This window comes from Doryrhamphus excisus, linkage group LG3, assembly GCF_037039965.1.
Source record: "Doryrhamphus excisus strain RoL-2023G ecotype Guam linkage group LG3, RoL_Dexc_Guam_v1.1, whole genome shotgun sequence".
Taxonomy (NCBI): domain Eukaryota; kingdom Metazoa; phylum Chordata; class Actinopteri; order Syngnathiformes; family Syngnathidae; genus Doryrhamphus; species Doryrhamphus excisus.
Genome location: NC_136359.1, coordinates 12,226,268 through 12,330,718, shown reverse-complemented (window position 1 = coordinate 12,330,718; position 104,451 = coordinate 12,226,268). Strand labels below are relative to the sequence as shown.

At 40.7% G+C, this 104,451-nt stretch overlaps 6 protein-coding genes across 10 annotated transcripts; 2 read left to right on the top strand and 4 right to left on the bottom strand.

Moving 5' to 3' along the window:
- Positions 1-4,400: 4,400 nt before the first annotated feature.
- LOC144898277 (uncharacterized) lies at positions 4,401-9,342 on the bottom strand. The gene is made up of 5 exons (XM_078789662.1): positions 9,165-9,342; positions 8,682-8,766; positions 6,210-6,273; positions 5,843-6,125; positions 4,401-4,840 (listed from the first exon to the last, which is right to left on the bottom strand). The coding sequence occupies exons 3-5, from the start codon at positions 6,236-6,238 to the stop codon at positions 4,733-4,735; spliced, it is 420 nt and encodes a 139-aa protein (XP_078645788.1). The 5' UTR covers positions 6,239-6,273; positions 8,682-8,766; positions 9,165-9,342; the 3' UTR covers positions 4,401-4,732.
- Positions 9,343-9,878: 536 nt separating this feature from the next.
- On the bottom strand, positions 9,879-25,123 carry erap1b (endoplasmic reticulum aminopeptidase 1b). The gene is made up of 20 exons (XM_078789663.1): positions 25,016-25,123; positions 24,888-24,918; positions 23,753-24,250; positions 22,621-22,759; positions 22,343-22,477; positions 22,154-22,274; positions 21,276-21,430; positions 21,086-21,199; positions 20,876-21,007; positions 20,383-20,514; positions 19,623-19,697; positions 19,394-19,542; positions 18,634-18,713; positions 18,380-18,563; positions 16,194-16,350; positions 13,178-13,362; positions 12,929-13,090; positions 12,621-12,761; positions 11,268-11,349; positions 9,879-10,778 (listed from the first exon to the last, which is right to left on the bottom strand). Exons 3-20 carry the CDS (start codon positions 24,223-24,225, stop codon positions 10,611-10,613), a joined length of 2,784 nt encoding a protein of 927 aa, XP_078645789.1. The 5' UTR covers positions 24,226-24,250; positions 24,888-24,918; positions 25,016-25,123; the 3' UTR covers positions 9,879-10,610.
- naaladl1 (N-acetylated alpha-linked acidic dipeptidase like 1) lies at positions 25,007-35,930 on the top strand. 2 transcript variants are annotated; one of them, XM_058069963.2, is made up of 20 exons: positions 25,007-25,208; positions 26,681-26,840; positions 27,215-27,387; positions 27,489-27,610; positions 28,335-28,454; positions 28,538-28,730; positions 28,878-28,971; positions 29,047-29,151; positions 29,634-29,719; positions 29,796-29,915; positions 29,991-30,076; positions 30,145-30,208; positions 32,850-32,917; positions 33,046-33,137; positions 33,219-33,312; positions 33,456-33,537; positions 34,545-34,718; positions 34,786-34,873; positions 34,977-35,069; positions 35,160-35,930. In XM_058069963.2, the coding sequence occupies exons 2-20, from the start codon at positions 26,785-26,787 to the stop codon at positions 35,335-35,337; spliced, it is 2,088 nt and encodes a 695-aa protein (XP_057925946.2). In that variant the 5' UTR covers positions 25,007-25,208; positions 26,681-26,784; the 3' UTR covers positions 35,338-35,930. The 2 variants fall into 2 exon arrangements, with proteins under 2 accessions (XP_057925946.2, XP_057925944.2); XM_058069961.2 differs by lacking the exon at positions 25,007-25,208 and having other exon boundaries at positions 26,520-26,840.
- Positions 35,931-37,417: 1,487 nt separating this feature from the next.
- On the bottom strand, positions 37,418-62,444 carry atosb (atos homolog b). 4 transcript variants are annotated; one of them, XM_058069964.2, is made up of 11 exons: positions 62,115-62,436; positions 50,848-51,008; positions 45,462-45,645; positions 45,279-45,384; positions 43,494-44,840; positions 42,239-42,297; positions 42,025-42,121; positions 39,688-39,846; positions 38,370-38,438; positions 37,962-38,167; positions 37,418-37,629 (listed from the first exon to the last, which is right to left on the bottom strand). In XM_058069964.2, the coding sequence occupies exons 5-11, from the start codon at positions 44,811-44,813 to the stop codon at positions 37,476-37,478; spliced, it is 2,064 nt and encodes a 687-aa protein (XP_057925947.2). In that variant the 5' UTR covers positions 44,814-44,840; positions 45,279-45,384; positions 45,462-45,645; positions 50,848-51,008; positions 62,115-62,436; the 3' UTR covers positions 37,418-37,475. The 4 variants fall into 4 exon arrangements, with proteins under 4 accessions (XP_057925947.2, XP_057925948.2, XP_078645787.1 ...); XM_058069966.2 differs by lacking the exon at positions 37,418-37,629 and adding an exon at positions 38,252-38,289 and having other exon boundaries at positions 38,025-38,167; positions 62,115-62,444; XM_058069965.2 differs by lacking the exon at positions 50,848-51,008.
- A 1,408-nt stretch (positions 62,445-63,852) lies between these two features.
- Positions 63,853-73,488, top strand: LOC131127763 (uncharacterized). Its single transcript, XM_078789269.1, has 4 exons — positions 63,853-64,078; positions 64,792-65,567; positions 71,204-71,432; positions 72,170-73,488. Exons 1-4 carry the CDS (start codon positions 63,907-63,909, stop codon positions 73,030-73,032), a joined length of 2,040 nt encoding a protein of 679 aa, XP_078645395.1. The 5' UTR covers positions 63,853-63,906; the 3' UTR covers positions 73,033-73,488.
- cenatac (centrosomal AT-AC splicing factor) lies at positions 66,190-69,618 on the bottom strand. The gene is made up of 11 exons (XM_058071460.2): positions 69,363-69,618; positions 68,982-69,148; positions 68,437-68,535; positions 68,278-68,344; positions 68,138-68,200; positions 67,781-67,848; positions 67,573-67,675; positions 67,451-67,481; positions 67,255-67,356; positions 67,027-67,159; positions 66,190-66,959 (listed from the first exon to the last, which is right to left on the bottom strand). Exons 1-11 carry the CDS (start codon positions 69,477-69,479, stop codon positions 66,860-66,862), a joined length of 1,050 nt encoding a protein of 349 aa, XP_057927443.2. The 5' UTR covers positions 69,480-69,618; the 3' UTR covers positions 66,190-66,859.
- Positions 73,489-104,451: the final 30,963 nt, after the last annotated feature.

Here is a 104,451-nt window from a genome sequence, read left to right as displayed (position 1 = left end):
ACACTTCATCATGGGTTTTACTGCCCTCTTGCTGTGACACTATGCGCCTACGTCTCATCCAATATTTGATGATACATAGGAAGATCTGATTTAGGACTTAATTTCCTCATTGGAAATTAGAAATAATATAATAATAACAATAATAATATGAATACATTGAAATAATCTAGTCACCTTCCCATAATCCTCAAAATAACTTTACAGTAAATCTTTAGGAGAACATTGTATCAGGATTAACTGCTATACAAGTGTAAAAGGAAGTTAACCATTGTTAACATATTATCAGATCATCACATATCCCATATTTAAAAAGTCAAAGAAAGCAGGGGCCGTTTTTGTAAAATGTATTTACATAAACAATCGAGTGGTTAGCGTGCAGGCCTCACAGCTAGGAGACCCGAGTTCAATTCCACCCTCGGCCATCTCTGTGTGGAGTTTGCATGTTCTCCCCGTGCATGCGTGGGTTTTCTCCGGGTACTCCGGTTTCCTCCCACATTCCAAAAACATGCTAGGTTAATTGGCGACTCCAAATTGTCCATAGGTATGAATGTGAGTGTGAATGGTTGTTTGTCTATATGTGCCCTGGGATTGGCTGGCGACCAGTCCAGGGTGCCTCTTGCCCGAAGACAGCCGGGATAGGCTCCAGCATACCCGCAACCCTTGTGAGGATAAGCGGTAGAAAATGAATGAATGAATGTTATTTAACGACAAATCTTGTCTTTAAATAGCATTAGCATTAGGGCTTTATCAAGTAACGTTACTCCTTTTTGGTCTCTTTTTTTTATTGATGCTGTTCTATTTTTAAATTCGTTTTTTAAAAATGTGCCACAAGCCAATAAAAAACAAGCTACAGACTTGCAAAAGTGTTTAGCTTTGTTACAGTTTTACTCGTATCATTTACTCGGTCATACCCCTGACCCCCAAAAAACCAAAACATGTAGACAGTCTAAAATAGTTATTTTTTGAATTGTACAACCTCAGGCAGGTTTTACTGTGCCTGTGTCGTATAATGAAGTGTACAATCGTATTGTTTTGTTAGAGATCAATATTAGAGGTGCAGCTCAAGGCCCCCTTTGATCCTAATTGTGATTGTGAACAGTGATTCTTTTCTCATGTATTAACACATGTTTCTAAGGCTGTCTGAGGCCCCTCCACCCACCCACACCACAGATTTTGTCATGACCAAGCAAAACAATAGCGTTCCCAGTAAAGCGGCAGCCAAGTAACAGCAGTGCCAGCTCCAACATCCACAAGATTTTCTCCACCAGTCTCAAATCCTGCGGTCTAATAATAGCAAAAAAAAAAAGATATTATTCCCGACAACGGCACCCACCTGTTGCCTCCATTGCGCCTGAACTTGCTGTCTAGCAATAGAAGCAGTAGAAAGAACCATCTTCTGCAGACACAATAATGGCACAAACATTTGTGGTACAAAATTAAAAAAAACAAAATAAGTCTAAATATATGATAGAGTAATGGCTTCTGACAACTGAGTGATATTATTTAATGCAATCACCTGTTTGGCCTGACTGTATGGAGTTTTCCAACATGAAAACTATTTTAATGAATAAATGCTGTGCTTTTTACACTTTACGTGTGTTAGGCCCGTGAATGTTTAATCAGACCAATATGGTTCAATAAACCCACCACTTGTACATTAGTTATTTTTAAATACACGAAGACACTGTTCCTATATCTAAGAGCCAAATTGCATCCATATTTGTTCCATGAAAATCTAACTTGGCTTACAAGATGCATGTTGGTGTGCGTGTGCGTGTGAGAGAGTTCTTCCTGGTACGTCATACTTGGAAGACAACGAGGCTCAAATGCAAAGTTTACTCTAATCCTGCAAAGAGGTCCCAGAAAGGGGAAGAGGCGCCTGAGGACTGTTTCTGCACGCAAACCACCAGCTATAGGCTGCAGTGACATCTTGTGGTTAAATATTGTAACTGCAGAATAAACTGGATCTGGTACAGTGGAACGAAATGGTACAAAAATAATGATCCTAAATTATAATTATTATTAATAATTCCCATTAACCAGTCGAAACATTTATTGTACTTTGTTGGATTTTTTTTTCTTTTTATTATTATTATTTTTTTATTATTTAGCATGGTTCCAGGTTAAATTGCCCATACATTTTCCTCGCTCTTATTAGAGTGAGTGAGTGTGAATGGTTGTTCCTCTATATGTACCCTGTGGTTGTCTGGCTACCAATCCAGGGTGTACCCCACCTTTTGCCCAAAGGCAGCTGGGATAGGCTCCAGCATACCTGCGACCCTTGTGATGGCGAGAAAATAGATGGTTTGATTATTATTATGATTACATTACAAGGAATATATGTATGAATGTGGATGTGTTTTTTTTTCATTTGTTTTGCTACATTTAACGTGCTGTTATTGTAATATTTCCTAAAAATTACCACCCCAGTCAAGTGAGCAACATCCCCGTAATTTCATTAACAACTTGGAATGAACATTGTAAATGGCCACAAACTAAGTCATTAAACTCCTCTGTTCTCATGTTAATCCTCCAGACGCCTCCATCGTTATAATCTGATTAGCTGCAGTCAGTGCTGGGATGTGTCACGGTGTGTGCACGTTCCCATATCCGTGGGATGCAATTTGGATTTTTTTTTTTTGGCAAGCACTGGAAAAATAATGCACTTATCACCATTTGTTTACGCATCATGCCTTATTGTTTGATCCAATATGCTGTATATAATAATATCAGTAATACATGGAATAGTAGAGGAAGTAGAGTGTAGTTTAGTATAGTAGCTTAGTAGAGGATGTGTCCGTTTAAGTTCCTCTTGAAGTGGTCCCTTCTTTCTGCTGTTATTGAGTTCCAGAAACAGACCGCCACCTGGATCCTGTCTGTCATCATCTATCCGCCAGAGTGCATTTATAATCTTCACTCTGGGCTATGCCAGAGGAAAGAGAGAGGTCCACTTCCTCCACAAGTACCCTTGACCGCTGTCTCCCTGCCCACCTCATCCCAATCCCAGGCTGCAAATAAACATTTGGATTGAGTAATCGGTTACGCCCTAGATGGACCAAATCAATATGAACCAAACACAAACAGTGAGTTTGGGCCGCAACATATAAGAAAGGCAATCATTTTGATCACTGTTTTCCAAAGTCAAAGCTGATGTGTGTGAGCGAAAAACACAAAGATAATAGGTCTGCTTTCAGGGACGACTACAAAGAAATTGAGCAAAAATGTACTTTTGCATCAGAGTTTCAGGCAGATAATTATAAGCAGCTGGTGTCAAAACTCCTACAAAGCCCTTGGTTGCAATATGGATTCAGTTATTAACCTATTTAATATTTGTCCGTCTGCAATATGTAAGATGTCCTCAAATATTGCTCACATAACTCTAAGCTGTTTTTAACTCAATCAAAATTTTGCTGCATGCTTTAAATGGGGAAAATATAGCGCCATCTGGTGGACAAATAAGAAAACAAAAACATTGAAAGCCAGCAGTCTAAGTAGGACACAAAAGTTTTTAGTTTCTGTTAAGATAAATGTGGAGCTAAAAAGAGCATTTTCAATGGTTTTCCATAGGACATTTATTGCAGGGCTGCACAGCGGAGCGTTTAGCCCGCAGGCATCACAGCTAGGCGACCCAAGTTCAATTCCACCCTCGGCCATCTCTGTGTGGAGGTTGCATGTTCTCCCCGTGCATGCATGGGTTTTCTCTGGATACTCCGGTTTCCTCCCACATTCCAAAAACATGCTAGGTTAATTGGCGACTCCAAATTGTCCATAGGTATGAATGTGAGTGTGAATGGTTGTTTGTCTATATGTGCCCTGTGATGGGCTGGCGACCAGTCCAGGGTGTACTATTCCTCTCGCCCTAAGACAGCTGGGATAGGCTTAGCATACCCCACGACCCTCGAGAGGATAAGCGGTAGAAAATGAATGAATGAATGAATGAATGAATGAATGAATGAACATTTATTGCCATGATGACGGCGCCCTTAACCTATTATTTTGTTGCACAATCCTTTGGAGCAATTATGCAATCAAGTGCCTCTCAATGAGACTCCTGCACTTGTTGACCTGCCCACTCCTCATGAGCAAACCGCTCCTCCTCTTTTCTTCATAGACCGGGGTTGTGTGAGGCGTGTAGAATAAACCTGAAACACCCACTTGAGTAACCCAACTCCACGCTAGATAAAGAGCTACTATCAGTTTTCCATGAAAACCAGTTGTGAACCAGTTCACTCCAGTCAAATATGAACCCTTTGGTAGCTCGTTTGATCAGTTTTTTTTTATCTAAATGTCCGCTTGAACCCTTTCAAACTCCTTATGTCTTACTGTTTAGCAAAGCTGGTATAAATGGAAAATGTACCTCGCGTCTTAGCATGTGATTTTAGCATTATTTTATTGTACATGAACATCTACATAAGACAACATAGTCTTGAAAAAATTAGGCATATCTTTGTTTTGGAGCATAAAAAATTATGAGTTTACTCACCCAAGTAGACCAGCTACTTTTGTAGAAATATTTATACAATGATTTGCTCCTAAAAATGTATGGAAAAGCAAACTGTGCAGTAGTTAAATTACTTTAGGGCCATTCTAAGGGTACTGGAGATTGGTGCCAACTCAGCAGCGTCCATCATTTTGCTCTTATCTTCATTCCCGCACTCACATTTGAGATAAAGTCCAGTGATGCCAGTGCAATAATCAGACTCTGTGTCCATTAGCTCACAGCTGCAGTGTCTTATGGGTGTGTCGAAGATTGGACCGCATCCATGTGAGCCGGCGCTATGACTGGGTTGATGTTGTATTCTGTGTACGCAGGCGGCAGATCCTCAGGCTTACATCCCAGCTGGAACACAACGGAAAACCACAGTCAGACACAAGGAAATACACACTGACATAACTCTATTGACGCTTGTAATGGGGGGAGTCTTGTAATGGGGGTCTCAATATATACACATGCAAAGTAACACGTGGCTTGACTACTCCCCAATGCTATTCATTCATTCATTTTTGACACAGGTATGACACAGGTACAATAAAACCTGCCTGAGGTTGTAAAATTAAAATTTTTTAGACTATTTTCTGCATGTTTTGGTTTTTTGGGGGTCAGGGGTATGTAAAATACAGTAGCTAAGGTACTTTCTGAACTTTTTTTTACACTTATGATACGAGTAAAACTGTAACAAAGCTTTTTTAACAACACTTTTGCAAGCGTGCAGCTTGTTTTTTATTGGCTTGCGGTACATTTTTAAAAACTGAATTTAAAAATAGAACAGCATCAATAGAAAAAAAGAGACCAAAAAGGAGTAACATAACTTGATAAAGCCCTAATGCTAATGCTATAAATTCATATAATAATCTACTATGTCCCAAAGTTTTGTCTTTAAATTACATTCATTTTCTACCGCTTATCCTCACAGGGGTTGCAGGTATGCTGTCTTCGGGCAAGAGGCACCCTGGACTGGTCGCCAGCCAATCACAGGGCACATATAGACAAACAACCATTCACACTCACATTCATACCTATGGACAATTTGGAGTCACCAATTAACCTAGCATGTTTTTGGAATGTGGGAGGAAACCGGAGTACCTGGAGAAAACCCACGCATGCACGGGGAGAACATGCAAACTCCACACAGAGATGGGTGGAATCAAACTCGGGTCTCTTAGCTGTGTGGCCTGCGCGCTAACCACTCATCCTCTCGCAAACTAATTTTCCAAAAATGTTGTCTTATTTCAGCCCTCTCCCCAATGTTAATTTGGGCACTGTCCCAGAACAACATGAAGCACACCTTCAACCCCACACAAGCGTCAGTACTGCTGTGGTATCAGTTAACCTAATAATTACCTCAGTATAGGAAGGAGGGGGTCCATTGTAGCCTGCGGCGTTGTACTGTGGAGGTGTGAAGACTTCCTGACTGTACCGAGGACCCCTGTGATGGTCTTCATCTTCCTGCTGTGACAACCTTCCGGGAAAGGGGATGAAATATATGGAAGGAGGGCGACCGTCTTGCTCGCTGCACCTCCACGCCTCCCTTTCAATCTGCTCCTGCCTTAAGCGGCTGCACGCCCTGCAGAAGGTGGTGCAGAACATGATGAGGAGACCGATGCCGAAGATGGCCAGGAAAATCCTTTATGAGAAAAACAATGGAGTTTGACTTAGTGGGGTACACTGATGGGTAGCGTGGGAATCATGATGTTCACAGCGGACTTACTCTAGCGCTGGAATGCTTTTGATAGACATGCTTCTTGGTGTTTGAAATGGACGTTAAGTCAGACCTGAATGGGAATACATTGCAGTCAATTAAAAAAAAAGCTCTTAAAAGACATATTAAGTTTTTGACTACTTCGGACAAAGTGCAGCTGGTATGACCCGGGGGAACATAACACATTTAAAGAGGACACAGAAGGCGGGAAAGTCAAGTCACCAAAGTTTGTTAATGAATAAACTGAAAAAAGGGATGGAAAAAAACCCTCCTGTGCCCAAAGGAAAGGGCCTGATACGCTGGCGTAGACAAAACAAAAGCCAACCCTACTACAGGGCTGTTGTCCTGTCACCTCACCGTGACCCCTAAATAAGAAAAAAAAAACCCTTAATAAAACAACCAAAACACACCAGGACAAACAAGAAAGCAAAAGCTACCAGCAAAGGAACCCAGGCTACTGCTCAGCATCACAGTACACTTATGGCCCTTTATGGGATGAGCAAATCTGGCAATGATGAATCAACACAGGGCAGCACGGTGGACAAGTGATTAGTATGGGTCACATCGGAGATCCGGAAGGTTCGAATAGGTTAGAACAGGGGTCTCAAACTCTCGGCCCGTGGGCCAAATGCGGCCCGCAGGATGCTGGTTTGAGGCCCCCGCCTTAATAGTTTGATATGGATGCCGTATGGTTTCATGTACCCAGAAATGACAGCTTAAAGCTCCGTGCACACACGGATTTTGCCCCGCCCATACGCAAGCGATCGAGTCCGTCTGTTTTAGTTTTTCTCTCATCATCCATGACTGAGATCAAAGCACTGAAAAAGTGTTTTTTTTTTTAAACCTGATGCGCGTCAGCCTCACCCAGACCCTAGCTCCAGTGGCCCCCAAGTAAATTGAGTTTGAGACCCCTGGGTTAGAATCTCTGTTGGGCATCTCTGTTTGCATGTTCTCCGCATGCGTGAGTGGGTTGTCTCATTCCGAAAACATGCGAGGTTAACTGGCGATTCCAAATTGTCCATAGGTATGAATGAGAGTGTGAATGGTTGTTTGTCTATATGTGCCCTGTGATTGGCTGGCGACCAGTCCAGGGTGTACCCCGCCTCTGACTTGAGATCAAGACATTACAGAATGAATCCCCTCTGTTCCTATGTTCCTAACACTGCGGTTCTGCTTATATGTTAGCTTTGACATAATAACTGTAGTGTGAGGACAACATCATAATGGGGCCAAAATCGGAACAGCTTGCTTTGAGACACATTTTCTGACATAAGCAATTAACAAACATTTGTTAAGCACCCCAGACACCCAAGTATCTGTATACCGTTAAACAGTTGAAAGTGCATTCAGCTAATTAATTTGGTTTGTCGGAGCTCTGTAACCCTTGAGAGCAACGTATTCTAATCTAATAGATAACACTTTGAACCCATAAATATTTTCTCCAAGTCATTATGATGGCAGAACGTTTTTTATGACCACCTATGTGCAGAGATAAACATTCACGGGCTGTTAAAAAAAAAAAAAAAAAGAAACACCCCGCAGTGATACAACATGCTTTACAGCTCCTTTTACAGTCAGGCTGCTGGTTGGATGCTTGATTTTATGGTGTAAAAACGTGGTTAATATCATATTTCCAACATATTAGGTGGTGTACAACAATACTAAAGCACAAGATGTCGATCTAGCCATTAGCTGCTTCTGCTTGAAACACTTATAGTTATGCTAATATATTATATAACAATCAAAAAAATCTGAATCGGTGCACGTGTAAGTTGACACCTGACACAATCACGAGCGTCTGAATAACTACATTGATTACCCGACTGGACACCCTCCCAATGTCAATAGAACTCTTTTTAGCTATAGTAAACAATAACATACAAATTATGTACAGTAAATGATCAATCTATTCCCATGGGGTTCAGTACCGCTTGAGGTTGGAATTATTAAGCTTTATAAACAGTGATTTTGTCTAATGACATTATCAGACTCTGTAAATGATTCATAAACAGATGTAACAGGAAGTGTTGGTAGCTCTATTTAGCAAGGTTGTCCATTGTGTTTAAATAGCAAAATGGAGCCTTATTGCTGTTACATGTAAGAAATCTTAACAATGGCAAAGCAGTCAGTATCTGTGGGATCATGACTTGCTACTACTGCAGCTTTATGTAAGGACTTAGAGCATATAGCAGTTTATTAAAAATAGAACTCATTGAAATCTATATTTTAACACCAGAAAATGATATTCTAAATGTAAAAAACTGGTATTATATTGATTATAATGATATACCAATGTAATATGAGTTTTCATAACATCCGCTTTGTTATGCTCTTATTGTTCCATGCTAAATATAAGTATCAATAAACCAAAAACAGGTTATACAATTGGTCAAGAAAGTGGTTTTATGCGTCCCTCAGCCTGATCTTTTGTACGTGTTCAACGGAAAGTGAATGTGGAGGAAGCAGAGAGGAGTTTCTTACCTTGAAGCCAGGAGACGTCTCTCCTCAGGTGTGCCCTCAGCGTCTAGTGTGATTGTGCTGCTGTCAGGGAGCGGCACACACCTGCCTGTCTGGGCAAGGGTTAAGTACATCAGTGAAGCAGGATAAGTGAGGCTTTTCACAATACGTGTCAATAAATAAGTCAAATGCTTTCACTTGATATGTGCTCAAGTATAAGGATAAAGTTTGAGTGTTTTGTTGTTTTTTTTTTTAACATCATACTGTGTCTTTTATTAGTATGGGCTAAAGGTCCATCAGAGGAATTTATGACTGAAGACTTTGGGACTTTTAAAAGTAAAGGCCACCATTGGTGACAAAGCCTTAACTCGGACTACTTTTATCACAGACGATATGATTATGTTTACAGTAAGGAAACAATCGTAACTGTTAGACTAGTAGTATAAAGAAAAGTTAACCATTTAAGAATGAAACTCAATAAAAGTCAAATAAAGTAAAATAACTCACCCTTTAAATGTCCCATCGTTCCTTCAGTGGAGATCCTAATGTCCTAATCCTAATGTGAATCAGCACTTCATATCAACTTCCTATTTAAGCATATAGATCTAATATTCATGAAAATAATTCATTTTTATATTAATGTTGCAGGTAAAATGGTACGCTACAGAAAATGATCAATCTTTACACAAATCAGGGAAATGGAAATTAAATTGGCTAAGCAGTATTTTCATCATTAATTTATGCTCCAGCACCCCCCGCGACCCTCGTGAGAAAAAAAGCGGTAGAAAATGAATGAATGAATGAATGAATTTTAAAAAATGGCGACAAGCATTTAAAGCTGTACATACGGAGGGTGCTGGATTGTTTTTTTTTACAATATAGTATATATGTATATATATATATATATATATATATATACATATTTTAATTAAATACCAATTATATTGTTGCAACATAAAACAGTTTTTTTTACAGATACCTTAGTAAAAGATGCTTTAAAGGGTTACAATGGCTTCACAGATGCAATATCATAAGGATGTTTTAGAGGAGTCAACTATTTGACTCTTCAATTTGCAGGAGTCTGATTCGACTATTGATGTTGCCATCGAACCATATACAAATGTGAAGATTGTACCATTCCCACACCTGCTGCTGAGCATACATTTGAACAAAAAACATCTTGTTTTTGTTATTAACAGTCTATTTTAATATACAGTAAACATGGCCTAATTTGTGTTAATAAAGAATTAAAAATGAAGGCAAGGAAGACCGTCAACATCGATGGACTTAGTGGCTCATAATCCTTTCAGCGTCACTAAATAAATAAATAAATAAATGAAGGTTGCTTTATTGTTCCGGACTCCACTGTGATTGGTCATAATCCCAAGCGCTATGGATTATTGTTCATTTATTTGTTTATCCGAATTTTTTAGCCTTTTTCTTTTAGGTGGAAAAAGTCGCTGATGAGATTTGTTTATTTGTCAGGATTACCATAAGCTTTGCTCTTAAAAAAAAGAATAAACACATTCAACTATGAGCCTAGCCCTGTGATTGGCTGGCGACCAGTCCAGGGTGTACCCCGCCTGTCGCCTGAAGACAGCTGGGATAGGCTCCAGCACCTCCGCAACCCTTGTGGGGATAAGCGGTAGAAAATGAATGAATGAATGAATGAATGAACTATGAGTCTATAATACGATTTTAGTTCACATCTTCATGACTACTATTACCGCTAATGTGTTTGACTGTTTCATTTCAGTAATATCACTGTGGCTGTTTAATTCCTTGTTTTTTTGGGGGGTACATATGCATATATACATATACTACATATAAAGATACTGTACATATAAACACCCACATTTTAAATTCAGCCCCACCTGACACATTTTGCTTTAACTATCAGAGGAAGAAGAAAAAGGCTAAAAATCATTGATATAATTCCCCTTTGTGTAAACATTACAAGTCCTCATGCACACGTCTGTTGCGTTTGCTCAGCCAGGACTGCAGCGTGGGGAGGTTTCTTTTGGTCCATCGGATGTTATCAGTGATGGTGTCGTACGCCTGCTGGATACAGCTCATCCTTGAGCCTGTTGTCTTTGTTAGAGAGTCAAAGAATTTTTGCACCTGAGCACATGCAAAGAACCGAATCTTACCAAAACATAGTTTAAATCAGAAAGGTCCTTCTTGTACTAAGTCCAATGTTTGAAAACACAATTATGCTGCTAAAGTAGCCATTTTATCCACTGAGGCTGGCATGACCACTGCAGGGAAGTGGACATTGTGGAGGATAATACTCCAAAACTACAAACCTTGCATGTTTGGGGGGCTCTGTTTGCCCTACCATTGTTCTGTTCCATTCCGTTCGAAATGAGGAATCAGAACTGGAATTGCTCAAATTCAAACGATGCCCAACCCTAGTCCTGATGGCTTCTTTTTTTTGGTTATCCTCTTAATGAGCAAATTGTTTTCACATTTAAAAAAAAACCAAAGGCGTCAATACCGCTCTGACCGTGTTCATTAAAACTGATCACAGCTGAATGTAGTGTTTTTGATACAGCTCAAACAAAAGTATTGATTCTTCCCAGACATTCTAATTGAGACACTGTAACTTACCGAATCCAGCATTTCCATTGTGGAGTAATGGCAGGTCACTCCCGTAACCATTTGCATGATAGCGGAGGAGTCAAGTCCAAACCTGCAACATCAGTAGTCAGTTATTGGTAATGGTAATGGTTTCATTTTATTTGAACATGCATCAAGTTACAATGGAATACATAACATAATTCGATTCACAGATCCACATGGATCCAAAAGGAGGACAAAGATGGCAAGCATATTACATGGGTTAGTATTAAAATACAATTATTACATTTATTCACTTCCTGTTTTTAATACATAAAGCAGTGTAAGGTGTATTTTTCTATTTCCAACTCATTTTTTCACCTATTATGATCCCCTATTATGTATTTTCATTCACCCTTTCAAAGTGTACACCATCATGTTCGTGAGTATCTTTTCTACTATGACCAAACAACATTATTTTTGTTTTGTTTTGACAATCTATTATTATAAAACCTTTGTTGTAATATGACCATTTCATCTCTGACCTTTTTAATGATCTCTTCTGTACTTCAACCAGAACAAAAGGCAGTAGTATCATCCGCAAATAATTCATTCATTCATTTTCTACCGCTTATCCTCATGAGGGTTGCGGGGGGTGCTGGAGTCTATCCCAGCTGTCTTTGGGCGAGAGTTGGGGTGCACCCTGGACTGGTCGCCAGCCAATCACAGGGCACATATAGACAAACAACCATTCACAGTCACATTCATACCTATGGACAATTTGGAGTCACCAATTAACCTAGCATGTTTTTGGAATGTGGGAGGAAACCAGAGTACCCGGAGAAAACCCATGCATGCACGAGGAGGACATGCAAACGACGCGCAGAGATGGCCGAGGGTGGAATCGAACTCGGGTCTCCTGGCTATGTGGCCTGCGTTCTAACCACTCGTCGCCGTGCAGCCTATCCGCAAATACTACCAACTTTAAACCTTACATAACTTTACAGATGTCATTGATATACAAGTTGAACAAGTTTGGTCCCAGTATTGACCCCTGGGGTACTCCACATGTAATATTAAAACTTGGTTGTGCTTATTATATAAGTATTAAAAATTTGAGGGCCTGAAGAAGCTTATTAGAATAGTGGGCCACAGACTTGACCTGATTTCAGCATGCTCAGCAATCTACTGGATATCATTCAAAAATGATAAGGCTTCTTACCTAATAGTCCCTGAGAGTTTGGAAATCAGAGTGGACCATGTAAAGTGCCGACATGAAAGTAGAACACATGTCCACACTTGTCCTATATGTTATTCAATTTCATGATAACAAACGTGGCGTCCTGTGCCATAATAATCATAGTCCTGTGATAATAATCATTCACAGGGTGGCTCACCACTCACTTTTGGATCAAGGTCTGCCAGTTGGCTTGGATGAAGTCCCATGCTAGTTTGTCACCTTGGGGGTTCCTGCTGACGGAGATCATCACATCTGGAAGCTCTTCAGTTTTTATTACCTCACCAAGGAGAGACTGCTCCATAATCCTGCAGACAGAAGTGGAGGAGTTCTACATTAAAAAGGAAATGCTGTTTTTTTTTACAATTTGACAGAAATATTTCTTTTTATGTTTTTATTTAGCTTCTTAAAATTCAAAACACTGTAACCATAGAATACACTAGCTTTCATATTCGACTTGACATAAGGTACGTACCACTGGAGCTTATGATGTAGTGGGGTTAAAGTCAAGGCAGTCTTTATGCGACTTTTAACGGACATTTGCACAGACCGGCGGTACTTCTCAAACAGGAAATCCCACCCTTCCGATGTTTGAGCCCCGACAGCGTACACAGCCATGGTGACATCAACGGGGAGGCTGAGAAATACAGACATCCTAATTACCCGTCATGTGTCATCATCATTCATGCATGAGAGAATGGCGGGTGTGATCATGACCTCTGACCTCATGTTGCCATCCGAGGCTTTCCACATGTTGAACAGCTGGCTGGCTTTAGTTACGCAAGGAGTGAAGTTCCTGACGCAGGCAAAGAGCAGCAGGTTGCTGCGCAGCATTCGCTGTGTAACAGTACCCGAGTCATCCCACTTCTGTTGGTTGATCAAGGCCTTGAAGAGTTCCACAATGTAAATCTGCCAACAGAAGTCAATGGTTTATAAATAAGGGAAATTCCATCACCTATGTGGAATTGACTTTTAAAGTACATTTTAAATTACAGTTTAAAGTACAACATGACACCAAAACACATACAGTAAAGTCTTGTTATATCGATATCAGTTATAACGAATTACTGCTTATTACGATACTATTTTCATTTCCCGGCAAATTTCTAGTCTTTTATGATATAATTAGTTCCGTTACCCGGTTATTATGATAATCCGGTTACTACGATGCCCTTTTCATCTCCCGCCAGCCAATTTGGTCTGCTTATATCGATACAAAAGCAGCTTAAATCAATCTTTGCTTAAGGATTTCAATACCAAAAAAGAACACGACGAACGGCTGCTTCCAGTCAACTTTATTTTTCACACTTCCACCACCAGAGCGCAGCACACACACCGATTCCCGCACTTCCTGGTTCACAGGTCATGCTCAACCCGCCCCACATAGCTGGCCAAACACATGCCTGCAACAGAAGAACCAACTGACATAGCATACACACCTATTCCAACGAAGACACAAGCGTACAAATACATGTATTTAATTGTGTTGTATTCAGATATCTTTTTATCGCTTGCAATAATCACTGTTTTTCATATGTACATGCTGGCGTTCGTGGTTTCTCTCGTGTGTATAGATTCTATACACACGAGAGAAACCACGAACGCAGTTGGTTCTTCTGTTGCAGGCATGTGTTTGGCCAGCGATGTGGGGCGGGTTGAGCATGACCTGTGAACCAGGAAGTGCGGGAATCGGTGTGTGTGCTGTGCTCTGGTGGTGGAAGTGTGAAAAATAAAGTTGACTGGAAGCAGCCGTTCACCGTGTTCCTTTTTGGTATTGAAATCCTTAAGCAAAGATTAATTTTAGCATTATTGCCCACTTTTAATGCAGTTCGGCGCAGGATCGGATATATCGACAGTCCGGTTATATCGATATTTTTTCCGACTCCCGACAATATCGATATAACGAGACTTTACTGTATTAATCTTATTTTTGTCGTGGAAAATACCATTGAATCACTCCTTCCAGCAACTGGAGAAAGATGTGCAAGTGACATTTACACCAGACATTACCACCAGAAAGTTATCGTTCAGTTCGTCCAGTTCTGGATGAATTGTTCTTGTTTGTTCTAGATTTTTTTATATTATGCCTTCCGTCTTCATCTCTGTGCCATGTGTACTATATGGTTTCTGTGGCTATCACTGCCATAAAACATATCATACTCATCACAACCCAATATCAGTAAACGTTGTTATCGTGTTGTTGTTGTGAATATGTCACTTTCTTTGCATGCATTTATGGCTGTGTTTGTTGAACCTGGCCGGACAGTGTACTTGACATGAATTGCTAGCTAAACATGGATCACAGTCACTTGTCTTCTAGCCTATCTTGAGCCTGATCCCTCAGTTTCAATAAGTTAATCCATATTTACAGGGAGCATCTTACCTGCATGCATGCAAATTAGAAATTCACTGATGTCTTGAGTTGCTAATAGCCTTTTTCACCACAATCTGTACTTGGTAAACATGGTAAACATGGTGCCCTCACGTTCGGCCCCTGAGCTCCACAGCACCGGGGTGACTCTGACAAAGTGTATCCGACAATGAGTGCTCCTCCTCGAGCAGGCGGGGTGAAGACAACGCCTTTACGTTCAGCTTCTCTTGAGTTCCACCACACCAGTGGTACCTACCCTTTTCAAGTAGTTCTCCATAGATTTCCTTCATTTATTATCAACTCCAAATTAGAAATTAGAGTTCGGCAGTAGTACGGAAATAGTCCATAGCGCCAATCACAGTGGAGTGGCCGTGCCCGAAGGCGGGTCATTAGTGGAATAAATTAAAACAGACCAATTTGGAAATCCAAGGAAATACAGATGGAATAGGAGCAGATTCTGGAAGATCTAGAAAGTGTGTAGCTGCTCTATAGAGTCCATATCTCAATACAAAGGGACAAAAATGAGCATATTAAGTCCCTACTGAAACAAGTTGTCTTTTAAGTCAAGTTGTTTGTATTTTATTTTCTTTTGCCATATACAGCATGCCATTTAGCATGCCGTAAGCATATTGTCCTGCCGGTGTACAAGTCCCTGTGGTGGCACTCCTATACAAAGGGTGAGTGGACCACCTTCTTTTGCCAAATCCCGACAGAAGATGAGTCATCTTCCAAGTAAAAGCTCCTCATGGCTTTCCGGCCGGAAGTGTGACATAATAAACTTTACCGGTATTAAACATGCGTGACTCGTGCTTATCAACTGATTCTTATTTCCTTAACAGAGGTGTAACATGTAACGACGTAATGACACAGCTGCCCAGAGCAACAGAAAATTAATCTGGTGCAGAACCTGTTCATGGCCTACACTGGCTGAACTCCAGCTCTGAACTAAATCTGCACCAAAGTTCACTGCAGTAGTAAAGAGTACGGCTGATAGTCCATAATACATACTGTAGTTGTAGCCATTTTTTTTCGTTTTCAACTGTAATTATGCTTGCTGTCCCTAGACCGTGTACGTGTTGGTATGCTCATATAGCACAAGGTTATACAATCTGTTTAACAATAACATAAGTAATTCATTAGTTTAAGTGGCAAATTTTCCCTATTGTGAGTCAAGGAAACGAGTCACCAGCATATCACTATTACAACCGTGGACGTGGCTCATCCATACACAGAAATAAACCAGTGATGCCACATTTCATTCATTGCTTGCGTAACTTAATTACCAACGCTTGGTAAGAATCTTGCTTCACATACGACAGACAAAAACATTTGAAAAAGGTGTAATGTTCACAAAGCTGCCTTTGCTAACCTTCATGCTTTTTTCGAGATGACCAATTTTTCTCTTCTCTATCAGTTTATAGATATGTAAGAGTTGTCCGAGGCCCTGACTCACAGCCACAATGTCAGTCTCTTTGGAAAGATACGTAGACAGGTCAAGAGCAGTTTCCAGGCCAACCTTCCCAATGCTGCAACACACGAATGACATAGAGGTCAATAGTGTCATATTATATCATTAAAAGGAGAAAGAATTTCTTCAAAATACAGTGCATCCGGAAAGTATTCACAGCGCTTCACTTTTTCTACATTTTGTCATGTTACAGCCTCATTCCAAACTGTATTAAATTAATCTCTTACCTCAAAATTCTACACAAAATACTCCATTATGACAATGTGAAAAAGGGTTTTTTTTGACATGTTTTGAATTTATTAAAAATAGAAAACAAAAAATCACATTTACATAAGTATTCACAGCCTTTGCCATGAAGCTCAAAATTGAGCTCAGGTGCATCTTTTTTCCTCTGATCATCCTTGAGATCTTTCTACAGCTTAATTGGAGTCCACCTGCAGTAAATTCAGTTGATTGGACATGATTTGGAAATATAATAACTGTCTATATAAGGTCCCACAGTTGACTGTGCATGTCAGAGCACAAACACCAAGCATGAAGTCAAAAGAACTGTCTGTAGACCTGCGAGACAGGATTGTCTTGAGGCACAAATCTGGGGAAGGATACAGAAACATTTCTGCTGCTTTGAAGGTCCCAATGAGCACAGTGGCCTCCATTATTCGTAAATGGAAGACGTTTGAAACCACCAGGACTCTTCCTAGAGCTGGCCGGCCTTCTAAACTGAGCGATCGGGGAAGAAGGGCCTTAGTCAGGGAGGTGACCAAGGCCCCGATGGTCACTCTGTCAGAGCTCCAGCGTTCCTCTGTGGAGAGAGGAGAGCCTTCCAGAAGGACAACCATCTCTGCAGCATCTCTGCAGCCATCCACCAATCAGGCCTGTATGGTAGAGTGGCCAGACGAAGCCATCAGACCAGAGAATTTTGTTTCTCATGGTCTGAGAGTCATTCAGGTGCTTTTTGGCAAATTCCAGACGGGCTGTCATGTTCCTTTTACTAAGGAGTGGCTTTTGTCTGGCCACTCTACCATACAGGCCTGATTGGTGGATTGCTGCAGAGATGGTTGTCCTTCTGGAAGGCTCTCCTCTCTCCACAGAGGAACGCTGGAGCTCTGACAGAGTGACCACCGGGGCCTTGGTCACCTCCCTGACTAAGGCCCTTCTTCCCCGATCGCTCAGTTTAGAAGGCCGGCCAGCTCTAGGAAGAGTCCTGGTGGTTCCAAACGTCTTCCATTTAAGAATAATGGAGGCCACTGTGCTCATTGGGACCTTCAAAGCAGCAGAAATGTTTCTGTATCCTTCCCCAGATTTGTGCCTCAAGACAATCCTGTCTCGCAGGTCTACAGACAGTTCTTTTGACTTCATGCTTGGTGTTTGTGCTCTGACATGCACAGTCAACTGTGGGACCTTATATAGACAGTTATTATATTTCCAAATCATGTCCAATCAACTGAATTTACTGCAGGTGGACTCCAATTAAGCTGTAGAAAGACCTCAAGGATGATCAGTGGAAAAAAGATGCACCTGAGCTCAATTTTGAGCTTCATGGCAAAGGCTGTGAATACTTATGTAAATGTGATTTTTTTGTTTTCTATTTTTAATAAATTAAAAACATGTCAAAAAAAACCTTTTTTCACATTGTCATAATGGAGTATTTTGTGTAGAATTTTGAGGTAAGAGATTAATTTAATACAGTTTGGAATGAGGCTGTAACATGACAAAATGTAGAAAAAGTGAAGCGCTGTGAATACTTTCCGGATGCACTGTAAACTTTTGACATTTTATAATGGTATTTCCAGTCAGATAATACACAGTCACTACACATCAACTATAAATTCAACATCTTATTAAGGCATAATTCATTTTTACCGAATTGTTGCTCATTCTAAGTCAAATGAGTCCACTTTTAAACATTTAACAAGGAACCATAGGAGGGCAGGTCTGGTGCCGGCAGCCGCTCTAGCAGCGTTTCTTAAAGTTACAAAGCTTGTAATTATCATCTGTTATAATTAATTTGATTATTAATATTATCATTGCTTTAGTGTTGAAGACAGTAAATATCATTACAATGCTCCTTCAAGATAATCCCTGACCTGGCTAGCAGGAAGACGTCGTGTATGAGGCTGGCTCGGTCTTTGCCGCTGAGCGCCATGTGATTGTTCTGCAGCAGTTTAATAATGGAGCGCCAACCGTCATTGGTATAGTGGACAATGTAGTAGCCACTCATGTCCACGTTGAATTTCAACCACTCAACCTCATCTGGTAAGCGCAGCATGTCTACAGGCGAGGGGCTCAGTTAAATATGTCAATAACAAGTCAAATAAAAGTGTACAAATCAGCCTCTTACCCGCTTTTGATTTCATCAGGTGGTGGTGTGTTATGTTGGAGGCACTCGTCTTGTAGGTAAGAGGGATCAACCAGATCAACCTTACAAACATAATTATATTAAATATATGCTGTAGTTAAAAATAAATTGTGTTTGTGCAAAAATGGGTCTATTAAAACAAAGTGTGCAGTTATTCATTCTGGATCGGATTTAGACTTTACTATCGACCAGTTGTTCTTAACATCCCCTAAATAATGTCAGCCATTCCGTCTCTTTGGATAAGCACTCGATCATGTGGTACATCCTCCACACTGCATTGTATGCGTCACAATAAAGCAGCAGTAGCAGATAGCTCTTGGCACTATCAACACTAAAAAAAAAAATTGGACTTTGCCCCCGACCACGAGCTATAACAGGAGCAAGTAAGTAACCACACTGGAGCATACATCAGCCTTAAGGCTTACTGCAAGATTACAATGTGACAATATTTGTCATTCAGTGGGCACTAGGCTTGAGACGATAATAAATGAATGAATTGATCACACAATAAATTAAAATGAACTTTGAATTTTGTTGGCCTCAATGTGCATGGGTGTCTGTTTTCCTCTTCTCTCGCCTCCACCTTTTCAGCACCTCCCTTCATTCCATAGAACAACGGCATAAAGAAACGTCTGTTAAAGGCTGAAAAGTAAACTATTCTTAAAAGTAATGTCTATCTAATTTGATTTGAGAATAGTTCTTTGAATTGTTGTAAACAAACAAAAATAGTAAACTTGTTTACTCTTTAGAGGAGGTGGTGTCCGCTATTTTCAGGTAGCGCTCCTGAGTGAGCTTGACTTTGCGGGATCTGACGGTCACACTGACCAGCGGGAAGCCCTGCTGCAGCGTCCACGTGTCCATGATGGTCTTGACATTGAACTTGTCAGTATACTGTTTTTACGCACACAAATGACATAACTATACAAAGAATCCCATCAGATTTTAGGTATTTCATCAAAGTGAAAACTTACAAATTCTGGATCACGTTGTGCGCAGAACTCTTTTTGCTTGGGTGAGGTTTCTTCCAAATCATCCACATTGCAAATCTGATATGGAAATGCACACATTGTTAAAAATATAAAACATTTTGTAAGGATGAGCAAACTCTATCTATTTACTGTTAGAAATTGTTGAATGTAATTTAACTTTGTGTCAGTCAAATAATCAAAAATATGAGCTTGATGTGTGAGGCGTGTCTTCTGGGGAGCAGAAAAAAATAAATATTTTGACTTGTGCTGTGTTAAAGAAAGGAGAATACTGCATAGAAAAAACAACAGAAGAGCTCATAATTTCAAAGTTTTTAGATCTACGTCAGGGGTCGGCAACCTTTAATATCAAAAGAGCCATTTTACCCCCACGCTCACCAAAGGAAAATAGGCTGGAGCTGCAAAAAAATAATTTAAAAACAATATCTTTCTTGATTTTATCAGTTTTAACAGCAGAATACAACAAACTGTTGTTTCTTGCCACATGTGAAGCATAAACACCCGCTTCCCCACCATTCCTCAAGCTCATCCAATCACTAGTCAGAACTCTGCCAGGATTCATTCAGGGTCTCACAGAAAGTCAGATTTTTTCCCCATTCAGGTGTTAAAAAAATACTTGAGCATTGTGAAGGGAGCCACAACAAAGAGGCTGAAGAGCCACATGCGGCTCTGGAGCCGTGGGTTGCTGACCCATGTTCTAGTTCAAACATCATGGTCACAAACAATGCCTTAAAGTGACACTCACATCAATCAGTATCTCCCACAGGTGGCTGCTGACAGTGTTTTGGTAGCTGTATCGCTTCAAGTAGCGGATGATCCCGACCTCAAAAGCCTCGGGTGTCAGGAAGTCTTTTATCATATTCAGAATGCACGCTCCCTGGAATAGAAAGCAAGGCAAGTTTATTCCCATCCATTCATTTCTTACGCCACTTGTCCTAACTAGGGTCTCAGGGGTATGTTGCAGCCTATCCCAGCTGACTTTGGGTGAGAGTCAGGGTATACACTGAACTTTCCTGGTTCTAGTCAGGACTCGAGCAGCAGCATTCTGGATGTACTTGTTTTACAGTTAGTTTACAGAGTCTTAGGGGGTATTCTGAGAAGCCAGTTCAGTGAAGGTAGCTCTCTTTTAAAGCAGCTGCATCACCATGGTAACTTAGTCTAAACTGGTCGAGACCAGGTTACTCAGCCAGTTGTCTTATATTACAATATTTGCTGGAGGAATAAACATGGATACACACCTTGTCGTAAGACAGCTCGTCAAACATTTCTTGGATCTCTGTGAGGGTTTCCACAGAGGTGGAGATGGGATGGGATAATCTGAGACTGTCAATCTCCATGACATTGTAACAGTTCCCCAAGAATAAGTTGTTCTAGGAAGAACATAGATAAGGTTTAAAGGGTTTTATACGATGAATTATAAGATGAATTTCCGTTTCTTGTACTCTCACCGCTTGCAACTCCGGATAGTTGACATCGAGAGAAATCAACTCCATAAACTTGGCAAACCCCTCATTGAGCCACAGGTCATTCCACCACTCCATTGTCACTAAGTTGCCAAACCACTGGACACAGAGGACAGTGTTTCTGAAAAAAGTGCTGTCTCAATTTCCTGTGCTTTTTCTTCTCCATAGCACCTGCCTGGTGTGCGAGTTCATGAGCAATGATCTTGGCGATCTGCAGTTTGTCTGAGACGGATGATTGGTCGGGGTCATAGAGAAGGGCTGCCTCTCCGTAGGTGGTCAGGCCCCAGTTCTCCATCGCTCCTGCTTGGAAGTCAGGGATAGCAGCCAAGTCTACAGGGGGCAGCAGCAAACAGGTAAGTAACTTTTAACTGTCTGTGTATTATGCTTAGTATTAAGTTCACTTCACAGGGTTACTAATAAATACAGCAGAAATTGCATCAAAAACAAACTCCACATAGAGATGGCCGAGGGTGGAATTGAACTCGTGTCTCCTAGCTGTGAGGCCTGCGCGCTAACCACTTGGTTGACGTGCAGCCGAGTGTTCATTTTCTACCGCTTTTCCTCACGAGGGTCACTACACTGTAAAAAAAATTCTACTCTTTAATACAGTTGAAAAGCCAGCATTTCAAGAAATGCTCCAAATGTTTGACAGACAGTATAAACTGCCTGTGAGATTAAAAAAAATGCATTATTTTGATGTATTACTGTTATTATTATTATCCATTCTTCCACTTTTTTATGCTGCTTATCCTCACTAGGATTGTGGGTCTGCTGGAGCCAATCCCAGCTGTCTTTGGGCAAGAGGCAGAGTAGACCAACATTAGTAGTTTATTTGTTATCATAAATTGTAATAATTGTAATAAAATAATAATAATACAGTGGAACAATAAATATTTCAAAAATCACCTGCATTGTTTGGTGACTGAGATAAATAAAAAAAAAATTGGCCATATTTGCTTATTGCACTTTTGTCTCGCCTTGTTCTCGCAGAGCCAATCTTGTCTTGTGAGCTCCTTACACCCCTCGTTAATAGTTTTGCATTTCAATACTGACCCTGTTTCGGCAGCGGATAAGCAATATTGAAGTAACTGCTGAAGAAATCTAGCAGCTTGGCAGCAACATCCAGTGCGAAGCCTGTCTGGTTGATTTTCTCAGGTACAGTGTACACGGAAATCTGGCAATTAAGAACACACGCTTGAGTATTACACCACACGATTAATTAGTTCCTGAAAATGTCATCACCTTAACGCCGTGCTGGGTGTTCCTGCTCACAGATTCAAAGTCAGACACAATGAAGGCCACCAAGTATGTGCTCATCTTTACTGTGGTGCCAAAGAGGTCCTCAAGCATATTTCCAGGCAACTGTACTGTTTTTGTCTGATATTAAAGTGCGTATCAACAGTGAGAAAACAAGAGGAACAAGTCAGGTGAGTTTACACATACGGTATACCTTACATTCAAACATTTTTAATGTCTCTTCAACCTGCAGGAACTTCTCCTGGTTGGAGACACGTCTGTACCTTAGGCATGTTGGATATGGCGATGTGACGCGGCTCTCGAATGATGGAGATTGTGAAGTTGGCTTTGAAGGCGGGCTCGTCAAAACAAGGGAAGACAGTTCGGGCAAAGGTCGCTTGAAACTGCGTGGATGCTAGGATCCTAATAATGATATTTATGTACAACAACACAGGTAAAAGGGGCTATAAAATTATAATATATATATAAAATGTATTAATCAATGTACGGTTGTATTCAGGAATCTACATACTGTACACCCATCATGGGCATTGTAACTGTCAACAATCAGTTAATACATATCAGTTAATTTGATCAAAAATGTTAAGATTTAAAATTTTATATACTGTATTTGGAAGATTCTGTTTATGTGGGTTAATTCTGTGGCGGAACCAATACTCGTCGATATGTGAGCTACACAATGTTGTATTGTGGATATTGGACTCATTTCACTTTTAATCCAAAAGGCTTCTTCAGCTGTAAATGTTTGTCTTGTTCTCCGGTGTTATCATAATTGAATTATCGTGTGGCCATATGGGGAAACCAAATACAAAAGTGCACTGCAAAAAAGGTCACCTTAGGATAATCCACAATGCTCGTTCTAGCAAATGCACAAAGCCCCTATTCACTGAATCCCAATTATTTAAAATTCACAGATCTAGGACAATTACAAACAACAACCTACCTAACAATGTACGACAGTAAAGAACCCCAACAATGTACTAATATGAACATTATTATTGTTTGTTTATGTACTTATAAGTAAAATTAATATGTAATTATCCATTCACTACATGTCAGTTTCAGACTAGCAAGAGTGATGCCAAGTGTGTTGCAGTTAAAAGGCGTTCCAGCTGAGTACAAAACTTGTCATGCACAAATTTCCCGTGGTGACGCAGAACTGGGAAAGTTTAATAGGACCAACCTCACCACGCATATGAAGGGGCATTCCACACTACAAAATAAATAATGAAAGTATGTATAATACGTGTTGATATCAAATTAATATTGGTATAATAGTCATGGATGCAATATCAGTATGGTATCAAAAGTGAAAAGGTTCAGTGCAATCTCATTTGATTGTTCAGGGGTACCAAGAAAAAGTGTAATGTGTGATGCCATAAAAAAAAGCCTTACCGGACTTCTCCACTGCTTTTACGGTAGCTGCTCTTATAAAACCCATGATAGCTGTCGGAAAGCTTGGCGGAAAACTCCAACTGCACCTCGTAGTACTTCCCTTTGGTCAACACCTCGTCTGAGAGCAAGGCAATTTGCTGATAATAAGGATTTTCCAGAACCCGCAGAGCCGTTACACTCTCCGGTGTCCAGAGTTTCACATTGAAGGTCTTCAACTGCATGGCGTGGAGAACAATGGTGTTGGTATCGTTACGTACATCCAGCTGGATGCGAACAACACCCGTGAAGTCCAAGGTGGTCAAGTTGGGGTGAATGGTTATTTCATAGTGGACAGGGAAGACCGTTTTTGGGAGTCTCATCTGGTCCCAAGGGAAGGGGTGAGCACCAGTGATGTCACCTGGGTTTTTATATGGTAGATGTGCTCCCAACAAGGAACCCAAGTAAACAAACAGCACCAGCAAAGCCACGTGCATGATGGAAACTCAGACAGGCCGCCACCTGTAACAGCAATAACATACGTGAGAAATGTGTTCACAAATCATGTAGCATGTTCTTAATTTAGCTTGAGGCTTTATCTGAAAATGACAACATTCAATTACATTTTTAACAAAACGAGTTCAACCACACAAAGATCCATCCATCCATTTTCTTTGTATGCTGGAGCCTATGCGGGAGCCTATTCATGCTGTCTTCGGGCAAGAGGTGGGGTACACCCCGAACTGAAATATAGGTAGACATTATGCGTTAAATCAACAGTCGGAAGTACTTTTGGCAACACAAAAATAACACATTTTCCAGTGTGACATATTATTGACTGTATTATCCCAGTCTGTTGTTTAATCCGCCAAATAAAATAATAATAACTTTAGTTTTTCTGAGTCCACTATTTGAAATTAATGACAGGTTAATGTGAAAACATAATAATAGAAATAAAAACATACGCTAAACCATACGCTGAATCATAAAAAATAAACTATTTCCGCATCCAAACAACAACGAAATATAAAAAAATGACTTTGATTTCAATAAAGCCTTCATCGAATTCTGCATTACATTAAATGCTACATTAAATGACTATATTACTATATTTCATTAATTTATCTAAATTCTACAATATATCAATCAATATGTTTACCTTTACTGTTGCGCCCGGCAGCCTCGAGCACCTGAGACACACAAAAAAGGAATTCTGTCACCAAGAAGAAGAAATGCATGCTGGGAGATTTGAACTTGCTTCACGTATCTACGAACAGTTTACCTTACCAAAACATTGATTTCAAAGATATTCATGAACCAGTTTTGACGAACACGATATTTTAGCGCTCAATAAGAACAACAAGAACAATAAGACAACAAGAACAAGTTTCGCGTGCGTCTCTGTTTATGTAATATAATAAACCACCACAAGAGGGCAGCACTGGTTTTGATTGAAGACGTTGAGGAAGATAAGCCACAAGTAAGTAATGTACTTCCGCCTCTTATCATTTTCATCGCTGTAAAATTGACAGAAATTAAATTGTAAACTCCTTTTAACGTAATTGATAAAGTTTTCACTGATTGAAAACAAATCTAAAATCACACGATGTTAATACATTGCTAAACATACTTTTACTTCATCTTTACTTCAACATACTTTTAATTCATCGGCTTGCTAAAACGCGTTTTACATAGCCATACATTGTATATTTTACTATATCATATTTTAATCTGTAGTTCCAAAGGCAATATGTTTGTTTCGTTATGAATATTTTGTAGATTACATTTATTGTTTACGAATAGGAAAATATAGTGTCTATGCAATACTACTGCCACAAGGGGGCAGTATAGCTTTGAGTAAAATGTACAGTACATACTGTAGGTAGCTTCCTCATCTTCATATTGCAATATTTGTCTTTCTCATGTTTTAATTCACTGTCATTTGACTTTATTTTTTCCAGCCTTTGCTGTAGTTTTTGTGTCGACTATATGCTGCGGGCCAATCAAAAATAATGTAGTTCTTAGGATATCTTTACCTAAATAAATTGATTGTATTTAATAAACAAAAAGAGTATGGCAGTGCCACTCCAACTTCTTAATTATATGGCACCCCTGTATTCTGAGTGGATTTTGCATGTTCTCCCTGTGGGTGCGTGGGTTTCTATGCATGCCATTGGCTGGTGGCCAGTCCAGGTCCTCTCACCTGAAGTGAGCTGGGGTAGGCTCTAGCACAGGGGTGGGCAAACTACGGCCCGGGGGCCACATGCGGCCCACCAAGTGTTTGAATCCGGCCCGCCAGTTGCTTTTTCAGTATTTCAACTTTTAACATACAAACTGGCAACATGTCTTATTTAGTCATTTTTTTTTTAAATGTAAAATTTTGTGACATAGTTTGATGTTTAAAGTGCTCCTGAAAAAAGCCACATGAGAACATACAGCTACAATTAGACAAATCATTAAAGGAAAATGTGTGTGTTAAATACATGTTCTGGCCCCCTGGACAATTTTGTTAACTCAATGCGGCCCACGAGTCAAAATATTTGCCCACCCCTGCTCTAGCATATTACTGTGACCCGAATGAGGATTTATTCATTGAAAATGAATGAATGTAGTGGCATGAGGTCAGTTAGCAGATTAATTTTTACTGTATTTCAACACTATACACTAATCTACTACTACTACTACGAAAAAGGACTACAAACAGGGCAAAAAACACTCTTTCCCTCTCATACACATGCACTCACAAAAGGATAAAGTCCATCTCGTAGTTCAAACATTTAAGAGTAACTGTTATCACCCGGGTGCAATTGTTATGGTCATGAGTTTACTACTGTCGTAGGGATCATTCCGGACTTTGCAAACATTCTCTTCATCAACATTCATTCTGATAGTACTCTGAAGTTGGAAGAAACATGATAAAGAAGGTGTTAATTGGACTTTTATGTGGTGCAGCCGTCCTGACTGCTGGTATCCTGATCGGACACTACGGCATCGAGAAGAGTAGCAGCTCCACGGCATCCTGGGTGAAAGATGTGGCCAAAGATGTGGACGAGAAGATGGTGGAGGAGTTCTTGTCTGAGGTGGACAACATGCACATTCAGGAGAACCTTAGGTGAGTTTGTGCATGGTCCTCGCTAGTATTTTTGAGAGTTATATTTGGTATCTTAATTTATTTTGGAAAAAAAAAATCTCACTCTTTTCAATCTCTTGTGCTTCTTTGGACAGCAAATTTGCAGTCAATTCTGCATAATTGACAGATAATTGATGATTACGCCTATCCCTACTTTTACAGTCCTAATCTAAAACACAGTATGACAGACTTTTGCAGGTAAAACACTAATTCTTATGTGCTCTTGCACGGCACTTACTGGTAATAGAACTTCAGCTCTGGATAAGCGTCAGCGTTGTATAACATCTCCCATTCTGGGTCAATGTTAGGACTCCTATTTGATTTATTTCAGAAAACATGTGTTCAAACTTCTTTAGGGAGTTGACTAAAGTGCCTCACATGGCCACCACAGCTGGAGATGAGCAAACAGTGCAGTTGATGCTGAAAAGATGGCAAGATCCTGAAAGTGGTCTGGATCGGGCCTGGAGAGAGGAATACATGGTCTATCTGTCCTTCCCTGATCCCAACAGGCCCAATAAGGTCACTGTGGGTAAGTCCATCAAATTCAAACCTCAATGCCATGCAGAACAGTCGGTTCACAGTGTGCACATATGGAGCCACTGAGCAATCACACTGACTTGTTTATTCCAGTCAACGCCTCCAATAGTATCATGCACATGGTCAGAGAGAAAGAGAAGGCTTACACTTTGGACCAAAATGATCCGACTGTGGTTCAACCTTACGCTGCTTACTCTCCTGCTGGGCACCCTCAGGTAAACAACTAAAAAAGCCCCACTGAGCGTGAACACTTGTACAGAAAATCATAAAATTTAATGACAGCTTTGACAGAGTGTTGGATAAATGTTTAACTCATATAAAAAGATGTTATACAAGAACAATATAACTAAAAAACCCAACTTAAGTGTACTAGTCACGTGTCGCTTAAATGAGTAATAAAGTTCCGACTTGGGTTGATCATCCAACAGGGCTAGGGCTGCCATATTCATTCATTCATTCATTTTCTACCGCTTATCCTCACTAGGGTTGCAGGGGATGCTGGAGCCTATCCCAGCTGTCCCAGCCAATCACAGGGCACATATAGACAAACAACCATTCACACTCACATTCATACCTATGGACAATTTGGAGTCGCCAATTAACCTAGCATGTTTTTGGAATGTGGGAGGAAACCGAAGTACCTGGAGAAAAGCCACGCATGCATGGGGAGAACATGCAAACTCCACACAAAGATGGTCGAGGGTGGAATTGAAGTCAGGTCTCCTAACTGTGAGGCCTGCGCGCTAACCACTTGACGGCCATGCAGCCTGGCTGCAAGATATTCTAATAAATATGTTTACAAATAGTCTTCAATGTTGTGAGGGATTTAATTGTATTATTTATTCACCATCCATCACCCAATAATAACTGTGCTATTTTAAATGATGTTGTTTTTAAATTGTGTTACATAACAGTTGATTGCTTGTCAATGGTTTTCAGGGGAAACTGGTGTATGCAAACTATGGGAGAGTAGGTGACTACAAGCTACTGAACCAGACACTGGACCTCAGAGGCACCATCGCCATCACAAGATACGGTGGGGCGGGGAGAGCAGCCAAAGTGAGCTACCCATCTACCTCTCTACCGACCTACGTACATACCAGTCTTTCTGTTAATTAAATCAGGTTTTCATTTTATTCTAGGCCATCAACGCAGCCCCTTATGGTGTCATTGGCGTGCTTGTCTACACGGACCCTTGGGACATTAATGATGGTCTCATGTCAGACACCAGTGAAACATACCCACATTCCTGGTACATGCCACCTTCCGGTGTGGAGAGAGGCTCATTTAATTCTCACTACGGAGACCTGCTCACTCCTTATTTTGCTGCCAAAGGTAAACAGAGCAAATATGGTGTATTTGATTGCATCTTTTATTACTTTATTGTTTCTTTTACCAGTATATTGCACTTGGTGACCTTTACAATAGGTCACACACAAGGACACATGAAGGTTGTTGACATTATTGTTGTCTATTTTGCAGAGGATACATACAGAATTCCGGCGAAGAACATTACAGGGCTCCCTCCCATTCCTATTCAACCAATCGGCTTTGAGGATGCTTACATATTAATATGGTTTGTCAATGTGTTGATGGTGTATAAATGGAGATAAATAAGAAGTTCTAAACAAGCGTCCATGTATTGTTTCAGTGAGCTGGATGGAGCACAAGCTCCACAAGCATGGCAGGGAAGTTTTAACTGCACCTACAACTTCGGTGGTCCGGGTTTTAGGCCCACTTCTGCCTTCAACAACAGGTATAGTCAAGCTCAACACAACGGGTTGAGGCGGGCAACTGACAGGAGTTGTGTGGATACAGGGTTCCCAAACTTTTCATTGGAAATGCCATGCAGTAGTGCTGCAGGAGGAAGCCAGTAACTCTAAATTCCCCCCAAATTGTCAATATTTATGTATTTATTTTGCATTTTGCTCAAAAAGACACTGCTGATTCCAACAATATGGACGCAATGTGAATTACAAACTAGTAAAGTTAGTAAAAGTTAGTAAAAAACAACATTTGAGTCAGGGTCGCCGCTGCAACAGTCATGAATTTATTACAAAAACTTGAATCAAAAAGCAAAAGAAATGATGTTGCTAATAACATATAAGCAGGTATAATTATATCAACTTGCTCCAAAACGTTATTTGATGGTACTGTTTGTGAACACAACTGAATAGAATTTCCTATAAACTGCGTCTTTTGAAGAAAGTGTACCAATTTCTTAATTCTATTTTTCAGTGATGTGAAATTGGACATCTTCAACTACGAGGAGGTAAAGAACTCCTCCAATGTGATGGGAGTCATCAGAGGCAGTGTGGAGCCAGGTGAGACCAGTGACCAATACATGACATTTTACACCTCTTTGTGGACGCTACGACGTGGTATCATTACGGTCCACAGATAGATACGTGATCTATGGAAACCACAGAGACAGTTGGGTTCACGGTGCTATCGACCCGAGCAGTGGGACGTCCGTCATGCTGGAACTAACACGGGTTCTTGGCAAGAAGGTCAAGCAAGGTAGGTAGTCTGTAAACGTGTTTGTTTACAAGGTTATGGGGACTGAGAGAAAGCTGCTATTTCTTTTTGCTGCAGGGAAGTGGCGGCCTCGCAGGTCAATTATATTTGGAAGCTGGGGAGCGGAAGAGTTTGGCCTCATTGGGTCGGCAGAATACACAGAGGTGAATGTTTGACATGCAAAACTAATGAGAAACAAGTGCCCTCCAATGGAAACTTTTGTTGTCTTCAGCAATACTTCACCAAGCTCAGTGAACGCACCGTAGCTTACATCAACGTGGATATATCCGTTTTTGGTAAGACGCTTTGTGTTCACAATATAAATCATATTAGAACACTCACATACTTGCACAAAACACAACATTACATAGATACACTTGGACAATCCAGAATATGATACAGTTCTACAACATATTGCAAATACAGTACACAATAATAAATGACTGTATATTGTCAAATGGGCGGCACGGTGGTCTAGTGGTTAGCACACAGACCTCAATTCCACCCTCGGCCATCTCTGTGTGGAGTTTGCATGTTCTCCCCGTGCATGCGTGGGTTTTCTCTGGGTACTACGGTTTCCTCCCACATTCCAAAAACATGCTAGGTTAATTGGTGACTCCAAATTGTCCATAGGTATGAATGTGAGTGTGAATGGTTGTTTGTCTATATGTGCCCTGTGACTGGCTAGCGACCAGTCCAGGGTGTTCCCCGCCTCTCGCCCAAAGACAGCTGGGATAGGCTCCAGCACCCCCGCGACCCTCGTGAGGAAAAAGCGGTAGAAAATGAATGAATATTGTCAAATGAATACTTCTTTGTAAAGGTTAAAACAAAAGGAATATACAGTGCATCCGGAAAGTATTCACAGCGCTTCACTTTTTCTACATTTTGTCATGTTACAGCCTCATTCCAAACTGAATTAAATTAATCTCTTACCTCAAAATTCTACACAAAATACTCCATTATGACAATGTGAAAAAAGGTTTTTTTTGACATGTTTTGAATTTATTAAAAATAGAAAACAAAAAAATCACATTTACATAAGTATTCACAGCCTTTGCTTAATACTTTGTTGATCCACCTTTGGCAGCAATTACAGCCTCAAGTCTTTTTGAATATGATCCCACAAGTTTAGCACACCTATCTTTACGCAGTTTTGCCCATTCTTCTTTGCAATAAGTCTCAAGCTCCATCAGGTTGGATGGGAGACGTCTGTGCACAGCCATTTTCAGATCTCTCCAGAGATGTTCGATCGGATTCAAGTCTGGACTCTGGCTGGGCCACTCCAGGACATTCACGGAGTGGTTCTGAAGCCAATCTTTTGAGATCTTGGCTGTGTGCTTCGGGTCGTTGACCTCAGGCTGGGGCGAAGGTTCATTTTTCAGCAGGACAAGAGCGCTCTGGAGCAGGTTTTCATCCAGGATATCTCTATATATAGCTGCATTCATTTTCCTTCTATCCTGACTAGTCTGCCAGTTCCTGCTGCTGAAAAACATCCCCACAGCATGATGCTGCCACCACCATGCTTCACTGTAGGGATGGTATTGGCCTGGTGGTGAGCAGTGCCTGGTTTCCTCCAAACATGGCGCCTGGCATTCACACCAAAGAGTTCAATCTTTGTCTCATCAGACCAGAGAATTTTGTTTCTCATGGTCTGAGAGTCATTCAGGTGCTTTTTGGCAAATTCCAGACGGGCTGCCATGTTCCTTTTACTAAGGAGTGGCTTTCGTCTGGCCACTCTACCATACAGGCCTGATTGCTGGATTGCTGAGGAGATGGTTGTCCTTCTGGAAGGCTCTCCTCTCTCCACAGAGGAACGCTGGAGCTCTGACAGAGTGACCATCGGGGCCTTGGTCACCTCCCTGACTAAGGCCCTTCTTCCCCGATCGCTCAGTTTAGAAGGCCGGCCAGCTCTAGGAAGAGTCCTGGTGGTTCCAAACGTCTTCCATTTACGAATAATGGAGGCCACTGTGCTCATTGGGACCTTCAAAGCAGCAGAAATGTTTCTGTATCCTTCCCCAGATTTGTGCCTCAAGACAATCCTGTCTCGCAGGTCTACAGACAGTTCTTTTGACTTCATGCTTGGTGTTTGTGCTCTGACATGCACAGTCAACTGTGGGACCTTATATAGACAGTTATTATATTTCCAAATCATGTCCAATCAACTGAATTCACTGCAGGTGGACTCCAATTAAGCTGTAGAAAGATCTCAAGGATGATCAGTGGAAAAAAGATGCACCTGAGCTCAATTTTGAGCTTCATGGCAAAGGCTGTGAATACTTATGTAAATGTGATTTTTTTGTTTTCTATTTTTAATAAATTCAAAACATGTCAAAAAAAACTTTTTTCACATTGTCATAATGGAGTATTTTGTGTAGAATTTTGAGGTAAGAGATTAATTTAATACAGTTTGGAATGAGGCTGTAACATGACAAAATGTGGAAAAAGTGAAGCGCTGTGAATACTTTCCGGATGCACTGTAACTACAATATACTGTACAACTGTATATGTGTATATATACTCAACAAAAGTATAAACGCAATCCTTTTGTTTTTGAGATGGACAATTTTTTTTTTTTGCTTTATTGGGGGTCTGGTCAATATCTGGTGTGACCACCATTTGCCTCATCCATACATCTATGAACATCACCTCATGTTTCAGCAAGATAATGCACGGCCCCATGTTGCAAGGATCTGTACACAATTCTTGGAAAAAACTGAAAATGTCCCTGTTCTTGCATGGCCAGCATACTTGTCACCGGACATGTCACCCATTGAACATGTTTGGGATGTGCTTGACCAGCGTATACAACAGCGTATACCAGTTGCCGCTGTTATCCAGCAACTTTGCACAGCCATTGAAGAGAAGTGGACCAACATTCCACAGGCCACAGTTGACAATCTGAAACACAATTCTTTTTTTTTTTTTTGCTCTCCCCAGCCAACGCCTCTCTCCGAGCATCGGGAATGCCATCATTACAGAACGTCATCTTCACAGCTGCTAAACAGGTAAACGGTCTTACACAGGTGTCAGCTGCAGATTAAAATACAACTCTGTCTCACTCTGGAGAAGTGTTCTTCACAAGCTGTTAGAGGTCTGATGGTTTTGTCTGATCCTAAGTATCTTTGTTGACCAGGTAAAGGCTCCCGGGCAGGACTCAATGTCAGTGTATGATAAGTGGATCCAGTATTCTAACAGAACTAGCCCCGTCTATGGACCTATTCCTTGGTAAGCAGTTAAAGCATCAAAAGAGGAAGTCTTTCATGTCAATCAATGTACTGTTCTGTCTTTGCTTGTTTCCTTCAACAGGATGGGGTACCTGACAGGAGCTGGGAGTGATTATGCCCCCTTTGTCCATCACTTGGGAATCACTTCCGTGGACCTTTCATATACTTATGACAGGGTATGGAAACTTCCAGATAAAAAAAAACATTACAATACACTGAAACATATTGAAATAATTCTTAAATGGTTTGTTGTGGTATTAAGTAAAAGATCATGTATGTAAATTCTATTAGTATCTAATCTGTCTTTTTCTCCACACAGACTAAAACAAATGCCAGGATTTATCCAGCGTACCACACAGCATACGACACCTACGACTATGCCTCGAGATTCATTGATCCCGGTGCTGTATCGTGCATTGTTCTTCATGTTATTTTTTCGATGTTATTATTCATATTATACAAGTCATCCTCCTGAAAAAAATACCAGAGATGGTGCCGTCACTCAGTGGGGCTAGGCCAGGGGTGGGCAAACTACGGCCCGGGGGCCAAATGCGGCCCGCCAAGTGTTTGAATCCGGCCCGCCAGTTATTTTCGGAGTATTTCAACTTTTAATATGTCTTATTCAGTTAAAAAAAATGTAAAATTAAATTTTGTAGTTTAAGGGAAATGAGGACATATAGCTGATGGTATGACACTTTTACAAATGAAATTAGACTAATAATTCAAGGCGGACTGTTAGAATTATGAGCGTAAAATAGTGTGTGTGTGTTAAATATATGGTCTGGCCCCCCGCACAATTTTGTTAACTCAACGCGGCCCACGAGTCAAAAGGTTTGCCCACCCCTGGGCTAGGCACACAGATTACAGTGATTTGGAGCTATAACCTCATCAAAAATATACTGCAAACATATGGAATAATGAGGGAGGGGAAACGGTGTCTAATACTTTCTTCCGGTATGTAGAGAAAAAAACACAATCTGATTGATTAAGTTCAGCGAACTTAAGTTCAACGATGGAACTTACGGTACTATATTTCAGCTGCTCATTTTTCTGCATTTAAATCATGGATTTTGACCAAACTCTGACAGAATGTTACACCTCATTCATGTGAAGAGTGTAGTCCGCACTACACTCTGGATCTATCGTATTTTTTTAAAATCAATACACTGTGGGAAACTTTTTTTTTTATCCTTCGGCGAAAGGATCTGTGTTATGTGTAATATGCGTCTCCAGTTTGGAGCATGTTTGTGACAATTTAAGGCAGGAGTGCTCATTACATCGACCCTGATCTACCGGTAGATCGCCACGTCACATTAAGCTCCCTTCCTGTTTCAGTCTTGCTCTCCTGATGTATGATCTCCCTGCAGATTTGTGACTGACTAATCTGCTACGTGTTCCTTCCTCGTAGGGTTCTACACACATCAGGCCGTCGCCAGAACTGCAGGGAGCATCCTGGTACGACTGGCAGACAGTCTGGTGTTGCCTTTGAACTGCAGTGACTATGCTGAGAGTTTGGAGGACTACCTTGACTTAGCACTGAAACTTTATGAAACGGAACTACGTGCTAAGAATATTTCCATGGGTAAGGACTATCACTCAATAGAGGAAGGTTTGTGAAAATTAGTAAATGCATCTGTATTACATTCCAGAACCGTTAAAGCGAGCAGTTGCCAGCTACCGCAGTGCTGCTACCCGTTTAGATCAAGTCATTGGAAGCTCAGATTTGGCAAATGAAACGTAATATACAAATATATATAGTTTACATACTGTAGAGTTATGTATAATTTCCTCTGCCCGCTTGCAGATTTAACAATGACTGCCCCTGTCTCACCTGTTTCAGGCCACTGAAAGTGCGGAAGATCAATGATCAGCTTATGTTGCAGGAACGGGCTTTCTTGAACCCTCTGGCATTCCCAAATAAATATGGATACAGGTTAGGAAAAACAGTTAATGTTTGTATTATAGATAATAACACAGAAAAATACATCATATTTTTCAACAACTGCATCATTTTAATTTACAGGCATGTTATATGGGCCTCAAGCGACACCGGCGCAAGGACCTTCCCTGGTTTAAGTGACGCCTGCTCCAGAGCCATGTCGTCGGGAAAAGCTAACGCCTGGGCTAAAGTACATTACCATGTGTCAGTAGTCAGCCAGGCCATAGAGGGCGCCGCACACATGATGCTCGACGTTGTATAGACAAAGAACCAACAACTGTCATGTGAGCTCTCACAAATGCAACACATTCTCTGCATTTTGTGTGTCTTTTTGTATTTTTCCATTGAATTCCATGATTATATTTCAGGGATTTAAACTTTTGAAAGCCAGTATGTTTACATGGTATCATTTTTTGTATTGAAAAACATCCAAAACCTTTTACATTGAGAAGAAAAACGCAACCCAACCCAGAATACCCTACAGTCACACACATTTTTATTCAGAATGTAAATCCCTTTGTGGTTGACAATTCGATAAGCATCTACATCCATGAGTAGTAGCAAGAGGCAGGGAGTACTTTCAATGTTAGTGCAGAGCTGTCAACATATACACATTTATAGTACTCAACATGCAATTTGACTCTTGAATACGTGTCTATTGCATTTTCCTGGCAACGTGTTGCACTTTATTCAACGGTCCTTGAATGCACCATCTGTGAGAATACATAAAGATAAGATCTGACGACCGTGTTGACTGCTAATGTGTGTAGTTGTATGGTGCACTTCTCTGAAAAACTAACTCTAGTCTCGTACTGATGGATTGTGGGTCTGTATTCATTTCCTGCTTTTAAATTGATGTTGATTGATTGATTGTCCCCGTTTTAGTTTTACACAATAAATAGAAACACATACTCATTATTTTGGTAGAAAGGCTCCTGTGCAGAAAACAGTAAAAAGGTGTGATTTTGCTGCATGCTTTGAATGGGCAAAAGTATGCCATCTGGTGGACGGGATCATTCCTTGTTTATCACGGTTAATTGGTTCTGCGAAGTAGTATTCAATATTAATACACAGAACATTTTCATAGTTTAAGAGTATAGAAAACCTGCTTTATACTTTCTCACTACAATACCATTATTAGAGCCCTGTTGACATGAAACAATACAGTAAGAGTCCCATTTACACTCAAATTATTGTTTCCACCACATTATGATATGACCATGGCTTTAAGTATTAGCAGGCTACAGAGCTAACTAGGTCGCTTCCAATTTACATACTGTATTCTAAAATTAAAGGGGACCTCATACGCTCATTTTCAAGCTTTTGTGTTGAGTTTTGGATTCCTACAGAGCAGCTACACATGATAACCCACACAGAAAGCTTTCTAAATCTTCCAGATCTCTGCACGTCTTCCTGCAGTGTTTTCTGCATTCTGCTGAAACTCCCGGCCCTTTTCCAGGCACGCCTTATGCCGAGCCCATTCTACTGTGATTGGTCACACTCCCTCCGCATGCTGTATAAACACTATATGCACACACAGCTTAAGCCTAGGCATGCCCATATAAGGAAGTCCGGGTTATTGAGAATATTTCTAAAAACAAAGGCTCAACAAACAGGTATTTCTTGCCAGTCGCAAAGTTTATTGTTATTTACATAGACTTTCCCCTGTCATTAAATACCCCACCATCCTTCTCTCCCCACCATCATAACCTCCCCTCCCTCCCCATTTCCTCCCTCTCTCAAGTCACCAATAACAGGAGAGAAAGGTCGTCGGGCAGAAAAAAAACACACACACACTACTTACTTTGTGCAGCATATTGCTTCTTAAGACATTTGCGAAAAAAATCCATAAATTACAAATACTACTGTTTTTTTCCTGTTTCGTTTTTCTGTTCTGAACAGAATCTAAAAAAATAAAATCTTTTAAAAAACAAAAATAGCACAGTGTCCCTCAGTCTGGCTACATATCAGGAAGTGGATTTGCATTTTTTGTGTGTGTGTTTGAGAACTGGAATTTTAGTGTCTTGGTTGCGCCTGATTTATTATTATTAATAACTAATGTGCTGCTTGTTGTTACATGTGCAGGCAGAGTGAAGGACAGTGTGATACGGCACTCGAGGAAAAACTCAGGTGTTGTAGTCACAAGGCATGCAAGTTAAAAGTGAGATTCACCACCATGTGTCTGTGCATGAGTCTCCATTCAGTCAGGGGTGTGTTGTGTATGTGTGTGTGTGTCATGTTTGTGCATTTATACAGACCAACGGTATTGTGTTACGATCCACACTGGATCAAAAGTGTATATCTTTGTAGGCATTTGGCTTTCCTCATCAAGTCTTTGTAGCAGTCTGTTTGGCTCCCTCCTTTTAGGAAGCGCAGGTATTCTTTTTTTTGGGGGGGGTGTCACACACGTGAGGAGTATTTAGGGTTACTTGGCACCTCGGTGAAAGATTTCAGCTCATAAGGAATACCCGTGTCCACTTCGACGGGTTTACGGGAGAATAGCAGCCGGATATCGTTGTGCAAGTAGATCTTCCCAGATTTGGAGCTGTGGAATCTGAATGGAGAACAAAAGGAAAATGGTTGAAGCATCGCTTTTATCTACAACCTGCACACAAAATGGTGAAAATGTCTCAAAAGAGGTAGTTTTACTATGTTGCCTGTGCTTCAACACATGGCAGAGCTGTTATTAAACCCACAGTCGTACAAGGTCAATAGAGGGCAATCTGAGGGAGTCCCCCATAAAGGGTAAACTGGCCTTGCGTCATCAATATTATAATATAAGTAGTATCTTATATCAACTTAAAACTGCACTCTGGTCTTGTGTAAGCACTCTCAAATCCCCTTAAATAACTTAACATCTTCCCAGCAGTGGACTACTTTAAATACCTGAGATGTATCAGGTAGCAGAGAATCTTCCTGCTCTCTAGCAGCCCGCTCCCAGTCGACCCGTGTTTCTTCCCATCCGCCTCCTCTTCCACAGGCATCAGGAAGATGCGATGACGCAGGAAGGTCATATGATTGGTGGGCATGTCATCAAAGTTGTACGTTACCAGGAACATCTTTACCACAGTTTTGTTGGGGTTAAATAAGGTCTGGAGAGGAAAGAAGAGATAGTTTGACTCCAACGGAGAAGAGGTTAGGGTCCTAATGAGAATAAATATAATGTTCTGTATTACTTTTCTGTTGAATCTAGGTCCATGCATTAATTAAAGCACTGTAAATAGGATGAAGCGGGTTATTTTAGGAAAACCTGGCTATTTCCTTAGAGTGACGTGGGCATAAAGATGAGATTACCACTTGAATGGTCCCTGCTTTGGGTATGCTGTACCCTTTCTTGCCAAGATGCTCCAGGGAGATCAGACCCTGCAACAGTAATGATTCAATACCTTCCATCAGTATTTGACACACTTCATTGCAGGGGTGGGCACATTTTTTCACTCACAAGCCACACCCAGTTAAACATATAGAACGACATACTTGCTCACGGTGCAACTAAACTAAAAAGCAACACATCCACAGCAGTAATACTACCCGAGTGATAAACAAACCTACTTTCAAATGCCTGCAAGGCATGCTGGGTAGTCCAGCTGCAACAATAATATAAACGATGAACTATAAATCATCGGATATCAATGTTTTATTAACTCCTGCTTTCCAGAGTTATTCCGAATTTTACATTTCCACAAATGCCGAGCTATTATCGCGTTTGAGGCAAAACAAGATATTCACACAGATCAGCTTTGACTTTGGAAAACAGTGAGGGACATATTTGCCTCTTTTTTCATATGTTGAGGATCGAACCACTAACTGTTTGGTTCAGGGTTGTGTCGGTTCGTCCAGTTACTCGATTAATCGAAACAGGCTTCAGATTAATCAAGAAAGAAAATAACAGTTACAGCCCTAGCATCATGTAAATAAATGATGGAATTTTTGTTTTCATGATTCTGAATATTCATTCATTTTCTACTGCTTATCCTCACAAGGGTCGCAGGGGGTGCTGGAGCCTATCCCAGCTGTCTTCGGGCGAGAGGCGGGGTACATCCTGGACTGGTCGCCAGCCAATCACAGGGCACATATAGACAAACAACCATTCACACTCACATTCATACCTATGGACAATTTGGAGTCGCTAATTAACCTAGCATGTTTTTGGAATGTGGGAGGAAACCGGAGTACTCTGAGAAAACCCACGCATGCACGGGGAGAACATGCAAATGCCACACAGAGATGGCCGAGGGTGGAATTGAACTTGGGTCCCCTGATTCTGAATATGTATGCTATTATGTAAACATAGATTTTCCATTATAGCTATGGTAATGTAGCTCATACAAAGAGTTTGAGGAGGACAAAAGCAGAAGGCTGACCATTCAACGCATCTATCTTCTCAAATGTTTTCCAGGTTGCATTGCTCTCTGTGTGATCTCACACAAACATCTTAGCTACCCTAGCAAGCACCTTAGGAAAACAGGTCGTTATAAGTTATTCATACTTTTAGAAAACAGAACAGTGCTAACAGTCTTGGAAACGTACAGTAAGTTTTTGTCATACTTTTTTCACACCTAAAAATGTATCTATTTTTAAAGAAGTCGTGTTGAAATGTTTTTCTACTAACCAAGAAGGGCGATGGCGCGCTGTGCTCGGAGATGTCGTAGTATGTAACCTGCACGGGTAAGGTGACGTGCTGCGGGCAGTAGGAGCCACTGGCCCCAATCTCCGCTGTGAAGCCCTCAATGTGGCCCGATGGCGAGAAGCGTCCTTTTAGCATAGACTCCTGGGACACACGTGAAAGGGAAATGAACAAAACCATCTTCAGAAGTCAGCACAAATAAATAGTAACATTACTGTGAACTATTTTTTGTGTTATTTTATGTAAGATGATTATATATTACTGCAACAACATTTCCAGACCACGGACATACAGAGCTAGCAAGCTTGCTGCTGTATGCAGCATGTCATCATTCGCAAGGCGAGATCATTATCAGCAGGAACTTTTCGTTTTCCATCATGGCAAGCATCTTTTGACACAAAGATGGCTGAGGTAGGTAAAATCAAAGGTCAGCTAGGCAGCTACATGACATTTACATGACACATTGACCTGTAAATGCACTCAGGTGACATAATAATGATAACAATACTGTATAATGTTATCTTATATGAGTATTATTTATATATCATCCATCTGTTTTTTTCTATCTGCACCATACATACGTACATACACTCTGGATCACAATTTTGAGACCAATTGAAAAATTGCAAGAATTTTGCACTGTTGGCTCTAATTATGCTAGTTTAAAATGACACTTTAAAATGCAAAAAGAAATGGTAGTGAGACCAAAAAATTGAGTAACCAATTTATTGCAAACAACCTTTAAACTGACATTCATTCATTCATTCATTTTCTACCGCTTTTCCTCAAAAGGGTCGCGGGGGTGCTGGAGCCTATCCCAGCTGTCTTCGGGCGAGAGGCGGGGTACACCCTGGGCTGGTCGCCAGCCAATCACAGGGCACATATAAACTGACATAATTCATTAAATTCATTAAAAAAATACCTAAATTAGACATAAAATGTCCATTAAAGTAGCTCCGCCATTCTTGTTAGTGTTTCCAGGAGGTTGCTCCAGATGGTGAAGATGGCCTCACGTAGGGCATCCATTGTCTGGAACTGATATCTGTTTTTGTAAACTTCCCTTGCCATGTATCCCCAAATGTTCTCGGTTGGATTTAGATCAGGGGAACACGCAGGATGGTCCAAAAGAGTGACGTTATTCCTCTGCCTTTGTCAGGAGAGCATTGTGAATTGTGGCGCTGTCCTCTTGAAAAACCCGGTCATTACCTCACCGACGAGGGCTTTCAATCATGAAGGATGCCCTGGCAACATCTCCATATCACGAGCAGCACCCCAAATCATGTGTGGAAAACATCTCAGGTGTGATCTCCTGATCATGTCAGTAACATTGGAAGCCATCAAGGCCATCAAGGTTACATTTTTGTCCCAAAATGTCCCATGTTTGGTGCTCTCGTGCAAATTCCAAATGGACAATTTATGTTTTTTTTTTTCTTCTTGAAACCCTTGTCACATAGGTGCTGTGTGAAAGTTATTGGACTGCACTCGTAAGTAACAACTTTCATTTAGGCCAAGGATTCTCCTGTGTCTTGAGGAACATCCAACCAGAATCTACTACTCAGGGCAGATGACATGTTTTTGGGTCTACCACTTGACTTTTTGTTCCATAACCCAGTTAACAATGACAATGTTTTACTGTGTCCAATCTCAGCAATGGCACACTGTGAGAGGCCTTGCTTATGCAGCTCAACAATCCGACCACATTTAAAGAGAGAAAGCCTTTTTTGCCTTTGCCATTAAGAGATCATGACTGTCAATCATCACTGTGAATACTTGACAGAAAGTTGTCAAAAAATGGTTCCTCTTTCGGCAATGAAAGCATTATCACTCCAGCAGCAACACAACATTCTGGAATGTCTACTATTTTGATGAAAAATATATATATTTAAAAAAAACATACTGAATAATATATTGAAGTCGACAATCTAATTTGAGAACATCACTTCCAGAAATGAGACTAGTTCGTCATGAACTAAAAATGCATATTTTGCTAATTTACAGTTTGCGTTAAAAAAATTTTAAACAATGTAGAACATAATTACAAACAATATAAAACATATATAAGAATCATGGTACGGAGCATTTAAACTTTTAATCAGCTGATAAACAGCCCATATCACATTAATGGCTGTTTAATTGTATAATTTTGTTCCACTCGCATTTCTTCTTTTTGCATTTTGAAGCTCTGCTTAGAACCTCCTTCAGATCCAACAGTGCAAAAATGTAAATTCTTGGAATTTTCTCACATAAAGTATAGAAAAATGATTTGGGGCAAAGAAGAAGTCAACTAATGAAAACAGTACTGGCGGGTACTGCAATTTTTACCTCAAAGTTGCCTAAAAGTGACCTGCTGATGGAAGAAGAGGGCCAGCTGGACCGGGCCAAGGTTCTGCTCTCAGCATGTCTGCCACTACGTAGCTGCCTGTTGTACACAAGCAGCACATACCAGAGCAGAACAGTCAGGTATGTTACATGTACATAAACACACTAACTTGTTAGGTTTCTCTCACACATTTCTCCAGTGATGAACAATACTCACCTTTTTAGACGTGTACCCCCTTTTAGTCGCCTCCCTGACCTCGTGCAGTCTGTGGCACACTAAACACAAAGACGGGATGAGCATTCAACTTATTATCTGAAGACAAGTTTTTCAAATGACAGTATTTCTCAAAAATATTAATATAATCCAAGCAAAGCAAAAAAATCATTTGGGAGTAACTGATAACATCATTGTGAATCCAGGTGTTCTCTTATTACTGCTATTACTCTTGCGTAACATGAAGAAACGCTTACCGCTACACCATTCATGCTAAAGGTCACCTAGCTGCCAGGTGACCCTCCGCTACGTCTTCGCTCGCTCAGCCCTCTCCTGACCAGTCATCTTAGCCTCATCACGTCGTCACGCCACACATCATGAAATTCAATCAAAGCCAAAGATTCAGACGGCCTCTGATGACTGTGATGTCATCACTTCTAACTTGGCTCCGTCGCCACCATTTGCCTTGCTTTCCCCTCGCACCTCTTTGCTTTTCAACCTGTGAACTCTATTGTCACGTCACACCACTCACGGAAACCTAAACTCAAAGCTCTTTCTCATCTTCCATGTGTCCACGTATTCACTTCCAGAACAGTTGTATGAGAGGATGCATGTACCATTGTGTGTATTTCTGTGCGTGTGTATGAGCCCACTCAACCTGGAACAATGGATGCTGTATACCTGTCAATGGGCTTCATTCTGGAGATACTCTGCTTGTTCCAGGCAGTGCTTCATCTTCCACTTTACAATACAATATGACAAATATCTTATTTCTACTGTTCGTTTATTCTGGATACTGACAACTAAACCAACTGGTAAACACTTTGATGGAATTAGAATTGCTGGCTCGGGGGACCACAACAATGTATTCCAGTTGGCATTTTCCAGCAATGTATTAAACCACCATCCAATGTCAGGTTGACAGCATTTGCAATCATGTTTTATATTTGGGTAATGGATTTTCCAGTATGTTGAAGCTCTAAAATATAATTATTGCTGTCTGTGAATTTGTATTTCTTGACAATAAAACAGATGACATTTGAATTGTCAAATTCAATTTTGTTTCAGTCATTCTTCCCTCCAGGTAACTACTGGTAAATCAAAATAAAAAAACTATAGCTACATGAAAAGTTCATTTGTATGAGATATAAGTCAGGCATTTGTAAAGGCTTGAAAAAAAGGTTCTGCACCACTAACTAAATAAATGTACTTTACAATGGGGGTTGCATGATTGAGTGTGTGAGAAGTGTGTGCTCACCTTAGAGCGCTCCCTTGCAGAAGGAAGAAGGTGGTTCCAGAACGGAGCCGCTTTCGCATCAGTACTGCGACACGATGCAGGTCCTAGTCCAGGAGCTAGTAATGACAACCTGCTCCTCTTCGAGGTCGAAGGTCCCTCATCTTCTGAACAGGACTCCATGGTTTCGCTGGGTGACAGCAATCTCTTCTTTGCTGGCCAGTGGCCCGATGAAGACAAACGGTGGCCATTACTGCTGGGAGTCTTCTCCCAGGAAGACAGTCCCTTGCAGGAGGAGGCCGCAGCTTGGGTAGCACTTCGCTCAGGGGGGGAGGATTCCAGTCCCGCTTCCCATTCTGTAGCCTCTCCAGGTTCTTGTAGTTCTGTGTGGTGTGGAGGGGAGAAGGGCCCTGGGGGGCTTGTGGGGCTAGCAGGACTTGGGGTCTCGTATGTGGGCATGTCATACAAATGAGGACTGGGTTGCCCTCCAGCTGTGCCATTGCTACAACTCTCATTTCCAGGGCTTCCTATTGAATAGGTGGGTGTGCGGCCCCCATTAGGGGGATCAGGTTTGACTGAGCTTCCATGAGAATAGCCCTGGTCACAGTAGTGCCCGTGAGGGTCACACATTGGAGGTGATTTTGGCGAGAGGGGAGAAAACACATCAGGGATTGGTCTGTCATGATTGTGCTGAGCTGGACGCCGGGAGGGGTTGTGGCTTGGGGAGAGGGGAGGAGATCTAGGCAGCACTCCCCCCTCAGAGTCTCTGTGTTCCATTTGTGGGCAAGAATATAGAGAACTAGAACCACCAGAGCTCTTTACTAAGCCCAACCCCACGGCTGGCATGGGGGCTGGCCCACACAACACTGCTCCCTCTAATACTTCTATGTCCGAACAGTCTGCCACAAGGGGGCGCTTGTGAGTCAACTGGGGCTCCTCTAGCCCCCGTTTCACACCCATCCGAACAGGCCTCTGTTGAGCATCATTGTGGGATTCTGTGGCAGTAGAAAAACCACCCAACTGGGAGAATATAGAGAGCTGGTAGACCTTTTGATGACGCAAATCCTCTTGGTCAAAGTGCCTGGCAGCCCCTGGTCTAACCCCTGAGTCCAGGCCCTGTGCAGGGGCCGTGGGAGGAGGCAGGTCCCCCTCGTGGGCTGGAAGCTCTAGTGGAGCTTTTTTGTGGGATAACTCCACGTGAATGTGCCGCATGTTTTGTTTGCCAGAGGATGACAGTACTGACTGTGTGTGCAACAGGGTCCTCGCCACGCCACAGGGCAGAAACGGCTGTTCCACAGGAATGTGAAGTCCTATAGTTCCTGTTGGCTGGCTGTCATCCAGCATGAAGCATAAAGCTGAGTTGCACAGCACCTGGAAGAAAAGAAAAATATGAAATGATGGCATTTAAGATTGGGTATAGTTAGATTTTATATGTCTTATAGGAAATGATCGTGGATAACACATCAGATTCATGAGCCAATTGCTTTAACATGATAGAGAATAATGAGTAGACCCCTCACATATTTACAAAGTCATAAACATGTTTTCTATGCTCCAACGCTGAAAATATTTCAACTAAAAATGAAGAATCCGATTTTGCGGCAATTCACTTTGGGTCGGGTCTGGAACAAATTAACCGCAATAAATGAAGGATTACTGTATATTGTTACAAGGGACAATGCATAGTAATATACAATACTATACTAATAGAAATAAAGATTGGATATACTTAATGGCAGTCAGTGTGCTGCAGATGGAAATGAAGTGATGCATTCAAATTTCTCTGATACTGCTGAAAATGAGTCTCACCTCTGTGCCTGTCCTTGTCTAATTTCGCACACGTGGACACACAGCATCTGGAAATCGTGTCCACAAAAAAGGGTCTACACAAGCAACATGTCTACCACCAAAGGACCTGGCAAGGAAGACATGAAAATTTAATAAAAAATGTCTTCATCCACATTCCTAGTTGTTCATTTGAACTTAACTTACCAAAGTGTCTCGTCAGTGTTGCAGCAGGCTCCTGAGAAAAGGTTCTCCTGAAGAGGAACCAAAGGTGACTCTAGTGGGACTCCATCTGTGATTGGCAGATAGCCACACATGGCCACCCTTGTCACCTGGGCGTGGTTTGCAGAATGACTGTGTCATCATGACAGGGTCATAACATCCAGAATCCCTGCAGAGACAGAAACCACAGCAAGTCAGCATGAAGCCGTTTGCATTTTGATCTGCTTATGTTAATAATCAGGAATTAAAAGGGGAGTTTAGAATGTTAAGGGAGGTTTTCCCATTCCATAAAATATATTGTTCCATAGTCATTCAAGAAAGATTCAAAAGCCTATATTGTGCGTATACTATGTAAGGATCCTTAAAGAACAATAACTAAAAATCGATAAAACATAGCTAATCAAGATTTTTTTATTTTGAATGATTACATTTATGCCCTTGAACACAACAAGACCACAAACAGAAGATTCATCCAATCACAAAAAAGTTGAAACTGGGATGAAGCCTAGTGAAGCATGTCTGACCCACTTGGACCAGAAGTTGGGAATGTACCGAAGGGGGCGGTGTCACAGTGAAAATGTTGCCGTGGCAACAAGTAGCCCAAGGATAACGGTTCCTTTGTACTTGGTCACAAAGAGGAAGAAGAAAAGCAAGAGAGAGGGGTAGTGGATGTGGTAGTGTTGAGGGGAGTGAAGTGTGATGGGGTTTTTTGGAAGGGGGTGCTGAAGAAGGTGCTGAAGAAATATATGTACATTAGAAAAGAGAAGTGGAGGAAAACTATTACCCGCTTTACTGTGAATGAGTAGTTTTTGTGTATTGGTACTTTTGGTCATTTTTAAAATCCATTAAAAAATTCCTTAAGCATGTTTTTGCCATGCAGTAAATTTTGCAGTAAGAGAATGATTTATTTATTTATTTGTGTTTCAATATTTAAAAAAAACTTTTTTGAGATTTATACCACTTGTTTCTTGTTAGCAATGTACAGAAATAACTAGTAACTTTTTACTTTTGAGTACATTTCTTAACTACACGACACGTACTGCAAAATAACTGTACTTTTACTTGTGTGCGGCATTTCAGTACTATTTCCACCTCTGCAAATCACACACTCATTGATGTGTGGACTGGTTAGCTACCAAAAATGTGAACACAAGTCTTTTTTTCATTGATTAAAACAGAGCTTCTTTTTGCCTGTGGCGGCATTTTGAATTACTGTGGATTATGGAGGGGATGTTGCCGTGTGCTGCGTGTGGCTCCTTGTTTAATTAACTTTACTAGTGCTAATATGTCACACCAGCATCTTTCACACAGAGATCCTGTAAAATAGCCACATGAGAGCCATAACAGTAGAGGCAACATTTATTGGCCAGTGCCTTTTGTACAGAACACAACAAAGTGGGATGCTATCGCAACTTTTTACACAATAACTCAGCGTGACGTATAAAACACTTGTTGGATAGCGACAACGGCTTTCAGCATAACAGAGTCTTCCGCATTAAATGTTTACACTTCCTCTCAGTATTGTAGAACAACCTTGTACACAAGGTGTAAAGTGTACCGCCTCATTTATGGGTCTGATCCTCACCAAGCTACACCTCGAAAAAAAAATGTAACCCATGTCGGTGCCATTTATACAGAACAACGGCAAAGAGAAAGGGTGGAAAAATGATGGCTTTTACGGGCAGGCAGACAGCTAGGCGTACCTGACCCCGTACCTGAAATAATGATCAAGTGGAAGGACATACTTCGCAGTAGTCTCAAAAGTTGTCTGATACTGTATCCTCAGAGGGAGGATGGTGTTCAGAAAAGCAGACAGATGCTGAGAAATTCTACCAGGTACCACCATCACACACAACCAATTACTTTCGAGACAATGTGAGGCGTGAAGCCTTTGTCACCTGCAATTACTCACATGACGTATGGTTCCCTCTAAAATCCCACAGCGTCTACCTTTGAGAGGTTAGAACACTTACTATCAGGATGTAAACTAATGGACTTGCTGTTACACTCATGTTAGGTAGCAACTAACAGTGCTATTTCAGTCAAACAGATCCAGTTAACAAATGAAAGACTCAACATAGCACCAGATATTAGCTCTACTATAAGAACAGGTGGGGTCATCGAAGGCTAAGTCCCCAAAGGGGCGGTTAGAGGGTTGGGGGGATGGGTATGGAATGTGTGTATAGAATCACACACAGTCAACGGTGAGTATTTATAGTCGTCCCCAGTGTCAGAGATCACTGGAGCACCCAAAGGCTCTGTGCTAGGTCCCACTTGATTTCTGACCCTATTTTGAACTGGCAATGACTTCTGAGACTTTGCTGGGGGCACACAACCGATTTTAGGGTGAGGAGGAAAGCACAAAAAGGTTACCCAAGGCAATGCTCTGGGTTGCTCAGTGGTTGTGCTGAAAGGGAAGTACAAGTTTGAAGTTTTCAGGCTAAAATGAAAACAAACAGAATCATTGTTGCTGAGCATAACAAACTCTTACCTCCAGAAAAAACTATGTGCAAGTACAGGACAACATCACCTGCTGGAAGAATGAAGTGAGTCACAAGCTCTGGCTTTTTTGCTTTTTGGTATACTCAGTACATAGGAAGAGGTAACAAAAATAGTGATTCCAAATTTGCAAATAGTCTGGTTTTAACATTAAATAAAATGGCAAATTCAGTTTTGCATTAGTAAAAGGAAGATCCCCATAGTTCCCCGATAATACAATATAGAAAACCCTTTAAGAAATGAGAATATCTAGACAGTCAGAAAACTGTTTTTCATTAAGAGTTGTCCAAAGACTTTGAACCCACAATTATATGATTGTATGAGGACAGTGCAGTGAAAGCTTCAGCTTTCATTTCAAATCCACAGGGCACCCCGTCCCAACAAAAACACTGCACTACAACTCATTCCTATCCTGTATATTCATCCATATCCAGTATATATAAAAAGGAATACACCAGTATGTCTTGGTTTCAGTTGTTATGACTTGATTGTGTGATATCCAACTTTCACTTTTTAGGTTTGAGCGCTTTTTGTTGTATGGAGATTTATGTCTACGTAACGCTCAGTAAAATGTATGCAGGTTTGGGGGGGTCAGAGTTCACAGCCTGGACCTTGCCTCAGGATATACCACCACCTTTGACCTGTGTGTCTCCACCACGACATCCACATGCATGCTTTTGTGTTTGTGTGCACAAAGCATCTCTATTTTATCACTTCTTATCCTTACTAGCGTTGCGGGCAGTTTCTTTAATTCATTCATTCATTTTCTAGCGCTTATCCTCACAAGGGTCACGAAGGTGCTGGAGCCTATCCCAGCTGTCTTCAGGCGAGAGACGGGATACACCCTGGACTGGTGGCCAGCCAATCACAGGGCACATCTAGACAAACAACCATTCACACTCACATTCATACCTATGGACAATTTGGAGTCGCCAATTAACCTAGAATGTTTTGGAATGTGTGAGGAGACCGGAGTCCCCGAAGAAAATCCATGCATGCACGGGGAGAACATGCAAACCCCACACAGAGATGGTCGAGGGTGGGAGTGTCTTTAATACTTCCCTGAATTTTACTAGTAAGATTACTTCACGGAAAATACAAATCTTCCCGCGTCTTTAAATGCCCGCTTCATTCTTCGTCCTCTGTGTGGGTGACGTATAGGCACGTTGGTGACGGAAGCGATTCTTCCAAACATGAAAAAAATAATTTACTTTATATTTTAATTTAATATATTTTATTTTTTTGTAATCGAGGTATTCGAATTATCCAAATAATAGTTGCAGCCCTATTCTATTCCATTCTAATCTATTCCACAACATGCTGCGATATACAAATATGACATGTCCAAGCAGGGGCATTTTATGCAGGACAGTTTTAATTAAAAATATAAAAATTGTGTTTGTTTGAACAGCATTTTGGAAGGAGAGAACACAAACTTTTTAAATGTGACTAAGACGTTCAAATTGTGACAGTAAACTCCTGTGTCCCTGTTCTGTATCATCAGCACCGACATCATGATATATGGGGATTAACCTGGAAATGTGCCATCTTCTGAGGGAGTATCAGCTGTAACAGAGGCAGTGTGACACCAGGGTGTGTGGGAATTAACTAATTAACCTGGTGCTTCTGTTGCTCTGTAGAGTTGACAGCAATGGTCACTGTCTAAAGTACTTTAAACTGTCATGTGAAAAAATGAAGACAAAAAGGGTACACAAAAGTCAAGACAATTTGTCAAAGCATGCACCCCTACTGTGTTGCCTATTCTATTACATTCTGACATAATAGTGCTGTTATTAAAAACCCCAAAGTTTGACCTTGGAAGTTGGACTTTATCACCCAATTTAACACGCTCTGCAAAGCACCCACTCTAAGTTAAGGTTGTTGAGCCAAATCACCATCAAGTTTGTTTCACATCTTTCGGGGACTGATAGGACTGATTCCATCTGATCATTGATCATCTTACATTATCATTCATTAGTGGTGGGTGCCTATACATTTATAATTATTTGGGGCTTAAACCTGGATTATGTTGCGAGAGAACAATGACAATTGAAAAGAGAAGGTGGGTGGATTCTGGGGCTGGATTTAATATAATAATTACACTTTTATTGCAAATGTTGATCTTAAATCAGAGGAAAATGTCAACATCAAGCTAGCAGAAGGGTTTGGAGGGGGGTAATTCCAGGTAAAATTCTGGTCTGGTGGGATGTGCATAAAAAGGCACTAGGAGATTTTTCAGTCTGTGGAAAAAGGGGGTATTATGTTGTTATCATGTATATGCCGTGTCCTCAATTACACCGAGCAAAGGTAGGATTGCGTCAGCACACACGTTAACAACCTCCCAAATTCCTCTTGATTGTCTCATCAATTTGAGCGAGACCCCACCCGGACTGCACGGTGAGCTCTTCAACACACAATGACATCGTTTTTAAAACACAAGCTCAGTGTGCTCAGGCTTAGCCATCAAACTGGTGATTAGATTGCAGGAGGAGGAGTGTGGAAATCTAATGTCACCTCGTGGACGCGGGGGATGGAATGACAGCTGACTGTGTGTGTGTGTGTTGTACATGCATGAGAGTGTGTGTTTATGAGTCAACACACAAACAGGAAGTTAGGTTGATTGAAACTTTTGGACCTCAGAGTGAGATGGTGATTCACTTACCGCTCACAGCTACAATAGCCAAGCTTGTGTGTGTGTGAGATGGTGGTGGGGGTCATCTAAACTAAGCTGGCTCAGTGGGGGCATAGTTGCTGAGAAGGCTGTTTGACAATCTCCCTGTCCCTCTGTCATGTGGCCATTTTGAGGCAGACGACAGAGCCCAGCTGAGAACATAACAATATAAAGCAGCAAGGGAGAACTTGTGACACTCACCCTCGACACCAGCAAAGCTTCTTCTGTTTAGTCTGGCCGAGGTGTCTTCTATGTCCTCCAGGTCAGATTGCCTTGCCCCTTCTTTGCTGTACTTCCTCCACAAGTAGTTAAGAGTCACCCTGTTCGCTTGTTTTGGCAGTCTCCTTTCCTCTTCCTCCACCCTGAGTCACGCATATGAATACAACTCAGAAAGCCATCAACAACTTTAGCCCCCCCCTCACCCATCCTTGCCCCTCTCTCCCTGAATTTCTCCCTAACTGCCCCCCTTCCCTCTTTCTTCCTTTCTCTCATTGGCGCCACTCCACACCATCTTGAGCACAAAAGCTTCCTCACATGCTCGTTCCTCTCCTACTCCTCACCCCCTCATCTCTTCTTCCAATACTGCACCTCCTTTAAAGCGTCTCTCAGGATTGCACCCTCCCTTGCTCTCTTTTACTGTTTTCTTCCTTCCTCTCAGCTGTTGGTAGAGCTAGGCCTGCTTTGCTCACTCAGCACAGAGGACATGTACAGGGAGGAGAAGAGGAGGGGGGTGGTTATGCTATTAGCTGACTGGCTGTAGGAAAGGGGGGTCAGCTGTAGTGGTTAAGATGCTGATAGGCGAAGGGAAGGGAGGAGGCGTGGACTAACAAAGCTCCGCCCACCTGCTCCTGCTTGGCCAGTTGTGCAGAAGTAGAAAAGGAGCACTCAAACAATGTGTTTGTGTTAAATGTCTGGCAATGACAGCACCAAGCAGTGTGTGTATGTGTATGGGGCTTTCTAGTGCATCACTTAGGATATGTCAACAATTGTAAAGTTACACATGCAGATGACAACCAGCAGCGACTATGCTATAATATGTACTCAAGGCCTGGACTTGGTGTTTCTTTGTAAAGAAACACTACACACAGGCGCACCAACTGCTTGTCCTCCAAAATAGTCTTCTGATACCCTGTGTCTGCAATAAAGACTGTGGTAAGTAATGTGACTCCGGAGTAGCGATGAAGCTAGTGTACAGTTTACCAGAGAGCAAAGTTATACGTTATAAGAAATGCTACAACAATATATTTTTTTGTTTCAAAAAATTTAATTTGGACCGAGCTGGGTACAGTCCCTTTAACACAAACCGTTCTTAGAATTAAGACAATAAGAATACTGCCATCATATTCAAACATGCTCACTTTCATACCTGATCAGTCATCCCTTGTTTATCATGGTTAACTAGTTCCAGACACGACCGCGGTAAGTGAATTTCTGCAAAGTAGGAATCCTTATTTATAAAAACACAAAGATAATACGTCTGCTTTCATCAATAAATAGGGAAATTAAAAACATCTTTAATAAAAATGATCCACCAACAGTGGAAAGACATGCTAATGAAGGCACGGATATGTCACATCTATTCATAAAAGACTAGTGGAGACATCACTCCTATAATCCAAAATGTCAACCCAACATGCACAGCAGAGTCTTAAAAATGATTTGTCTACACATTACAGCGTTTCCAGGTGTGTGACTGTCTATATGTGGAACTCCCATTTTGACTTGATAATTTCTGTAAACAAAACCTTAAGATGCAAATATCAATACATTCCACCCTCGTCTCCCTTCTTTTGTTATCTTATTTGCACACACACATGTTGTGTGCAGCATGCGTAGTGCATGAGGCCTGGGCCAGCCTTATCTAAAGCAGGAGTGCAGATAGAGAATGTGGAAAAAGTTTATCAGCTGAGCACCAGAGGAGGCGTGTTGGGAACGTGTGCATTGTGCCATCTGTGTGCTAATAAGGGCCATGGTGTTGACGAGGCAAGAACTATTCTTGAACAGCATGATGGTGGTTGAGGAAGACGTATTTTGTGGGAGGAGTGCACCAAGAAACATGCCTGAAGCTGTGAAGAAGACACACAGTTCACCGCTCTACCCGTTTCTTTTGTTGCTGACACAAACATACCACACTGGGTGAGCTTTATCTTTATTTAGCAAACTCAGGGCAAGTTATCAGACATGTGCTGGTCCCGACATGTGAGACCAAGCCATTGATAGCACTGTCCCACTGTCTTACTCCTCAATGACTTCTGTCTCCAACACATGACAGAAACACTTACTGCTTACTTTTGTATACTAAAAACACATTCTTTGCTTCATAAGTCACATTCAATTATACTGTCTGGATCATGAATTTAGCAAAAAGTTAAATTCCATTTCATCTGCGTTTCTGCTGGAATCATGGTATGCATTAGGTAGCTTCTTCTTCACCATATTTGTCAACTTTATCAGATATTCTTTAAAGGGCAATATAAATGTGTAATTTAGAAAGATCCTTTGCACGATAGTGATACTTGATGATGGTCGCAGCGGTGAAGCAGCTTGGACCAAATATGCAGCCAGTGTTGGTGGCTGTTTCTCTCTTTTCTGACCGATGTGTAATTTCTAAGGGTTTCACGAGACACTCAGTTCACAAGACAACACACAAGATTGGGTCTACGTGAACGAGAGACCAGATTTTAATATATATAAAGCACATCGAAAAGATATATGACAATGGTGTACAATCTAAAGCACATCGAAAAGATATATGACAATGGTGTACAACCTACAAATTTAATTTCTACTACGTTACACTCTTCTGCACCCTGTGTGTATGCTAAAGGCCCCGCCTCCATCCACTGAGACAAAGAAACTGTATGTCTGACAAAAGGTACTCACTCTATTCTTGCTATTGTTCTCTGGCGCAAAGGTGCCAATAAAGGGGAGGGCGATGAGCAAAACAGACACATATATAATGCACATGGCAATATGTTGAAGCCGGCAAAATCATCAAGTTCCATTTTCATTGCTGGTGCGATTTTTTTGTTTCGTAATTTATTTATCATACTAGGCCTGGTGTCCACAAGAAATCTTGTTACATTTTAATCTTGCAAGATCTTGTGACAAAAGATCATGTGATGCCCCTGCTAATTTCACTTTTTTTTCCACGGAACTGCCATTGAGTAATTCTTTTTTTTTTTGCAGAGTTCATTCACCTTACAATTTGAGGGAAGAGCTGCTCCCTATCAATTGATATCTATATAACAAGGAGAGTATTGGGATATTGGTAAATGACATGAAATCCAGAAGTTTGGCGTATATATTATTCCACCATGAGCAGCTGAGACGTATTGCAACAGTGGTTCTGGTTGTTTTTTTAATACATTACTTTGAGGTCCAAGGGAGCTATGTTTATTTTCTGCTTTGTCACACACTGCAAATCATTATTATTAAGTTGGTTTGTTGTGTTTTCATATTTCACAAACAACACCCTTTCTCCAAATATGGAGACAACCTTGTGGGACGTCCACATACACACACACACACAAACCATCGCATATTTCGCTCGAAGTAATAGGAAATGTTCCTTCCATATTTTATGGGGAAAGATTTTAACAAACAGAATACTTCTTCTGCATTGCACCTATAAATAAAGACATGTGAAGACAGGAAAGGAGAGGACATAGAAGACATGGGACACTGAAAGACTGAGAAAAACATTTCTGTGGTCTGCTGTTGCTTTTCCACAGCAAAGTTTGTCCAACCAATTTAACAGGGACTTTCTGCGGCCTTACTGCACTTCAACCTCCAAACACGAACCATTGCATATTTCTGTCCATTTAAGAGCCCATGTTGCCTTCCATATGTGGAGGGAAAGGGGTGTGTGCCTTCTGCATAAAGCCCGCCCCACCTATTCAATGGCAGCCGAGGAGAGAGAAGTGTTGAAAACAAACTCACATTCCATTATGATGACCATGCACTGATAGGCTGATGGCAGGCGTTTGTTTTGGTGTCTTTATAATAATGTAGCAGGTGGGACTTTTATCAAGTGAGACACTTTAAAAATGTATTTTAATGACAACAAGTTCACAAACATTTAATGGAATGAGACAGGGAAAGGAAGAAGGGATGTGAAGGAAGGGTGGGAAGGGAATGTGTGTGTATTATGTGTCTGCTTATGAAGAGGGTGGATGGTTGGTGGGGGGAAGGGGGGTGAGTAATACTTAGCATGTTTAAAGAGGCACACTTATTCAGTACATATGTTAGTGTACACAAGAATGTGTACTTATTCATGAGCTAAAAGCTGGCGTCTGAGTGGAGCAAAAGGCAAACAGTGGAAGAGAGGAAATCTGTAATGTTTCGCCATTTCCACAAGTGATGAATTGAGCATGCAATGGTGTTTTGGTAATTTCTGTGATGCAATGTGTTTGGTTTTACTGTAATTTTGTTTCATTGAGTATGATGTAATTACAGAGGAAATTCTCATGTTAGAAACCTCAAATTAGCAATTCTGAATGGCCAAGAGCAAGCTCTCTCATATTATAGTAGTACAACTATAGCTAATAACATTAAGTGTCACAAAGGGTTTTTACAGTAGACATACTTTTGTGTGCTTGGCACCACAGACCTTCTTGTTTGTATTTGAAAGTGTAACAATTGGGTGATACAAGGTTTCCGTGAAAGGGCATGTTTGAGCAGCTGGGTGTGGATGTGGATGCTGACAAAGTGGGAAGCATGCAGGTCGACTTAGGAATTAGCATTGAGTATTGTCTTGGAAAACACTGGGTGTGCCTTTTCTCAACAGATACATTAACAACATGGCCCAAATTGGACCAAAATGAGGGGGGTGGGGGGGGTACCTTTGTGTACTTTCTGATGCCATCTTTGTAGAAAAAAGGAAATGTGTGATTACAACCACAGAGCCACAGAGATATTAAGTTATTGCAACACAGAAAGCTGGTACACACTCATACAGCACAAGGGTATGTCAACAACAATAATAAGTAAGTACCAATTAAGGATAAGTACCAATTAAGGAATCAATTAACCACAATAAACAAGGGATCACTGTATATATGATATATGTATACCACAGTTGTACCCTGGAAAAGAGCATTGATTCTAAATCAAAACACTGTATTATATAATTCCTCCCACAGCAAGCTAATTGTTTCTTTCTTCACATTACAGTGTGGAGAAAAAAATCATGATTGACACAAAATGAAAAGAAATTTAGCGAGATTTAGCAAAATTTAGACAATAAACGCAGGTATGGGTAGGATTATGGAACCCCCGTATCTTTGCTGATATGTCGGCCAAGCTCACAGAATGGAATGTTCCACAGAAATATGCTGCCTATTTATGAAGGACAGAAAATAAAGTAGCTTCTCTCAAACTCTTATGTCGTAGGCCCTCAGATCTTAATTCTGCTGCCATTGTTCGCTTTTAGCTCCCTCCTCCTATTCTCACTGAGTCTCTGCCATTCCTCAACCCCCTTCGAGCATCTGTTTCATTTTCCTCAATTCAGCATCTCAGAAATCCGTTAAAATGATGTTTCCTTGTAATGCTTGAAGAACAGCATAGAGGTGAATTGGTCAAAAGGAAATAACAGTGTATCTTAACCAGAAAAATAATGCAAATGGTTGCGTTTAATCAATTTCAGTTTTAATGATGGGTCAAACAACTATAAATATTCTTTACTAACACCTTATGTTTCTTTCCAGGCACAGCTGCTCTTCCTTTTCGCTTTAGAGTGGGATGGGGTTACGAAGGTGGAGGACAGAGAGAGGCTGAGCAGGGGTTAATCCTGAGATCAGTCTAACACACATAAACAAACAGTCCTTAAGCAGCAGTTAGAGAGAAGATTTAGTTGTACAGGAGCTTTGTTTTGAGCCAGAAGGCAGAGATGTACTGGTACAAAAAAATAGCTTCGGATAAGTCAGCAAGCACACCTGGTAGTGTGACTAATATGTCTGAAAACCATCATATGAAAACGTTTGGTATTTAGTATAAGGAAGCATTTGTTCAATTCATGCAACACCATATCCTTGAAAGTGTTCCTTATGTTCAGTGTTTCACAGTTAATACACAAACGCATTGCAAATACATTGCTTCATCAATTTATTGCTGTAAATGCAGTTGAAGTACTTTCTGCAGTTGCAATGCAGTCGCAACACAGTACGCGTGCACGTATGTATTCATTCATATGAAATTGTTATTTTGCCATCGCTCATTCTTTTCATACACACACAGACACACACACACACAAAGGGGAAACACATTTTTCAAAATGTCTTTTTGGAACAAGACCCATTCATTGTGTAAAATTTGCTGTTAAGCATGGCAGTGGGTTTAGTATGTTTTTTTGTGCTTTCTGTGTTAGCTGAGGATTTGCGCATTTTTTATAGCAATTTCTGTAAGATTTTTTTACATTTCACATTCTCTGTGGCGTTTTTAATGTGTGATAGTGCTTTAATCATACATTCGTATTGTTTTATGTTCCATACCTTAAGCGAGTGTGCAGCTATGGATGTTTATCTTCTAACATTTGTTGCTTGCTTCTTGCTCCATTGTTTATTTACACTCGGCATCAGATCTTGGCTTTGAGCACCCCTTCACTACACCAAGTGACCAGAGAGCCACCCGGGGATACGGGGGAGGAAAGGCTGCATACCGGGAGTGAACAGCGCAAAAGACGTTCTAAAGGTTGCTGTATAAAGATGGCATCAACCATGTTTACTGTCTTCCATCATGGGAAACGTGAGATGGAAGCGCTAACGGTTGAACTGAAGATTGAAAATGATATTGAATTTTTTCTACATTTATTAAAAAAAGACAATGTACCGGTACTATTTTATTTCAGCGGCTATTATTCTACTGAGATTGTACATTTTAATGAAACTTTTTGACTGAGTTGTATAGGCTCACTGTGGGAAAGATGTTGGGATATATATATCGTATATTGATATTCAAACTCAATATATCAGGGTATGATTTCTGGTCCACATGAATGAACTACATGACCAAAAACTCAACTGAATCCCATTCGTGCTGTATTATGCCATACACTTAACCTAACCTGCCAAAAGCTGACAAATAGCAGCCGTTGACAGCAATGTGGTGGCTCAGTTGCTTTCTGAATTCTAATGGAGGACTCACACACAAACATTAGTACAAAAACACACTCTATGCACTGCAAGAGACAAGCATACAAATACAACGCTCAAGATATTCATCTAAGATAAACAAAAACCTTGAGGGCTCTGCACTTTTTTCTTGTGTGTGCATGCCATCTGAGCTGCACTTACTTTGGCTCTAAGTGTGGAAAACAAACACAGGCACGTGCACACACACAGCTTTAAAACACTTTTGGGGGATATGATTTAGTAGTGCTTTCCAGTCAATAGCAAACACAAAGTAAATGCTTTCCTTCCATGTTTGATACAAAAGGTAGTTATCGACATGATAGGTGGCCATGTACAAAGTTAATAATGCTCAATTTTGACTGACACCGTCAGAAGGATATTCATTTAACCATAGATGTAAAATTGTGTTAGTTGTAGTAAACCAGTCAAGACGGAGAACTATGAACAGTAGCCACTTGTTTTAATGAAAAGTCTCGGGGCGATAGGACAATATATGGAGGACAACCAGGCTGAGTGGTAGGGGGAGCACAGAACGATCAGGTCTAAGCTCAATAAGCTCTACCGTGACCTATATAATGCACAGATACATCTGAACCTACGCGCTGTGCATTCTGGGACGTTGGTTGAATGTCACACAATGTGGAGAGATTGGATGGCCACAGTTAATCTGTAATCTATGGAGCTACTTTTCATTGATGGTGATTAAGTATGAGTCATACAGTTTTAATCTTTGATAGTCTTGGGGATATAGTTGGGAAAAGCTGATCGGTAAAAGACGAGGGGTATGTGGAAACATTTAATTTCAACACGATGAGTAAATATTCTCGGTCATTTTATATTAATGAATTCATTCATTCATTTTCTACCGTTTATCGTCACGAGGGTCGTGGGGGTGCTGGAGCCTATCCCAGCTGTCTTCGGGCTTCACACTCACATTCATACCCATGGACTATTTGGAGTCACCAAATAACCTAGCATGTCTTTGGAATGTGGGAGGAAATCGGGAGTCCCCGGAGAAAACCCATGCATGGGTGGAATTGAACTCGGGTCTCCAGCTGTGATGCCTGCACGCTAACCACTCGATCCGTCATTTTATATTAAGCCAGATAACAAAATGCAACGTGTGTGATCTTCAGGATAGTGATCGTCTTCCAAACCGCTGTATTTTGAAGAGTGGATAATAATGGCTTCCGCCACAAGATCAAGGCCAATCCGGTTGCCATATCACGTTCATACCTAAGCCACACTCCACCATGGTAGGTGCAGTAACGCTGAATGAATGGCCTAATACATTTCCTGCTTCAATTAGAACGGGTACTTATCATCATTCCGCTCACAGTTTGACATCATAAAACAGACCAAGACGACACAGAACAATTGACCAATAAGTACCTTGTCATTGTGAAGTATGAAAAGGCCACTGAGCTTAGGGTGTCACAGAGTGTCATCAGTGGGTCAGAAAAAGGCATACTGTATGTGTTTATGTGAAAAAAATCACCTATTGTAAATTTTGCTGTCCAAAGGCAAGTTTTGCAAAAAGTACTGAAAGAACATGTGGATTCAAAAGTTCATCAATAAAGGTCATAGTGCATTGTAGGTTCATCCTGAAATTTCACCTGAAAGCCAAATATCCTTAAAGCCTAGGTCACAACTGGACAGATGACATTTTGGCTGTGCGATTTGTGTCGTTCCCGATATTACTGTTTATTTTTCTGATGAAGAACATTGTTGTGGTGACCATAAGGGAGTAAGATCATCACCTGCCCAATGTACAACCTATAAGTCGAATGTGCGTACCACACATGACATCTGGGGCTGCTCGGACATACAGCTGTCTCTACAGTCGTACAGCCAATGCACATGAGTTGTAAGACCAACGTCTGTCGAACTTTGAATAGAAGTACTGATCTTGCATTCCATGTAGGCTTCATATGGAGGTTGCAAGCAGTATGTTGTGTGTACCAACAATGTACGATCCGTACCGGAAACATGATTGGTTCTGCACATTGTGAGACCTAAGTCACTTCCTCCACTCATATTTTAGTCCAACATAGTAGCTTCTACCAAACATTTTTCCCCTATACAAACAACTGCTCCTCAGTGCCGGCAGCACTCATGCAGCCTCACACCGTGACACGACCACCACAATTATCTTGCTGCTCACTTGTGTTGTCGGCTATTTACACAATGATGGCGGTTTGTTTGTTCATTTTCAGTTCATAGAAAATCTGTACTGCTAGACAAGCTGCACCACGACTACTTTAAAGTATATCCAAATTTAATATTTAGAGTACTGTCCCTTGAGAATAATGAAATGGTTGCATAAATATATAGGTTGTACTTACTTTTGTGAGATACTGCATATTAATCATCTTGTGTTCAATATCATTAAAACTCAGAAGATTAACGTACTTGAATTTTGATACATAGAAGGGGAAAAAGTCTTGGGCCAGATCTTCCCTCATTTTATTGTTAAAAAGAACCCTTAATGGATCACTACCTCTTTGTTATAATAGCCATTAAGAGGTTCATAATGATACAAGTGCTTATAAGAGTTTAAATAGTACAGCACATACAACGTCTCTTCCTCTCTCTTTTATACAGATAACACTCTGAAGATCAATATAGCCCCAGAGCAGTGTTGCATACTAGTTCTAACCCGCATAATCATCTGTAATCTCTGACATCAAATCCTGCAGAGAACACATTGGAGCGGTGACAACAAACCCTCATCAGCTCAAAGCATTTAATAGCACAGACAATAAGGGCAAACAGATATGAAGGCCAGATACACTTTGCGGTTCTAGAGTCACCCTTCATCGTTCTTGCATCTTGACGCCTGCATGTGAATAAAATAAAGTCTTGACGCCTGCATGTGAATAAAATAAAGTGTGCTGCCTGCTGATACGTTACTGGCAAGAAGATGTTGTTTGTCTTTTAGTCATAGAGAAGCAGAAGACTAAATCAGCTTCACGTTGTTGATGAAGTACTGTCACTTGTAAAGAGTCTAACGAGATCCCTATGGCTGTAGACACTGAATGCTCATACTGGCTGCTACACTGTCATGAAAATTAGTAAGCCACTCACATTTCAGCAACTATTATTATTATTATATTATCTCCCCAAGGAACAATAATATAAAAATGGAACTTCTACTTTAGAGGAGGCAATATAAAACTTGTATAGCACACTAGATTTACTACCCACTGAAAATGACTCAACACACAATTATTGTCACAAAGGCTGGTAACACACACACACAAGTGGGCAGCATGAATGCTACCTTGGAAAACTGAGCCTTCAGACCTCAAATCAATTGAGCACCTGTGGGGCATCCTCAAGCAGAAGTATAACATCTACCATCTCCACTAGGTGAGGAGTGGAAGAGGATTCCAGTAACAACACGTGCAACAACATTCTGGTGAATTCCATGACCAAGCTCACACTAAATATTAACATTTTAGACATCATTTGGACATGTTGACTGTGAGGTGCACTGGCTTATGTTGCCAGCTCTTTAGACAATGATGGCTGTGTTGACTTATTTTCAGTGGATAGTTTAACTATAGCGCTGTACAGGCCAGACCCGAACCCTGCCCAAAAACCTTTACCCCATCTTCAGTGCCAAAGCTAAAGCTAAAATCCACATGACGTCACACCCAGCTGAGGACAAAGCCCACTCTCCCAGACAGAAAGGTGGGGGGTGGCTGTCAGGGTGGGGAAGGAAAGATGTCGACTTGCATATGCTTGGTGAAATCCATCATCTAAATATGTATGTGATGTGGCAGCATGAGTGTGTGTGTGTGTGTGCATACAGGTGTGCATAATGAATGTGTCAATGCCAGCATGGCCTGCTTGTCAGGACAAGGGGATGACCCTGCAGTGGATGTGTGCATTACTGTATATCACTGCACCAATGCATTTGAACGCTGCATGCAATAGCATCCCCACAACTGTGTGCTTTACAGTGATGAACACCACAAAGCAAAAAAAAGACAACTGATTTTATGAGCTTCTGCCAGACAATTACTATCACGTTGTATGAAACCACCGCAGCCTGCACATAATAAAGGCACAGTAGTGATGAAGGCAGACAAAGCAGGGGAACGCCCCCCTCCGCCCAGCAAGCTACTGTCAGGCCATCAACTGGTTCAGGCTGGATTCCAGTCATTCTTATGCTCACCGATTTATCAGCCAAATGATGACAAACGATGACCAGCATGAAGAGAGTAACTGGAACGATACGGAGTGGTTCCCTCATACATGGTGCTAATGCTATATTTAAAGTTGGCACAAAGCAGATGAGGCAGCTTACAAAAGATAGTGAAGCCTACTTACCCAAATATGTGCACTTAGGGAGGAAAATCACAACTTGGCCGTTTTGAAGGTGTCAGTTTTTCTGTCGTCTTGGTTGAGGGATTCCAGGTAGATTCGTGAACCCGACAGGGCCAAAAAAATCGACTGCAAAGCACAAAAATAACCGTCAAACGCCCGTGTCTGTGTCTTTGGGATCGTTCTCGTACTCTTCTTTGAAACGTAGCTAAATGTTTTGCTACCACGTCCCTTCTTCGCTTATGTGTGTCTTTTTTCAAAGCTCGCTGTTGTCGTTGTTTCAACCTTCGCTTGATAGTTGTTCCCTGCGCCTTTAAGCGACGGCGTTTCCGGGGTTACTACTTAATACATAAAAGGCGGGACTTTGCTGCCAGCTGAGCGCTTGTCATTTATCCAATTGGCTGTTGTCGTTCCACGTAGCCAATCAGCTATTTTCATCAAAACATGCAGATATATTCAAAGATCTCACACTATGATTGGGCGTCTTGGAACGTAAGGATACGCCCAGTACACGTGCTTTCATTCTCTCTTCCCATTCTTCATTCTTTAGTGCCTGAAACTGACAGTGAGCAGAAATATATGCAATATGATCAAACCTATCTTTTTTATAAAAAGACAAACGTCACAGTTTACAGTTGTGATATCAAGCCAAAACACAGACGACAGCGATGCAATCCATCGTCACTGAATCGTGGTGACTCGCATCTTTTCAGTTTGAACAGAACAGGCCAAAGCCATGTTGTCACACAGCTAAAAATAGACCTTGTATCCCCACAGTGTTCACTGCACCCATCCAAGCCGAGGGCTGATAACTGTGCACTTATGTAGATAACAAAGGACCCGGGGAGGGGACTTAATAATGCTTTATTATCATATAATTTATTTCACCCGTCTAGATGTGGGTATAAGGTTGCACCAGCAACACTACCAATACCAGGGAAAATAATAATGAATATATTCTACATACATTCTTTCATAGTTTTACCAAATCACAATGTTCTGGAGAATAAAAAAAAATCTTATGAATAGTAATGTACTGTAATCATGATTACATGCTGTATAAAGGATATGTGAAAAGTTATTTATTTAGTTATTAATTATAATCAATAACATAATTCGTATTCTTATTCGTTGCAAATGCTCAATGTAAAAAAATAATATTTATTTAACACCATTGTACATCTTTGTGCACACATTTAATTATTTATTATTAATTATTATTTACCTTTGACCCTTGAGCTATAGAACCTGGAAGCATACACATATACATACACTTTGGTTATAAATTATCTACAGACGTTTATGATAGAGTATAATAATAGTCCACTATTCCATATGAACTGCACCACGTGGAGCAGAAAATATTTTATTAAGGAGCATCTCAGTTTTTAAAGTTCTGTCAATGGCGCCCTCTGCTGTTAGCGTAAAACAATGGTACCCAGAAGCAATGTGAATCCAAAATACAGTGCTCGTGTGTATTCATATATATAAATTGTTATACCGTAAACACCTAAACGGCCAATAAATACTACAGTTGATTCTCACTGATCACCTTCTGCTTGATCACCTCAAATTAAATACAGCATTGAATTCAGCAGTCGTTCGTAATGAACATGGTATGTAAAATTGTATTTCTATTTAATTGTGTATTTTTACACGATGCTGACCTTCCATAAAGAGAATGATGACTTGGAACCGGAACCAAAGCGTAACTGTCGGAATAAACACAACGTAACACCTACCGGAAATAAACAATTCAGCTTCCGTAGTAGGTGTCTTCTCTGTCGTATCTGTAGCGATGGCGTCAGTCCAGTATTTGAGACAGTTTGTTAACGAGAGACTTACAGCCGCTGCTGAAGAAATATTTGGAGTTTTTGAAAAAGCCATTTTTGAATATAAGGAGGAGCTTGATCGTCAGCGTCGACTGGTGGATATCATCTGGAAACCTCAAATAAAAGTGTACAGAATAGGTTTGTAAGAAAATGTCATGGTCTTCCACATTTTTTCATCGCCTGGGGGAAAATATAATACAATTTCTAAGTGCAATTGTTAAAGTTCATTGATTTTAATTATGTGCTCCGACATGTAGAGGGTGAGGTTTTGACTGAGCAGAAGCTTTGGAAGGAGAATTGCAGTCTCGACAAATACCAGTTGCAGCCATCACAGATGCGTATACATTTTGGTGAATTACAACAGGCCTATTAAAAGGGGGCCTGTTGTGCTTTTTCCACTTTTCTGACCTTTAGATGTTGTTACGATGTTGTATTCTTGTGTTAAACGATGCCACAGCTTGACATAATGAGGTTTGCACATTTGGAAGTGAGCGCCTATAGATGTTTTGGATGGCTCCTCACGCTCGGGTGTACAAAGTTTTTTTTTTTAACACTGACTTCTACTGACGTCAATGCGACCCGGACATCCCTCAATGCTTGCACTCAGTAAAGGCGGAAGTAGTCTTCGGTAGCGCATGGGGGTGTGACCAATCACAGCGGAGGGCCGGAGGTGGACTAAATTAAACAGGAAGAAGGTTGCTTATTTCCTACATTTGAACTCAGTTATCTGTCATCTTAAGTTTGTATTTACTTAGCCATTTTGTAGATTTTACAACCCAGTTTTTATGTTTAGTCGATACATTTTCATGAGGGGGAACACAAGTAACCGTCTCTCGTCTGTATGCTTTCAGAGCTGCAAAATGTGGACAAAGTGCAGCAGAACTCCCTGGACCAGAAGGAGCCAGAAACTCGACAAATTAAGGAGGAACCCTGCAGCAGTCTCAAGGAAGAAGAGCTGGATATTTTTCTATCTGTTCCTGTTGGTGATGAAAACTACAAGATGGCGGATCCTATTTTGAGTCCACGTGAAAGTCCATCAGCGGATCAGACTGGTTGCTTTGCAGCTCTAGACACAAGTGATGAAAACATACAGGGCGACATCAACAGTAAGTTATTCAAATGCGGCTGCTGCGGGAAAGGTTTTCGTTTTCGTTGCCAACTAAAACGACACTTGCTGACCCACACTGGAGTGAAGCCTTATTCTTGCAGGACATGCGGGAAGACATTCAACCAAAGTTCTAATCTCAAAAGACACGTAATGATCCACACAAATGAGAAGCCTTATTCCTGCAAAACATGTGGGAGGCAATTTAGGAACACGCACGAGGTGGTCGCTCACACTAGGACTCACACAGGCGAGAAGCCGTATCTTTGCAACACCTGTGGGAAGAGATTCAATCAGCTGTCCATACTTAAAAGACACATCATGGTCCACACCGGGGAGAGGCCGTTCCTCTGCAACACATGTGGTAGAAGTTTTAGCGACATGTCTGTGTTGAAAAGACACATGATGGTCCACACGGGAGAGAAGCCGTACGTGTGCAACAATTGTGGGAAGAGATTCCGAGCTAACAATACCTTGACCAAACACAGGAGGAGAGTGCATGTAGGGGAGCACACTACTGCACCTTAAAGGGCAATTGTGTTGAGGAGATACAGTTGCCGCTACTGTATAACAACATTTTCAATACATGCCGTACATTAAAGATGGCACAAAGTACACGCCTAAAGGAACAGGTGATTAGCTGCAGTAACTCTGCAGGGAAAGCGGCGATTAGCTTTATCCTGGTCTCTCGAGTCACAATACCCTTGCTGTGAATCATAGGCAGAGCTCTAACGGCTTTGTTCATCATGATGGGCAGCTGCTGGGTGGGTTAGACTGCTGTCTCTGTCTTCCAAATACTGCGATACACCAGAATAGTGCCTAATCCATTCAACAATAGATCTGTTACAGTTCCAAACAGGTAGAGGTCTTCAATCGATGTCCTCAACGAAAAAGAGTCAACAAGCACATAACCCACTACATCTCTCGTGTAGCCGGCGGTGAACGTTCTGTCAAGTCAGACAGGTTCCCCTGAACCCAAGATTCTCATCATGAAGACTTTGTCAATTGCGTGAAGAGACCACTTGATCAATTCCATTATTTAGATTTGGAATTTGTAATGCAGAGAGAGGCTTTTAAAAGTGTGAGACAGGACAAAACCAGCCATGAGAAGCAAAGCAAAGGGAAAGGAGAGGAAAAAGATGTGACCACAATCGAGAGCCAGCACAATATTATTTGATCAAGCCTTTTCTCATATTCTACATGATTAAAGAAGTGGTAAAAGTATGTTTGATATTCAAACCTGCAATATGCGCATCGGAGGTAGAAGACGTTCCAACAGGACACCCCTGGTATGTACTGTGTTTGTTTGCAGGATTGTGCCAAATATTGACAATGTATTTCAAATACAAACTAATGTTTGTAATGTGTCTACAGTTTTTTTGTTGGCTGCCTTGTGTTTTTTTTTCTTTTTGGAGGCCAAAAAATATATTTTGGAAGCATTTTTTTAGCCAACATGAACAGTTACAATGAAATGAAAAAGGTAGTTTAAAATGACCATCCTCTTTCACTGTAGAATGTATTTACATGGTAAATTTGCATAAAATAATTTATCTCAGCATTACAACCACCACATGCTCTCGAAGACACATGATGGAAAAATTGTTTTACATTTAGTGAGGAAAAACTACATGTTTATTTCGTCTGCACATGTTGGATCACATCCTAAACAACAATTATAGATAATAAAGGTTATGAAATAGCGGACATGAATTATGTAAATAGTGTGGTGTAGTTGTACAGTTTACCCATACTGTTAAGCTGCAAATCCTATGGTGGCGTCACCAGCAAACCTCAAGCTCCTTAAAGTGTAGACACTAGTCATCTGTCATCTTTGCTTTCTTGGCTCCTTCCACCCAGGACTTTCTCCTTTTCTTTGCTCTGTTCTTCTGTCCTTCCTCCTGTCTGAACTGGTGCCTGGTCAAAAAAAGGAGAATTACAGTCAGTCAGTCTGAAAATGAAATGCAGACTGCTCAAGTCTTACCTGGACTGCCAGCGTCTACCACTGTTCCACACACGACCAAATGATGGCAGCCAGTTAGCATCTGTATGGGAGCTGTGGTCAAAGTTGGCCCCCACTCTGTTTGGGGGGAGCTTTCTGAGCTTCTCTTGCTCCTCTGGAAATATACAGATGGAGAAGGTGGAGGATAATATGCTTTAGTTTTTTCCTGCTAGCTGCCACTAACAAGTGATAAGTTTGTTGGCTTCCTACTCTGTCTGAGGAACTCCTGCACTGATGGTCCTATTTCAGGAGGTGCTGCACTTTTACAAGAGCCCTCTAGAGGATCATCCTGGAGCCAAGGAGGCACAGCACCTGCAATAAAATGTATGACATTTCATTATCATCTTAGTTACAATACTTTATATTAATGTGTGGTGGTGTGTCACTGTGCAGACTTCTGCAGTACCTGTGTGCACATTCCCACTGTTTGATGAGTCCTACAAGAGAAGGGAATTGACAAACTGATCAAAGTTGTGTTTGTGGCAAAAAAAAAAAAATACAGCCATTTCATGATTTCAATTCAGCTACCTGATGACCTATAAAAGTCAAGCCCTGTTGCTGTGCATCAACCATCGTGTCAAAGAGGCTGCTTCCTGCCTGCTGGTTGGCAACCCATGATGTCCCTTGAGAGCTGTTTCCCCAGGTAAGAAGATAAAAACATACAAAAATATTTGGTGAGCATTTGAGCCTCCTGTACATGAGAGGAGCTGTATTACAGTTTTTGACACAGTGTTACCTGACGCTAGCCTCTGCTGATATTTCTGTTCCATTGGGTCCATTGGACGTCTCCGGCTCTGCATCACGCTGATTTTTATTCAGGAAAAGCCAACAGGGTTCATAGAGGAAGTCTGACCACTAGGATTTCTCCATACATCGAAAAAGTCCCCTAAAAGGACTATTTTTACCTGAAAACACCTTGCAGCATCTAGTTTTTTAAATTATAAGTATAATTGGTCTCCTTTTCTCACAATGGAAGTTTAACTGAACAACATTGAATATCTACTGTATTTCTCTGCTATGCATCAGAAAACAATGACAATCAACAGGCAAGGCCAAGTTATGGATACTGCCACTGCATCCTTGGAAAACAAACCTCTAAAAGAGACTCAAGGAGCTCTTGCCGCTGTTTCTCCTGGGCCTGGATGACCTCTGCTTGCTGAAGCCACAAGAAACATGAAACAGCCAAGTTTAAGTCTGGTTGGAAGGTATTTCCTTATAGTTATTTTCTATTACCTGTTTAATGTATTCATCCTCCTTCTCCACATATGTTTCCAACACTTTGGCCACCTCAGCTTTGAACCTAAAAAAAAAGACAAATTACTTGTTACTTACTTATCTTTTGACCTTTCCGAAAGGTCATTTTTGTATTTTTTCCAGTTACGTAAGGCTTACTTTTCAGTCTCCTCCTGTGTGATGATGACTTTATCTCTTAGCTTGGGATCCGCTTTGTTTTCCCACCAGAACTTGTGAGTGTTTTTCTTGTGTTCTGGCCTGATATCAGAGTCATTTGAACAATCAGAATTCCCTCACACACAGGCCTTCTGGCATCAGAGAGTCTGTGCATTGTCAGATTCTGTGGCATACTGAAGAACATTGTGGAACCACGCATGCTCAAGGCTCAATGCATGTCACCCTGTTTTACAAATCAGGATCTAAAATGTGAAGGTTTTTCGGAATCTTCGTTAAATTACTACTCATTATGAATGATTCACAAATATGTAGCACTCCACTATGCTCTTAGGTGCCGTGGAAGTTGACAGTGCAAAGACTTTGGGGTGGGGCAGACCTCTGCAGGACAATATGTGCTTTCATTTTTACGTCCCTAAATACAGCAAACTCTCCAATGATGCCAGAGAAAATGTGAGAAAATATGTTGCCAAGAGGGTTTGGAATGTCACCAGATTTTAACTGTAGGGGTAGCTGGAAAATGAACGTACACAGCCATGTGCTCCAACAAGCCTCCATGTAAAACAGTCATTTTGCCATCAGTGACATTTCGCTCCACTTCAAGGCCACAGCAGTAACACCAGAAGGTTTTCTTGTGCTGAGTGCAATCAAATTTTTCCACTTCAGGTTTGTTCAGTGTTCTACGGGCTTCTTTCACCTGGAAGACAAAAATGTTGACAATAATAACACCATTATTTACATATTTAAAATCATTGCATAATCATACAATGAAAAAAACGCCAAATTGGCATGTATATCCATTACAAACAAAACATGTTAAGTTATGTAACACACGGCAATGATTCGGTGCGTCAAATGAAATATGTATTTTGATTTGCATCAGCATTAGCGTTACTAAAATAATGACTTACCTTTTCGATAAATTTCACAAGAACAAGTCTGAGTCTGCTTTGATGAGTTTTCCCGAAGATGTGTTTTTTCCCGTTAAATGTTGTTTGCCTACATATGGGACAGTAATGGGCGCCCATCTAGTCCAAAAGTATAAATAGTGTTCGCTTTACAACAAGTTGTTCAAACACACATTACAATTACGATTGCTAAACCATCAAAACGCAGATAAATGGGATGAAAAACAATAGCGAAAGGCGGAAATACCGTCTCGATATAAATCCCCCTGGAAACAGTGCTGCATAAGTGTTACTTTGTTAACGCCGATATTGTGGAATATTGATATCTTCTATGGTCAATTCACACTTAAGTCTTACTTAAATCATGCAAAGTTTGAAGACTACAATAAATATATTTGCGTGGGAGGGCAAGAACATGTGTTTATTCCGGGGAAAGGGTCTTCTTCCTATACGGTCAGACAGTAGTGTGACACAAAGCGGAAGTTACTGTGACGTTCGGTGTGCGTGTAATTTTTAAGCTATGGTTTGGTAATATAATGTCTTGAGACCATAGCATAAAGGGCTTAAATTGTCAGCCAGGGTTAAAAAATGTCTGAGAGCCCAAACCATCGGTTCCGTACCTCTGCCTGAGACAGTAAGGAGGAAATTCACACCAATCACCAACCAAAATGACCAGCAAGATGATGACTTCAGTGATGAAATGCAATAACAAAGACCACATTCTGGATTCAACTAGTGCATTTGGACATAACTTCCAATCCATGTTAATGATATGTAGTGACACATACAAAAGCAGTCTTCAGAAAATGCACTTCCAAGATGCACATTTAAAATTGTGTTCGATCCAATTCTAGGTTAACGTTAACGCTGTTTAAATATGTCATATGTTATTTGTAATTTTGTTCTACGGTTTTTGAAAGTGCTGCATGCAGCACAGTCAGGATGTTGTCTGAAGTTTGCACGTTTTCCCCGTGCATCGGATTTCTCCAGGTGCTACAGTTTCCTCCCACATTCCGAAAACACGCATGCTAGGTTAATTGACGACTCCAAATTGTCCATAGGTATGAATATGAGTGTGAATGGTTGTTTGTCTACATGTACCCTGTGATTGGCTGGCGACCAGACCAGGGTGTACCCCGCCTCTCGCCTAAAGTCAGCTGGGGTAGGCTCCAGCATACCCGTGTAACCATAGTCAGGATAAGCTGTATCGAAATGGATGCATGGTTGGATTTTGGAAAGTGAATGGTAAAGTCGCAAAACTGAAATGCATTCTGAAAATGTGAATTGTGTTTACCAGCATTTTGCTAATGTTCTGGTAAAACATTTGGCCATTTTCATTTTGCAAAATAACAAGAAAAAACATTGGATACCCCAGATGATGTAGAACATAATTACAAACAATACCTATATTTAAGCAAAGTTGATGAATCATGTCAGAACTCTTCTACAAAAAGACATCCATCCATCAATTTTCTATGCCACTTCTCCTCACTAGGGTCGCGGGTATGCTGGTACCTACAAAAATACACTTTTACTCAAATTTAATTGTGTGTTTGTGAATGGTTAGTTGAGAAATTAATGATTTGGGTACAACAATATACATAAATGAACACTGTCGAATACAACATTACAAATATTATCTATACATTTAGTTTCTTACTCAGTATTTCAGGTGTGATCCCATAATAAATATAAAACTAATACCTTTTCTGCAAATTGGTCATTTTATACAGGATTTAGAGTGGGGGGAACTATTCAAAGCGGAACTATTTATCTTTACATTACACCATCGGACCAAGGCAGCGTAACATCAGCCGGAAGTGTAATAATTGCTGCGCCGATAGTCTTCCAGCTGCTTCAGCTTTTGTTGTTTAATTGCGATGTCAGTTGCACAGACAACAATGTCTAAATTCCACCACTTAAGGACGTTTGTCAACGAGCGACTGACTGCTGCCGCTGAAGAAATATTTGGTGTTTTTGAGAAAACCCTCATCGCCTACGAAGAGGAAATGAATCGTCAATTAAAACTCCTCGATGTCGTCTGCAAACCTGATGTTAATTCACAGCTGACAGGTTTGTGACGTCGAATATACAAAAAATATATAGTAAGAGTCAGGTTAATATATTATGGAAAATAGCTTTATTTGATATATTAAAACGATAGTGTCTGGGAAAATAGTACATAAATTAAATGTCCTGGTTTTCATTGTATTTTTTTGGGCCATTAAATTGACCGGCTTTAGGACATAATCACTGAGTGGCAACCGTTTGGGCAGCACTCTCCACTCAGTATACAGCACAGTATATATCTAAAATTAGATCATATTTTTTAGTTACTTATTTGTCCAGTGAAATTTGGAAAGATACATTTTTTCTTACAGGCCGATTTTCTAATACAGAAGATTCATAATAAAACATGAGTAATGGCAGAGAAACCCATCCCAATTTGTGTCTTATTATTTTGTAATACAGTAATTTCTTTTGTATGAATATTGTATATCTATATTACTTGTGATGAATGAATTTCCGGGATATAGGATTCCTTGTGTATAAATTGAATACTTTGTACTTAGACCAGAAAAAGAAACTGGACCACCTTCTAAACGTCCTTCAATATTAGTAGAGCTCTGTAGACATGAAATAACACCCGTATAATCACCTTTACAATAACATTACTCTATATAGTATACATAATTAACAGGAAATAAGCCATTTAAGACATAAAGAAGACTCATGATTGTGTACAACGTTGAACATAATAGAATATTCCCTTTAAAAATATATATATAAATAACCATTCCTCTGTTCAGGATCTTCGCAGCAGAGATTGTGTCCTCACGAGAGCATCTCCAGTGTGGAGCAGGGGCTCCAAGAAACTTCACACATTAAAGTGGAACAAGAGGAACTTGTACATGAAGAGCATCTTCTTACAAAGCAGGAAGATTACCTCTCAACTCGTGAGACCCTTGGAGGCTGGCCGCTTGTTTTGGATTACGAGCAGAATGAAAGTGAAGTCGATAAGGATGCTGTAGCTCAGAGGTTACAATCAGAAACAGAGCACAGAGATTTTGGTGCATCAGGACCACACGGTGATCATCCAGTACTCTTTAATGGCTGTTATCCAGAAAATAACCAGGGTGACATCACTGACAATATGGCTTCTACATCAGCTAGAAGCATTAAGTCAGAACATCATGACTGGGACCTTGAGAACACAGCTGTTCATTGCCAGGTCCAGCTTTTTGAGCAACCTTTCCACTGCAGCACCTTTAATACAGACTCAGACTTGTACACCCATGTAGACATGAGGGCCCTCTCCAGCGAGAAACCTTTCATTTGTAACATTTGCGGAAAGGGATTTGGTTTTAAACGTTACCTGGCGCAACACATGATCACGCACTCCGCCGAGAAGCCGTACGCCTGCAGCAGATGTCGGAAGACCTTCCGACGTCAGCAAGCTTTGCAGATTCACATGAGGTGTCACACGGGCGAGAAGCCGTATTTCTGTAAAACCTGCGGGAAGAGATTCTGTCAGAGCTCAGCGCTCAGAGTTCATTTAAGAGTCCACACAGGGGAAAAACCGTACCCCTGCAACATGTGTGGGACTGAATTTCGTAGCCTGCCGGTGTTGCGAAACCACATCAAGAGGAGCCACGAAGCCAATATGCTGTAGATGTCGTCATATTAGTCCCTCAAGGATTTCCCAGGAACTTTTTAAAAAATTCACAATGTTTTACTTATATTTAAAAAAATGCATCAGCTTTTGATGTTATGAATTCATCAATGTTTTAAGTGTTCTTTGTAATCTTAACCCCAAAAAGCACAGGATTTAAACAAATCTACATATATCTATGTATTTGCATACTAAACTGAAGTGCAGAGCACATTTTTGAACATTGGCTGCAATTTACTCATCCCCACGGTACACAAAAATGTGCAAAATAAGATTTATTCAGCCACAACAAATGTTGCATGTTATGTATCTGAACAGTTGACTTTCAGTGTGTAGTTTATATTATTTTGGTTCAAATAAACTACCTCAGTAATGAATGGTTTCTTCCAACATGTGACCACTGGCACACTTGGCTTTGTTCCTTGATTGAAGAAATATGTTATTATTAAACACTTTAAATACACTGGATTACTTCACCAAATGTATCCTGTGATAATTCAGTGTTTTCAATATTTAGTAGCACAATTCTAGGCACACATGTCTTATGTAAGGTCCCACATTTTGAAGCGTGAAGTCAAAGGGAATTTTAGTAGGACTGTCTCTCCAGGAAGTATACTGACCCAAGTTCACCTACTGGGAGCTCATAGAGGACACTAATACATCATTACACTGAAGGTGTTCCAAGCTCCCTGTGACCTCCCAAACCATTCTTAGGGCATCAACTGATGAATCTAAGCGCTAATTGTCACACAATCACATAAAGAGATGACGCCATTTCAAAAGATCAGGCCCCTCATATATCCACTATATGGCCACCTCAACACTATCCAGTTGGGCCTGTGGGCCAAAACCACACTTTAAAAAGATAAAAGGTGTCTGTTTATTTAATGGAAATTACATAAAAGCTTAGATTTAAATGAAAACCAGAGCAGGTCTGAGAAATCCATCATGGGTTTTCCCCAAGCTTTCCCCACAGATTAGCATTCGTTGGCAAACATGCCAAATCAGAGCCAGCCACTTGTGCCCTCAAAGTGTCACACTCAGCCAACCCTGTCATTTTAAATGTTTATCCCTGCCAGTCAAAGAAGGAACAAATTGACAGAAAGGTATTTAGCTTTTCTAGGGTTATCCTGCTGTGTGAAAACCACAGAATTCATAAAGCCTCTATGCACCCTCTTTATGCTTTTATAGCTTTATAGACTCCAATGTTGCCTTGTAATTTGATGGTTGCAAACGTAGTAATTTGTGGACCCCAGGTTTGATTGTGGTTTTCTTTGTTTGCCTTCATCTTTAAGACTAATGCACGTGTTCAGATCCCAGATTTTACAGTTGTTTCCTCAAAAACGGTTTTGGTTTATGACTCAAAAAATCAAACGGGGCATAGCTGTTTTACAGTGGGAAATGGACTCTGCGATGCTCATTGACCTGATTTATTTTGTAGCAATTATTTCCATAATACATGGAAAATTCCAAAAACCTGCTATATTGGCGACTCCAAATTGTCCATAGGTATGAATGTGAGTGTGAATGGTTGTTTGTCTATATGTGCCCTGTGATTGGCTGGCAGGGTGTACCCCGCCTCTCGCCCGACGACAGCTGGGATAGGCTCCAACACGCCTGCGGTTAAAAATTAATGGATGAATGGAAAATAAAATGATCTGTTCCAGAGTCAAACTGCCGTCATTGTGAAACAATGATATATAATACTAAATAAATTACTGCTTTGTAATGTTTAAACATACAGCCAAAAAGATTAAAATCACATATAATTTACCGGCAAAATCTGCAATGCAAGCAGTGGATGTTTGCTGCAAGGTCATCGCTTGAATTTACGGTTCGAGGGATGATTTTTTTTTTTTTGTGGCCCAAGGTTGATGAAGGTTAGCCAGGCCGTATAACTTAACGACTCCTGCAGCTCCCTGGATGGATGAAGATAGATGTTCATCTCTCAGCAGCGCAGTTTGAGCTTGAGCAACTAAAATGTGGCAATAATTTAGTTGGCCTGCAGTGAGAATATGTCTGACTGAGGTAATAGCGCCCTTAAAACCTTCTCAGTCACTGTGGCTGCAGAGGGGAGAGGAGAGCGGCGGGGATGGAAGCGTTCATCAGGCAGCTGTTAACGTGAAATATCGACCACCGTCACAGGAAGAAGGAGGCTCCATTTATGGCTTTAAAACATTTCCATGATTGATTCTGAGACTCTGCAAACTGGATTGGGTGAAGCATTTTTCCCTTTACTTTGCAAAAAAAAGTACAAGATTATAAAGTTTGATAAATTATTACCTCCACCAAGGAGGTTATGTTTTTGCTGGTTAGTGTTCAAAACAACTAGAAAAGTTCGTAATGGATTTGGATGAAATCTTCAGGAATTGTCGGATATGGAATATGGAAGAAGTGATAGAATTTTGGGGGTGATCCGGATCACCGCCTGGATCCAGGAATTGCTTTAACAATACGAGATAGGACCATTTCCGGTATTTTCGCATATCACGCCTCAAAACATGGTCAGGCCACTTGGAAAATCAGACTACATCCAACTATGTAATTTAATTTTACAGTTTTTTTTTTAACTAAATAAGACATCCGACTTGCAAGTCATGTTGCCAGTTTGGATGTTAAAAGTTGAATGCAACTGGTGGGCTGGATTCAAGCGCTTAGTGGGCCGCATGTGGCCCCCGGGCCGTAGTTTGCCCACCCCTGGTGTAGACTCTATAGAGCCAAGACATTGTGGAATCTGGAGGGTGCGAAAACAAACACAATTGTATCTATATCCAGAAGAAAACCGCAATTACGGAAAATGATCTTAAGTGATTTTGGTTATTATCAGGTAAAATATGGATGTTTCTCAATATCAGCTCTTAAATTCAACTCTTATGAGCTATTTTTGTTTTCATCAGTATGTTTGTCCAAACAAATGTACCTTTAGTTGTACCAGATATTAAAATGGATCAGTAAACTGAAGAAACAAAGCTGTTATTTTTCAATGACTATATTGTAAATTGTGAACAGGACTGTGTACCCACGACTCGCCGACAGATGGCGCTAGTTACCTTTCTAATTGGGTCTAAATCTCAGTTTTCAATTCCACCATGTTCAATAGTGCAGGAGCTAAGATTATCATATATTCAATAATAGCAATGAATGCGTGACGGCAAAATAAATAATCTTCAAGGATAGGGCTATTTAATGTGTTCTGGGGTACACATTTTTAGAATGGAAGGAGCCACGGGACCAACTATTATTATTCTTCATGTTTTAAATTAACACGTTTCTGCTCGTCAAAGATCCTCTACGTGGCAGTAGCGTCCTGCTGTTTTTAAGGACACACTGTCCTGCAAAACGTATATCAAAGATCCTCTAGATCAGGTATTCTTAACCAAAGGTTCATTAACCAAATTTGGGCCTCAAGCGCCACCTATAGGGCCGCAAAATGTTTTGCACCAGTGGGCCGCGAGGGCCGTGGGACTGTGTAGTAGTTTATCAACTGAAGACACCAGACATAGGCTGGCCGTTATGCTACTATATGTTATCCATGACACGCTCAGTTACAGTGCAGCTTCCGACCAGACGGTGGCGGTAATGGATCAGTCGGTTGTTTAACAAGCTAACAAAAGATCAGAAGAAGACGTTCGACTACAACTAGCAATGGAGACGTTTTTAAAAACAAAAAAATTAAGACAAGTGTGTGAAGTGTGGTCTGAAGCTATCTAACGCTTTAAAAGTCAAATCTAAAAATCGGTCTTTTTTATTAATAAGACTGACTTAAGCCTTCACATTTTTCTTACTTGATTTGTTCCATGAATTATTAGCAAAAGTTAAGATAGGTTTAATAATCTTTGTGATGATCACATTTGATCATGTCATGTTATTATTCATTAAACTTTATTCAGGTTTTAGCTTGTTCGCTTGTTAAAATGTGACTGGATTTGATTGCGCCATGAGACATTCAAGTGAAATTGAATTGTTTTTCATTTTTATTCACGTACCTTCTATTACAATTAGTGTACTCCTGGGGTTCCGTGCACCCCACTTTGGGTACCTAGGCTCAATATGACAGTAGAGGGACCATATTGGGATTATAGAAAACTAGGAGACTCAATACCTGGCAATGAGATACTGAAATGACACTTGAAGTTTATTCTAAGATCTAGGGCATTTTTATCACTTTCTGGGCGAAAAAAGACATATGACAGACAGACAGGACATTAAGTGAAAACAGTCCATCAACAGGGAAAAGAGGACGTTTGGTCACCCTAAACAAGAGTGCCCTGCTGTTTTTAACAACCAGTTGTCAACAGCGCTAGTCAAAGGTCCTTTATATGACAAGAGTGTTCTGGTGTTTTAAGAAATCGCATGCGAAAGATGTTAGTGGTGTCCAAGTTATGAAGTGAACTCATAGGACTCTGATGTCATTCATGGGTCGCATATTCTGAATTAAAACTGAAGCACTTTCCCGATATGTCTTTCTTCACACTGTGGTGGCTGTATATAACATTATAAGAATTCTATTATTCCTATATCGCATTATTCCCAGTTGACATTTCAGTGGAAACATCTTTGGTATTTACGTCCTTACGCCTCTATCAGCTATGGCCTGTCCCCGACAGGGAGCGTGAAAACAGCTGTGAGGAAGATGAGCTCGTAAATCTTCCTCAGCTCATGATGGTGTTGCCTCACTGACCCAGTGACTCTACTTCAAAAGAGACCCCACCACCCCCCTCCTTTACAAATGAACGTTACAGGGGAAGTTTCAGCTTGGACAGCTGCTTCAGCTGCATGAGTGCTGTTTTGTGAACATTGTTACACTTTATTGCAGGTCCTTTAAACTATCTATCCATCTATGGATGTATATCTACTTCATTCACTCCCTGCATCCTCTCCATCTCTTTTTCAGTTGTCTTTCTGTGTCAAAGACTAAGCAAACAAAGTCGTGTGTGCGTGAGTGAGTGCGCAACCTCGTAACTTCACATTCTTCAGCGACCGGGAGCTCTCATACGAGCACAGCTGTGCCTTCATTTGTCCAACCCGTCCCAACGTTCTACAGATATCTGGCAGGGACTCTTGCCCTCTGACCCCCATCCCTTTATCCCCCACACTAGGGGACCTCTGTGAAAAGAGAGCCAGCTAAAGTAGATTGCATTATTCTGTACTGTATGTCGGGTGTCAGGTTTTTTTGGAAAATGAGTGGCGGGGTACACCCTGGACTGGTCGCCAGCCAATCACAGGGCACATTCAAACAAACAACCATTCACACTCACATTCATAACTATGGACAATTTGGAGTCGCCAATTTAAACTGGAGTACCCGGAGAAAACCCACGCATGCACGGGGAGAACATGAAAACTCCACACAGAGATGGCCGAGGGTGGAATTGAACCCTGGTCTCCTAGCTGTGAGGTCTGCGCGCTAACCACTCGGTCGCCGTGCCGCCCCTGTTCTAAATTCCATTTTTCAAATATAAAATATAAGAAAACTGATAGACTCTGAAACACTGATAGATAGCATGTGATACTAATAGTGCCTTGAAAGAAGATATAGTACCAAAAAATGCCATTTTTTCACAATTACAAATAAAAATTGTGTCTGAAAATTGTCGTATATTTTATTCAGCCTGAATAAAACAACTGGCATTAGCTCAACTTTTTCAAATCACTATCATTACCTGACAAAAAAGTGGTGTAAGGGAGACAGTTTGTGTGAAAGTAGGAAGGAAAGAAAGTCAATGGACGTGTCATGGCTGATCCCGTAGTAGACAGCCGAAGGAAGCCATCTTCAGCTGCCCCCCACGCCTCCTGTTCCCTTCCCATGTTCATTCTTACCCTCTGTCCCCTTGACCCCTGCGCTCCCTCACCTTGCAGGCGCGAACCATCAGACACCCGCATATCTCTATCCACATTCCTCCCACCAGCCTGTACCGCCTCCATTACTTTTCCAGTTGTCTCCTCTTGCTTCGTAATCAGGGTGTCTCTGTAACTCTGTATGCGTGTGTGTGTGTGCGCATCTGGCCCACATGAGACGTGCAAAGACAACAGACAAGTAATGGGAGAAGTGTGTAGGCGTGTGGGGGTCGTGCACATGCATATGCACGTGCACAGACGACAAAAGCTGCTGGATGTCTTCGTCAGCTAAATCCCATCTGAATGTATTTTTCATATGAACTTGCCTCTTGAGTAACACCTGCAAAAGACGCTGCTCCAAGTCTTCTTAATAAGCATAAACTGAACGTTATCTACAGGCAACATGGCAATCCATGTATGACATGAGATCTCGATGATCAGGAAAGTATTTAAACCTTTGTTTAATTACTAGGTCTTCTTACCAGTAGGAATACAATCTCCCAGCGAACTCAGTTAAAGGCATACAGTGGGCAGTCACAAATCATTTAATGCCATACCATTCGTCTGCATATTTGACACAAATTTAGCCATATATATTTAGTCAAAATGTCGAAACAACGATGCCACAACATAAACACCACTACATAGGTTGTTTTACACGAAAATACAGATTTTTTTTAAAACACAAAACACCATGGACTAGTTACATTTTTCACATTTGCAACTAAACTGTATGTGTATAAGCACATCTTCAGTGCATAACCTCATTTGTGCTACATGCCGAGATGCCTTTTCACTTCCTGGTTGTGGTGGAGCATGTGCTTTTACAGGGAAATTGCATGCTGAGCTCTTATAAAATGCACTTCTGCCACCTTGTGGTGTTTTCTTCAGCTTAAAACTGCACCATACATGACCTATTCTATTGTGGAGTTGCACCATCACCTCTTTGTGATGGATTTGAAGCCATTTTGCCTACTAAACAATGCTGACACACTGCTTTTGTTCACTTTTGGACTAAATCGTCTTTTGGACTATGAATTTTGACTCTTCTGAAATTAAAAATTTTATTATGAACACAGCACATTTACCCTTACACCCCTCGTCAGAATGTGTTTGTTTGTATTGATGTTGCCATGATACTCCTGCCTCCTTATGGCATCACCATGACTTGTGAGCTGAAGCATCTGTTGTGCCAGATTGCAAAACACATCTCTCTGCACAGTAACCTTCCTCGGCCATGTGCTTCTAATGAATGGTGGCTTTGTGGCCCAGTGCGGACACATGCCAAGTTCTGCCAAGCATACGCAGCCTGCTGGTGACCACTAGCTTGCATTGAGAGTAACACCATGACTCTTGCTTTTAATACGCTAAACCCTGAAGCATATGTCCAAATTTCATTTGAAGTGCGAACAGACAAAGTTGGCTGAGGTATGTTGGTGGGTCATACTTTGCCTGAGGTTTCCTCTCACGGTACCTTTTTTATGCTTGCACCTTGCAAGCCGCAAAACACTAACTGACTCTGGGAAGTGACAAATTGAGGGGTTTTGGCAGTTGGCTGGTGGTGAAACATGCCTGTTTACATGGGAGGATCCCGCAGAACCACATGACGTGCCGCTGGCAGCCAATAAAAGGCGAGGAGGGAGGAGAGGGGAAGAAGGGAGGTGAATGGAGCAAGGGGAAGGAGACAGGAAATGGCAAGGAATGCACAGACATTGGGGGCGAGGCTATTTCTATGTATATGTATTTCACCAATACAGCAGTAGTATGAGTTCATAATTTGACTTATTTTTACTTAATTATTGGATGGATGTGGCATCCCAACACTAAATGCCATTGTCATCATACTTAAACATTTAATGGATTTTACACCACCCCATTAAATTACCAGAGGAACCATCACTCAGTATGCCGGGGTTCATGTTAAGGGGGGGTGGGGTGAGATGAAACTTTAAGACTCTCTGACAGAAATGTCTGACAGGGGGAAACCCCATCCTGCACTTGTCATTGTTGTTCAGGAATATTCTATGATTTAGAGGGTGGAGAGCACAGGGTTGTGTGGACTGAATTCAATGGCGGCGCACACAAAGGATGTCTGTTTTCTCACAATGGAAACTCTTGTTGCCATTTTCTTTAGGGTCCTGGAGAAAAGGAACATACTGAACACTTTGCTGTCCCTCACCGTCTCCATGAAAGACAGCTTCAACGTGTCTCTGGGATTTTTAAAGCATATTTATTTGTCATAGTCATCATCATTGTCCCAGTTGAAGCACAAACAGCCTGCATATGCATTTCTTCTGCCAGCTATATAAGCCAATGGAAAGTATGTGAAGACACCAGGCTTATTTGAAGTCAGGGGGTTGTATTTTGGAAAAGTGTCACTTAGGAAACAACCCAAGAGCTGTAGAATATTTACGACCTTTCCCCTCTCACTGATGCAGATGATGTGCCACGTTGGTGTTAATCAGTCTTTTAGCAGTTGGAAGTGATAAATACGTTAATGGCATCGAGGCCCATGAAATGACACAACATTTGCACATTTGGAAGCTTCCCATGATTTTCTTTTTACAGCTCATTTTCAGCTGCTTTAGTAAGGAGTCCATATTTAAGTCACAAAGGTCCCACTGTAGTTTATTTGAAGAAGATGGCCAAAATCTACCTTTGACGATAGAATTAAAAGTGCTTACTTGGAACACAGCTTTTTGTGTGTGTAGCTTTAATGCTAATGTGCATGTGTTTATCGTGTGTGTTTTCAAGAAGTGCAATTGTGTACTTGGTCTGCTGCACTGTATTTCTGCACTGTCCAGCGTAATAGATGCCAGATATCATATCATGTAACATTAAAGGGGACCTATTATGCCTTTTCCACTTTTCTGACCTATGAATATAGTTAGAATGTTGTATTCTTGTGGTAAACAATGCCAAAGTTCCCGATAATGAAGTTTGCACATTTGGAAGTGAACCCTGAAATAAGTTTGGGATGGCTCAAAATGCTCTGTTTCAAAAGGCGAGGTAAAACTGACCCTTTGTGATGTCACAGTGGGACGGACTTCCTTATATGGTTCATAGTTAGAAAGCACTTTGTGTGTGTGGCCAATCACAGTGGAGTGGGCATGCCCGGAGGCGGGCCGTGGGTGAATAAATGAAAACAGACCGTTTTGGCAGGAAGCACATATCAAAGGAAATACAGCTGGAATAGGTGCAGATTCTGGAAAATCTAAAAAGTTTTCTGTATGGGTTATTGTGTATAACTGCTCTATAGTAGACCACAACTCAATACAAAGGGTAAAAAAATAGCATAATAGGTCCCCTTTAAGAAGTGGCACAGGAGGATACAAATCTAAGCAACACTAGAATAGCTATGTGAGCTACAATGCTAACATTTAAGTACAACATCATGCCAGGTCGGCCTGTTCACTGAGAAACACAAAATGATTCAACTTGCAGCTCCCAAATCTGTACCTCACTGATGGATAGTGGCAGAGAACTAGGCTTTGTTTTAAGATGTGTAGCAAAGCCTACCCTTTTCAGTCTCTGTCCTCTGTATACACAGGGCAGGTTGTCCTTGAGGAAGAAAGTTTTCTATAACATAATGAAAACCTGGAACTTCAAAAGCGACTGCTTGAGCACCTCTTTTCTCAAAAGTGTAAGAACAGCGACTACTCTTCAAACATCATTAAAAAGTCAATTGTACATCATAGGGAAAAAAGATGGAATTTACCAGAATGTTCTCCCTTAGCTGCCTACTTGATCCTCTACAAGTCGGCAGCTATTAGCAGGTTATGACGTATCAGTTTGAACAGCACGCTAAAGGTGGAGAGATTATTCAAGTGCATGTGATTATCTTTGAGTGTCTATCTCTTTTTCTGTGTAGTGAGGCCAAAAATGTGCCCCTGTGACAAGAGGACTAATAGTCTGTGGAATAAATGGTAAAGCTCCTACTTTGACAAAAGTCAAAATATGGAGGCAGCTTAATAACACAGTCACAGTCAAAACAATAATGGTGGAATAAAGCACTGTTGTAACGTTTGAATTTGTTTATACAACACAAACGGTATTCAAAAGAGTGCATCATTCAAGAAGATATAAGCAGTTGGTGCGCATGTATGTAATATTATTTTACAAAGTATGCCCGGTATGCATATTCCAATGTTTTTGCAGGTTTTTGTTATTGTGGATAATTTTAAGAATGTCAAGTAAACGCACCCCTTAGAAGGCCCATGATATGTGAACATTGTAAAGGTCTCCTTCGATCTGCCAAAATGGACCTCGAGAGAGATGAACCCAAAGATCGAACAATAGATTTACTGCTCCCCCAGATGCTCCTGATTTACAACCATTGTTTAATCCTCAAGCTCCAGCCACATGAAAGTATTTTTTTCTTTTAGATCTGTAATTTATAGAACTCCAAAGAATGCACATTTAATATTTTGTGTCTTTTGTAGAAGACGAGCCAACAGAGCTATTTGAATGCTTGGATGAACACTGATGTACGAAACAGGTGTGGTTATGCTTAGGTGGGTTTTCATCAAATTTGGTTTTAGTCAAAACGATTTAGTTTTTGTTGTGCTTGAATAAACTTTATACTAAACTTTAGACTTTATACTTGCCACTCTCTTGTTTCAGCCTGGAGTGTCACAGTCAAGTTCTCACAGCAAGACTTTGGTTGAGATTCCCAGTCGGCATCCTCCCACACCTCCCAGTAAGTGTTCCTATGTTGTGGTGGGCGGCAGGGTCGGCGCGTGCGCCGATATTGCTGTTTATTTCCATTCTGTCATGTGAGTGAATCTGATTACAGGTTGTTAAGTCAATATTTAGCTTCTGCGGACAGCATCATCTTGGGTCGGTTTATTTATTCTGCACCCGGCACACATCTGTTGCCAGTGTCATGCGCGGTAGCAGACGTGTGCCGCTAACAGGAAGCAAAGCAAACAATAAGTGTGCGATTCCGCTTGAGTGAACTGAGGGGGGAAAAAAGGGAAGCCTGTGAAGCCAGCATTTGCAGCTAGAGGTCAGACTGATTCAGGATGCTTACTTTGTACTGTTGAGTGTGCAACCGTATTTTTGACTTGATAGATTATGGATTTCCATCAAGAAAGTCCTTCCTAAACTGAGGAGTCTAATCCATCCATCCATTTTCTATGTTATCCTCATTAGAGAATCAACAAATCTCGAAAGAGCAACTTTCTTTCCACACTGAGAATGAAGGTCCTCCAGAAAGTGTAGGATAGGAATTGTGTGTCAGGCATAGTTGCATGTGATTCCCAGTCATCTTAGGATCTGGCATCCTTGATAGGCTGTCACTTTATTGACCGCCAAGAGGAACACTCTGTTGAAGTCTTTTCATCTGGCCCCCAGGCAAGGAGGATTTGATATTTATTAAAAATAGAGATCAGTATATTTCCTGCAGTTATGGCTCCATAACCTCTGGGTTATATCAGTAAGGCGGACCACACATGGTGACTGAATCCAAGACACCGCCGCTGCTTGTTTACCTGACCTATTATTTGATTTTCTGTGCCTAAGACGTGCAAGTCAGGCCTTCATTACACTTGGAATCCTTTCCATGCTGCCTTGATCTTAAAAGTATGCATGGACTTGCTCTTTGTTGCAAGCATTTCAACTGTAGATACTCCCTTGCACATATTCCTAATTCAAACTACATAGACTTGTTTATGGCTTAAAGCACATACTGTTTCAATATGATCTTGGAGCTCTGCCACGCATACAGTCCGAAATACCTACATACATTAGACATACGTACACTACCAAAAGGAACACTAAACCAACACCCCTCCCCCATTAAAATTCACTTTCGTCTGCAAAACATCTGGAATTCATTGAGCCAAAGAGGAGGAGGTTTGAGGGGGAAATGAACGTCAACAGGAGTCAGTCGATTCAGCCACAGCCCCTTACTTTAGGTTGGAATGGATGCAGAAACGTACTGATTTGCCTGAATAAGACCGACGCCTTGTTGCTGTGGAACAAATACACTTTTGTTCAAGTTAAAATGTTGGACTGATTTTGGTCCACCTGCAATCCGCTCACAGCATGACCTCATGGAAGGTTGCTAGCGAAGACTTAGTCACAGTACCTCATAATTGTACTGTCTTTGAAATATCTGTAAACCTCTATCATTACACTGCCCCTAAAAGTTAATTATATGTTAGGAAACTTAGTCACTATGACTGGGAAGTTGCTTGATTCTTCCCTTTTTTACCTACCGTGTCGGCAAACAAAGCCTCACAGGTGTGATTGTGTACGTTATCATATTGGAAAACTGCGATGTGGTTCAATTTCCCAAGGCATTCCTTCACAATCTCGCGGTACATGTTGGAATTCATGTTTCTCCTCAATCTAACGCAGTTCCCCTGTACTGGCAGCAGCCATGCAGCCACAGACCGTAATGCTAACGACACCAGTTATTTTGGTACTCATTTGTGTTGCCAGCTATTTAGACAATAATGGCTATGTGTCATTTTCAATAATAGATAGTAAAACTATACGAAATGTTGTACACTGACTTTTCTACAGTATATCCAAGTGTGTATCCATGGCATTGTCCATTGAGTGTACATAGTACTTTATGTTCAGTCATGTAATTACAATTATTCACTGATGTGTTATAGTTATAGTCTGCACGTAAGCTGAGTGGCTAGCATGTAGGTCATACAACTAGGAGACCCGGCTTCGATTCCCGGCTCGGGCATCTCTGTGTGGAGTTTGCATGTTCACCCCGTGCGTGCGTGGGTCTTCTTCGGGTACTCTGGTTTCCTCCCACATTCCAAAAACATGCTAGGCTAATTGGCGACTCCAAATTGTCCATAGGTATGAATGTGAGTGTGAATGGTTGTTTGTTTATATGTGCCCTGTGATTGGCTGACAAGCAGTCCAGGGTGTACTCCGCCTCTCACCCGAAGACAGCTGGGATAGGCTCCAGCATGCCGGGGACCCTTGTGAGGATAAGCGGTAGGAAATGGATGGATGAATGGTATTTTTGTTATCTTAGCCGTATCTATAAATAATACAATGTTGAAATAGTAATTTCTGGTATGGACTAAGGTAATGCTACTTATTACTGAACCCAGTGAGCCCCCCTTTTTTCTCCAAGAACTGACAGGTCATCTTAGCTGACTTTACTTGTTTTTTTATTGCCAAAATATGAGAGGAACATGAGCCCAGAAATCCTTGTTAAAAGAAATAAACGTGTAGCAGTGCCTACAGCAAATAGCTGTGCGGTAATACATGGGTACAGGCTGCACGGTGGCGTCTTTATGAAGAGAATTACATCTGTTTTTTGTTGGTTTCAGGCATTAATTATAACCCACACCAGTGGTCTTTATGGTGTGTTTGTGTAACTCCAAAGACAATACCCACATTGTCTTTTACCTTATGAGTTTGTACGCAAATATGTTTTGTATTAGGTCAGCTTCTGACAATATTACTTCTGACAATTACTATTTGTTTATTAATTGAAAGATGATTGCTGTATTATGCTCAGACATTGACTACTTTCTTGCAACCTAAGCAAACTGTTGCCACGGCAAGTACACCGATGCTTGTGCCAAAACCCTCAGAGTAAACATCATTTTGTGTTTTATTTTGTGTGGAAACAATATAACTGTATCCTAATTTCAAAATATGTTAAACATTAAAGGTGCTTAGTATTATGTTGTGATTAAGTCATAAAAATATGTAGCCTTTTCAAATAAACCCTAAATTGCAGGGTACTTTTTGTCTGACATCCTAGGGGAGCCATCACCAAATGGTGGACCTCATCCAGATCCGAACCCAGTGATGGCCCTCAATGAGAAATATAATAACATATAATCACGCTTGCTTACTGATCGCAGCGACAGTTTGCAGGCGCAATTACTTCAGCTACTACGGTTAACGTGACAGCAAACACGTTGACGTCAGTCAAAATGAGCCAATAAAATGTTTTTTTTACTTGTTCATAAATTTCCTATGCCGCTTATCTTCGATGAAAAGTAAGAAGTTGATTGAAAAAACGAAACATTTAAAAGTGAAAGGACGGACCAAAAAAATTAATTCCTCCTGAATCCAGTGCCAAACCGCTGTGTTTCACATATTCTGAAACTGTAGCACCAAGTTTGAAAAATATACGAGAGTCAGCACATTAAATTACAGCATAGCCTTGTGAAGATAAGCTGATAAGCGATGGATGATCAAGAAAAAAAATCTGTTACCGATATCAACCGTTATCACATACTACAGTATTAATTGGCCCTGTACCCTAGAAACCGCTCATGAATGATACGGGAAAAGGCCGAAATGATACTGTGTCAAAGCCCAGGGCAGTGATACTGATAAAATATAGAGTTTAACCATGTCCAGTATCAGCCCCCGTAGCTGTCCACTCAGAGCGCGCTGCTCTGGTATCGTGCCCGTGAAACAACCAATCAGAGAACAGCGCACGAGCGTGAACACACACTATAAATATTCCTAGTGCTTCTCCAGTCACCAAAAAACCCAAACTTGATTAATGGAACTTTAATTGTCAGACATTGATAAGATAAGACTGTTGATAAAATATTATTGTTGAAATATTTTTGCAATTATTGTGTTTACACTGTTTAGATATAATACATGTAATAAACTGAACATTTTCTGGAAACAAAATGGTCTTTTGATTAAATAGTACGTGATAATAAGCTCAGATACTGACACTTGGGGGCATGATACCTGGCCTGATACCAGACAAACCATGTGATAACCGATATATATCACATTTTAATACTGATATCGGGCAGATAATTGGACATCCCTAATAAATAAATGCTGGCCACACAGTCAGGAGATTGGGAAGACCAGTTTTCTCCGGATATTCCAGTTTCTTCCCACATTCCAAAAACATGCTAGGTTAATTGGCGACTACAAATTGTCCATAGGTATGAATGTGAGTGTGAATGGTTGTTTGTCTATATGTGCCCTGTGACTGTATTGAATTGGTATTTGAATTTAGGAACTAAAGTTGAAATGATGCATCTACAAGAATCTGCACAGCGTGAGTTAATCGTCTGAGTGCTTTCCAGTAGCTCATAGAGTCAAACTCTTTGGATTACCATCTAGACGCTCTAACAAAGCTGATAGCAGTGTAAATAAACTTGCCTTTTATTTCTAATTGTTCTATCTAGCTGCTGCACTTTTTGGAACTGCTAACCAAAATAAACACCTCCATGACGGCAGGTTTTCTATTTTTTTGCTACAGATTTGTGATTTATCCATCCATAAATTTTTGGTCCCAGCTCAAAAACTGTAAACACGAAGCAATTTTCGTCTGGTCGTCTGCCAAGGCACATGGCTGTATTATGATAACAGGCCTATTTCCTGTAGTTAAGATTTTTGTTGAACATTAGGCCTCATTCTCGGACTGCAAATGGCGATCGGTGGCCCACTTTCAACACTCATGCCTCAGACATTCATCCAGATGTGGGTTCCCCTTTTGCAAATTATTAGCGGTTCCTAGTACAGGTTCCACGCTAAATGGTTCCAGCTCAATGTTGGCAGTACATTCCTATCCTGCAGCATCATGTTTTCCTTCGCAAATAGTTATTTATGTTATTATTTAACTTGCAGGTTTGACCGTAGGAAAACAACTCTGGTCAAACCTGCATGTCAAAAAAGAAGAGAGAGAAAAAAAAACTCTAAAATAATAACAAATAAATAGAATCAGTGTGAATGCTGAGAGATGCTTTTATCAGGCCAAATGAATAAATGAAATGGGAACTTAAGTGCTAGTTAATAGCACACCTAAGTAAATAATACCATCACTAGCTAATATGTCCCTGGAGGCTGACAACAGTATAGGGCGGCTTGTATTCTGGGTGGGGTGGGGGGGACAAACACCAGCTTTTACATCATTCAGCTGCCACAAGAAAGTACTTGACTTGACCCATGTTACACCCACTCCAAAGATGTAAACATTCAATATTGAGAGTTTTAGTCCGGAAAACATTTTCACCTATTAATGACATTAGCGGCCTAGTGGTTTGCTGGCCACACATTGAAGAGATTGAGAGTCTCCATTCGGGCATCTGTGTGGATTTTGCAAGTCTGTGTCTGCTTGTGTTTACTCCGGCTTCCTTCCACAGTTAAAAAATATGCATGTTAGGTTAATTAGAGACACAGAATTTTCCATAGGCGTGATTATGAGCGGTGAAACGTTGTTTGCCAATGTGGCCATGGTGCATCCCACCTCTCGTCCAAAGTCCGCTGGGATAGATAGGCTCCAGCTTAGCCTAATGAGAATAAGCGATATAGAAAATGAGGGGCTGGACCAATATTAGAGAGGTTATTGGGCATGTAGAAATCTCTACACACCAAATATAAGAGCTCCCATGTTTTCTTTGACTTTTTTTCCTCAGGGGGAAAATTACCGTCTTATATTTGAGTGAATACCCAACCTTCGATGTCAAAGAGTCAAATCATAAGGTTGAACCTTCCCAAAGCTGCTCTTGGTACAATAACAATGCTGCGGAAGTCACTTAATGTACCTTTAAGCATGAATCACAGCTGTGTAAGTCTTGTGTGGGCTCACACCTTCAAAAAACCCATAAGAGCGGTGGCCATATCCACAGCTAAGAAAATATTTACAGTAAGAGAACACTCTCGTATGGTGTCTCTCTCTCTGGCTGGAACTGGTGTCGGTCGAAGGAGGTGGTCGCCTCCCAAATGAGAATAAACAATCAGCTGGAGCACGAACCCACCTGGTGTTAATGTCGATGCGTAAACACACACTACTCAGCTTTTGTGAGGTCACAGTTATGTAACAATTGTCACAATACTAACACAGGGATGTTCATAAATTTTACATTTGCTTTGAGTTAGTGTCTGTTTACAACTGGAAGTGGTTAAAATGTTTGGGTATGGCATATGGCATTTGGGGTTGAACATTTGCAGAAAACAAAATGAAAAAAAGGAAAACAAGCTTATCTGGGGAGAATTTGTTTGTCACTACCTGTTGTTGTGTATGTACTGTATATGTTATAAGTCAACATGTCTGGTTTCGTGGGAAATAAATACCATCTTCTAAATGAGTTAATACGATATCAGATCCCCCTTTATCCTAATGAGGATAAGCGGCATAGAAGATGGATGGATGGACCGTATCAGAACCGATTTTGTTACATTTGGGTCTGTCAGCGTGATGCCCTACCCCAGAATGCGATAACATCTTTGCAGGTGCAGTCAAAGAGTCTTCAGTGTTACAAAAAGGAAGCATACTCAGAGCGGGATGACACAAGATTAACATATGAAACAAAACAAGAAAGCACCCTGGCTAGAAAGCACATCACTAAACAAATGTGCACAGCAAGAAAACCTTACAACAGGGGGTCTCAAACACGCGGCCCGCGGGCCAAAGTGGCCCGTAGGACACGAGTTTGAGGCCCCGCCTTGATATGAAAGTTTAATGTTAGTGCAGCCCACGCAAGTTTGATATGTACCCAAATGATTACGTTTGATTAATGCTCATGTTAAAGGTTAAATAACTGTTAACAGTTATCCTCCCTATCCGTGTGGAAGTGGTAAGTTTTTGGCTATTTAAGTTTAAAGGAAATAACTTCAAGGCTACCGTTTAGGTCGCTAGCTCTCTAGTTTGCGAGTTAGCATGTGTCTCAAGACCCTGCAGTTGCGCAATATGTTGTAAATAAAAAGAGTATAAATGTGACTATAGTCGTGTTTTGTCATGTCTACAGGGCTCTGATAATGCTTTGTTAATTTTAATCTGAAAAAAATAATTTGTCTACCCACCAACTATATGTGGTTTCTTAAGTTTTTATTATTTGCCGTTTTATTATTATTATATTTATTTATTGTTGATTGATTGATTTTCTTTATTCTTGATTTGTTTATTTATTTTCATCTTATTTTGTGCAGAACAATAAAAATTAAAAATTAAGATATTTGAGAACAGTGGAATGTTTTTTTATTGTAGAAAATCGGAACCAAAGCACTGAAAAAGTTTGTATATTTTTCTGTTTTTAATAAATGCGTTTTTTTTTGAAAACCTGATGCGGCCCAGCCTTGCCCACATCCTAGCTCCAGTGGCCCCCAGGTAAATTGAGTTTGAGACCCCTGCCTTACAAGGATGCAACGGGGAAGCAACGAGCAAATGTAAAAGTCCACACAATCCAGATAACCAACACCAACGTGATACAAATATCACGTAGTATTGGGGGGAAACACATGCAATGATCCGGAGCTGAGCAAATACTACAGCTCAACTTTAAATAGTGCTGATTATTAATTCCACACAGCTCAATACAGAAAGTAGCCTGACAGGAAATGAAGCAAAAATAATAATAATGTCACACAAAATGTAACAGTTTCAAATGGACATTATTTCTTTCTTGCTAAGCTGTTAAATTATCTTTTTAACGTCAACTTTGTCATACAGAGAAGTACAACAAATACAATGTTTTACATGACGTGTTAGCATGATAACGATATAAAGGCAAGAACAGTCGGGAGAGAAAGTATACATCACGTTAGTGGCTAAAAGTTCTACCTCTCTAAAATAACCTTGGCTGCCTGTGTAGAAACTCAAGGTCACATGAGTGTCTTTGCCAAAAAGGTCCCGTCCCTGAATGAGGAACACCCACACTGACAACATGGAGTTAAGACAGACAAGGACATGGTAGACCATGATAAACACAGCAGACCACCCCTTAGTGCTCACTGTTTGCAAATGAGTGTGGTACAGCATATTTGTGACCCTTGCGATCCAACTTTATTTAAACTTTGTAGGTGGATTTATGATGACAACAAAGATAAATCAAGTGTGTTCAGATGACTGCAAAACTGAACAATAGTGCGTCTACTTTCAGCAACGTCAACCTTGTTCCGGGGCCACATTTCAGAAAGCTAATCACTGGGAGCCGGACTCCTTCCTTCACTATTAGTCTTATTTTCTTCAAATGTTAAGGCAAGGATCTGTCATAACTTAAAACATTGGCTTCACCACATGGTACAAAGTAATAGTGTCATAAACTAAAACAGAAGCACTATGTCAACACTAGTTAAAGATCTTCTAGGTACTTTTAAGGATGTACTCAATAATGGCTGTTAAAGATTCTAAATGGGGACTGGAATGCTTCGCTGTTTTTAGGAATTTGCTGCACAAACATGAAAGATTCACATCATATCACAGGAGACCTCTGATATTTTAAGGAATCAGCTGAAAAAATTCTAGTCAAAGATGCTCTATAGGGGAGGGAATGCTCTGCAGTTTTTATGAATTTGCTGCAACAAAAAAAACAGTAAATGACAGGAGTGCTCTGCTGTTTTTCTTGCAAAAATGCAAGTCAAAGATCCTATATGTGATAGTCACACTCTTCTGTTTTTTGGAATCTGCTGCAAAAATTCTAGTCAACGATCCTCTATAGGACAGGAATGCGCTGCAGTTTTTATGAATGCGCTGCAACAAAAAAAAAATCTAGTCGAAGATTCTGTATATGGCATGAGTGCTCTGCTGTTTTTTCTCCTGCAAAAATGCAAGTCAAAGATCCTATATGTGACAGGCATGCTCTTGTGTTTTTCAGAATCTACTGCAAAAATTCTAGTCAAAGAGCCATATGTGACTGGAGTACTCCTCTGTGTTTTGAAATCTGCTGAAAAAAATCAGGTCAAAGATCCTCTATAGGACAGGAATGCTCTGTAGTTTTTTAAAATCCACTGAAAAAAAAAAAATCTAGTCAAAGATTCTGTGCTATGCTGTTTTTCTTGCAAAAATGCAAGTCAAAGATCCTATATGTGATAGGCACGCTCTTCTGTTTTTTGGAATCTGCTGCTAAAATTCTAGTCAATGATCCTCTATAGGACAGGAATGCTCTGCAGTTTTTAAGAATCCACGGAAACAAAAATATCTAGTCAAAGATTCTGTGCTATGCTGTTTTTTCTTCTGCAAAAATGCAAGTCAAAGATCCTATATAAGACAGGCATGATCTTCTGTTTTCAATCTATTGCAAAATTCTAGTGAAAGAGCCCATATGTGACTCCCTTGTTTTGGGGAATCTTCTGAAAACAAATCTACACTAAGATCCTCTATTTGACAGGAGTGCTCTGTTGTTTCTAGGAATCGGCTTTAAAATTTATAGTCAAAGATCCTACATGTGACAGGAGTACTCCTGTTTATCCAAAATCTTCTGCAAAAAATGTAATCAGCGATTCTATATATGACAAAGGAGACGTCCTGTCCTCTCATGGTCCCTCTCAAAATGTCAGTCAACTTCTCCTTTCTAAGATTACTTTTACTATAACCCTGCCTTTGATATCGCCATTTGGCTTGGTGTTACCATGGCAACACAGTACACATCCTGGTTTCATCAGGGGTTTTCCGGTCTTGAATACCTTTTGCATCCTCGTATGGCATAGACTGTAAGTGTGGTTGTGTGTGATACTTTAATCCTGAACATTTACAATTGCAGATGGTAATAGTTAGCATTCAGATTTATGGGGTTAAAAATCTGTATATTCATTTTATCAAGTACATGTTATGTTTATCAAGTATGTTTAGCTGGCAAATACCAAATTAATTCCTTCACAAGCTATTCCTGTTTGTGTGTACATTGACTGTATATGAACCCTTGATTCAATTTTTTTTACTTTCTATAGATATCATTAGCATTTATTTTGACACTTTCAGGTTAACTATTCGTACAAGTACTGAGTACTAAACAGCTTATTTCACCGGCATAATTGAAATGCATTGACTGAAAGTTGCATGTATTTTGCCATATGACCCCCTTGGAATGATTTTGGTTTTAATATTTTTTTCCCATGAACTGTGAACCGAGCAAAAGTAAAAATCTGATTTTTTGTTCAGGATGAAAAAGATACTGACACCTCCTGTGAACGTAAATCCACACTTTTGCAAGTGGACGTCAAGCTGATTATTTGTCCAACCCCTTCTTTTTGGCAATATTTTCCCTTCTCTTTCGGCATTGCAAAGACACCAAAAAAAGCTGCGGGACCACCCGAATCCTCGCTCCCCCTCGCAGGTGGGAATCTGGAGTTGGAGCTCAAGTTAAAAGTGATTATTGTGTCTTGAAACAAGCCTGTCCACACACTAGCATGTCAAATAAAGCCGTGAAGAGGGTGAAAATAGCCAGCGATGTAGCCGTGCTGCAGATCCTGAGGCCACAAGCCGCCTGCTGCTTGATGTTTAATAAGCTGGCCCTTTAAACAGTGCTAATAAAACATCTCCTGCTGAGGGGATAGGTTCTTCATAGACCTTTTTTTTACCTCTCCATGTCGACTGCACATTTCTCCTCTGCTATCGCACTCCTCTCCCCTATGGCCATTCAAACGGGCACTTATACAGGCGTCATGTTTTTAACTATAATTGGAGTGATAAAATGGAAACAGCCACATTAGGGCAGCTGTAACTCATGTCCAGGCTTGGAATCATAGGTGGCTGTACATGCTGTTGTGCAGGCCTTCTGTTGAAAGCACTGCATTTTGATATGCTAAATAGTTGGTAATGGTTTTGTACGTGTACAGACACACAACTCACTTTTTCTAAAAGGTAGAGAAAAGACTATGAGTAACAAACAATGTGGCTTCTGCATCCAGTAAAAAGAAATGTCATAAATATTATATAATGTATCAATAAATGCATTATATAATGGTTTACTCTCATTTTAGTGAACAGGAAGTCCCATATTAATCAGATTCCGGCAGCATATGACTTCATTCTAACTGAAATGTCTTTTTAATCAACATTAACGTGAAGCAAATATTGCTGGGCCCAGAATTGTGATCAATCTTCCACAAGAAAACACATTTCACACTGGATTTCGGTGGAGTGTGTGTTATTTTTATTTTTCCCAGAGCTGTCACTGCAAGATAAACATGAGAAAGCTCGAAGCAATCCCAGAGAGCTTGGCAGAAGACAGATGACATTCCTGCAAGCTTCTGGGGCTTCGGCGTCATGGGGTCCAGCTCCTCTTCACTGAGACTTTTACTATCCATTAAGTTCTTCTTATAATCAGCAGGGTCTGACAAAAATGTTGCTCTCTAGAAACAAGAAAAATAATGTTTTTTGTTTGTTTTTTTTTGTTCACTGAGACCTCATGTCAAACATTTACATATATGTACAGGGTCAAACATTTTTCACTGTAAATGCAATGTTTTATGGAACATTTTAACATTCTTGAATCGATCACTACTGTATTGTTAATAAATAAGTTAATCGCTCGAGGTATCTTTTTACATGAACAGTAAAGCTAACTTTGCAATGTACATGGTTCAAATATCGCTCCCTCACTCTATTGTGGGATAGTTTCCCAAAAGAGTCGCAATAAGTGAAATCTGTAAAGTAGCCAGCTTATTTAATTTTTTTTTACCATTTTTTTTTACAATACCAAACATACAGTATATTTTAAGGCTGTAAAACCACTCACTATACACTTTATATACTTTTCTTAGACAGGCATTAATATTGCCCCAATGTTGTATTCTGGCGTTAAAGTGTCAGATAATGAAGTTTGCACATTTGGAAGTGAGCCCTGAAATCCTGCACACTCGTGTTTACAGAGTTCGAGTTCTACTGATGTCAATGCGTTCTGGACTTCCTTTTATGGGCTGCAGAATGCCTCAGTAAATGCATATCTATGTATCCGGAAGTCCTCGGGAGCGCTCGGGAGTGTGACCAATCAAAGCGGAGTGGGTGTACCTCAAGGAGGGCTTGTGGAGTAAATTAAACAGAAAACATTGAAACACCACGGAAAGGGGTGCAGAATCTGGAAGATCTAGAAAGCTTTCTGTGCGGTTTATTGTGTGTAGCTGCTCTATAGGAGTCCACAACTCAATACAAAGCACCGAAAATGAGCATAATATGTACGCTTTAAAAAACATATTTAGATGATTGTAAACAGCTTTATTTGATGCCATCAATACAAAAATATTCCATGAAGGAATTCTACTGGAAATTCACTTTTCGCAGTCGGGCCTGCATTTTTCATCTTTTATCATTCTTTCCCATTAAGGCGTGCATGCAATACGTTTCCTTGTACGTACCCCCGATATGTTGTGCAACTGATCAGCAGTGTGGTTAAAAGATAACCAGTCAATGTGTAAAATATGAGCCCTCTCTCATTCATTTTGACTCACCAGTAGATATAAATAATGGTGGAATTTCCAGTAATGACAGTTTGATTCCTCCCCCCTGCCCCACCTCCTTCTCATGTTGGCATACAAAATACATTCCATTCAGCATTCATAGAGAAGCTAATTCACTGGTATCATTAGACTGTGTTCCTGGAGGTTACTAGCTAAAAGCTAAAAGCCACGGGACAGAGGGGCCATTCCTAATATTAGGTTTCCATTAGTTGGGATGCCAAAGTGCTTAAGTCATTTTGAGCCTGCTGTCTTTGGACTAAAATCTGGATTCCAACCTCTGAGCTGCATAATCAGCTGGCGCCTTTAGTAATGTGAAGTGCAGTCTTTTTTTGTGCAAAAGACATAAGACATCATCACTATTCATCATAGCCACTAGAAATGTTACCGGCATGCAACCTGGAATAATTTTTTGTTGTTTGTTATTGATTTCTTTTATAGCACATGCGGGTACTTTTTAATGGCTATCGAGTTCCAGTGCACTCTGAAGCCTCCATCTGGTGCTATGCACTCATACCATCATGTTGCCAGCCTGCAGCTGCATCCTCAAATACACACACAAACTATCTCTCTGACCAGCTGTCACTCGCAGAAGAGAAGGTATCTCCTTTCACTTCCAAGATTGAGCTTGAAGAACGACATGAAATGATCATGAAGAAAAACAGTTTAAACTCAATACTCACAACTATAATTTTGCAACATTTTAGCAATCTTCCAAATGTAAAACAAAAGTCAACCACTGTAATATTACTATATTAAAACAATAAAACATCCCAGGTGTCTTCCAAAGATGTTTTATATGCTCTAATTACAAAAATATTGCATTTATAAAGAAGGAATCCTACTTTGCTGAATTTCACTTACATGGTCGGGTTATGATAAATAAGGGATTATTGTAAACAATTAATAAAATCAATGCAGGCACATATATTGCACAATATATTAATGAATGCAGGATATAGACCAAGTAATAACTTATATTTACTTTAGCGTCAGTAAACATCCTACAGAGTAATATTTTGTGATGGGTATATTTCTGAAAGTGTCATTATCTGCTGGCCCTCTTGTGATGTGTAGATGAAACCTAACCTTTATCTTCAGCCGACCCTATACGTCTACCTCAGTGGTGGATGCAGGCAGGGGGTGTCTAATGGTGGCAGCCTCATGCGGGCGTGCAGCTGCTGGCGGACTGAACTTACAAGGTTGAAAGAGTCAGGAGCTGCTTCACATGTTCAAAGAGGAGGACATGTTTTTAGTCTTGATGTTGAAACCAAAGGCAGACACTTTGACCTGACCCTCACACGTTATAGGATTGTTGATCAGCTCCACAAGGAGCCTATTGCATAAAACTATAGGATAAGCTGGGAGATCTTGGTTATCCTATTTATCCTAGCTCCTAGAAAGTGGAATATGTTCTGACATGGAGGTTTATTCTGTGGAGTGAGTGTGTATTTGTCCACTACTTACGCACAATTACTGATCGCCTCTCCAATACTTTACCAAGCTTTCTGTTTTTGTTTTACATCAGTGGCGGCGTTGCATATTTTTCTTATTTGCTCTTTTGCATCCTCATAAGCCTCCATGACAATTGGCACTTCAATCAGGAGCGGGGTCATACGCTGCTCTCGTTGCCATGGTGAATCAGTGAATCTGTGATCGATAGCGAGGACTATTTAAATAAGCCTGGCCTTCACCTGGCTTGATTAGTGCGTGTCTGCTCATCCTGGTTTGGGCTTTGTGCTAAGCCTAGACGTTCTTGTTTTGGGTCAGTTGAGCTAACCTCAGTCATTTATGCTGGATGTCTGAATCCTACTTTCGTGCAGCAGGCCAGCTTATAAACAAACAGATGGACAAACACAAATTCAGCACTTCACAATGTTTTTTTTTTTTGTTAAGCCAGATAGTCACATTTTAGTGATTGCACAGCTATAGGCCTAAATAACAAATTTGACAAAATTGACCTACAAATTATTGCAGACAAATATTATTGTACTTATGTATATTATTATTTTGAGACAATTTTTCTTTAATCTAATGATATGGCATAAAAATATGAGTACACCATTTCAAAAGCAATAAACTTCTCAAGAGTATTGAACATTGCAACTGGAATGTCAAGAGTTTTTAAATCAAATAAATTCAACAAATGAAAAAAATAAAATAAAATTGGATGTCTCTTTTTGCACAAATTGCACTTAAATAAAATTGAGGTGGTAACCCACGCTAAGCTGAAACCCAACTCGGAACCCCTAGCGTCATTTCCTGTCTGCTCGCCACTCAACTCCTACCCTACTTTTATTCATGTCTCAAATAGCTTTTTTGGTGTACGTTCACATCTAGTGGGCTCTGGTAATGTTAAAAACTGTATTTAAAATGTCTGGAACCATGTACCAATAGACAAGGGGTTACTGGAAACCAAAAGGAGGTTAAAGAGACTTTTATTTCCACAAAGAATTACTGCACCAGAGCAAAAACAGAAGATCCAGACTTTATCTGGCTTTGCCATCAGATCAGGAGATAACATCAGTGTCGGCTGTGAAGGACAAAATACTGCTTTCAACACAACAGGGCAGGAGAAGTGAGTGTCTGGTGTTCCTAGCAATAACCAGTTCCCTTACACACAGATATGATGGCTTTTCCAGTTCTGCTACACAAGACACAAGTACGAATGTAGATAGAGGTAGATAATATGTTTGGAGATAACAGAGAAATCAACTCGAAGAAAAATAATCAAATACTTGAGCTCGGAGAGTGTTGTCTTCTTTTCAAGGCTGCAACAAATCCTATTTTTCAAGGTCCGGTTTCCCAAGAAAAACACCAGATTGCACTTGGTAAGGTTTCTCTCAGTTTGCCAAGAAAGCACTTATGGTAGTCCCGACCTGCAACCAGATGCAAGACTCAGAAAGTCAATTGTTTTTAGAGAGGAAAAAACTGGACAGAATAATAATGACGGTACTGTTTCATTTGCATGTTACGTGTTGTGTGTGTTTTCTTTTCAAGACCTGCTTGTAATCATAGCAAAGTTAACAATAAATGCATTACATGCATGTAGTAGAACTGCATTATCGGTGAACTAATTACATGTAATGTATGGTCTTTGGCTGTACTTTAGGCCTTGCTTTTTGTTATTTTTGGTCATTTATTTGTGGGAAAAGGAACATTTGCAGTTACTTGACTCTTAAGACACTGCTAGAGCCAAAGTTTCCCCTCCAAAGGCCTCTGGTCCAGTTTGATCCAAGCTGGAGTGAAGCAGACACAAATCCTGCCTGTGAAACTCCCTTTTAAGTGTAACTGTAACTCAATAGGCGCAGCTTTTTTTCGTCATTTACTGGAATATCTGGCTGTAAAAAGACTACTTTTCAGACAAATTGTGTTGCTTCATTCATGGAACTATTACAAAATATCAAAGAGGCTGTTTTTTCCTCTATGAGAAATGAACTCTAAAGGTGTCAGCTTTTCCACACCATTACGGCGACAGCGCCGCAATTATCTTGGAATAGTTTTATGCCGACCGTAATGTGCACCGTGTCTATCAAGAACATCAAAACCCAAGCCTGGAACCCATGCCAGAAGTTCCCTTGCAAATGAGTCCCATATGGTTTCAAGCAAAACAACCGGCCTGAATTCATACAGAAACACTGTATGTTTGTGGACTGGACAGAAGTTCGACTCCATGCTTATTTGAATGTGTTTGTCTTAGTGTTAACATGTCCTAACAAAGTTTTCGTTCACTCAGTGATTGTTACGTGCTTTTTGACACGCGCCCTCTCTGCAGGAGCGTTGACATTTGGGTGATTGAGATCTGCATTCACAGTAGCACGCTTGGAGGAATAGAAACTTTAGTGTCTGTGTGGTTTACCAAGCTTTCATTGAGCCCCACATTATTACATGTTGGAGTTATAATTGACTCACTTGTGCAAACTTTGTGAAAGTCGTGTTTTATGCATCAGTGCTTGCAGCCTCTCTGCTTTTGTCATTGACGCTGAGCACGAGGCTGTTGCTGCTGGACTCTGCCTAGAATGGCAAGAAGGCTCGAGTTTCCTTCCAGCACGTCCCCACTCCATTTACCCAGAAGGCTGTGCAGCTCATTTTATGGCCCCAAACAAGACCTTGGGGGCTCAGTTGGTCATGTGTTGGCTTTTAAGTGTAGCAAACTAGAAGGGATTTTACTACATTTCTGCCTCCATCAGGTTCTGATTTTGTTTGCTTACTTTTGTTTAGTTATTGATATAATGGATCATATATGTATACACAGCCTTGTTAAAATTAGAACATCACATTGGGTGCTGACAGGGGGAAAAAAACGGAGAGGACGGCAGCGTTGATGGAATTTTTGGAGATGACATGACCTGTCTGTCAGGAGGTGCAGCTGCTCCTGTCAGGTAGGGAGGTGGAGGAGGAGGAGGAGGAGGAGGGAAGGAATGATGTGTCTATTAGGACTTGCTTGTCGGAAAAATCCACCCGAGAACTGAATGATTGTAAAATCAGATCATTATTTGGGCTCTTCAGACTTCTTTGTCCTCAAGAGGCCATAAAGTCCACATTTTAGCAACTATTTCATATCTTCTCAAGGGACAAGACTATAGAAATTAGCCGTCCCTCATTGAACCGCAGACCTCCATTGCCAGCAGCACTTGACCATGATGTTACCACTGCCATGCTTGGACTCAACTGACTTTGTACTCACACGTGCTGCCAGCTATTTAGACAATTATGGCTGCATTTTGAGTCATTTTCAGTAGATAATAAATCTATACAAGCTGTACACTATACCCAAGTTTAATTTCTACAGTATTGGAGATACTATAACTAAATGGTTGCTGAAATGTGACGGGGTGTATCACCTGTCAGACACTGTACTTTTTCCATGTTAAAGCGGATTATAGTCATTTTTGGGTCTTGTGGACTCCTATAGAGCAGCTATACATAATAACCCGCACACACAGCTTTCTAAATCTTCCAGACTCTGCGCCTCTTCCAGCAGTGTTGTCTTGAATTTTCTGCCTCCCGCCCAAACGGTCTGTGTGATTTATCCCAGCCCTCTTCCCGCTGGACCCACTACGATACGATTGGTCACAGCCTCAGGCGCTCCCGAGGACTTCCGGAAATGTAGGTCCACGTGTAGGTCTGTAAGTGTAGGCTAGCTAAAGAAGTCTGAGTTTCAGTGATGTCAGTAGAACTCAGTGTTTGAAAAAAACTCAGCGTGCAGACCCACCCAAGACTGTTGGCATCGTTTAGTATCATAATTAATGTAATCGGGTCATGAAGAATGTTCGAATCTGCTATGTTGTCATAGTTTGTCCTTGAAACACATCATTTATATTTCCATTATTTCCTATGGGAGAAATTGCTTCAACATCCAGTTAAATTGGACCAGTGTTCTGGAATGGCTTGTGTTCAACCTTAGAGCATTGTATGCTGACACACACACACATACACACACACGCACACCATACAGAGACTTGTTATCTGAAGTTCAAAGCCAAGTCCGGGTGTCTCTCTTCTTCTGTGAAGAGGCTTAGGCAGCCCTTAGAAAATGCTTTTATGATAAGAGATTGATATCAAGACATTTAAGACTTAATCACACTGACCTTTTCCAACTGCTGGGAAATGCCCCGTTTTTGGAAAAGGGAACAAATGATGGCTTTCCATACAGAGAATACATCCATTGTTGTGATAATAATAATCTACATATAACTCTGCATGAAATGCCTTAAATGACCCAATTATGCAAAAACTACTTTATAATAATGTTATAACAGAAATACAGAGCCTCATTATGAGCACCGGCACTGAGAAAAAGCTATAATCTCCCCCACTATTGAGGAAACAGTTCTGAATTGAAGTTCTGAATTTTAATCACATCATAAATGTCAAACGTCTCAGATTCATTTCTTGGTAGATTATCCCATCATGTGTATAATGCTACCACTTCATGAAAGACAGCCTTGTAATAAAAAAAAGTTTGAGAGAGAAAGCGAGGGAGAGACACTCAATTTCCCACAATGCTGTTTTTCTTAAAGGGCCAGGCTTAGAACAGATCATTTCAAATTCAGTAATACTTCACTCCCACTCTGTTGTGTTGAGAAGGCGCATCTTGTCGGGGAAAAATGATGTGTGGAGGAGGACGGTGATAGTAATCTGCCACTGAAACTGCAGTTCGGTTGGGAGATGATGCTGTGCATTGGATGCTGCTGATTGTCCTCGATGGAAAGAATCCTCCTCAGTGTCTTTTGCTCTGCTACAGATGTCAGGCCGTCCATCTCAGTGCCAATGACAGAGCCTGCCTTCCTCATCAGTTTGTCCAGGCATGTGGCGTCCTTTTTCCTATGAAAATCACTAGTCCGAGACAACCCAAAAGACAGACACAGAGCATTAAAACTTAAGTCTAAATTCCAGTATCAAGGCTCAATTTTGGAAATGCACTTCCAATAGACGTTTGCAACTTCAATCTGTGACTTTGTTTGTCCTGGTGTTAGACTCTTACCCTTTTTTTTAGTTCTCCAAATGTAACAAAACTTAAAACTGATTCATGTCTGGTTTGCAATATTTCGAAGGCATCATTATAACACCGTTATCCAAATGAGCCAAAGTGGATAGTATTGCTCAAGGCTTTCATTTCGTCTATTTAAGATGAGCTGTGATGACATACTACTAAAGTTATTACGCTGAATATGATCAGCAATTGCAATTATCTCATATTATATGGAGTCAATATGCATTCCCGTAGGGTAACCTTTGCTCTGCTCGTACAATTAGTTAATTTGGTCATGTGTAAACATGATCATACAAACCCTGGTAGGCACCAGAAAAGCAGACACTTCTTGAGAGTCTCATGCCCTCAGTATCTCATCGAACAAAGTTATTTTTCCATGATTTGGCCTGTCATCCACGCAAGCTAGCAGATATTTGGTACTAAAAACAAAGTTTTCAAAACCTCCGACCAAAAATTTGATTATGTGTTTGGGTATGGACACCAATAACCGGATTTTTTAGTTTCCCAGCGTCAACATGGATGCCCTCAGAACTGTCTTGGTCGTAGCTTTTTTTTCAAGCGTTTTTGCTTGCTTGTATTTGCAAGCCCAAATATTGCTTCACTTTAAAGAGCAGAGGCGAACACCTTGAGATCGGCCATCTTCGGCAAATGCCAAGTACAGCCTGTACATTTGAAAAGCTTTTTGTGAATTCTAAAATGGCAAATACGGCAGAATATAAAAATTAAGTACATGCTCAACCAAGCAGAGAACCTTTTGGGTTGGAATATGAGTTGTGTCACGACAGATGCCATAAAGTACTTACACAACCTTTTGTCCTGTGACAAAAATACCAGTGTGTACACTTTTTTAATCTTGCAGAGTACTGACCCACAATTGTGACTGTAACTTAAGTTTAGTCACCACCGATGTTACAATCTCACATCAAAATTGAATCCCAAACCTTAAAATTATGCATGTTCAATCAGTTGATTTATTGAAAGCTCCATTCAAATTGCCATGTTTGCAAAAAGTCCCATAAATGCCACTTTTTTTACGTTTATTAGGTTAGCTTTACTAGCTCCTGTAATAGTAAACTAGCACCAGGCAAACGTATGGCCCCTGATTGGTGTCATTGCTTGTGACAAGGTGCTTTTGAAAAGCCCACATTGACAAAAGCCAGGTTTGTAGGCGACACCGCTCGTGACTTTATGAACTGAAACTTGAGGGAGTTTTATCAGCTCTGCTTATGAGTGTCGGTCATTTTTGACCCAAATGTCACCACAGGTATCTAGTAGGAGGAAACTGGTCCCCTTCCTTTTGCTGCAGTCGTCTCCATTTGCTGGCCAACTGGCTGCAGCCACCAGAGACACAGAAGGCCTCTTTCTTAATCCCTGACATCTAACTTTGAAGCTAAAAGCGTATCATTAGGGCTCCTGAGGATTCTGTCTGGAGGGAATCGTCTTGAAGTTGCTATTATCCAGCCATCTGTGTATGAGACTTTGTGATAGCCCCATGCTGACTGATGCTCTGCTGCTTTATCTTCATTCACGGTCGGACTGATTGTGACAGAAAGTATGTCTCCACAGAAGAAGGACTAGATTGTTGGGGCACAGATGAATCAGAGGTCTGCCTTGTGCTGGACTGATGAGAGAATTTTCTGAGTGTTAGTCTATGGGGGCCCAGACTGCAAGGCTCCATACATAGAGGCAACCAGGGTGCATGGCTGGGTCCAGGAAATTACCTCCATTATGCCAAATCTCTCTTTTTTTTTTTTAACTCCCCTTGGTGATTGATATGGTATGTAATGGAGGATAAGCTCAGCTGCCCCATTTTGATCTAATGTGAGTAGCCGTTTAAACAAGTGTAAGAGGCTAGCCACACTGAAATGTTTTCAGGTTAAAACGGTATTTTATTGTTGCAGCCTCTCATCCGCACCGAAACGATGTTCTGGGTGACCTGAAATGGT

Coding starts and splice junctions, on each gene's coding strand:
- LOC144898277 (XM_078789662.1), bottom strand. CDS start 6,238: ATGTCTATCAAAAGCATTCCAGCGCTAGA. Junction 6,126..6,209: donor AAAAGCATTCCAGCGCTAGA/GTAAGTCCGCTG, acceptor TTTCTCATAAAG/GATTTTCCTGGCCATCTTCG. Junction 4,841..5,842: donor CCCCTCCTTCCTATACTGAG/GTAATTATTAGG, acceptor GTTGTGTTCCAG/CTGGGATGTAAGCCTGAGGA.
- atosb (XM_058069964.2), bottom strand. CDS start 44,813: ATGCTGGATGACAGCCAGCCAACAGGAACTATAGGACTTCACATTCCT. Junction 42,298..43,493: donor CTGCAAGGGAGCGCTCTAAG/GTGAGCACACAC, acceptor CTTTGTGTTTAG/TGTGCCACAGACTGCACGAG. Junction 38,439..39,687: donor GCGCGCCATCGCCCTTCTTG/GTTAGTAGAAAA, acceptor TTACTGTTGCAG/GGTCTGATCTCCCTGGAGCA.
- LOC131127763 (XM_078789269.1), top strand. CDS start 63,907: ATGGCGTCAGTCCAGTATTTGAGACAGTTTGTTAACGAGAGACTTACA. Junction 64,079..64,791: donor AATAAAAGTGTACAGAATAG/GTTTGTAAGAAA, acceptor GTATGCTTTCAG/AGCTGCAAAATGTGGACAAA. Junction 71,433..72,169: donor TGTTAATTCACAGCTGACAG/GTTTGTGACGTC, acceptor TCCTCTGTTCAG/GATCTTCGCAGCAGAGATTG.
- naaladl1 (XM_058069961.2), top strand. CDS start 26,641: ATGATAAAGAAGGTGTTAATTGGACTTTTATGTGGTGCAGCCGTCCTG. Junction 27,611..28,334: donor CTCCTGCTGGGCACCCTCAG/GTAAACAACTAA, acceptor AATGGTTTTCAG/GGGAAACTGGTGTATGCAAA. Junction 32,918..33,045: donor TCTTCACAGCTGCTAAACAG/GTAAACGGTCTT, acceptor TTTGTTGACCAG/GTAAAGGCTCCCGGGCAGGA.
- erap1b (XM_078789663.1), bottom strand. CDS start 24,225: ATGCACGTGGCTTTGCTGGTGCTGTTTGTTTACTTGGGTTCCTTGTTG. Junction 16,351..18,379: donor GACGTCTTCCTGCTAGCCAG/GTCAGGGATTAT, acceptor CGTGTGTTGCAG/CATTGGGAAGGTTGGCCTGG. Junction 11,350..12,620: donor TGGCAGACCTTGATCCAAAA/GTGAGTGGTGAG, acceptor CTGATGTTGCAG/GTTTGGACTTGACTCCTCCG.
- cenatac (XM_058071460.2), bottom strand. CDS start 69,479: ATGGGCGCCCATTACTGTCCCATATGTAGGCAAACAACATTTAACGGG. Junction 67,482..67,572: donor TGACTTTTATAGGTCATCAG/GTAGCTGAATTG, acceptor CTTCTCTTGTAG/GACTCATCAAACAGTGGGAA. Junction 67,357..67,450: donor CAGTGGGAATGTGCACACAG/GTACTGCAGAAG, acceptor ATTTTATTGCAG/GTGCTGTGCCTCCTTGGCTC.